Below are 144179 nucleotides of genomic sequence, written 5' to 3'. Positions count from 1 at the left end.
CACAATCTTATATGGTAGGCTGTGTATGTTTTTTGTCACTTTAGCGAAATGGTATGGGCTTAAACAGACAGAGATTGAAATTGCTTGTGGAACTTGTTAGAGGGCACTAGATATACTTGTGCAACTTGGACAATGATGTGGAAAATGGGAGGTTTTATTCAGAAATAGGTTTTTGCCTCTCCCAGTATTCCAGGGGATTTTCCAATCACGTTTAGTGTTTTTCTTGCCTCCATTACAACCGTGTCCAAACACTATTACAGTTTGCTACATAAGAGAAAGAAAACAAATCATGTAAGCAAGTATTCTAATAGAAATAATTGATCTCAAAAGACAACAGACACAATATATTACCTCCAGTGATATCATGAGAAGGACCATGACAAGGTTCTGATCCTACAACCTCAATCTCCATGAGAGTATAACAACAAATCAGGCTTCTGATATATGAGGGAGCCTGACCATGCAAAGCTCTGAAGGTCAGTACCAAGATCTTGAAATAGATACAAAAAGAAACTGGAAGCCTGTAAATGGATTTTAGAATGGTAAATGGTAAATGAGTATTATGAGCCCTTCTGTTGGTGTGACTCAGCAATCTAGCTGCGGAGTTTTGGACCTGTTGCAGACGAGACAGTTCCTTTATGTTTAGACAAGAAAATAAACTGTTACAGTAGTCTAAATGAGAAGATACAAGTGCGTGGATACTCAGCTCAAGATCACCTTTTGTTCTTAGTTTATAGATTTTCCTCAATTGGTAGAAACAGTTTCTTGTCAGCTGCTTTGAATGATGTTCCAGTGACTTTGCTTTGTCAAAGATAACAGCAATGTTTCTAAGGCTTGATTTAGCAGACAAGCTCAGATCACCCATATACCGGTGAATCATAGGAATGGCCTCATCAGCGGCAATCACCAACCCCTCAGTTTTTTCTGCATTCTACTGCAGGGAGTTCACGCCTGGCCAATGTTTTATTTTTGCAAGAAACTCATTAAGAAGTAAAATTTCTGGAACTTAGAGGACTTAAAAGAGCAGTACAGCTGAATATCATCAGCAAATAAATGATAGGACACATCAGCAAACTACAAGATAATTTTTCCTGAGGTAGGATCATAGACAAAAAACAAAACTGAGGCCTGGGGCACTCCAAACATCAAATCTTCAAAGTCAGACATATTCTGGTTTGCAGAGACACAAATGCTCCTACCCAACTGTTACCTTGCAGCAAGAAGGTCCTGGGTTCGAGCCCTACCCTTGCTCTTTCTGCATGTTTTACGTGGGTTCTCTCCGGGTACTCTGGCTTCCTCCCACAGTCCAAAAAACATAACTGTTAGGTTAATTGGCCTCTCTAAAATTCTCCTTAGGTGTGAGTGTGTGCATGAATGGTTGTTTATCCTGTTTGTCTCTGTGTTGCCCTGCGATAGACTGGTGACCTGTCCAGGGTGTACCCCACCTCTCGCCCATTGACAGCTGGAGATAGGCACCAGCATCCCTCGCAACCCCAATAGGGATAAGCGTGTTAGAGGATGGATAGTTTATAAGATTTCATGATTGACAGTGTCAAATGCCAAGGAGAGATCCAACAAGACAAGAACCGTGCCTTTTCCAGATTCCGCAGACATCGTAATGTCACCAGACACTTTAAGCAGGGCAGTTTCATAGAGTGATGCTTGTGGAAATCAGACTCAAACCAGTGTCAACAATTCTGCAGCTCTCTAAGAAGGATGTTAATTGTTCAGAGACCACCTCCTCTAAAACTGTAGACAGAAACAGCAGTTTTGATATGGGTCCGAACCTTTTTAGATCATTTGGGTCCATGTTAGGTTTTTTTAGACAAAGGCATGTTTAAAACACCTGGGAAATACACCAGAAGAGAGTGAAGCATTTTTTAGTTTGGCAACCCAGGGACCGTTGGCATCAAACACTATTAATACTAGTCTGCAAAGTAGAGCTGTCATCTGTCATCATTCAGTATGTCATGTGCTCGTCCATCTCTGTGTGGTTCAGCTCATCCACAAAACATGACAGGTCCAAACTGCAACAAACAATTAGATCTGCAGAGAGGGTCGCCAGGACTGACATTGCATCCATCCATGACCTGTACAGATTCAGGGCTAGTTTAAGGGCTGTTAAAACAGCTGGCTACCCTGACTATTTTGCTGAGGGAGGGGAGCGTCCCCTGTACTTATTCCTCCTGCTGTTACCTTTCTCCCCTGAAAAGTCTTTCTATCATGGATTGTAGTTGTTGTTCTGGTTACTGTTACTTGTCTGCCTGTTTCTTTATATGATGCGAACGTTGGAAACCGAAGTCAAACTCCTTGTTAGTACCCTCAAACTTGGCAAAATAAAGTCGATTTTGATTCTGAGACGTACAAAAATAGCATCCATTGATTCATAAGTGTGACAAGAAACATTTGGGAAATTACCTGTATTACAGACCATGTTGGCCTAGCACAAATGCATCTGGTTGGGCTATATTGTGAATGACTTTTTCCATCGTCTTGGGAGTACAGACTCTTCTCAGGGATGTTTTGGAGCCGGCATCTGGCGCGCATCGGTTGTATTGCACCTTAAGGCATTGAAATGCGCATCCGCTGCGCTTCTGACACTCACAGCGATCACACTGTGTTTTAATTTCTCTTCTCTTTTTCCCCCTGCATGTCATGGTTGCGGATGCAATGTTTTATCGTGCGGCCTTTTCCTTTTCCTCGGCAAACAAACACTCTTTATTTCTTGCGATTTCCTTCCACAGGGAGACTGATTTGTTACATAAACTTCCATCATTTAGTGACTGCAGCACAGCTAGGTTCTCGAAACTGCGCACAACAACCACACTGCTGTATTATCGTCATTTTTTTTTCAGTAAGAACATTACACAATTATGTTCACATTATGTAACTCCTCCGTGTCTCCTAGGGTGTTTATTCCTCCCCATCTCTCAGTGGATCTCCATATTGGATCTCATCTCTGTGTGCCTCTTATTTTCAGCGTGAACAAAAACGTGGCTCAAACCTCATTGATTTGAAACCACAGCGAGCTCGTTCTTCTGTTTTCACGCAGCATTTGCATAACACCACTTTTCTCACTCTTTCTCTTTGGCTGCGCGCACGACTGTGCGTCTCTGTGCGGTCGAACACGCTCGCTGCACATCATTGTGCCTGAAATTGTTTTTGTGTCCCTGCATGTGTGTGCACGTTTCTTTGGTCCTTGATTGACGGCCGCAGCGGCAGCACTCAAAGCTCCTGGGCAGAGGTTTGCTTTTTTTCCCCCCCTCCTTCGTTCACAATGAAATTTGAGCAAAAGTCAGCGGTATAATTGACTTTTCAGACTGAGTGCTTTAAACATCGCGTTTAGAGTGGAGGAAATAATTATTTGACCCCCTGCTGATTTTGCACGTTTGTTCACTTACAATTAAATGAACAAATTTTTTGTGGTAGATTTGTTTTACTGCAGAGAGACCGAATATCAACCATGTGTCCAACAAAAACACTGCCCACAAGGTTATTCGGGGAAGTAAGGCAAGGCAAGGCAAATTTATTAATATAGCACATTTCAGTACAGAGACAATGCAAAGTAGGAAATTGATCTCCAAACAAATCTTGAGTTAAAACCTGATGGACAAGCCCTTCTTTGCAAAAGCTTGATAAGATCATTCTTGTTGGCCCCCAGGCTTGCACACATCTTAGGGTGAACTTTGCTCCACACCTTTGCTCCTTGGAAATACTAACTATTCTTTAGGTTTCTTGGAGGCTGGCTTGAAAACTCAATGATCTTACAGATTCTTCTTTAGCAACTCTGTTGTTGCAGTACGCTTTGGCAAGTGTTGTTCCTCCGGCAGCTCCTAGCCCAGACTCCATTGGCTTGAAACGGACAGAGAAGCCAGATATCTCACTCCAAAGACCTTATCTCCACTGCTCCAGAGTCAGGGCGCGTTGGCTGCGGAGACCTATTCCATGGTGCTCTCTACGCACTGCTCTTGAGGGAATCATGAAGTTTGGAGATCTGTAGCAACCGACCCTGCATAATGTTGCTGACTGCAGAATAACTGGAAAACCCACATCCAGTGATTTAGAGAGGTAATCTGATCCATCCATCCATCCATTCTCTTCCGCTTATTCGGGGTCGGGTCGCGGGGGTAGCAGCTTCAGTAGGGAGGCCCAGACGTCCCTCTCCCCAGCCACTTGGGCCAGCTCCTCCACGGGAATCCCTAGGCGCTCCCAGGCCAGCTGAGAAACATAGTCCCTCCAGCGTGTCCCTTTCCGGGGGGACGTGCCCGGAACACCTCACCAGGGAGGCGTCCAGGAGGCATCCTGACCAGATGCCCGAGCCACCTCAACTGGCTCCTCTCGACATGGAGGAGCAGCGGCTCTACTCTGAGTCCTCCCCGGATGACTGAGCTCCTCACCCTATCTCTAAGGGAGAGCCCAGACACACTACGGAGAAAACTCATTTCAGCCGCTTGTATCCTAGGGTGACCAAACGTCCGTATTTCCCGGGACATGTCCGTATTTCACGTCCTGTCCCGGGCGTCCCGGTTTTTTTTTAGAAAGTGAGGAAATGTCCTGTTTTTTAAATTACCTTCATTGGACCATTAAATTGACAGGCACTAGGGCACTGCGCACAGCGCTGCCTGTGACGTAATCCCTGAGCCGCGTCAGTGCGGGCAGCCCTGTTCTTAATCAGAAGATAGATAGCGTGGCTGTCAGTACGCCAACCAAGGACCGCGGAACCACCTACTTTTGATGATCAAGTCCTCCCTCGCGCTTGTCGGCCGCGCTTGTCTCTTCACCCCCCCCTGCTCGGCCGCGTTTGCCTTACAACACCCCCCCCCCCCCCCTCTGCCGCGTTTGCCTTACAACACCCCCACCCCCCCACCCCCCACCGCTTGGCCGCGTTTGCCTTACAACACCCCTCCCCTTATATTTTTTAAAATATAAAAAAATTTATGTTTTTATATATATATATAAGCTATACTATACTGCCAAAAGTATTCACTCACCTGCCTTGACTGACATATGAGATTAAGTGACATCCCATTCCTAATCCATGGGGGATGTGACGTCAGCCCACTTTGCAGCTAGAAGAGCTTCAACTCTTCTGGGAAGGCTGTCTACAGGGTTTAAGAGTGTGTTTATGGGAATTTTTGACCATTCCTCCAGAAGCGCATTTATGAGGTCAGACACTGATGTTGTACGACAAGGTCTGGCTCTCAGTCTCCGCTGTTATTCATCCCAAAGGTGTTCTATGGGGTTGAGGTCAGGACTCTGCAGGCCAGTTAAGTTCATCCACACCAGGGTCTGCCATCTATGTCTTTATAGACCTTGCTTTGTGCTCTGGTGCACAGTCATGTTGAAAGAGGAAGGGGGCAGCTCCAAACTGTTCCCACAAAGTTGGGAGCATGGAAATGTCCAAAACATCTTGGTACGCTGAAGCATTCAGAGTTCCTTTCACTGGAACTAAGGGGCCAAGCCCATCTCCTGAAAAACAGCCCCACACCATAATCCCTCCTCCACCAAACCTTAGAACTGGCACAATGCAGTCAGACAAGTACCGTTCTCCTGGCAACCACCAAATCCATCAGATTTCTAGATGGAGAAGCGTGATTCGTCACTCCAGAGAACGCGTCTCCACTGCTCTGGAGTCCGGTAAGGCGTGCTCTACACCACTGAATCCAAAGCTTTGCATTGCTCTTGGTGATGGACGGCTTGGATGCAGCTGCTTCACCATGGAAACCCATTACATGAAGCTCTCTGTGCTGTTCTTGAGTTAATCTGAAGGCCACATGAAGTTTGGAGGTGTGTAGTGACTGACTGCAGAAAGTTGGTGAACTCTTCGCACTATGCGCTTCAGCATCCACTGACCCGACAGTTTACGTGGCCGACCACTGCGTGGCTGAGTCGCTGTCGTTCCCAAACTCTTCCATTTTCTTATGATACAGCTGAAAGTTGGCAGTGGACTATTTAGGAGCGAGGAAATTTCATGACTGGGTTTGTTGCACAGCTGATATTGGAAAATGTATTTACACAGTATAAACTAAACAAAGCAAAGTCTGTGATCAAATATGTGATCAACACCAAAATCTATGGCTCTTTGTTATCATCGCACTGCAAGCATGCCCAGGAAAAACGCCATCCAGATATGAAAAGTGATTTGGAAGATAAGTCACGTGGATAGATTATATAAACAGTGCAAAGATGAATAAAAAACTGATTGAAGATGAACCACAACTGTGGGTTAAAATTTTTCCCTAAGCTGTGATAGGGCATGCAAAACACTCCAGTGACAACAGGATCTGCCTTGTTGATCTCCAGTCATATTTATCAGCGAAAAATCTGTGAACACAAAGACTGTTAGATGTTCAAGAAGAATACAGTATTTAATCCAGCCTCTAATTTCACAGGAATGTTTTTTTTTTTGTTAATCTTTAAAATGAACAAAAAAATCAGGAGCAAAAAACTAAAACGAAAAAAAACCCAAATAAATCAAAAGAAAGATGTGAAGAAACAGAAGCAATCCAGGCCAGCATTTCTGGGAATTTTGCAACCTTATTGTCTGAATAAGGGAGCTGTAGCACATTCTTCATGTTGTCGATTCAGTAAACCAATATGAATTGTCCTAACTTCTAAAGTTTACTGGTGCTGATTTAAAACACACCCAAAATAATGTGGTTACATGGCTTTGAATGAGCAAATTTTAAAATGGACATGACTTCAAATCAGCAGTAGCTGTGAACGCTCGTGCACCTTTTTGCAACACACCTGTGTTGCCATGACTGGGAAAGGAACAGAGACCAAAATCAATCCATTGCCTGAAGGCAATGGATTCTGTTGAACAGAGAACTCCCTCACACCATCGTTCTCGCTGCAGTAAACTCCCACTTTTGGCCCATGGACGGTGCAAACAGCGTTTGTGCTCCGCTACTCTATGCCTGCAGCCTTTTTTATTTCACCTGTCGAACTGGAACTCCTCTAGAGGCAGGGGTGGGGGTATGAGCGTGCACAGAGCCGTGCATTCATCCAGAATTAGACTCTGAGTACACCTGTGCACGAATTCAGACCTTTGTTTGCTGTTGATGAGATGCACACTCACTTGTTTGGCAGCGGGAGGCAGTTGGGGGGTATGTAAATATCCTGAAGAGCTACTGGTCCTGTTCCAATACTTTCACATGATATTTCTCAGCAGATATCAGAAAATGTTTTGTTTTTTTCATTTTCCTCTCTCTTTTTTTTTTTTGCAAAATGTTATTTTGCATTCTTTCTAGAAAACCAATGCAAACTTTTCAGTTTTTCTTGTCCTCCGGAGACAAGAGAAACTTGTGAAAAAGAGAAGTAGCAACCATTTAGATTCAAAATTTTCGAAGATTTCCATAAAAAAAAAAATCAGTTTTGTACATATGATGTACAAAATTACAGTTTTTGGGGGTGTATTTAATTTCTTCCTCTTTGTATCTCATACTATCTTTATATATACTGACATGGTGGAATCTGTCCATGATTTTTGAAACTGGGGGTTAGATTTAAGGAAAGGATTAAATAATTTTACTTTAAATGACAGAGGCTGTACTTTATTTTTTTTTACATAACAGTATAGGCAGGGTAGGACAAGGCAAATTTATTTGTATAGCACATTTTAGTACAAAGACAATGCAAATATTTACAGAATAACTTACACAGTAACGTGCAAAATGGATTCAACCCCCTTGTCAACGTTTTATCCCTTTACAACCACAGACTTCAAGGTTTACTGTTATATCGGCAAATAAAATCCAGACTTCAGAAGTCATCTAATCAATAACCAGGGTTTCATTTGTATGTAATTTAGCCTCAACGGAAGAGACACAGACTAGGTGTGAGTGAAGGTGTTCCAGTCAAATGAACAGACGGATGTACTGCCGCTGGAGGAGCTGGAGAGATCCACAGCTGAAGTGTGCTGCCACAATAAACACGTAGCTGAACATAGAACAATAGAAAATAGAACAAATGTCTGCTTGTTTTAAGAAGTCAGTTGCAGAAAACTGCAGCCATTTAAGTTTGCTTTAAAAAAAAAAAAAAAAGCCAAAATAGTGAATAAAGCGTGACCGATGTTTTAATCCCAGTAATTATTGTGCGAGACAACATGGAACATGAAGGTGAAACTGCACTTTATAGGAGATAAGGTTAAAGGTCATTTTGGTTACTGGAAAAGCCTTTAATAGTCTACGTAACGTGCCAAAGGTATTAATAAAACCTGAACTTTCTGATGTTCTGTCACAGTACAACCATAAACGGATAGAGAAACCCACAATACTGCGCAATAGTGAAGTGGAAGGTTTACGATGGACGTCAAAAGATTGTGTTGCACATGTGTAATTAAAGCCCTTCACTCAAAATAAAATCACGCATAATCAATAATCTTCAGAACTCACCCATTAAGAAACCAGACTTCCCCTGTAAATGAGCACATCTCAGTATAGAAACACGGTGGTGGCAGCATCATGACGCGGGGGGCTTTTCTGCAGTAGACCCAGATAAACTGTTTGGGGTGAATGGGAAGATAAATGGAGCTAAATACAGGACAATGTCAAAAAAAAAAAAAAAAGAAGCTGCACAAGGTGTCAAAGGACTTGAGCCTGGACTACAACTTTAAACATACTGCAGGAGGTCCAAAGGGATGGTTTTTAATCCTAGGATATTTAATATGGAATCTGTGGCAAGAAAGTAAAATTCCATGTGTCTCTGGATTTGGAAAGTCGATAGAAACATTCCCCTAAAAGACTGCAGTCGTCGCAAAACAGGCTTCTGATACGTTGTGTTGGTCTATCTCATAAAGCCTCAATGAAATACATTGTTGTGGTTGTAATGAGGCAATTTGTGACAAAGCTTCATTGGCATAAATACCTTTTGCGGGGCCCAGTCTGGGCTTTCATCAGCCAGGACTGGGGCCCTGCATTGGCCTATATACAGTTTGGTGATTCACAAAGAAAGACTGGATCTCATGGGAACAGAAAGGAGATCACAGAGAGAGAGAAAATCGTGAGAGGACATTTTTACCTCCGGCCTGATGAAAATATCTCTCTCTGTCATCTGGTAAAACACGCCCGCGCAGCACCTCGTTATGACCTGGCTCTTTGCCCCTTCGCTCAAATATCACGCCTCTCGTGTTCTCTCGTTCTTCTAAAATGGCTAAACAGCGTCCTCTAGTGGTTATAGTCTGCATCGTGTGATTCAGTTCACAGTCCTCTTGATGGTGAAAGACATGCGCAGTTTTTGCGAGCCATCAGTTTACAATAATCTCGATTTAAGTCGAATTGCTGATATCTGTTTAATTTTATCTTATCACCAGTTTTCATTAATTTTTTCCCTCTTAACTCTGCATATAGTGTTGGTTTGTGATATGGTCTACTTTCTTTGTGTGTATCTTTTCACTTGAATGTATGATGATGATGATGATGATGATGATGATGATGATGATGATGATGATGATGATGATGATGATGATGATGATGATGATTGATGATAATTCGACAGCATGAATACATTGGAAAGCATTTCAGCTCAGTTCAGAAACCACCATTAACTGCCACTAGAGGGAGACAAAGCAACATTTAAGTCCCAAGAAGCCTGGTCGTGTCCTAACACCCCAAGATAAAGCACACAATGTATACATAATTATTTATCTTTTAGTTTCAGGGTTATATTGAAGGTCTGATTGGCCTTAGGTCTTTTTGAGCTCATACAAAACTTTTACCATTGTGGGAAGAAGATCTTCTCATTTCAACATAAGCCAATGTCTGTCCTCTGTCTGGAATTTCTGTTTTCCCCTCGGCTGCTTTCAAGCCACATGTCCAAAGCAATGTATGACGAAGTGATCAGTAAATGGAAATCAGCTTCAGTGGTTGGCCTTTAAGGCTGCCTATTTCAGCCATGTGTAGATTGGGGGCAGGTCTTGAGGTCTTGCAAGTTAAAAGTATAATTACTGGCTTTTAGGGCTTGGTTTAGACTTTGACCAAATTGCTTTTTTCATTTTAGAGAAAACAGCTTAAACTCAAGATTTTCAACATTTCGAAACACTGAGTGTCTTTTACACAATAAAAGTTAATGTTTACTCATTTTCATTCAGTGGAGAATGGGAGGGTTTAAAAAAGCGCACTCCCTCAGTACAGTCATAAATTACACCTATTTACTATCAGCCTCCAAGTTTCCTTGAATGCACCACTCCCATCATATATAGGTATTAAAAAGTAGCACGCAAATCACAGGCAGTGTTGCTAAATATCTCATAGTTGATCTTTATTTTTTTCATGGTTTTCTTCAGTTTGTTGGCCTACATGTGTGATATTTCCATTCTTAACATAAGCACAAAATTGCAGAAGTACAGGTCCTACTACTGGCTGCACCGAAGGGTATCTATACTTTAAAAAGTGTTAAAATCTGCCCAAATTGGGTTATTTTCCTGACCCAGCCCTGTGTCAACTGTGGACCAATTTAGGCCCTTAACAAGAGTCTGTTATATTGGTTTGAGCCAGCATACTGAATTTGGCTTTCAAGCCAAAATGATAGATTCAAGTAACTAATGTCTACCATTACACTACAGATTCAGAAACAATTTTTGATGTGCTCAAGCTAGTTCTTGCTTGTACTAACAATTAGGAACTAAAAGACTAGTCTTACCTTAAGATTATCCTTAAATTCTCTAATGTGAACTAGAGTAAATAAAATACCCCATTTACATTAATGTTTTCTTATGTTCTTTTTATGGGGTTTTGCGGCACTAGTGGCTAATTTTTTACAAAGTAGGCTGACAGGAAATGGGGTTTGAGAGAGCGGGGAAGACATGCGGTAAAGGACCTCAGGCGGGAATTGAACCCTGGTCAGCCGCGTCGAGGACTGAAGGCCTCTGTACGTGGGTCTTGCTCACTACCCCTGCGCCATTGCAGCATGTTTCCCCAGTTTACCATATTCTATTTCTGACACCTTTGGCTTAACGGTTTTGCTTTAGTTCCAAAAGGAAACGTATTTTTAAGAGCCTTACAGCAGGCGGCGATCAGGTCTATTGTCGAAAGTACAAAGAACTTTGCGGGATGTCTTTCACAGAACAGGACAAGCCGGCGGGCTGTTCTCTATTCTTAGCTTTAGGGTAACTGGCTTAAACCACAAAGTAGCCAGGAAACTGGAAGCGAAGCTTGCAGGAGAAGGAAGAAGTGTGCCGTCTTACATGTGGTTAATGTTGACAAAAAAAACGTGCGGTTTCATAAGTTTAGCAAACAGCAAAGCACACACAGATTAACTGCCTAGTTGCTATATACAACAAGGAATACGACTTTCGTTCAACTTGGCTCCCGGTATAGACATTTCAGGTAGAATGTACAGCAGAAATAGAGTAGCACTGACCTGAAGAGTCTAAACGTCACTAACTAAATGCTAGCGATAACAATTGTTACAGTGAAACAAAAGAAGTCTAGTGAAGGATTTACTTAGCTTATTCCTTTGGTAATATAATGTTTTCTTTTCCTGTGTAACATTTTCCTCTGTAATGTTTTTCTGTTCATGTACAGCACTTTGAATCGTCTTGTTACTGAAAAGTGCTATATAAATATGCCTTAACAGTTTGTGTGTGGGGCCGGCGGAGATGTTGGGCTGCCCTTTTTCTGACCCTAGACCTGCGCAGGTTCTGGACGGAGGGAAAGCCATCCTCTCCGCAGACCTCATCGGTCGTTGCAGTCTGGACTTGTCCCGTTTTGCGAACGAACCAAACCACGCAGTGATGGACGAACACAGGACAGGTAGCAAATGATGGCAGGGCAGAAGATGACCAGCAGCTCCCCTTGAAGGTCGTTTTTCTTGAGATGCCGCAGGAAGTACGGTGTCTGCTGGGCCTTCGTCCCAACGGTGTCACTGAGTGAGGACCATCTCAGGTACCAGGAAAGGGTGTGGCTCCTAGAAGGCTGGAGTGATCCACAGCAGACACGGCGTTGTTGGGGATGGTGAGGGGAGGCAGTATGGGTGTGTTCTCTGGAAGTACTTTTTCATCTCCATCTGACAGTGGATATATATATATATATATATATATATATATATATATATATATATATATATATATATATAGGGATGAGCATACATGTGGTGATGCAGTCAGAAAACACGAGGGACACTGATTCTGACCCCATGCCTACCGTCTAATCTTTCATAAAAGTTTCTAAATCAAGAATGTAAGCCAACATCTGGATTAAAAATAATGTGTCAGAGCTAACAGGCTGTAGAGAAAAAGGGAAAGTGGGGAAAAACAACAAGAGGAAAAGGTTGTACAGGGTATTCACCTTCTGGCTTGTTTCACTCTGCCATTTTTCAACAAGTACACTGAATATAAGAACACATGTTTTGTACCCGTCAACAACCGGTACAATGAATTTTCAGCGACAGCACCCGACTTTGGAACCAACTTTCTGTAGACATTTGCTTCACCAGGCATCTTTAAATCTAAGCTTAAGACTTCTCATGAAATTACGATGGCTGGATGACTGCCTCGTAGCATCTGAAACTTTCCAGCTCTGGGCTGTCCCCAGTCTGCAGAGGGTAATATCCCTGAAATGAGCTCCAGGCTGTAAAGCAGCTCACTGACCACACAGGGAGAAACTGCTGGTATATATGGTCTGATCCAACCGGCGAGCTACTGTAGCTCAAACCGCTGGTTCTGATTGAAAAGTGCCAGGACAGAGTGCATTGGAGTTTGTTGCAAAGGGGGGCTGCATATTACTGCAGATCAACTATCAGTCCCTGAAAGCACCAACAGTGGTTACGTGAGCATCGGATCTGGGCCGTGGAGCAAAGGAATGATCTGAGGAGCTCATCAACAAGTTTAAGCTGCTTACTTGGCCTCCATCTTCCAACTAAATGTTTATCCAATCAACCATCTTGGCACCAGATACCACATCACACTTTCAGGGGTCTTGTGGACTTCATCTCCTAATGGGCTGGGGTTGTTTCAGCAGCACAGAGGATATAAATTATATTAGTCTCATGGCGATAATGGGACATCTGATTACTGCATATATTCTGAAAATAGGTTAAATAAATTTCAGGATCTTATGAAGAATTCTTTTCATACTAATGTTTAGTCCAGAAGTTCTGCATTAAAGGGTCTTCCAAAACACAGGGGCAGTTTAGAAACTGGATAATATTGCTCACCAACCAGGGGGTGCCAAAAGCACTCAAGAAAAGTAATTTGTCAGGTGTGCTTGGGTGAGGTTTTCTATTGTGCAATAAAAACAATGAAATAACATATGGCTGGGCCCTGCTGAAGGCCAAAGTTGGGATCAGGGTTGCAGATTCCTACTCTGCACTAAACTAACCGGCTATTTCGCTCTGTTGTAGGTCATTTGGACTACATGTGATGATAAATTGTCGGGTCAAGGCCAAAATAAATAATTTGATACTGACATTTTTGACATTCTGTTCCTTTTTTTCTTTTAAAGAGCAAAAGTCAAAGATAACTTATTATTAGTTACATAATAAAAACTCAAAGTAAAGTTCTTTTTTTTCAGGATACATTTCTAAAATAAAAAGACCTTTGATATAATAGTCTCTGTCGCTTTTTTAAGGCCCACCCAGGAAACTTTAGTGCATTGCAGTGGAACTTGTGGAAAACTTTTATCATGACTACACTTTGTGCGCACATCTGGTGTGCGGATCCAGTTTTACTGCTGCGACGTTAGTTCATATGAGACATTTACATTGTATGAGTCTAAGTCGGGTTTTATCAGAATGGTTGGTGATGTGTGCGGCGGTTGGGGAGGAGAGGGCTTGTGAAAGGAAGGGTTTGCCCAGGACGCAAGATGCCTTTAAAATGCCCAGGGCAGAACACACCAGCTTTTTAAATGCACATTTACTGACGTGACTCACAGACTGTCGGATCTTTCAGCCACACCCCCATCGATTTGTCAGAGTGTGGCACAAGTCACAATGCATTTAATCCAGAGTCACAGCAGCTGAATGCAACCTGGATGTTACTCATCGTATCACAAATGATTCAGAAACATGGCTTGTACCAACTCGCACACGTTGAGCGTGACCGAGCTTTATGTCAACAAGCTCCGGTTCAAACCTGTACCGTCCCTTGAGAAGACACTGCCCAGATAAAAGACAAGAACTGGAAACATCTCCGTGAACATGTTGTAGCTCTGTCTTTTAATTTTAGCTATTTATGTTTTGCCGTGTTGGCTCGTTTTGGATCATCTTCATTGTGCTTTGTAATCCAACGGAGACATATGTATTCAGACAAACCAGACAAAGTCTGAAGGCAACTTTTGTCTCGAAATCATCCAGAACAAGCCAAGAACCCTGCCCATAGGTTGCCATTGTGTTTACGGTCTGGCCTTACATGATTTCACTGGCGGGACCAAAACCTCAGGAAAGTTGCCATATGATACTAAAATAAACTAAATACATTTGCAGTGTGTGTTTGCTTGTAATTACTGTAAATGCTTTGCTGACATCCTCTTCTTCTGAAGTTCTAAATGATCATAGAGAAGTTTCATTTCCATTTTTTTTTTTTTTTTTTTTTTTTTACAGTTTTGGTAACCTTATATGGAGAGCACGCCGAGTATGGGCAGACACAAGTAAAAAAAAAAAGTCTCTGGGTGTGATACCTTCACCATTTTGGCAACAGCTTGATAAAATTATCGACAGCATGACGTCTAGGCCACTTTCGTTTCACCTTTTAATTTCTTTGTAAGTGAAAAGTGTTATTTCAGGAGCATCACATGTCTTCCTCTAATCAGACACTGTTTTCTGAAAGCCAAAGCAACGTGTGTGACACTTCTAACAGACTGACTAGTAAGTCAACAAAGATGCTTCAAACATCAATAAAAATAAACTCAAGAGTTAAAAAAAAAAATTCTCCAAACGCAAATAAAAAAGTTCAAATGCTAACAAAAAACTGGTATGCAGATGCATCTTAAAAATGGCTTTTGGCACAGAAACGTTTTGTGACGGCCTACTCAGTCACACGGATGACAGCTGATTTGACTAGATCTCCCAATAAGACGGTTAATGACGCCCTCCACAAAGAGGGTAAGCCACGAAAGGTTACAGGTTGAGTAGCTGACTGTTAGCAGCATGCTGTATCTGAGCATATGAATGGAAAGTTGAGTGGAAGGACAAAGTGTGGTAGGAAAAAAAAGTAAAGGGTAAACAGCAGCGACAGACAGCTACATGGGACCTGGACTACAACTTGTGGTAACCCAGTCCTAAACAAGACACATCAGAACCTTCTTACCTGGCCTAATGAGAAAAAGGCCCAAACAGTTGCTCGGTGATTCAAAGTCCTCCTAAATAAATTGTTTGTAGATCAAGCTCCAAGGATCTCAGAGAACGTGTAAAGAGGCAGAGATGCAAGTTGCTTGACGTCCAGAGTGAAATTTATACAGTCAATGTTGACTTGGAGTGCCATGTCATCTGCTGGTGTTGGTTCACTTGGTTTTATCAAGTCCAAAGTCAGTGCAGCTGTCTACCAGAATAGGTAAGAGCACTTTGTCCTTACTTCTATTGACAAGCTTTTAGAGATGTCGATTTTGTTTTCCATCAGGACCTGGCACCTGGTCCCACTGCCAAAGGTACCGGTATCTGCTTTCACCGCCTGGCTATCACTGCCCTGGACTGGCCAGCAAACTCACCTGACCTGAACCCCAGAATAAATCTACGCAGGAGAGCTGAAGGCCTCAGGCTGATCAGCTCAATGCCACATTACAATGATGGACATACTTATCAGAAGCCGCCATTTCCGGATGAAAAGTCCTGCTGTTATCAGGTTTATGCGAAATTCAAATTATCTGAGAAATAAAATTTCTGAACCCATTAACCAAAATCATCCAAATGAACAAAAATGACATGTTTCTCACCTGTTACTGGAAAGGAAACTACGTTTTTTTGTTTTTTTTGATAAAGATAACATTGATCAGTTTCGGTATCAGACATTTTTTTGATATGGGTTTCACAGGATGCTTTGAAACACGCCACATCTTTGTCATACTGGGTGTTATTCACACTGAGCAAACTAAATACCCAGTGGCGGCAAGTTCACAGTGGGTCCTATGACTCGAGCTGCAGCGTGCTGAAGTTTGTGTGTGAGTGGGCTGACGTGGGTGTGTGTGTGTGTCTGTGTGGTGTGTGTGTGTGTTTATTTATCACAGGTCGACTCATAGTGTTTAGAGGAAACCCTAATCTTACATATAGCGCTGGTAATGATAAGCCTGCTACCATGATTGCGCATGCATTACTGTAAAAGGAAAGAAGAGGTGGAGTCAAGATTTTCACGCCGCAGCCTTGACAGTTTTATTCTGGGTTGTTTTCCAACTATCTTTGTTGGGCTTTTGCTGAATTCTCAAGAAGTACAGAGATAATGATTAGTATCACATTACAATGTCTATAATATGGTGCAAAGGCTTATCCAAGCGTATAAAAACCAAGACAAAAACTAAATCATTAACTGGGCTTCTGGGAAGAACTGCTCCTATCCATGATTATTGAGTGTAAACGCTCACACACAGCAGCCACTGCCGCTGAATGACCTCGCAGGCGTGCACAGGCGCCAGTCCAGTACAGGTTCAGTGAAAAGGGACAACAGAACTAGGATGTTATGTCTGAGAAAACGTCCAGCTTTTCTGAGGAAAATGATTTTAAATAACTGTATGCAGCCCCCTCCACGCTTATTGGCCTCCCTGGTAAAGATTTGTGAGAGCTGTAAGGAAAACGAGCCATTTCACCGTTTGATCCAGTAAGGTTCACACTGCAGCATTCTGAACATTCTGGTTTGCTGTCTATATCCCGTCTGATTTTTTGAAAACTATTAATGGGTTTGGTATAAAACACAGAATTAATATTTGGAGAAGCGGCTCATTCCCACGGCTAACTATGACGCGGGAGCTCTGAAAAGGAAGAAAATGCTCTGGGGACCAGAATTAGATACCTTTGATGGATTAGATCTCATTAACATGTTCCTTTGGTGTTTAAACGCATAAAATGGATAGTAATATACATTTCCAGCTTGTATTAATCACAGTCATTAGGACAAAAGCAAATACCAAATCAGACTGTTTGCTGACCTGGTTTTTCTACACAACCAAATTTTCCTTCAGACTTATTTTTTTTTATTAAACTGGTAAACTTGTTGATATTTATTCTGCAGGGGTTACTTAAAATGAACCCTTGTATTGAAATATGCTTCTGCTGTGTTGCTTGTTGCTATTCTGGGTGGATCAGAACAAACAGATCCAAACAGAAGCAACAGGGATCACATCAAACCTGGAAAAACATCAGATAGCCCGGTTAAATAGATCCAACTGTAGTTGAACCAATCCGGCTGCGTTAAACCAAACCATATGTGCAGTATGAACAGAGGAATTGCTTCTGCAGAAATCGCAACTGATAAAGTCTGAATACAAGTAGGTTTCCTTTTCTTCATTCAGCAAAAGTCTTTTGAGCTTAACATTTAGACGCGATTTAAAAACATTCATGAACAGAAACGAAACCCTCAGTGTATTTACATCCTGCTGCCGTGTTTGTTATGTGAATGAAGCGATCAGGCTAACAATTACCATAGAAAAGCCTCACTGTTGCCTAACTACACGTGACCTCCAGAAGGGTTTGATAACCAGCTGCAGGGCTGTACCTTGGATTTTACTTCTCTTTGTGAGTCTGAGTCATGCAAATATGCGGCGCCGAAGACAAATATCACATATATTTGAAACTGGTCGCTTCGGACTGGCTTAGAATTGAGCTGCCACGTTTAGTAGGGGAAATGTTGTCGGATTCAGGATTGCGAAGGACATTTGAAAGAATGTGGGATTTTTTTTTTGTGTGTGTGTTTTTGTTTGAGTTTTTTTTTTGTTTTTTTTGTTTTTTGTTCTTGGACCTGCTGGCTGCAATGCTACGTGTTCTGTGGTGTGTGGAGGGTGCAGCATTCAAAAGTATTTGTAGTGGAAAGATAAAAGTTCAAACGAAGAGATTTACAGGTTATAGACCAAAACCAAAATAAAAAAAAAAAAAAGCCAAAAATTAAAAATTAAAACAAATCTGTTGAGAAAGTATGTTGGGCTTACGTTTTTCTGTGGTTAAAGGGCACATTGCATCATCTGTTGCTAAGGTGTATAGACAGCTCACAAGGTTAGTTTTACTTTCCTTTTACATGAAAAACGATCATTTCATGCTTAACAATACAGCCAAGGAGGAGTCAGGTTCCAAGCCCCTGCAGCTTGGCATGCAAAGGTTACCTAAATAAACACATGTATCGCATTTTTTTGCTCCCTTCCCCCACTGTTTTCACCATGCTGTGACATGTTCTGCAGTGTTATTCTAAGGAGATGAAATTACTCAAGCAAAGTTCGCAGATAAAAAAAATTATATAATGCCAGTTTTCTGTCACAGTGTGGAGTGATGTTTGGGTGTGGAATGTGCTAAATCGTTTAGCTTTTTGGGCATGAAACTGTACAACCAGTGTCCTATGCTTGCAACGAACTAGAAAACCATTTTGGCTCTTCATGGGGCCCCATTTTTTTTTTTTTTTTTTTTTCCAGAAATCTGCTCTTTTCCCAGAAACTAGGAGAAGGAGACACCTGACCTAATCTTAGCAAACACAAAAATGTTTCAAATTGGTCAAGGCTTTAGATTTCAGTTTCATTCTGATGACTTATTCTATGCAACAAAGAGCTTTTGGGGATCTTTGTTGCAAATTTACAGGACATCAAAGCAAACGCGATGTCTAAATATCTTTATTTCGGAAGGTTTTTTTTTTTTATTTCATTGTTTTCCCAGAATTAAATTCTATAAATAGATTTTTAAAAAGCCAGTGGGATGAGGGGCAGAGAAGAGAGCGCTGGAGAAGATCCGGGTTAACTGCAGAGTGCAAAGAGGAACGGCCTGTGGTCCCTTTCTCTGTACGTAGACTCCAGCCTGGTGACATGTTAAAGGAGAAGCATGAATTTCAGCAGAATTACAAGAAAGTGGGTGCTTAGCTTTCGGGAAGCCGAGTCCCAGAAAAAAGCAACCCAAAAATGTTGATAACACCTTTTAACTGATTAAGTCATTATTAGCTATACAACGTTCGTGTGATCCAGGTCACAAACCTTACTTTTCCTCTCCTAAATCCTTTAAATGCGAGCCAACTAGTACCCCAAACAAGTATTAGTTGTACTCAAAATAAAATGTTCTCAAATTAAAAGTTGGATATATTGTTCTGCATTTTTCAGTGTGAGATTTTGCTTCTGCAACATATGATTGGGGCTTTTACCCCAACCTCACCAGCAGAGGCCAATTAAATGTGAATCGGCACTGTGTCACAACAAAATAACGAAACACATCTGGGCTTGTTTTTCTGTTAAACAGTGAGGTTCTCTTAATGTTAAAGTGATGAGCTGCTCACATTACTGGAAGCAATGGACACAGGAGAAAGCAATACACTTGGGGACATCCGCTAATTAGAAAATAGAATAATTTCTTCGACTCAGCAGTATGGGGTTCATGACATTACAGGCCATCATGTTGCTTTAAGCCTACAATTCATAAAGCTCTTTGCATAAATTTAAATTACTTCCATGGGAGCAGAACAATTGGCCATTCTTTAGCGATGCAGCCGTGAACTGTTTCCTTGTTTTCCTTGTTGAGTCACTCTGTAGTATCACAACATCTAACAGCCTTCCAGATTAAAGCCTCAATAAAGGAATTCTTCTGGAATATTTGTATATAAAGCCTAAAATTATCTTTGTCATTCTTGAAAAGCTTGAAGACAACAGTTAGATCTCCAACAATGGCTTCGACTACAAACAGAGCCAGAGCACATGTCCTATGTCTCCTGGGTCCCAAATAGCAGGGCTCCTAGGAATCCTTCCTTTTAGCAACTCCAAAATGCAATGAGATATTTTATTAGCATGGACACGTGTACGGCACACGTTAAACCGTGCTACTTTGTCATTACATTTCAAAAGGATCCGATTCAAGCTGTCACTAGGTGGGAGGGGTGCACTGTGGAGAGATTAGCTGTTCAACGAGGGCCAACATTGAGCCAGCACCAGCATGAATAGCAACATTCATACTCAGAGTAGTTCACAAGTGCTTTACAGGAAAATACAGAAACAGAGGTAAAGACAATTACAGTATAAACATTTAAGGAATACATTTAAAATGTAGGTATCACATAGAGAATAAAAAAATGTCTATGTCAGGTGTGTCTACATGTATATATTTTGTTTGTGTGCATCCTGAGTCGGTGTCTGTCACTAAAATTGTCACGCGGTGACAATAAAAGGTTCTTGATTCTTAAAGGGAGACAAACAAAAAAATTTAATTTAAATTAAATTAATGGCACACTGCAAAAATAGAACTAAAAACAAGTAAAATGTTCTTGAAATTAATGTATTTACCCTTGATTTGTGCAGGTAAATAAAATTTGCCAATGGAATGAGTGTTTTTTCCCCCTAAAATAAGATAATTAGATATATTGCACTTGAAATAAGATGATGGAGATGAATTGTTCCAATTTTAAGTGCTAAAATCTTATTCCATTGGCAAATAGTCTTATTTACCTGCTCAAATCAAGGGCAAATACATTCATTTCAAGAAAATTGTACTTGTTTTTAGTTCTACTTTTGCAGTGCAAAAACAAGATTGAAATGTGTACTGATACTGAAATATTCGATCCTCATGGGGGAGTTGGAGTAAACATTAATGTTTTCTGTCCCGATTTAAATGGGCCAACAGTTTCTTAAGGTCTGGTGTTTCGGGAAGTTGGTCCCAGAGCTGTGAAGCAAACTAATTCCTGTTTCTCTCCTTGTTTACAGTAGTTGTGCTCCTGGGAAAATTGAGTGCACAGGTGTCTGATTACCTGAGTCCACAAGGGATATACCTGACCAGCAACTCCAAACCGATCATTCTGTGCTCTACAGACCAGGAACAAGATTTTAAACCCTATCCTTTGACAAACAGGCAGCAGATTAGGTGAGTTATGGGCTGGTTTATCATGATTAATTTTCTTGGTGTTGGTCTGAATTGTAAAGACACTATCAAGAAGAAACGAACTTGAAACTAAAAGTATACACCAGTTTTTCTGTGTCTTGTTTACAGATCTTTTTTTAAAAGATGGAGATAGGCTAATTCAGTAAAGGAGTTTGAGTGGACTACGTGATTTCTTGCATGCTGTATGGTTAACAACCTCATAGAGTCCAGGTGAGCGCTGATCGTTGACCTTGCATTTTTTGGGTGCCAAATCAATGGCTTCTGTCTTTTCCGCAAAGAGAAACAGAAAATCCTGACTTAGCCACTCAGACTGAGAAACTTACCAGACTGTGGTCATACGGTAATTAAAAATTATAGCGTTGGAATTAGAGTTTTTGGTAAGAGATATAGTAATACTCTGCAATCTAAGCTGGGAGAGAATACAAATACCCAGTCAAAGAGACCTGAGGACGGACCCTTGAGGAACCCCGCATATGATCTTTGTTCACTCAGGTTTATACAGTGGCTTGCAAAAGTATTCTCCTCCCTTGGCATTTTGCATGCTTTTTTTCCTCACAACCTGGAATTAAAATGCATTGTTTCAGAGATTGCACCTTGACATTTACAGAACATGCCCACAATTTCAAAGATGTGTTGTTTTTTTTATCGTAAAGTGATTTTGCAATCTTTTGCGCCAATTACAGCTCCAAGTCACTCTGCATAAGGCTATGTTCACACTGCAGGGAAATGCGGCCAAATCTGATCTTTTAGCCCCTATGTGACCCATATCCCTCTTTTTCATGGCAGTGCTATGTCAACAGCCCAATTCTGATCTTTTAACCCCAAATATAATCCAATTTGTGTCACTTCCACACGTGGTACTGATTGGAATCATATGGGATATTTTTCAAAGCATCAGTGTCTGAATGGTCGTGTCGCATTTCATCCGCCATTTATGTCACTGTCCTGGCTCCCACTACACATCTGTATACATAGTAGCCATTACCGCTCCACAAAACACCATTGTTAATAGCTATGCTGCTTTCTTATTACCTTTCTTCCTCTGGCTTCGATTAGGTCCTAATTTTGTCTGCTCACATTGCTCAACAACTCCTAATAATAACAAGAAGAGATGCTAGCCAGTATAGGCTTCTTTTCTTCGGTTATCTGTGCATGTGGGTCGCTTGTGGTTTTGAACTGTTCAGACAGCTGTATGATGGTGATCACATTCAATAGTAGTATGCACAGTCACCACCCAAAAAAAAAAAAAACTGATTTCTGCAAAAAGTCAAAAGTTAGCATCAAGACCTGTAGTGTGGAAGTAGACTATGTCTCTATGAGCTTGGCTTATCTTACATCTGGGATATTTGCCCAATCCTCATGGCAAAACTGCCTTAGCCCCTTCATGTTGCAGTCTACAAGTCTGTCTAAAGATTGTTGTTTGGATTGAGGTCTGAACTTTGACTAGGCCATTCCAGCCCATTTGAACATTTCCCCTTAAACCACTGAAGAGTTGCTGTAACATTATACTTCAGGTCATTGCCCTGCTGGAAGGTGAACCTCAGTCCCAGTCTCAAATCACAGGCAGACTGACAGGTTTCGCTCAAGGTTATCCCTGTATTTAGTTCTCGGGGAATATCAGAGATTTGGATATTTTAATATAACCCTACCCCGACTTTTACTTCTCAACAATTATGTGACTTTTATAGATGATTGGGCTTGATTGTACAAGGATTAGAGGCATATGCATATGTCAATTTAAATTTTTTTATTAAAAAATGACAGATTTATTTTTCTCATTTCACTTTACAAACTTAGACTATTTTATCCATTTAGCATAAGTTTACCAAACATTTAAAGTAGAGGCTGGTATGTAACAAAATAGGTCAAACAAAAGGGTGAATACTTTGGCAAAGTACCTTTAAAGTAGCAATATTTTTTTTTAGATAGAAAGAACTAAAAATAGTGATGTGAAGAGCTAAAGGTATCTTATTAGATGGACTATGGTTAAACGTCACACACTATCTCTGTGTGTTGTTCTCCAGGCTCTTGTTTACACAGCCAGGGAAGCCGCACATGCGCGTACGTTCACGTAAACAGCTGCGACTCGGGGCTTACCCCTCCATGCTCACAAAATGGCACTGCCAGGCCCAAAATGGTGACAAGATCAAAACGTTCTCTTGCTAACAGCAGTAAAAAGTTATGAGTTACTTACTTCCTTACTAGACATGCTCTTCTGAAAGGTGGTGCTGTTTTGCTGTGCTTTTATCCTTTGCAAATAGGCTCATATAAGATAAGAAGGGGAAATGGGTGCTGAGTGCTGGAGAGAGGTAGAGAGAGGCGTAGCTTGATACACATGTTGTTTTGGTCTACAGACGGTGCTCAAGCTTCACCCAGTGGTGAAAAATCGTTTATTGCTCCTTTAATTGTCAAATACTTAGTCTTACAAAGTTGATTTAGAATCAACATCCTGTATCTCTATGGACCATGTGAAAAGGCCAGAGATATCAAACATACACGTGAAAGATGTTCAAAATTCTGTACAGATTACAGGTTACGCTTCTTTAACATTTATTTTCATTTATATATAATCATTTAGTATGTTCCAGACAGGATATATCTGTACCAGATGCCTACAAAAAGAAATGGCAGAATAATAATTAGCCGATACAGAGTCCCAGACAAAGTCCCTTCACTACTATCAGTGTACTTAAAACCTCGGGAAAAGTAAAAGTAGCAAAATAAATGTCAAGATTAGTACTGTGTATCACTCACCAATGATATTCCAGAAAGTTTTCTTAACTGGAACAAGTATAGGTCCTGTAATTTCTGCAGGACAGTCAAAGGTTTCTAGACATACCTTACTAAACAGAGCAAGTCTCCAATAAACTCTCATCTTTCTCCAGCTGATGTTCTTTTTCTAGTTAGCCAAAGTGCTAGTCTACAGATACCGTATTTCCCTTCTGTTTTAATACGACTTAATGACAATTCAGCTCAAAACATATCGCAATATAATGCAGTTACGGTTAATTATGTGAGGACAAAACTGACTTCATAAACTTACCGCTTTGCCTTAAACATCCTGAACTTAAATGACAAGTGTTTCAGCTGCTCTGTGCGCCACTCTCCCTCTTAGCTGGGAATGTGTGAACACAGTGAGCAGAACAGCTCATGTCACAGACAGACTGGAATTTGAAGCAGACAATACTGTCCTCTGTTCACATAAAACAGGGGAGGCAAACTCCAGTCCTCGACAGTCGGTATCCTGTGCCTTTTATATTTATCCCTGGTCCAACACACCTGAGTCAAACAATCAGGTCATTAACAGGACTTCGAAGAACTTGACTGCATACGGAGGAGGTAATTCAGCCCTTTTAAATGGGTGTGTTGGATCAGGGACACGTTTAAACGCTGCAGGACACAGACCCTCGAGGGCTGGCGTTTGACCCAGGGAGAAAAACACAGACACACACACACACTTTTCAAAGACTTTTAAAGTGTGTTATTGGACTTGAAGTCTGCTTTATATTTCCAAATAGAGTCAGGGATAAAAATAGAAAAACTATGAATCCGTATTGATTTTAAAAACATACTAGGAATCCTGTATTCCTTTTTTTGTTTTTTAGCGGGGAGGTGTTTTGCCGTTCTTGGCAGCAGTATAGAGAAGCATAAAGACTTTTTTTTGGCTTTCATTAAGGGGTTGTTTTCTCTGAATGCTTTTTCCACATTGCAACACAGTTCTTTTAAAGTGTTTTAAAGGGAAGCTACATTTAACAAAGTGAACAGGTATAAAACTGCCCAATGTCTTAAGATTCACTCATCTTGAAGTAACTTGAATAGGTGATTTTAAGATTATGCCAACCCAGTCCCTGAAAGAAGAAAGACAAACCCGTGACGGTTGCATGCTGTGCTTCATGAAATATCTACTGGATCAACCAGAGCTGAAGATGCGTTAACTGTAAAAACCTACCTCTTATTTTGTTCAAGGAAATTTAGTCTTTGTTTTGCCAAGCTGGTTCCCTTTCTTCCTAAACATTTAAAATGTGGGTAGGTGAGTTAATGAATTCTGCAGAAGTCCGTTAATCAACTCCCACACATGACAACAGGATGAAATCACCGGATTTCAAAGAAAACCTCTTTCATACCACCAGGAAACTATTTACAGTTGCTGCAAATCTATATAACTGCTAAATATAAAATGTTCTTAATGCTGATTGTAAAACAGGCATCTGGAACGGTCAATCCTCTCCAAGTTAATAGGAAGTTTCTCCGTGGATCGACACTTCCTCAGAAATCATGTTACCAGAACCCCGTCTGTGATGATAGTGGAAGTAATCCTGTTTGACTGGTTTCTTTGAGACACTGTTTCATTTGCTGCAAGTGCATTACAGTAAGCGGTTTCAGTACCTGAAAAAGCAAAGGCCCTTCTATGATTTTTTATTTTTGTTTTTACCATCCAAAACGGTGGAGAATGAACCAAACCGGCAGAGTTAACATGCTCTCTGTAACGCTTCCAGGGAAACGCAACTAAAGCAGACAAGATCATAAAACCGCCACACAACGACATCCTCATGCTCAAACAGTTGGGTTTGGGTGTCTTTAAAAAAAAATATACATTTCAAGATCTGTTTTAAATTGGAATCAGTTTCGAAAAAGTCTAGATTTTACAGCAGCGGACGTGTTCCAGCTTGCTGAAGTGCTAAGCTAACGTATTTCCGTATGGCTCCAGTTGAACCTGTGCAAACAAACCTTACAGAAAATGGGACAAAAGCACAACACTTGGCTTTAAGCATGATGACAGTTGTTCCAGTGGTCCAGTATCTGAACACAACGCACAGAGTGGGTCGAATGACGCAGCAACCAGTACGGTCTCTCTTTTACTTTACCAAATCCCGGTCTGACGCCTAATTTAAAGGAATGCCATGGATAAGCTTGAAACTCAGTTGCTTTAAAGTGCTATGAAATAACACACTATCATTATCAATTCACTCATTAATGATGTTCTCGATGCCAGCATAATAAGATCTTGCTTCTGCTGATGATTCTTTCCCTCTGAAGCAGTTTGCTGGTGTGCGACATTACCGCTAGCAAATATCTCTTTTGATATTTACATCAATAATTTGATTTGTAACATATATCGGTGAAGTTTATATCAATCGTATGTGTACAAAACTGTCCCATTTGCCTTAAATATCCCTAATGACTGGTGTCTTTTTTTTGTCTGATGTTTCTTCACAGTGACCAAAACAAATTACACCAGAGGCCTCCAAAGTGGGGGATCAGGAGACATCACATAGGGGTCACAAGATTATCTTGTTTTTATTTTGGGGAATTTTATTGTTATTTTTTTGTTGCGGGGAAAAAAAATATTTTCATAACATTTAACATTTACGAATTCAACATCAGACACCATCCAAGTGTTTTCACAATTTCTGAGGTTTTTTTTTGTGGAAATTTACTCCTGTGTGGCCGATAATTATACTTTTTTTATTCTGCAATGGCCCTATTACAAACGTTGAGAAGGAAATTACAAGAATAATGTCATAATATTAGGTGTACAAGATTAAAGAACTTTTTCGAGAATAAAACTCATAATATCATTATAGTGAAACTTGAAGGACAACATTATATGTACATCTCATTGCAGTTTTGCAAACTGGTGCACGCAGAAATTGTAATAAAGCTAAAATCTTGCATCAGCACGGCTGTTTGGTGTCACGGCTGACAAAACTAATTAAAAACAGTGCAACACTTAATCATTTGATAACCACATGATTGGGAAACCAAGTCATTACTTGGGTTCAGATCAGGACATCCATAGGTTAATTATATTTGCTGATATGTTCTTTTCACTTTATCGAATGAGCATCTATTTTAGCATCAGTTCTTGGAACAGACAGGATGATGAGAAAAGAGGAAAAGAGGGGAGAGAAATAGGCCCCATGTGATCCACTCATTAATCAGAGATGAATTGCACAGGCCCAAAGGAGTTGCGTATCTAAGCAAAGAGTTCTGGATGACCTTTTTCTGGAAAGTTGCATTTCAGGATAGCAGGGGAACAGCGTTTTCTGAGGAATTTCATGTCAATTCAAAATGCTCCTAAGTGTCTTGTGTTTCCCAGAAACATCGGGAATTATCAGATTACAGTTACAACAGATTCGCTTTCACATTGAGTTGTGTTACAGAGGCCATAGGGCACATGCCCTCACATTTCCCAGGCTGCACAGCAACTTTACCTGCTTGGTTTCTCTTTTCTTTATCGTCAGATAGAGACAACACATTTCCACCGTTGGCCTAACAATAATCAGCAGAGATTCAGTGAACTGCAGCTGCAATAATCCTTCCTCTTTCCTTCAAACTGAATTATGTTTTGACAGAAAATACAGGAACTACTCGATCAATTCATAATCCAGCAACTGGAGCCAAGTGCTCCCCCAAGGCCTGTTAGCTCTTGTCTTCTTCTTGCACAAATAAGAAAGCCAGTAACTTTAAGAAGGAACAGAAAAAAATGGACTATTGTTTTCAAGTCCAGGCGACTGGGGTTGACGTCGATTTGTTTGGACTGGGAAGATTTCGGTTTGTTTGCCAAAGAAGACAAGAAAAGCCTGGATGACGGATCGTTTCCTCAAAACTTTTACATGAAAAGTCTTGTTCTAAATTTGTCACAAGTCTTGTATTTGGATTGACATTTTGATCCGTTTTAGAAAAAAAAAAAAAATTTCAGCTTCAATTTTTCAAACGTTACAATTTATTTCTATGAAGTCATGCTGTTACAGCTGAGGGACTGTTGGGTTACTATATTTAGCTCAGTCAAAATAAAACGGCAAAAGAATCAAGGATGAACGGCAACGTTATACAACACTGCTTTTGATATATATCTCTGATTTAAATCGCAGGTTAGAACAGCGCCAGAACGTCTAAAACATAGAGGCGTTAAGGAAGAATCATAAGCGACATTTACATGGTGTTAACCACTGCTCCGAAAGACAGCACATGGGCTTCAGAGCTGGAAGTTGGGAACAAGAAATGGAAGCAAGAAAAATCCAGAAGTCTTTCACAGGAAGACGGTGAAGTAAACAGGAAAATTATTGCAGTCTTCATAATGAAAGTACTCCCTGTTGTGCAGCAATACTGAAAGAGGGTAGGCCGGTTCCTTTTTACGGGAACACTCATCGCTGTCTGCATATAAATATGAATGGTAAAGAGGAGCATCAGCTGGATTGGCAAGGTGCAGATAAAGAGTATACGTTTATTTCCTCATACCAGCACTGCTTTCCCTGGTGCGAAGATTACGATAGACAAAAGCAAAAGATAAACAAGGAAATTGGGAAATGGCCATATGCAAATGAGACTGGCGGAAACTGTTTCAGAAAGGATAGACAGAGCGACACAGACGGGGAAATAGCTGCACCTCAATCACACAAAGGTGTACTCTTTCTTTAGACAAACAGACCTGGGACAAAGCAGTTACACATAATCACATATTTGTGTTTCTGCACGTGACGGTTAAGACCTCCTGAGTATATTTCAATCTGCTGCCACTGAAACGGCAGCCTTCTGCAGTGACCCGCTTTCTAAATGGAGACTGGCTGTATGTAATTCAATCTCAGTGTGTTCTGCAAAACCCTTCAAAGGTTTATTAGACAACAGTAGTGCACAGAGGCAGCATCATCAAGGATAAAGCTCTGGAGTCTGCAAACAAGGAGTTCCTTAGACAAGTAGAGATTTTTTTTTCTTCTTCAAATTTCAATAACCGTCTTAGCTTTGTTGCTTTTTTTTCCACACAGCTACATGCAAAACATTATCTGTGGCGAATAACTCACCAAAAATGCACCAGCCCCATCAGTTAGCATCATATTGTGGGGATGTTTTTCTTCAGTAGGGGTGGGGTCAAAGGTTATGGGAAGAAGCATGGAGGTACTACAGCGCAATCACGAAACCGGGGCGGAGGCTCCCCTTCCAGCAGAACGAGGCCCTGAAAAAATACAGCCAGAGCTACGGTGGAAAAGTTTAGATTAAAGCAAATTCACAGGCTAGAATGGCCTAGTCAAGGTCCAGGCCTACACCCAACTGAGAATGTGTGGCAAGACTCATTCCAATTTGATTCAATTGTGAGACCTTTTTTCGAAGAAATCTGGCAAAAAGTTTCATTGCTAGCGCTGGAAGAGACAAATCACCAAAAACCAAACGGCGGTTCTGCAAAGTATTGATGAAGAACAGAATACCACTTGCACACCACGGTTTTAAACAACCGTGGTCTATCATATAATGTGCCAATACATTACATTTTTGTTTTTAGGTTGTAACGTATGGAAATGTGAAACCTTTCTAGGGTTATCAGTCCTTTTGCAAGCCACCATATCTGTGCAAAAAACACCATAGCATGAAGAGAAAGGGTCTTCCTGCAGAGAGTGAGAGAAGAAAAAAAAAAGGCTTGTCATGACTCCCTCATGCTGATTCATTTGCTAACACTCAACTGCCACAGATGACAGTCAGTAGTAACGTCTCAGAGGACACATCAAGCACATGAGGGATTTATGACACAGAGCCAAAATGTACAGTGCAACGAGAGAGGCTTTGATGATTGTGAATCATGGTTAAGGCCTTTCTCAATGCCAACACTGGCATGGAAGCACAGCGAACTGTAATCATACTAATGTATTGGATAAAATGATTGCAGATGATTTTCACAACAACAACAAAGTGTGATGCAACGTGCCCGATAGCAGTTGCCTTAACCGGCAGACAGCTGCCTTTAGACACAACACCGCCGTCTCTCCCTTTTTAACAGAAATGAAACCTATGGTGCAGGCACGTGTGTCCAAATCAACACAATTTGCATGGTGATAGTCACAACCTCTTGTTACAAAGCTGCACAGCACTGAAGGGAATACTACAGAAATCCCTAATGCATGCAGGACACCCGACAAAGCCATGCAGTAAGAGCAGAATCCGCACAGTTGGGACGTGTTCCTCATTAAGCTGACTCCGACAAGAGCGCTGTGAGACCCAGTCTCTACTTAAATCCCTCCCTCTGTCTGGTTTTGAGTTTCTTTTTCCCCTGACTGACCAGCATGCACTCAAGGGTAAAAAAAAACAAAAAAAACAATGGAAAGCTCAAAAAGAGGATCCATAAAAGGCTTATTGGTGGTTGCACACAATAATGTCAGGCCAACCCATGCGTGCACGCAGCAAAAAGAGGACTCCTTTGTAAGTTTGGAGGCCACATTAGCATGTTGCAAGCCTATTCACGCAGAATGATATGCAAACACCTGTCACTGAAATCTTGATTTTCGACAGGTAGAAAGTTCACACCATTAACAAAGGTAGAGCAGGACCGCCACACAGCGCTCAATCCTACTTGAAAGTGAAACAAAACCACTCTGAGCTCAATTTTATAGCCTGAATAATCTATTACAGGACGGCCTCTTTAACTGACTTCATGTTTCCTTAAGTTTCTGTTCATGTTGCTGGGAACCCGAGAAGAACCGTGGTGTCAGGGCTTTGCTGTTTGTGTTTACTTGAAACAAGATGACGAGGTTTCCCTCCGAGGAGCACTGTCAGTCCGGGACGCTCGGCTGAATCCGACAGAAACATGGGGGCCCTGAGAAGACAACAACAACTGGATCATAAAGTACAACAGAAACAAAAAGTGCCATCGATGTTCCCGTAAGGCGCATTTACGGCCTCCCTTTATCTCAAACAAGCTTTATCTGATCACCTGATCACTGATCACTGATCCAAGCACCAAAGCATCAGGAAAGCAGACTTATGTATATTTGAATTATGGGTAACAATAGCACAACAGCAGCATTATATTATTAAAGGGCACTTTATAGGGTGAGGCGTATTTATCATGTACGGCAGTCTGATTCCTTTTAATGGTGTTCTGCGTTAGATGCTACGGAGAACATTTTTTAAAAATCAGGAATGGTGAACTGAAGGGAAATTCTAGGAGGGTTCAATGAAACAGGTCTGTCTGTTGCTGGAATTGCTACGAGACTCTGTAATTAGCCGGCATAAAAGCCTTCCAGACATGGCGGCAACAAAACGGTTAAATGCCTCTGACTCGATGACAGATTTCACAGCTGATGAGATGTGAAATAAAACCAACCAGTCAAGAAAAAAAATATATATATATATAAAAACCCTGATGATCTCAATTCAGTGTTATTTCTATATTAGAAACCAAAATTCTCAACTGAGACGCTCAATATAGGCTTTTTACATCTTTCTGAGTAAGTACTGAAAATATGAATCACGGCAGCATATTTTCACTGGAATATGTTCTTTCAGTTGTGTTTTGCAGAAGAACCGGCAGAGTTTATATAAAAACAGAAGTGGCCACTGGTATGACTTCATCCTTAAGCCCTGAGTCAACTGATAAGTGTGTAGTTCTTTTTCTTCTTCTAAAGAAATGTTCAAGAATATATATATATATATATATATATATATATATATATATATATATATATATATATATATATATACATATATGTATATATATCTATATCTACATATCTATATCTATCTATCTATCTATATCTATATATCTATATAGCTATATCTATATATATATATATATATATCTATATATATATATATATATATATATATATATATATACATATACATACATACATATATATATATATATATATATATATATACATAGAAAGTTGGGTGGAAGGAAGAACACGGTAACAGCAGAGATAAGGGCAACTACACAGTGTTACTCAGTGGTCCAAAAATCCTCTTCACAGATTAAAGTAAATGTTGCGTTTCATGATCAAAGTTCCAGAGTCTGGAGGAAGGGGAAAGGGGACAGAGTTAGTTGGTTTGAGCGTGATCAAGCGTGATTTCCACAGTCTGGGATGATTTAAGGATTTTTTTTTTTTCATCTACTTGTGTTGTTGGTCATCCCTATGAATGACGATATTTCTCGAAACGATGTCCTGCTTAGATGAAAACTTTTATAACGAACAAATACAAAGCTTGTTTTGGTAATTGTCTATTGTTGATGTCTCTATTGCAATTTAAATCAGTAAGATCCAGTGCATTTTTTTTATTTATTTGGTCTGTATTAAAATCCCTCTTCCTCATAGATCTCATTTAATAATGCAACTTTAAGAGAGAATGGCAGTTAATTAGAAAAAAAAAAAACAAGGACTTGCAATATGTGTGACATGGTTTTTCCTTTTTGAATAGAATCTATGAAATAGATCAACTCTCTGCACCTGCAGTGGCCAGGTGGTCGTAATGCTGTGCCAGATATTTGCAAAATATACGTACATTTTTTTTTTTTACATAAACCTGTCCGCGCTGTTGCTATGTCTGCATCCTGCACTATAACTGCAGAAATGCATGACTGAAACAGCAAAGTCGGGGCTCTTGCGCCCAAACATCGAGATTGGGAGTATGTAGGAAACGCGCTAATTACTCGAATCCGTCACCTGTCTTTCTGTAAACGCCCCACTATCATGTCATGTGGCTTTGCGGTGTAGAGAGAAGCAAGTTGAAAAGAGTCGGGGATAAAGATCGGAGCGCCGAGTTTCACTTTCGTTTCTGAGAAACTGCAGGCCTGCCGCTAAAGACACGCCCACCGCGAAAGCCTCGTCCAATCACGCGCTTCGCTCGCCTCAGGTCTCGGCTTCCCCAGTCACATATGTGGCGCCTTATAAAAACTCAACTATTCACCGGCATCCACTCACACTGGAGGGCAAACGAGCCGACGGCCGGTTATCAGCCGGTGAGGATATAGAGACGCAGACTCTGAGTCCGGAGCCGTCCAATGTTCCCCTCCTCCGCCGGAAGCCCGCAGGATTTACCTCCATTGTGTTTAACCATCGCAACATTTGGCTCTTTGGGATTACAGACTGGCGGATCCATAACACGCAGCTGCTGTTAGAAACAAAACGGTGAGGATTTTTTTCTCTCCCCCTTCGGTTTGTGATTGAGAGTTGATGGATCGTTGATTTAAAGGGTGATGATCGGAATAAAAAAAAAAAAGGCCGTTCTTTTTATGGATCTTCCGCAGTTGTGCCTGTATTCTGCGTTTTTTTTTTATTATTATAAATCCATCAGATTGGAACTAATTCGGATGGTGAATATCCAGCAGACGAGTTGCACTGTAAACAGTTTCGGGATTGGTGAACTTCTGCTGAAGGATCAATCTTGCAAAGCATTCGTGATTCTCGCCACACCTCCTGCTGTTAATCATCACATTTTTCCTGGAATATTGAACCACTTTCAACTTGCATCATGAATCCCAGACAGGGGGGGGTTAGATATGAATCACGTGCTGCACAGGTCGAGATTAGACAAACCCAGTTTATTGTCTCATCTCAGTCGCCAAATCCTGTCAGCACCCACTGCTACTTCCAAATTGGATTTTTTTTTTTTTTTTTTATCCTCAAAGCAAACAAAGCAAAAAATCCAGAGGAAAAAACCCAAGCTGGTTCTGTGCCAGTGCTCTGGTCCCATCTGAAATATAGATGGGACCCATATATAAAGACTTTGGCATTTAATTGCTAGATCGATAAGGCCAGATGGTTTATACGTATATTTGTGTGGATCTGGATGGTACAGTGAATTGGATGTGGGTTTACCAGCAAAACCACACATTCCAGTCCTGTGAAGAACAGCACCACCCTGTGGAAAGACTACATGACTAGCAGTGCACAGGCAGCTCTGATGTGTTGGGACAGTGACTCCCAGAGTTGGGTTTGCAAATCCACAAGAAGACAAATGAACCTAAAATACAAAAAATAATTAAGCCAAATCATCTTTATGCAATAAATAAATAGATAAAATATATATGTTGCCATCCTCTATTTTGTAGCCTAGAAACTGAAATGTTTGGAAACCCCTTTTGTCAGGCCAGAATCTGATCATTATTTTGGTCTTTTTAAGGCTTTTTGGAAGCTTTTGGCCGTCCTGATAACTAACCTGCGTGTTCTTCTCTGTTTCCTGCAGGATGTCAGTGTGGTGGTTAGACATGGGAGAGGTTTCAGGGCCTCTCTCCACTGTAGGATGGTAGCCGACAGCACAGTGGAAGGCCATGAGCGGACCGCCTTACCGAGCACATCGCCAGCACCCTCGTCCTCTTCATCAGCGGCAGCGCCGACCAGCAAGCAGTCGGAGCAGCTTCAGCGCCAGGCTGGTCCCAACCCGAGCCTGAAAACCGGGCCCGCCCGCTCTGTGTACCTGACGCATTTCCCCACCTTCGCCTCCAAGGAGGACTGCAGCATCATCACGGACACGGCCGCCAAGCTCGAGCGCAGCGGCTTCTACTGGGGCCCGCTGGGAGTGGAGGAGGCCCACTGCATGCTCCGCGACGCCCCGCTGGGCAGCTTCCTGATCCGGGACAGCCGGCAGAAGGACGTCTTCTTCACCCTGTCCTACCTCGACAAGAAAGGGCCCGTGAGCGTGCGCATCGACTACAAGCGGCAGAAGTTCTCGCTCGCCGGCAACCAGCGCTCCTTCCCGACGCTCTTTGCCCTCCTGGAGTATTACGTGAACTCGCCCAAGAAGAGCCTGACCACGCCGTACAGGAAATGGGAGCCCACGCTGCAGGAGCTGTGCAGGAGGCGGATCATGGAGGTGTGCGGAGGAGAGAGTCAGATATCGGAGCTGCCGGTCACGCACGTCGTGAAAGATTTCCTGCTGGAGTTCCCTTACAAGCTCTGAGCGGGCTGCCGCGTAACCTTCTGACTGTATTGGTCTTTATTTCAAGATGGCAGCTTTTACCAAGTAGCAGTGCAGCACACGGGTTAGTAGAGCCTCCGCATCAGGGATCCGAGGCGGAGGCTGCATCGCCGTGGTTACAAAGACAATCAGAATGCTCTTTTTGGACAGAAGGCTGTGAAACGCTCCCGAATAACCACAAGAACCAAACTCAAGCACGGGGAGCCTCCGGTTGGACATTAATCTTCCATGACACGATTAATCTTTCAACACCCACTACCTCTAGAGACCCGACACCCAGTTTCACACGGACAGAGCACCCTTCGGTGACGAAGACGTACGAGAGGTTGAAAAGGGCCGCATTAAAAGAAAAGCACCCGTGCACAGAAGCTTCTACGGAGAGAAAAGCACCGGCCGGGACTGTTGTGCCGGAGAGATCCTGCCGGTCGACATTAAGGGAATGGACTTCGGAATATTTAGAGTCACGGCGGAGGGTGCGGTTGAAACCATCACATCGCAGATATGCCGAGGTGGCCTCGGAGTTGTAGCAGATTCAAACACTCTAATGTCAAACGTTTACACCAACCCCTGAATGTTGGTCTGCACTGAGGGCTCAGATCTGGCCTGATGGAGATCTACTCGCATGGAGCTGGAGACAGGATGCTCCTTTTCTTTTCTTTTTTACCGTACTGTACAAAGAGGCTTCCGGGCCTCTTGTTTAACTCTCTCTGCCGAGCAGATATGTGATTCAATTTATTTTATTGAATTTATATATTTTCAAAAACCTGTGTATTATTATTTTTTTTTTTATATAACGTTTTGAATAAAATATATTTAAGTGAACCTCCATTGTTCTCTCTTCCTCCTTCGCCGAGCGTCTTACTCCCTTCACGTGTCTTGTAATGGAAGTTTTGTCGGGGTCAGGGAGGGGGAGTGACAGATCACAGGACAGACAGAAAGCGTGGAAGGCAGTGTACAGTATCGTCACCGCACTGACTCATCTCTGTAGGCTAAAGTGATGGGTGGGTGGGGTTTACTTTGGTTGTAAATGAAGTGTTACGCGTTTATAAACACACTTACCAGAACCAGGGGATGAGATGACACATACCGACATGTGATAGTAAATCTATAAATGCGCGTATGTGCACAGATTAAAAGGTGTTCGAGAGGAAGTGGGATCGTTGAGAGGGTTTACGGGTCAGACAGACATGCAGCTCAGAATTAAGAGGTGTAATTCAGTTTTTTTTTTTTTTTTACAATTTAAAAAAAAAAAGTTCAGAGGGTTCTTAAAGTTAAAAAAAACAAGAATGGATTACAAGTACTGCCATAAAAACACAGATACTGAAGCGACGATGTACAGACAGGCTAGTGTGAAAGCATGTGTTGACACATGGATGTCATATTTAAAAGGTTGCTCTGTTCAAACTGTCCTCAATGACAGCTGAGTCAATTCAAAGGACGCATGAATGAGTTTGAACAGGGACTTCCTTGATGCTTCCAGTTCACCGACAGATAAAAAAACAGAATTCAGCCTCTATCGAACAGTTTCAAAATAAATGTTCTTCAGATGGTGCGGCTCATAGCCCTTTTACCAGAAGCTTTACTCACTCTTACTCAGCCCCATTGTGTTCATTCGGCTCAAACTGAAAGCTTCCTGAAGGCTTCCAGGAAGTGTACACCTAGTTTAAACAGAAACAATATAACAGCCATTGTTTAACGTCATCGGTTTTGTGATGAATGGAGTCAAAGCAGTACCAGAACAATGACAAAACTTTATTTCCTTTTTAACATAACGCCTGGTGATCAACTAGAAAATAAAGTGTAGAGGTTTTCCTTTGCGTCAGCCTGACATAAGATGTAGCATGAATGAAAAAGGTTTTGGTCTGTGGGGCCTTAACGGTGCTGAGGTTCAGAAGAAGTGGTACTTGGGTTTCATAAAAGCGCAACTCAGAAGAAACGCTACCTCTAAAACAATCCTACACTAGCATAAAGCAGCACTAACAAGCACAAACAGCTAAAAGATTAGCATTATATTGCACGAACACCCAGAAGAACCTGAAGTGGACTGCAGTGAACGACAGGCAAGCTCCTAGAAACTTATTTAGCTGTGAAACCCAACCAAACCATGTTCAAGCTGCAAGTCAGAAATGCTAACGATTCAGTGACAGGCTAACTACTATTAGCATCACAAGCTAATAAAATCTTGTTTGTTTTACACTTTTTGTGTATATTCAGACACTATTAACAAAGGTTGTAAATTTGTAAGGTTGCAAAAAAAAAAAAAAAAAGTGGCACTACTGGTCTTTTATTTGAGAGTAAGCTGACAGGAAATGGGATTGAGAAACAGAGGTGGAACATAAGGTCCATAGGTCGGCACTCAAACCCAGGACGGCCCTGTTGATGACCGAGTGCTCCAAACATAGGTCACATGCTCTACCCCTGTGCCAACACCACCCCCGTGTGTAAGATTTACGATAGTTTGTAAGTGTGTGCAATACTGGAACGTTTATGGAACACTTGCAAAGACGGTCGAGTACGTTTGGCTTCCAGGGTCTGACAACAAACGACTGCTGTCCGGTCTCCTGCATGCAGACTTACTTTACCGTCCATGGGACGTTTGTAGATGTTGTAAAACCACATACCTGTCAGTATGAGATACATACAGTCAAAAGTACATATAAACTATTTATTGTTCCAGCTATTATTGCGTTTGGAACAGGCAGCAACCATGTTGGATTTTAGGATGGAGAAATTTCTCCTTGTTGGAACTTGAGACTTTTGACTAAACATTTAAATGGACAATTAAACTGCCTCCTTAAGCCAACATGCAAATGTTATCGACAAGAATAACACCTTTCCCTTCTTTTTATATTTATAAAGGATCTGGTCCTTTTGTGCTACTGTTTTAAGATCAGTCAGTGTAGTTGAACTTGGAAAACGCAGCATTGACTAAGGTGGTGCTTGTTGGAAAAGGTTTGCGGACCACAGTACCATTGACCCCCAAAGGCATGGCGGAACAACAGCATCTTCTGACTGCTCTAGGGCAGCTCTTTGGATGTGAGCCTATGTTAAATGTTTGCTGTCATGGTCAAATTGACTGCTCATAAATTAAGCAGATATTTTGTTGACTGAGGTTTAGACTAATATTTGCCACATTTTAATTTTTTTTTGACAAAGCCAACTTTTGAAAGGTTGCAATATCAATGGCTCAAGTTTAAAAGCAGCTAATGTGACATGGCTGTGTTACTTGGCCTTACATCCAAATACTTTACAGTATAGGGCAACTAACCTTACCTCAGTAATAAGTCTAAAAGTCAGCCATGTGTAACATATATAATTTAATGGCTCAAACCCATCCCTGAAAATACCTAATTTTATCCCATTCAGATGATCATAAACAGGTTACTAGCGTGGTACAATGTATAGGTGTCTTCAGAGTTAGTAGCAGTGTATTATTGGTCCAAAAAGCTGCTGTGCGCTCTCAAAATGCATCTTTTAGTCATTTAAAAATTGTCCTTCCATTCTTTGTTTTAAATGCTGGTTTCCTTTCGCAAGACAGTCCTTAGTTAATTATCACTTTTGTGTTCTAATACATTTTTTGGGTTCTAAGACCAACCAAGAATTGAAAACTAAATTGTTGATTGTGAAACTTGCTCCATAAGAATCATGACCTCGTCCAGTATCAACAGCCTGACAGAAGAAGAAGCACAAAAAAAAAAAAAAACTGTGTAGTTAACAACTTCTGTGGTTACATGTAGATCAGGGTGATTAAGAAGAAAATTTAATTTCCAAGGACTTTTCAAGCAGAAAGTTCACAGCAGCATAACTTTCATGTAATGTCATACTCATCCTAGAAACCTCCTGGTAAATTACCTGACCCGGGAGAATCAGATGACGTTACCACTTGCCAATTTCACTTGTGGCATCCACGGTCTGAAAGGAAAGTGTGTCGGTCCATAAAAAAAAAAAGTTTCGAATAGTTCAAAACACCCTTTTATTAGCGATTTTGTTGGCATCAGAAATTGGTTTTCAGGATTAGACCTCTTATTTTTTATCTTTTTGCATCCATGACCTTTGAGAGAGTACGTGTTACATTGTGTGACGTAAATTTAATCTTTTATCTTTAGCTGTAACTTTGCCTAGCTGCCAGACTGTAAGTCATAACAAACCAGACCGCCAACACTGAAACCAAATCTAAACCAAAAGGCTTTGTGACCTTATGGGGATTTTTTTTACTAACTCTTTTGGTTCTAGACAAATCTAGCCAAACGTACATAGGTTAGTCATACCGAATATGATTGTCAGTTTGTTTCAAGTAAAGCCTAACTAGTGAGAGAACATAATCATCTCAGATTAGGGAAGACAACCACTCGAAGTGGGACAACACAGCACAAGTCAGCGATTAATATGACTGTAACATCCTAAATTTGATCAGTATCAAATCTCACCTCCTATTCTTTTAATTGAAATAAAATATCCAAGAACAAAATTATATTTAGGTGCGAGTTCCTCTTGTAGGCCTGGTGATGGCAGAGTCATGCGTTCGTATCAGTTTCACTCTGTTTTCAGGACATTCCTGACTATTATGAGAAGTGAAAGGTGAAGTGAGGTGTTCTATGACTTTCTGATATCAGATGACTTGTGAGGAAACCTGTTTTCTGTTCAGTAACTCACAGAGGCCATTCAGAAAAAAAAACAACGGGTCTCTGAAAACGCGAAGAGAAAGCAAGCATTGAGGAATCATTAGACGTTATTTGACATTTGAGCGTAAGACGAGTCGAGTTTGGATTTCTGAAAACGTTAACACTTTGAGAGGAGACAAATTATCATTTTTTAAAATCAAACTGAACTTCTTGTTCAGTAATCATCTAGAGGTTATCAGCCCTGTTATCTTATCTGGCAGCAGAACGGTTTTTCTTCAGTATTTGTATATTCAGAAATTCCCCAAAGACTCATTAGCCACGCTCCCTCCATATTTCCCTCCCTTCTTTTCAGTGCAGTGTGCTCACAGATTTATAGGAAACATCAGTGACTGAGCAGGAGTGATATTAACAGTAACTTACCAAAGTTGGGTCAGTTCTACACCCAAACGTCACTAAATAGTCTTGCTAAATCACATATTAAGCCCTCTCTTTTAAACTAAGAAGTGGTTGGGGGTGGGGGTGGGTGGGAGTAGCACACATTTTCTAAAAGCTAAGATGTTAACAAGTGTTTTTGCTCTAGGAAGTTCCTGAATTTTCACCATAAAAGGACACAGTGATACAAGCAGGGTTTTTTTTTTTTATGGTCCCAGTTTTCCTCTTTGGGAAATCCACTTGAAAACGGTGACACACAGTGAGCAACACTAGTGTTAACATCCTAAGCTAGCACAAAGGCTAGTAGATGGAGGAAACAGGAAGCATGACCAGCTGTCTACTAATGCTTCAAAGATTTATGAGCTTATCACCATGCCTAGTTATATGCTCACCAGTCTGCGTCATAGACTGATCTTTAAAAAAATACGTCTTTCTTTGTTTGAGGCTTTAATTAAGACTTTCACATAAAGTTCCCTTAATACATTTGAAGATCCACATTAGCTTCTTTAGCTAATGTTAGCAAGCAAAATTTGCTTTGTTGTGGTCGTCTATAAGCTTTTGGCCGTCTCCACAAGTCTATAAGACTTGTGGAGAGTTTTAGGTTAAATCAGGTCGTGGTCATTTCATACTCTTGTAATTTTAGTTGACACCCGGTTGCTTTTGGAAGTTTCTTTGCGACCATGAGGGCATTAAAAAAAATGGGGGCTGACTGACAGCCTGATGAAGCCCAGAATAAATACTTATTGTGCTGCTCTTTGCAGCTGAAGCCAAACAATCTGTCATGAGAATTACAAACAGATTTAAAAAAATTGACAGTTTCCAAAGCACAAACAATTTCCATCATATTTTTTTAATGAGATGCCAGAGAAAGTGCAGCAGTAACCAGTCTTTTTTTTAACTACAGGACCACGGAGAGCCTCAGAGTTTTCTAGGTTTTTGATATAAATATATATTTTTTAGAAAATTTCCATCAAACTGCTTCATTTGCTGAGAAGCCAGTGAATTGCCCGAGTGAATTATGTTTTTCTCTGGCTCTACGGAGCATAGAGAAGCGGTGTGGCCCCTCCCCAACCTGTTGCTGCACACTGCCTGTCCAGCTGGATGAAAGGGAAACATTCTTGTTTTATTCCACATGCTTACAGGCAAAATTAGCCGTTTGGAAACATTTTCAGTCCAAAAAATAAAATTAATATACTGTTAGAATTTCATACCGACCATTGCTTTGTAGAAAAGCAGCTTAGCCTAGTAAAATTTTTGATTTGTACAAACATTTCTATAAATTGGTTTTAGGTTTGTTTTTTTTTGTAAAGTGATAAATGCTATATTCTCACATTTAATCGTTTCACTGACAAGGATTGTTTCATGGTGCAAAAAGAAAAAAAAAAATCTTTGGTCAGCAGCTCATTCCGAGCTACCACATGTGAAGACACAGTGACGTACATAAAGACTTCAAAAGCACAACAGCACAGGGAAAAAAAAAAGTCAAATCTGTCTGTGATCTCCACTGCAAAATGAAAAAAAAAAAAAAAACAACTCAACTTTAATTCATGCTGTGACTGTGGTTCAGTACAGAGAAGACACACACGGTATCGCTTCAGTACCAGGAACCTGTTCACGTTCATGCACACACAACCAGACTTCCCTGAAGAGAGGAACCGCGATAAAAACTAACACGTACAGACCACAAGATCACTAAGGGCCCCAGCAACAGCCACAGAGAAACAGAGGCCACGTCATGATCCTGGCCTCAAACAGGCTATCCAGCTCACACCGGAAGAAAATATGTTGTGTTTATATTCAGTTGCAGAAGAGCACTGACATGAAATGAGCCGTTGGTAGTTTAATAGGCCGTTGGTTTATTAAACTACCAAAACAAGTAAGTGTTGCATATTGTGAGATTGACTAAAATGAAACATTAGATTTTATAGTTATTTATAATTCAAGAAATAATGTCAAAGCATGTACAGTTGAAACCAGAAGTTTACATACACTATATAAAAAGAAACACAAGCTTTTTTCCCCCCTCACTGCCAGAGATGAAATCTGAATAAACCTTTCCTGTCTTAGGTTCATCAGGATTACCAAAATTATTTGTTTTTAAAAGGCCAGAATAACAAGAGCAATCTTTTTCTTTTAGACATTGTTGTATTCCTGCTTCTACAGCCGAGGATCGCCAAAAGGCACAGCTCTCGATTTACCGGACGATCTACGTTCCTACCCTCATCTATGGTCACGAGCTTTGGGTCGTGACCGAAAGAACGAGATCCCGGATACAAGCGGCTGAAATGAGTTTTCTCCGTAGTGTGTCTGGGCTCTCCCTTAGAGATAGGGTGAGGAGCTCAGTCATCCGGGGAGGACTCAGAGTAGAGCCGCTGCTCCTCCACGTCGAGAGGAGCCAGTTGAGGTGGCTCGGGCATCTGGTCAGGATGCCTCCTGGACGCCTACCTGGTGAGGTGTTCTGGGCACGTCCCACCGGGAGGAGGCCCAGGGGAAGACCCAGGACACGCTGGAGGGACTATGTCTCCCGGCTGGCCTGGGAACGCCTTGGGATTCCTCCTGAGGAGCTGGCCCTAGTGGCCGGGGAGAGGGACGTCTGGGCCTCCCTACTGAAGCTGCTACCCCCGCGACCCGACCCCAGATAAACGGAAGAGGATGGATGGACGTTGTATTCCTTTCTTAAAGGTCAGAAGTTTACATACATTTTTGTTCATATTTGGTACCCTTGCCTTTAAACTGTTTGAGTTGGGTCAAACGTTTTAGATATCCTTCCACAAGCTTATCACAAAAGTTGGCAGAAACTTTGACCCATTCCTCCTGACAGAACTGGTGTAACTGAGCCAAGTTTGCACAGATGAACGTGGCACCTTCAGGCATTTAGAAATGACACCCAAGGATGAACCGGACTTGTGCAAGTCCTTAATTCTCTTCCTGATATCTTGGCTGATTTCTTTTGACTTTCCCCATTATGTCACACAAAGAGGCAGAGTGTTTTAGTTGTGCCTTTAAAACATCCACAGGGCAACTCAAATGTTGTCAACCTATCAGAAGCTGCCAAACACATGACATCATCTGGGCGTTCCCTAATTGTTTAACGGCATAGTGATCTTAGTGCATGTAAACTTCTGAATATGAAGAAAAAATTATTGCTGAAAAAAAATTATTCTGGCATTTGAATAATGTTGATAATTTTAACAGACCTAAAATAGGAAAACATCATTCAGATTTCATGTCTGAGAAAAAAAAAGAAGGCTTGTATTTTTATATAATGTATGTAAACTTCTGGTTTCAACAGTACAAATACTGAAGCAGAGGTTTAGATTCTCTGCAGTCAGTAGGAGTGTTTTACTCAACAATAAGCAGATTTCGTCTGCAAAAACAAACCCTGTAGCACGGATGTTACTTAGAATAATTTATTGCATTTCTTTATTCCTCTGTTTTAATTAATTAACAATACTTACAAGTTTAAAAGCACAGAGCATTTACAGAGCATACAAACATATCACATACACTCACACACTACAATCAGGTAACAATGGAGGCTGCTGATGGCATGTTCTGGTAGGTTCCAGCGGTTTTAGGCACATGACAGCATGTTCCTTAAACCAACCCCCTTCAACTCCACAAACTGCCTCTTCAGTGTGCTAGTGGTCCCCCCTCCATCATTCTGCTGCTATTTACAGTAGCAGGATGACAAGATCGAGAGACAGACCCACAAAAGAGAGTATTGCTCTGGATTTAGTCCAAAATAATAAGAATGATAAAGCATTAAGACCAAAATTGTGTTCTGATGGTGCAGAAAATAAAAATTAAGAGTCGAAGAAGAGAAAAGGTGGGATTAAACAGGAAGTAAAAGGCATAAATGGGAGATTTACACAATCCAAGTGTGCTTTGTTCCGAAAACAAATGGGAACACAAGTTGTGAATAATCGAAAAATCCCGTGTGGAGAGAAAAATTAAACGTTACATTCATCTCTTCTCCTATTGGTTAGCTTTAAGGTTATTGTAGAAGTAAAGTTTCATTCATCTGATTAATGTGGGGAGTTAAGAAAGAGCTTGACTTTAGCATATGGATTCTGAGGAAGAAAAACCAAAACAACGTTTTCCTTCTTTTGTCTTTCATCCCGCAGCGCCAAGAATTTAAAGTTTAGACCAAACCCGTCACCCAGAGAAGATAAGAAAACAATAAACGCTTTACCCAAAATCGTTTTCAGCAATGTGGTCGTCACATGTAAGAAAAAAATCTAGTGGATTTTAAACAGCGTTCCTCCATTTAAACCCCATCCCAGATATTTGAAGAATGAAACAATGAAAACTAAACCATTTTTTTTCTTTTTAAATCACAAACTTCGCTTTTTACCTGCAATACTAGACTGAAACACTAAATAAATACTCTACTACTGCATGAATTGAAATACTGTTTCTTTTCTAATCAACTATATTTGTCAATCATTCATGACGTTAATGATGCTCACGCTCAGGGATTGACCTCTAAAAATAGGCAACTAAAAATAAACGGAGTGAAGGCTGGACACCATGTGATCACACGTAAGAGAAACAGCTGCTAACCCTTCCATGACACCACTTTCCAGACAGGTAATAGAAACAAATCATTGCTAATCCGGTTCAGGGTGCCGTGAAAAGACCAGTGTGTGTATGTCACGCGTTAGCACTGTAGTGAAACACTGCTGCCCAGAATTAGTGGTAACCTTTTATGCAAACTCAAATACGTCATAGAAAAGTAGGGAAACCGCTCACATCAGTAGCATGTGGTGTATAAATGATGAACAGAATGAATAAAAAAAAAAAAAAAACGTCTGCTGGTGTCGCGCTTCGATACACGCTTGGTAAAACTTTAACCAGGACAGCCGAGTGCTCGGAAAACAATGTGCTTGAGCCTTCCTGGGCTTTGACCAGAGTCTTTGCTCTCTCAGAGGAAATACAGTCTCTCTTAATGTGCAAAGCCAAATGAGGAGATGCCTCCCGATGGATCCTGGGAGTACATACATCACACCCCCAACACCCTCATGGACGGTGACACGAAAATATATTGCAGCCAGCAGTGGACAGTCCACCCACACCGTTCTCTGAGTGTGTGAATGTATAAATGTGAATGTATGGAGGCCTTTCAATCCAGTTCCGGTGAGTCTGGTGGTTCTTTGTGCATCTCTGCACCCCCGGTGTCCTCCACAGACTCTGTCGCTGTTGTGCTCTCCATGTCAGCCCCGAGAGATGCGTCGTCGCCTTGCTGGTCCGCTCCCTCGGGACCTTCGTCAGTAGGAGTGATCAACTCAGTTGTTTCAGTAGTTTCATCTTTAACTGTGGCATCCGTCTCCGTCTCATCCATCAGGGACCCGTCCTCCTCCTGCGGCTCCTCTTCTCTTTCCCTATAAGCTTCTCTCTGATCCTCCATTATGGAGGCGTCTGGTGTCTGTAGGGAGTGGGCGGCGGCACACGGATGCAGGTGTGGCGAGTCGGCAGGGGGCAGCAGTGTGAGCGACTCCACACTCAGGGTGTCTGCGCTGCTGTCTGTCAGCAGGGAGATGGTGGGCTGGGAGGCCGGCGTGAGGCTCGGTGCCAGGGCTGGGACCGGGACTGGGTTTGATGGGGTAGGAGGAGCTTCTCCGCCTCCTCCTTCACCTTCACAGCCTGACGAGGATGGAGTGTGCTCCAAATATGCACCGTCATCTAGAGAACGGCAAAAGACAGACAGCTGAACTCCGACAGACAAGTAAAGATCCCCCACAGTGGGAAAGTTTGACACTTGAAAGTTAATTAAGGCTCAGTTTAACTGCCGCGTATTGGAAGAAGAAAAACTATTTTTGTTATAAAAAGCAAAAAGACAAACCACCCCTCGGACAGTTACCACATTTTAACTTAAAAGGTGCTGCTATATGTATTTCTGGTCATCATTCGTTTAAGACACATCTTTCAAGCTTTATTTATGAATTATCTCTGAATACAAACCTCTTCAGACTTTGAAGTGATTATAATTCAGTTTCACTGTGTAAACGCCTCAAAAGATCACAAGTTTAGGCCAAAACACCAGGTTATAGATCCAAGTGGAGCCATCTCTTCTTTCCTACTGTTGACTCAAAAGCTGCACTAGTGAAACCCCTCAGGATTAGTTTGTCACACCTTTGTACAATTTAAATATTTTGGGACAGAAGCTTGTATCTCGCATTCAGTGGATAATCAACTATAAATATTCTTGTATGGGGCTGAGTAACCCATTTGGAATGGTATGACCCTGACTTAGCCTTCACAACAAAATTGCTCCTAAAAAAAACAAACAAAAAAAAAACCCCAATTGTGATTTTCTTACACTAACAACACACAGTTAAGACTGGTTTACGCTTGATGCATGAACGTTCTGCACAGCAGTGAGACGTGCTGAGACCTCTGCAGCATTTATGCTCCGTACGGCTTTTCCTCCGACGTAGCACTATTCTCCTGACCTCTAGAGGGCAGTGGTGTGCTCTTACGCCAAGCGTACTACACCACACTATACGTAAAAGTAGAAAACTCAGTTGTTTCCAACTCTTTAAAGCCTTTTCCTCTATGCCAAGAGTGACAGTGATTTCTGTCAAGGAATTGTAAACATTTTGTTGATCACTGTGATCTTTATTATGATTATTTGTGATATGTATATATCACAAACAATCATAATTATTCATAATTATTATAAAAACCTCTGCCAGAAGGAGCTTTTGCTCATCTGCCACCTTTTTCTGTCCACGTAGTTAGGAATTTAACAAAATATGAAGATGTTGCTTTGTTCGTTTCTCTTTCTTATTATACGTCTACTCACGTTATGAATAATGCATTGCTCGACGATTTCAATAACCGACGTCTAACTGGTTTACCACTTTCCTCTTCCTCTACCTGCCTTACTTTTTGCGTGTGTTGTAAACCAAGCTTAGGGGGGTAGAAAAAGCGGTACTGGGTATACATTCTCACATACACCACATATAGGCATCTATACGACCTTGTAACAGGAATGTTTTCACAATGTCACACCACGAAAAACTAGTGTGGTTTTGGTGGGTTGTATAGTCAACATAGAAACACCAGAGATATGACGCGAGCACTGAATGTATACATGTGTAGACCAGAGGAACTACTTGATTCAATTAAACCTGCACAACGTTGACTGCTGGATTTGTTTTTTCCTAAAAAGGACTGACTCACTTTAGGCACGCGCCTCTCTGTGTGTTACCTGATGGGCTCTGAAATGACGTAGTGCTTGCAGTAACAGAGTCGCATCTGCCTGTGCTCCCACTCCCACTGGAGGGAGGCGACGGGGAGGAGAGTGGTGAGGGGCTGTGCTGGGGCACACAGTGGGCCACTGCAAACCCTGCGGTTGGTGCGACAAACGGATATTTTCATCACGTGACGCCACTTTTCAAGAATTTTGAGGTTTGTTTTTCAAAAGGCATACAATATATTGTCATTTTTACAACTTTTCCTTCTCCCCTCCTCGTGATCTTTCTAGTCGCTCATCAGTGATATTAACATAAAAAAAAAGAGCATGCGATGTGTGGCTGAGGAGTGAACCTGAAATGTGGAACCCAGGCATCTGTGTATAATACAATGTCCACATGAGACAAAAATAGCATTAGCAAAGCCTCAAGATCCAATTTGAGTTATACCCTGATTTGTCCAGCGACTAAGAGGAAGTAGGGAGAACTGTTGTCTGATAGAAGCTTGGAGGTCTAACAAACCAGCATCATACAGAAGAGGTTTAAAGCTCTCTGAGGTGAGCAGCTGCAGTACTTGTAATCTACCACAGTGGTAAACAGATCCTTGAGACAAAAATTGGAATTTGAAACTTATCGTGGCAGTGTTCAGATATTCTGACCAACACGGTCAGTCTGATGCACGCGGCTGTCGGTGCCTCTCAAATGTAAAAGCTGGTGACGGTTTTTGAGAGAAATGGAAGCGCTGAGGTATCGGACAAGTCTCAATGTTCCTCAAACTGTAATATAGCTTATACTTTTCCAGAATGCCATCTGTCACGTCACTGATGTTCTGCAAGGGTGTCTACTATTAGTTCTCTTCACACATGTTGTAGGTGGAAGGGAAGGTAAACTAATTGAGCAGCATTAGCAGTAAAACAGTCGCTTCATCATTTGGCTCAGACACAAAACAAATGCTGCTGTTACAATTAACTCTCTGTAAAAGGAAGTATTTTCTAACCTGATGGACAATAATTACACCTACAGTAAAGTAACTGGCCTGTCTACTCCTTTATAAGGCGGCACAATGTATCACAAATATCTTGTCGCTACAGCAGAGTGAGCAATATTCACATCGCAGAAGACTGTTTGGAGGGCACCGTTTGGAGTGCAGATACAAAGATAATAGATATACACTGCAACTAATATCTTCAGTGCAATATTTACCTATATTATCCGTGTTGCAGGATTTTCTAATATAGTGTAACCATACTCCCTTATAAAGCTACCAGTCCTCCATCAGCTCCGAGCTGTTCCTCCCTGAATACGTGACTCCACCTGTCTCATAATCCACCGGCAAAAGCCTTTTAAGATCTTTTTAGATTCACTCCTTTATTCATGTCCCCGATGGGCGATTCATTTTATAGCAAATTACAATACAAATACATGAAAAAGGGAACAATGGCATGGCACTGAATGCAGAAGCTGAAACCAATGTTGGTGTTAAACCCAAAAACTGACCATCAAAAGCAAATAAAGTGCTCATAACAGGTAATGACATTAAATCCATCACTTCAAGACTTTAAGTTAAAACAATAGTTTTGTAAAATCAGAAGCAAAAAAATAAAAAAATGCATTAAAATCGGGTTACCATCAATAGTGAAAAACAAACCCTTGCTTAATTAAGGAGGAACTATCACTAGGAATAAATGCATGTTTATACCCATTGCTCCAAACAGAAGGGAACCTGAACCGGGATGCTCTGAAACAGAACCCGTCTTTCCCTGATTTTTGGTTTGTGGCTCTAAAAAAATATGTATAACCTTTATTTTATTGGACATTTGTTGGAGGCATTTCTTCTGTTTGCAACTATCTTCAGTTTATGAAATGGAGCTTGAAATAAGCACAAGCTTAAAAACATTTCAGGGAGCTTGGTTTTAATGTTTCTAATTAAACAAATTAAAACATTTGGTTCAATAAAGAACAGCTGATTTTTTTTTCAATTTACAGCATCTTGTAAAAATATTTACACCCTTCAAACTTGACCACATGTTTTGGATAGTATAACTCCGAGCTCTCCAGGATTCAATCTAAAGTTAGCTAACTTCATAAGGTAACTGCTTGCTCTTAGGATTATTTAGAGGAGCTTAAAACAGATGCACAGCTCACTTTTCCAATATTTAATTGCATAAAACTTGTAAAACTTGGTTTATTCACTTTTCACTTCAAAATTATGCTCCATTTTGTGTTTGTCACACAAATGCTTTTACAAAACACTGTATGAAATATAGGCTAGGCCAGGGGACTTTCCAGCTGTAACCAGCAGAGCTGCACTTCTGCACAAAATCTCTCATCTATGCCTGCAGGGAGGAACTTTATCACTCTTCTTTGATGCTGAAGATCGAATCACAAACTGATTTCCACTAATTTGGACTTCAGAGCGAGTCAGAAGTAATCATTTTCAAAACGATCCTTAACACTCACACAATCCCCCAACATGCTGTATACGACATGCTGTGTGGATGTATGTATCCGTCTGTCACCTGGTACTTTGTCGACCGAAGCGAACACTGATCGGCTTGCGGTGGGATCGTTGGGCGCTCGTCTGGACTGCTCGTAGAATCGGAAAGGTAGGCCGCTGGGCGAGCCGGTGGCAGTCTGACCGAATCCCAACACCTCTGTAGCACTGGGCTGCACCGGCAGGTCCAACAGAGCTGAATGCACAGGGAGTGGAGTAAAGACAGAACAGTGTAAAAAACTGGTGTTACGACAAAGAAATTAAATCTATACTACGTGGATTAAACAATAAATGCTTTTGCTTCGGATTAGACTGAATGCAGCAAACTTGTGTTTCTATGCAACTATGTTGCCAAAAGAAAATCCAAAACGGTTGCTCAGAGTTGTGGTTATTCTTGTAGGCATCACATCCTCCTCAATTTGCTGAACTAGGCTAGATTTTATATTTGTTTTGAATGTATTTCTAAAGAATTTGACCATGGTAAGGGGAACTACAAATGACTTCTGTGTAAAGTCATCGTTGCTTAAAGTACAAATGGCCAACTTGTAATATTAGCAGGCAGGGACTATTGAGCAAGTAAAAGCAAGTTGCAAAGGGCTAATACAATATTTTAAAGCAGCTCAGAGCTAAAAAAAAACAAAAAAAAAAAAAACATTTTATTTAGCTGCTTTAAAAATGTCTGATAATCAGCATCAAGGCTGGAAGTCCAAGAAAAACAATTGTGAGAAGAACGATAACTGAACAAACACCAGGAAGTAACTATGTTTAGCAGAAAAAAGCCTTCTTCTAAGATCATCTGATGAAGAGGCTCTGAAGAGATTAGGTTTCATCAGTACACCGTGAAACTGTTTACAGATAAATTACATATGTTTTGAATTTCTAATCTTTCTGTTGAGGATGTTTAAAGGTTTAAGGCCTTTCAATATTGGTGTATTTTCTCAGACTATTTGTTTTTTTATTAGTAAAACATACAAAACAACAACAACAAAAAAACAGCTATAAACCAGGAAGACCAAGAGTCTGGAGACTGGCACAGTAAGCTTAGGCTACATTCTCACTGCAGTTCTTAATGTCCAATTCCAATTTTTTTCTGAAACCTGATTTTTTTGCAAGGTCATTCCCATTACTTTTAAAAGTCTGACTCCAGAGTGAACCGTTTGCACCTCCAAACTCATCCGCATGTGCAAAAGAATGATATGAATGACTTCATGCTGGCTCCTTTTGTCCAGCAAACATGGAAGAAATAGATTTTATGGATTAAAGTGTCCAATGGAAGCCATTTACTGTCAGTGAGTGCTGAGGGGGAAAAGAAAAATAAAATGAAACTGGGCATTTTACAAAGTTTTAGGTAAACGGGGGTCTGTTTGGCTGCGGCGATGCAGCCAGAACTGGTGGGGCAGAAATGTTAACAGCTTCACAGAGATAAAGTTCGTTCATAACTTTAGGAAGTCAACAGCAACTTTTCAACTTGGCAGAGCGCACGTCGCAATAATTTTTACCGCTTTGCAAAGTGGGCAAATTACGAAGTGCTGGCCCCCATTGAAATGTGCTACAACGGATTGCAACAAGTGAAAACCTCTTTGGCATTGCAAAGTCCTCCATGTGCAGGATTGTATATTTTGCACGGCCATGTGCTACGTCTCTCAGTCTTGTTAATGCTAACGGCGATCACCTACAGCTGCTGCTGGTGCAAAGTTGTGAACGTGTTAATTAAAAGTGACATCAAAGATGCATTAAATGCATCTTGGTGGTTCTGGCTGGAGTCACATTCCAAAAGATTAGATACGAATGGGATCCTGGACCACATATGGAAGTGGCTCAAATGTGACTTGAAAAGATCCGATTTGGGCCAGATCTGAACATTCCCAATAGTTCTAAATCATCTGACCTGTCTCAAAACTTCTGATTTTAAAACTGAAAAAAAAAAAAAAAAAAACTGTGGCATTTAGCGAACAGGAGTTTTTTCGTTATGCCCAACAGACCTAAAATAGGTACACAGTGAGGGAAAAAAGGCAATTTTTACCATCCCCACACCCCCCTCACCTGCAATCCTTTGCATCTTCATGCGTCGGGCCTGAATGCGCCCCTTGGCCAGCCTCTGCTTGGCAATGATGCAGCGGATGTGATCGGCGAAGATGAAGTTGGCCTGCAGGATTGGTAGGGGCTTGGCGTGAGGGTTGGAGCTGGGTTTATGAATGACAATATTCAGAGCTCTGCTGTCATCCTCCACACCAGACACCTGCATGTCCTTTAACAGAAGGAGGAAGACAGACACCAAAGAGGGTTCAAATTCAAACTGCAGGACAGAGGTAAAAAAACGGACAGGATTGGTTAAAACAAAATCTGATAACCCTTAGGATCACACGAGATAGGAAGCATATGTGAGTGTGTATTCACACCAGCAAAGTCTTTTGGTTCAGGCCAAAAGCTCACTTTATTGTTATTAATATGATGCGGTTTGCTTTCACATTGTTACAGATTACAGTTGCAAAAAGTACAAAGCTGTCGATCATTGCCCCTGCTGGAGAGAACTGACTAGGGCGGGAGCTAGCGCCTACCAGGAAATGGAGAAAAACTATTATGAGTGCAGCACCTTTGTTCAGCATATTTGTGCTGTCACTACGGCTGATAAATCACAGCGTGTCAAGAGCAGCTCATTCAACGCAGGTTTTGAGACATTAATTTATTTCTAATTTTAGAACGGTGCCTGGGAACGCGTTCCACAAGCCGAAGGAGTCCCACGGCACACTGGCAGCAGCGTTGCTAAGCAACTGGAACTTTGTTCACTGCAATGGTGGCTTGTTGCGTCCAAAGAAACGCATGTTTTCTGTAGGTTGGTCAGGTCGAGACACTGGAAGCGAACCGCGGCAATTAAAATGAAGTTGTATTCCTGCTTTGAGTGGCTAGTCACTCTGTCGGGAGCGTCTAGCCACTTCTTTTGTTTTTTAATCCAAATACATTTCAATCCGGTCATGAAATTTTGCGCGTGTAAACATAGCTACTGTTGGATGTTTTTTGATTGACCGCAGTGTGACGTTTAAGTTAACAGAATCTTTCAACCATTCAGATTTTGAAAAACAAAAGTTTTGCTCCTTTTTTTCTGGGCACAAGAAATGCTAAAGGTTACCCAATACCCTTTAAGATAAATAAGCTTAGATTAAAAAAATGCAAAATCCACAAAAACGTTTTCTAATACACACATTCTCACAAAATATGCTTCTTTTTTCAAGTATGACTGATTTACGACTTGATTTTCTGATTATAATTTTACCCCCCAGGTGGTGCGATTTTAAATAGTCAAATTACCATCAGGGACTTTCGCACAAAGTTGTTAAAAACTGGAAAGCAGAAAACATGTTTTTCTTACCTGCAACAGGCCGGCAAACTTGACTACCCCCCAACCAAGACGTTTGGTTTCTGGTTCAACGAGACTCATCTGGTACACATCCACAGCGAGGAACCTCTGGGCTTGGCTGCCATCTTTGCTGACCACCATACATGCTATTAAGTCACTGTTATCTGAAAAAAGACAGCTATGTATAGTCAAATGGATTCTTAAATCTCATAATGTTTCAAAGACAAATTGAAAACACATTTATGTTTGCTTGCTGAATTTTCTTTTCCATTTTCTGAAGTTTTATTTAGAATTTGTCAAATTAAGACAATTCCTAATGTCAAAAGCCTAACTTGGGATATTACAAATTAGCCAATGACTAGAAATACAGTGTGTAACAAATGTGTAATATATATCAAACTAACCTGTTACAAAGGCCTGATCATTTGGTTACTGACAAAACAAAACAGTTCATAAAATGTATTTAAAGAATTTAGAAAAAAAAAGGCAAGCTAAGTTTATAAAGCACTTTTCAGTAACAAGACGAGTAAGGGTCTTGTGTGTTTGCACAGAAGAATTAACCAAAAAAAAGCAACGTATAGATTAAGGAACAATATAACCACGTTGCAGCTACAGCATTAGCCTTTTCAACTTCCCCTTTAAAACCAACGAAATAAAAAGATTTCCAGCAAACTTAGAATGCCTAGTCAACACTTAAGTGGTATTCTGAGGAGAAAATACACACACAACAAAGAACCTTAAAAAAGGACTACTTCTGTTTAATGCTTCAACTAGTCATGTTGCTTGGAAAAGCATTAAGGTTGGTTGTCGTTAGTCACACTGTGTTTATTTCTGTAATGTGACTTTATGACATTGTGGTTATTTGCATTTACGGAACCCCAGACAGACGTATAGTGGGCCAGAACCGACAGATGGCTTGATGCACTTCAAAAGGTGGAGATGCTTTCCTCCCACATGCTTAGGAGCAACAAGTGCTGATAAGCCCACGAGTGAGCATTATTTACTGCATTGCACCACAAAACCAGTAAAGTAGATGTTAAAAGTAGAACTGCAGATGACCTGATCTCACACCACCAGTCTTGGTTGACATATTGCCCCTCTCTGACTTTCTCCAAAACTAAACCAGACGTGCAAACCCCTCGATTAAAATGTCCTCTCTTGAATTTTCAAGTTATCGTCCTTCTTCCTTTTTAGTGGTTTCATCCCCTGAGGACGCTACCCATCAATCATTTTATTCTGACTACTGCCATTCCAGAAAAAACTGCGTGGGAGCCCTGATCTTAAACAATGACAAGATTGTGCATCTTTCTAGCATACATACACAGAAAGCAATACCTTTTGATTACTATTTTTGGGTTTCCATTTAGACCAGAGGGGTGCGGAGCACAGTTGTAAAACAAGTGGCGCGATCAAAGATCAAAGAGGATTGCCAGGAACTGAATGCCACCTAGTGAAGCAGAGACCAGTTGAAAAGTACCTTCAGCTGGAGAGGTAGTCCTGGGTTTCCGACCGTATCAAGGTTACACTAATAATCAAATGGTCAAAGAAATTAGGGGAAGTTCAATAGATTCAGTCCCCTGACAAAAATGGGAAATACCACACCGCCCCCGGTGTCTTTTTATAACTCTGACAGAAAGTGGGCCACTTGTTCCTATTACAACCTACAACATTTAATGCCCATGACTGTGCCATCCTTTTAGGTCTAGGGTATTGTCGTGTTTGCTTTTCCAAAGTCTTTCTAATGAAACAGAAAGTGTGCAAGGAAGCAACACAATGACTGACTTGGCTTCTCTAAAGTACAGCACAGTACTTCCATGCATTAATTGAACGTGCTTTGATGTCGTCCCTCTCCAAGAAGGAGGAAGTGGTTTAGAAATGTATATGATGTTCTTCCGAGAAACAAAGCGCAACATGACACAGCCGTTTTTCACAACAAGGTTACATATAAACACGGAAGTCTCTGTACTGTTCACCCCTTGAGCCATCAAACCAAGTTAGTCAACGGTTAACTCTTGAGGGGGGGAGGGGGACGGCACGTTTTTCCATATGTTCAACCCACATTCACAACCCTGTTGCTCATCCCACAAACAATCTAAAGAATGATCATTTCCTTACTTTTCGGGATGGTTTAGCAATGGCCCGAAAAAACTGGTTTCTTTTATTGAAAAATAAAAAAAAGGAAGTGGACAAGGACATAACTAAATTAAATATTAGACCTGGTAGGGATATTTTTAAAGGCCTAACATTGGATATTAATAACTGTAAGACATACTAAGACTACAAATGCCCTTTAAATGTCTTTCTACTCAAATGGTCTGCTGAGCACAGCAAAGCCAGGGCTTCTTGTAATGTCATCAACCCTAATACACACAAAGCAGAATTACCTGGCCTTTTCTCTTCGTTTCATTTTCTAGTTGGATTTAGTCACATCCTGTACTGGACATCTGTTCTTTATCATCCAGTTGTTGTTTTTTTGTCAGCAAAAATTTGTTAGAAACAAAAAAAACAAAAACAACAACAAATGGAAACTTGGTGAAATAAATATAAATTGAATAAACTCCACACATCTTTTAGGCAGAATTTTTCATGTTTAAGGGGGTTTCTTTAAAGTTGTCTTAACATGCAAATTTGTCTGTTTTAGGAAACAAGAACAGTACACTGCCCGGTGCTTTCTGAAATTTCCAATTTGAAATGTCCAAAGTGAAACATGACCTTTCACCTGCAAAGGTTACCACAGACACGTCGAGGCAAAGAATCCTCCATGATTCAAAAGTTATTAGATGAGGAGGGGAAATGTGGGTTGTGGCAGCTTAATGGTCAGAAATTTTAAAAAGAAGTTGTGGGTGGGAGATTAAAGGTTTTATTCCACCCACACACACAAGGAAAAAAAAAAAAAACCCTACTCTCCCTGTAATTACTAAGAACGTGTCCTTAGATAATCAACTCACTAACAAATAGTCAAAGGAGGACAGTATTTTATTTTATTTTTTAAATCACACTTTTGTTGAGCTGTTAACAACTCAGAAAATATTTTTTACAACACAGGTAGTTTAACATTATCTTTTCAGTGACATCAATTCCAGGAAGTCAAACCACACGACACCTCACAAGTTGTCAGTACCCAGATCTGCCACAACCTCTTTCGTCTGGCATTTGGAAAAATCAGAACAGGGTTTCAGCCACTTAGAGATGAAAGTAAAGCAGCAGGGCGATATTTGGTCTGGGTTTCATCTCTTCATCAAGGAAAAATCATTCCTCTTACAAGCTTTTCCTTTCCAAAAAGGAAATTAAAAAAAGTCCTTCGCTGGTATCTTTTAAATATGCACAGTCTAAAAACAAACACAAAACACAATCTATAAAATAGATCAGCTAATGACAAAAATAAAAACGATGGTAATATCAGATGCCACACTGCTGTGTCACTGGTTCATTACAACCATCAGTCAAAAAGTTTACACCATGGTTTGCAACCAGACGTGTTTTTCTAGTTGACTCGAGACAGATAACATTTAAAGGCCACTACCTACATATGACACAGATTCGAGTCACCAATACTAAAGGAATGAAACAAACAACTAAACATGTCTATGAGCAAGTACTGATCCCTAAAAACATCCATTTTTGCATTATTTGCTGGCATTTCAACTTTGTGTTCTCTGTATCTTTTCATAGACACATCTGGCCTGGCACTTTGTTTAGCTGTGACAACATCCTTATGGGGGACATCAGCTGGGCTACTACTGACAACGTCGTGTTTCCCTTCTAGATGATGGCTTGGCCCCCGTCTTTCAGTGGTTAAGCCTGTCTCTCTCTGTAATCTGGTGGGTTTAATTAGATAGAAAACTTCTAAACCAAGCTGTTTGGATGATTCAATAGAATTAAGTTAGTAAAGCCCCTGGAGATAACGTGTTGTGATTTGGCGTTACAGAAATAAACTGAATTGAATTGACCCAAATCACAACATAGAATCTGTAAGCAGGGTTTCCCTCACTGCATTATAAACCTGGAAGGCTGCCAGACTTTAACGCTAACGGTTATTAGCTTGACGCACACTACGGTACCCGGTTAATGGACTATGACCTTCCTACGAGTTGCATCATGCAACGCTCATCTCGCAGTATGCTTGTCATGACGTCCATAAAATCTTGGGACATAAATCAATGTAGCTACGTAAAAAATGTCCAAAGTGAAATAATCTGGTTTCTAATGTCTTAAAAAGTATTCCTATCGCCAACGTTGTATGGAAAAGTTTTGCAATGTGGAATATGAAAGCTCCCTTGGCTACAATGTACAGCTGCAGTGCTCGGACCGGAAACGGCAAAAAAAAAAAAATGTTTCCCTTCAACTTCAAAATTAGAAACTTTGAGTTAGTCCTTTAAATAAAAGTCTTAATAAAATACGTTGTGTCTCTGCTCTCTCTTCTCTAAGCCCCAGTCGGTTGAGGCAGATGACCGTTCACACTGAGCCGGTTTGTGCTGGTGGTTTGTTCCTGTTAAAAAGGAGTTTTCCTCTCCACTGTCGCTTCATGCATGCTCAGTATGAGGGATTTCTGCGAAGCCATCAATAATGCAGGCGACTGTCCCTGTGGCTCTACGCTCTTTCAGGAGGAGTAAATGCTGCTTATCAAGACTTGATGCAATCTACTGGGTTTCCTTAGAGGAAACTTTTTCACCGATCTGTATGATTTGACGGAATTTGACTTTGTAAAGTGCTTTGAGATGATGTGTTGTGAATTAGTGCTATATAAATAAAATGGAATTGAATTGCATTAAGCTGGAATAAATACTTGTGCCTTTAAGGTCACGTCTATCAGGAGACTGGTTTCTAGTTTTGGTCCTTACACCAACATACCTGGGTCTCCAAACACAAGTGTTGGTAATATTCTTTACAAAATGTGTTATTTTCCACAGAGTGCTCATTTCAATACACTATGAAAAACATGAGGGGAGAAAAAGAAAGCTGTTAGTTTAGTATTGTCTTTACAAATGCCTCAGATGGGTGGCGCTTAATTATAGAGATAAACCTGAGGAATTAAGCCTTATGTCATCTAAAAAGTAAAAAAAAAAGAAAATCTAAATTGTGTTTTTATTACCCATGGAATTATGTAAAAAAAAAAAAAATAGTTCTGACACTGAAAATCGCATCTACAATGAGTGATCACAGACACTTTGACCTGGTTGCTCCACAGCTCCACTCTAGTGAAGAGAGCACAGCAGCGTCTGCACTTTCTGCGTCGGATGAGAAAAGCAAACCTCCCCCTTCCATCCTCACCACTTTCTACAGAGGGACAAGGGAGAGTATCAACTAGCTGCATTGCTGTCTGGAAATGTGTAGAGAGAGTGGTGAGGACAGCAGAGAGAATCAGGACAGCGCTTCCCTCCATCCATGACACTGCTTGCAGACGCTGCCTGACCAGGGCTCAGACAACCATAAAATACCCGTCCCACCCATCATAAGACTGCTAAACTACCAATAATTCCCCCTTTCCATACACACAGAACTAGTCAGTTTACATGGTCACACAAAGTCCCTGTACTGTCTGCATCACCATTTTGGTCCATTCATTGTTGCAATACATCCTCATAATGTCTTACATATAGCTTTTCTGTACACGTAAAGTGCCTTTTTTTTGGGTTGATGCGAAATTCCTGACAAATACTTATATTTATGTCTGTTTTGTCAAATAAAGTTGAGTGGGTCCTCTAGACAGTTTCCTCTTAGTTGAAACGTTTTGTTTCTTCTGTAACATTTCAACAAAGAAGAAACCGTCTAGAGGACCTACTCAATTTTATAACTTTTTTTTTTACCTCGATTATTAAGTTGCATCAGGACGTTTTTCTTTTGTTATCAGTTTTTAGTCTGAGCCATGCAAACAAAATGTTGCCCAAATGTAGATTGTGAATGTGCAGTTGAATGACAATAAAGTCTAGGTAATCAATGAGGGCAATTGCTCCCAAAAAAACACCAGTTATGCTCGTTTAAAGTCAAACATACTAAGGTTACTATTCAATCATGTAAACTAACATATTTCTTCAATTGTATAACAAAAAATAAAATTGCTATCTGAACTGAGTCATTCTATTATCTGGATATATACAAAAAAATTAGCTAAAACGTTAAAGAAAAAAATTTGAAAATAAGCAATATGCATCTGTTATTGATCTTTCAGGTATGACATTTGTTTTATTTTTTTACATTAACTTCATTACATGCCATTTTTTTGAGTGGTTGTTAAATTTCAAAAAAAAAGAAAAAAAAAGAAAAAAAGAAAAATCAAACCCAAATCAAACAAGTCCAACGCTCAATGACAAAAAAAAAAATTGTCATGTGAAATTGAAACAGTGCTGTTTCTGGTAGGAGCACTATCATAATATCACGCATTATATCAAAATGCCAAAACAAACCCACAAAAAAAACAAAAAACAAAGAGCGCATGCAAACACGTGCCAAAATCTAAACATACAAGACATACAATGTATGTCTGTTTGTGACAGTGTGTCTGCACTGGTATTACATGACTGTGCAGCCGTTTCCTTCTTAGCAGGGCAAACTATATACAAAACATCCTCCACACACCTGTGAACGGTGAGAAAACTGCTAAGGTTATCTGCGTATGGGAAGTTGTGAGGCTAAGAGTGTGTGTGTGCTCAGCTCTGCATCACTGTGGTTGTTATTCTTTGCATATGCATGTAGCTGCATGTGTAAACTCTGCACTCATGTATCTGTATTGTAAAGCTGCTGATTTCCTTAGCTGAGAGAATCAGTGAGAGTTTTGTCAGAACTGGGTGTTATACATGTGAAGCGCAGGAAGCCCTAAAACATCCCGTCTTCTAAGGAAAAAAAAAAAATCTGTTTTTAAGTGACTCTTGGTCAGATTGTACTTATTTTCAGTTTATTAATGTCATCGTTTATAAAACCAAGCTGTATTATGAGACTGTGTGTGTCTTACTGAGGTCTAAGACATCGTCTGTCTTGATTAGGTCTTCAGGTCTGGTCAAAGGGAGCTGAGTCTCAGGTTCTCCCTGAAGCTGAAGTGACAATGACCGCAACATGAAGAACACTCGAATAGCCTAAGAGAGAAAGGAAGAGGTTCCGGACACACAAAACGAAAAGATAAACATACACATAACAATCATTGTTGGTTTAAAAGTATCACATAAACACAGATTTATAAATAAGAAAACAGAAATCCTTTAATGAGAAACTCCAAGATTTGCGTTCCCACGAATCTAGTAACCAATCGGTGCACTGAGCTTGTGTGTGCAGGCGTCTGTGTTGACAAACCTTGCGGGTCTTCTCTACGTCTCCACAAGGTCGTCTCTTTACAAAGTCGATACCAGTCAGAGGGGTGCCAGTGGGTGGCAGCAGTATTGAGGCATCCATCATTAGATACTCCACATTCAGGGGTTTGCTCTGCAACACAAATAACAGGATGAGTGACAAGAGGTCTAAACACCTCCAAAGCAAAAACAAGGTTTAATCTACAAAAGATGTTTCATTTTTACTACTTTTATCTTAACTACTACTAGAATAAAGGCAAACCTACCGTCATGCTTCTGTATTCGTCTTCAAACATGTCCAGAAAGATTTCTTCCCCCTGTGACAACAGCAAATATGAAAGTTGCTTCAGAAACAAAGCACTTAAAAAACAACGGCAGCTGCAACAAAGTGCTGTACAGACAATAATCAGACATTTAAAATGGAAACACAAAAAGGTTACATTACAAATATAAAAAGGAATAACCTCAAAACTCTCAACATGCGCTAAAAGCCACGGAATTAAAATGTGTCTTAAGGCGAATATTAAAAGTGGACAAAAAAGGGACACTTCTAATATGGAACGGCAGAACACTCCATAACTTAGAAACGGCAACATAAAAGCTCTGTCTGGTCTGAACTTAAGTGTAGATCTCGGTACCTCCAAGGGCAGCTGGTCAGCTGATCTGAGGCAATGAGCAGAAGAAGATGGGTGAAGAAGTTCAGAGAGGCAAGATGGGGCCATGTGAACTTTTAATAACAAATAAAATAATCTTTAAATGAACTCTAAAATGCACAGGGAGCCAGTGGTGGGAAATCAGGTTAGGGGTGATGTGCTCCATCTTCCCAACTCCAGTTAAAAGACGAGCAGCAGCGTTCTGGACCAACCGAAGACCCTTAAGGGAGGACTGGCTGAGTCCACTGTAGAGATCATTGCAGTAATCGAGTCGAGTTGTAATAAAGGCATGAATGTTGTTTTAAGAGAAGCGGCTTTCTCTTTGCCAGCTGCCTGAGGTGATAAAAACCGGACTTGACCACTGCCCCAACCTTACAATCTAGTTTAAGATCACTGTCTATTTTAAAAACCCAAGTATGATAGGATAAGGCGCCAAGGGGCCCGCCTCAACAGGAGCTGCTGGGACAAAACCCCATCACCTCTGTTTTCTTGTCATTTAAAGTTAAAAAGTTTAAAGCCATCCACACTTTAATGTCTTCAAGACAATAGTAGGAGGTTGATCGAAAAGGCTTGCTTTGTCCTAATACCAGCTGTTTGGGCTGATATTCACCGGTCAATACCCAACAGACCGAGAGTTATTTATTAAACATTAAATAACTTAAAACCGTGCGTTTTTGCATAACAGCCAATTAGACAAAATGGAAATTCAAGTGAATGTTGTGAAATTAAATGGTAAGTTTGAAAATATTTCCATTTCCAAGTTTGTTCGAAAGTGCAACTCGTACTAAAATGTCCCCTTGAAAAATCCCTTTTTAAAGCACCTGAAAGCCTTAGGCATCCCCTCCTCACTACACAAACAACTGTGGTGCTCTACCTCTTACTGATGTACAGTACAGACCAAAAGTTTGGACACACCTTCTCATTCAAAGAGTTTTCTTCATTTTCATGACTATGAAAATTGTAGATTCACACTGAAGGTCATCTGGCGCAGCACCCTGTCACTCTCCTTCTTGGTCAAATAGCCCTTACACAGCCTGGAGGTGTGTTTGGACTCATTGTCCTGGTGAAAAATAAATGATGGTCCAACTAAACGCAAACCGGATGGAATAGCATGCCGCTGCAAGATGCTGTGGTAGCCATGCTGGTTCAGTATGCCTTCAGTTTTGAAGAAATCCCCAACAGTGTCACCATCAAAGCACCCCCACACCATCACACCTCTTCCTTCATGCTTCACGGTGGGAACCAGACATGTAGAGTCCATCCGTTCACCTTTTCTGCGTCGCACAAAGACACGATTGGTTGGAACCAAAGATCTCAAATTTGGACTCATCAGACCAAAGCACAGATTTCCACTGGTCTAATGTCCATTCCTTGTGTTCTTTAGCCCAAGCAAGTCTCTTCTGCTTGTTGCCTGTCCTTAGCAGTGGTTTCCTAGCAGCTATTTTACCATGAAGGCCTGATTCAGTCTCCTCTTAACAGTTGTTTTAGAGATGTGTCTGCTGCTAGAACTCTGTGTGGCATTGACCTGGTCTCTAATCTGAGCTGCTGTTAATCTGCGATTTCTGAGGCTGGTGACCCGGATTAACTTATCCTCCGCAGCAGAGGTGACCCTTGGTCTTCCTTTCCTGGCGCGGTCCTCATGTGAGCCAGTTTCTTTGTAGCACTTCATGGTTTTTGCGACTGCACTTGGGGACACTTTCAAAGTTTTTTTTTTCGGACTGACTGGCCTTCATTTCTTAAAGTAATGATTCCCACTGGTTTTTTTCTTTACTTAGCTGCTTTTCTCTTGCCATAATACAAATTCTAACAGTCTATTCAGTAGGACCATCAGCTGTGTATCCACCTGACTTCTACACAACACAACTGATGGTCCCCACCCCATTTATAAGGCAAGAAATCCCACTTATTAAACCTGACAGGGGACACATGTGAAGTGAAAACCGTTTTCAGGAGACTACCTCTTGAAGCTCATCAAGAGAATGACAAGAGTGTGCGAAGCAGTAATCAAAGCAAAAGGTGGCTGCTTTGAAGAACCTAGAATATAAGACATATTTTCAGTTGTTTCACACTTTTTTGTTAAGTATATAATTCCACATGTGGTAATTCATAGTTTTGATGCCTCCAGTGTGAATCTACAATTTTCATAGTCATGAAAATTAAGAAAACTCTTTGAATGAAAGTCGTGTCCAAACTTTTGGTCTGTACTGTACATTTTCAATTGACAATCCTACTAGTATATTAAACTGTGTACTGGTACACATATTGCATCTAGCTGTTCTCAGCACAGCTCAGCCTGCTGTGGGTACATGAAGTGTAAAAGCAGTTCATGGACACAAACATCTCAGAAATCACTTGCTGATGTAGCTACTATCCCTGCTTGCTTTAGATAATCATCCATAGCACATGCCACTCATGATTATATTTTTTTGAACCAGATTCGATCGGCAGACCCAGAGTGTCAAAACGAAACAAACAAAAAAAAAAAAAGCTTCTTCCTCCTACAGAATATCATACTAATCTAAAAGGTCCATCACTTGATTTAACCATGACAGTTGGAAAATACATTTCATATGACTAATCTGAAAAAGGTGTTGCGAGTCAAAACTGAACACGCTGGACAAAAGAGAAAACAATATTTTGATAGAGCATCTAAGATAAAGCATGCTAGCTATTCCTGTGTAGACTGATGTGTTCATTTGATCACAATGTTTCATCAACAAAGACATATTCCACTTCATACCCAGAACCACCATTGTCAATAAAGTGAAAAAACAAAACAAAAACAATCATACTTTAGTTTCTTAAAATGTCAATAGAGTATACTTTTATGAAATTGCACTTTCCTCCACAGATTAGACAGAAACAAGCATCTCCTTATATGGAAACTGTGGATGGCGAACCCAACCTGTCTGTAATCCATCACAGCCACAAATGACAGATTCTGACAGAACTATTTTAAAACTCTGGCAGCATTAGGGTAGATGGATTTTCTGCTCCAGTTCTGACCAGCATGGTTACTCTTCACAACAATTGTCACCAAAATACTTTTCATTTAGGGTAGTTGTTGAGCAGGTTTCTCCACATAATCCCTCTGTGTTTGAGTTTAACTGCACAACAGTTATGTAACGCGTCAAAATATTATACCATATCATCGTCAATCACGTCACTAGAATTCCCAACGACAGCATTTTTGCACCTAAATGTCAGTCAGAAGTACAGCTACTCCAGTGGTAGATGGAAGGGAACTTAAAATACTGGTGCAATGTATATATGGTCAAACACACTCATTCATTTGGCTCAGACACAGCAGGAAAAAAAAACATGCTGCTAAAGCTAAACATATGCGAGGAACATTAGGACAAAACTATTGTTGATTTAGTGCAATCTGTGGATAGACCAGATGTTTTGTAATGAGTGAGATAAAAAGAAAAATAGCCATGTAAAAGAAAGCATTTTCTTTAACCATATACTCTCAAACAACAGCTGAGGTAGCCTAAGGGCTCTCTGTTTACTTCCTGCTCGCATTACCTGTACTAACAGCATCATACATTTGTTTTTTGTCCTCTATGTAAAGGTTTGGCTTGTTCCTTTCTGTTCTACATCAGTTTAAAAGAAAAACTAAAATTCAAGAAAAAGAAAGGAGCCAAAAGCAACTCCTCTGACTGATTCCGAAACCGATATCCAGGAGGAATCAAAGCAAAAGTGAAAGCAACGATAACACGAAAAGCTTATTACACCATCAATGCAAATAGCACACAAATGTCCATACCTTCCTTAACCTTATTCTGCTGTGGTGGGAACTTTCGATTTCAATGAACCGATCAAATGTAAGCTGGAAAGGTTTTCACTTAAGTGTCTGTTATGAGGCCGTTCTTGGATGAAACACAAAGCAATACATGAAATTTAGTTGTTCCTTTTTTGGTCTGACTTACTGTTGACTAAATTGCTAAATACCCTTTGTTCCAACGGCTGTACAAACACAAGCTTTGGCTTTCCTGAGTGCTGAAATCATATTGTGCAACAGATAATAATATGTGGAGGAACAGAAAACATTTACTTGGAATCAAAAATCTGCAAGATGAAACCAGCCTTTACTCCCCCTTTTAAAATCTTTCGAAGAAAGAATTTCATAGAATACTCTGAACACACATGCATGTGGAAGATTAGGGAGGCATAAACCGTGTATTTATCCCCACGGCCCATAAGAGTGCTATAGTGATTTGTAAGATGGTGTGGTTGCGAGACGCATTTTGTGTAATTACCTTGTAGAACGTTCGCAGAAAATGCAGACTTTCTTCTCTGGCTCCCTGCAAACACAAACGGCATTTCCTTATAAGCACTAGCAACACTTCGCAAAGAATAACAATGTTAGAAACTTGTGCATAAAACACATTCCTATCCTTCGGTTTCAATATGTGCACTTTTAGAGGATTTGGACAGCCGACGGGGGTATCAACTTTCTGCCAGAAAGCGATAAAACTGTCTCATCTCCCTAGAGTGTGAGGGTTTCCCTGCTAATCCAAACAGCGGAACATGACGCAGTTAAAGCGAATACAGCGTGTGTGATGGAAGCACAGATGCATCATCCAGAGAGAAGGCAATTGAATCTTTAATGGAAAAGACCAGTGCGCATTTCCGATGCAGTTCCTGAGAAATGCTGGCTTACAGGCGCCGACAATCTGGATGATCAACTACTGAATCCTTCCACCTTATTCATAAGGAGCACACAGGGAAGTTTGCCAAGGCAAATAAATAGAGACCATATACACTCAACCTTAAGCTCATTTGTTTGTTTAAATAAAGCAAACAGGGAAATCTAATAAACCTTTATTTAATGTTCATAAATCATTATGAGCTATCTGAGAATCTGTAATTTGGTGGTAATGGCTTCTGCCAACAGAAAAAAAAAGAGCTGTGAGTTGTTTGCAGAGAATGAGCTTCCTAAAAAAAAAGTCCAAAAAGATTGGCTGTAGACCCAAAATAGTTCTTTTTGACAATCGGGGGCAAGTTAAGACGCACAATCCACAATGGCTGCTAAAATCAGCACCACAGGATTTAATTTCCCTTGAATCAATTTTGAAATCCTTCATCGTTTGTTGTAGATTTCCTGGAATCTGGTTTGGACTTGCTAGCAGAGCAGGAAGAGATATTATTTCCATGAAAAAGGAATAGAAACCAGAGACAGTACGTTAATTATTGTGAAAATTGGTGTTTTGGCCAAAGGAGACAAAGGGAAGTCCGTTTACATTCTTAGGAGATCCTCGTTATGAGTCACAAGAAATAAGTACTTCACTAGAAACTGTACAGGTTCTCGTGAAATAACACCAAGAATGCATAAACAAGGAAAGATCAGCTGCTGTCATCTGGAATTACCAGTTTGTCGGGACAGAGATAAAAAGGAACATGACATGTGTTACACAGTGACAGCAGTCGAAGACTCTAATGTTTATACAGTATGTGGTTTACCTCGAGGCAGGCTAGATGAACGTCTTTGATTAAACAGTGGCTTCCCGACAAAACGGACTGCTTCAACAGAAGGCAGCTCAGCTCAAGGGTAGCAAGGCGCACTTTGCCGTCTGGGAAAGAGAAATAAATGTGAGAGTGGGTTGCATCACGCAAACTGCTCAGTTAAAAGGACAATTCATATGAACAGTGAAGTCATCTCTAGTTCACAATGGTGAGACAGGATATGTTTGTTCATGTGACGTAATGGTTTCTGTGCCACAAATTGCTAATACTACTACTATTTTTCATATGAATCCTCCTGAATCAGACCTTGAGGGTTGGTGACTCAGTGGCGGTTAATCTGCATTTAAAACCGTATGAACATGCATTACCTGGCAGCGCTGCCTGGCTCGTAATTCTGATCAGTCTTTCCACAAGCACCATGCTGTAAGACCGTCTCTCCTGGTCGGGAACCGGCAGCTGCAGACGCTCCAGAAGATCACGGTTTACACCTATTAACAAAATGACAAAGGTTTGAAAAATACCAGCCGCGGGCCTGCACCGTAATGCTGATTTACTGATGTAGATTTGAATAAATGATCGTCCTTCAGGTCCCTAAGGGATTTTAAGAGGTCTGTTATTAGCAGGAGGCAGTTTTAAATGTTCTTGGTGCATTCGGAAGTAATTCGGAAAATAATCTCCAGAGTAGCAAATTGGCAAACCCTCCGTTTTCAGAGAGGGGACCGTGCATGCTGATGATCAGTTAAGGAAATGCTTAAGTTGGCAGCACCTAACTGCTTGGTTTCTTCTCATATTCAACGGAAGCAGGAACAGAGTACTTACATTGTTTAAGCTACATTTTTGTCTGACAAGTAATGATACCCATGGAAGTAGGGTACGTGCACAAACATTTCAAATGAGTGTATACCAAAGTAAAAACAAAAATGCAGCTTTCAAATGATTTAATTTAAGGTGAAAAAAAGTAATGCAAACCATCCCAACACCATTTATCAGGGAATTACACTCCCTGATAAATGTATTTTAGCGATTAACCAAATTTTGACTGGGTATTACTAGCAACACCCAGACCTTTTTGCTGTCAAGAAGCCACTTCAACAGAAAAAAAAAAAAATAATTATATATATATATATATATATATATATATATATATATATATATATATATATATATATATATATATATATATATATATATATATATATATTAGGGCTGGGCAAGTTAACGCGTTAATTTCGCGTTAATTCATTAGACTATTAACGGCGATATTTATTTTATCGCGCATTAACGCATGTTGCTCACATGCCTTCAGTCAGTGTCAGTCAGCACGCGCTGACTGCAGCGCGCTGTCTCACGGCAGCACTCTCTCGCTCCCCCTCCCCTCTCGTACATGGCTCAGCGGCGTCAGCCAATCAGCACGCAGGCTCAGCCTGGCCCGCCCACTCACCTCTCACACAAACTTTACAAACAAACAGCTGAGAGAGACCGCAGCAGCGAAAAAACATGAAGACGGGAAGTAGCACCGTTCGGCTTTATTTTAATACCGTAAATGAAATCAAGCAGTATGTTTTGTAAAAAGCCGGGTCATTTCAGTGGAAACACAACAAATTTATCTAAGCACGTGAAAAAACATGAAAACGTCGAGCCCCAGAAACGGAGAGAGGAGACGAAACTTCTCTCACTGCCCCGACAGACCCACAGACTGATGTCTCTGACTGAGGCGTTTCAGTCCTCCAGGGAACATCCAGGTAGATCAGTGGATGGATGGATGGATGGATGGATGGATGGATGGATGGATGTTACTGGAGCCCACACATAACATGTAATTAAGACCTTGAAAGAACCCAGTACATATATTAAAAAGTGTTATTTAAGATAAGATAACATTAGCTAATCCTTTTTTTATCCCACGACGGGGAAATTTATAGGATGAAAGCAACAGGCAGGTGCACACAACACAGACAAAATTACATAAGGATTGAAATATATAAGAGGTGTATTAGCGAAAAAACACTGAACATAACATTATTATTATTATTATTATTAAATTGTAATAATAAAATAAAAACCACAAAACCCAAAAGGTCAACAGTTTCATGATACATCAAGCTTAGGGACTGGCTAATATACAGGAGGTCAAAAAAGGCAATATTTTGGCTGCAGTGCTTGCTGTTCTCTTATGAAGAAAAGATCAACTAGTGCACTAAATTCAATAGATGGGTTGAAAATATCCAGTATAAAATAAGTGCTACAAATGTTACAACACTTTTGTTCATATGGCAGCAGAACATTAAAATAAAAGTGCTCTTTACACTACTTTTGAATTCATTCTTGGAGTTTGTAAATACAATGCGATTAATCAGGGCGATTAATCGCGATTAAATATTTTAATCGTTGCCCAGCCCTAATATATATATATATATATATATATATATATATATATATATATATATATATATATATATATATATATATATATACACAGAAAAACAAAAAGGGGCCAATAAAAAGTTCAATAGAATAACAATTGTCTTTCCTTTTAAGGCTTTGGAGTGGCTTAATTAAAGTCCGGACTTAAATCGAATTGAGATGCTGTAATATAAACAGACTGTTTATGCTGGAAAACCCTCTAATAAGGCCGAACTAAAACAATTTGTCCAACAAGACCAGGATACAATTCTGGATATGGACAAGACTCCCTGGCCATTATTGCAAACACTAGATGGCAGCTTTATTATGGAGGACTGACTCTGACACAACTTAATATCTTAACTGATTTATTTATTCCTCTTTTTAATAATCACCTAATTTATTTTTCATTATAATTGTTAATTTTATTAATTACTTGTCCGACAAGTAATTATACTGTGGAAACCGTTGCATCATTTCCTTTATGCCCTGATACGGAAACCCTTTGAATTGAAGAAAACTTCACCGGATCAGTGTGTCGTTGCTTCCTACGGCTGAAGGCAATTTGGCCGTTGACTTGGACCCGACTTAACTGAGTGAAGTTAACATCTGGCTGCTGCTAATGAACGAACCTTTGCTGTGTGAGATGGCGTAAAGCAGACAGAGCACAAACAGGGCGTGGTAGTCATCATTGGTGCAGTCGAGGGCGCTGTACACCATGTCCAGGAACGGTCTGCAGGGTAGGAGGAAGAGAAGGGTGTCAGTCTAAAGACCGTGTGTTCTCCTCTGCTGTGTGATTGTGAATGAGTACCTGCTCCTTTGTGTGTGTGTTCGAGTGGCGGCAGCGGTCTTCTCCTCATCAGTGATGTTCTGTTCAGTCAGTTCTGACGCTTTACCCTTCTCCATCACAACCATTTCAATTTCTATGAGCACAGACACACACACACACTTTGTAACTAAAGACGACAAAAAAATAAATAAAAAAGGTACACTCCCCACAAATTCATGTTTCCGCTCATATCCCACACCGTCAGCATTTGTCACAGAAATAAAAATGCAAACTGTCTTGCTGTTAAAGCGCTTTGTAAAAGTATTCAACCCTTTTCACATTTTGTCACATTACAACCACAGACCTGCATTTATGTTATTGGAAATGTGTGGTGGACCAACACAAAGTATAGCCGTCAAGTGGAAGGGGAAATTATACACGTTTACGTAACTGCGAAAAAATTTAAACCCGAATTTGCATCCAACCCCTTTTAAGCAGATATCACACAACGTAGGCCTTTATGCAAGAGCAGCAAAAAGAAAAGAAAGTCTTTATTGAAAGAAAGCCGAAAGAAGCACAGCTAGCAGATTTCCAAAATATCTGTATCCTTTAAAAAACACAAGGTGCAAATGAAAGCTGACACTCCACCCCCACGGTGAAACGGTGGTGGCAGCATCATGCTGAGTGAATGCTTTTTTTTTTCTCCCTCCAGCCGAGACCGTGAAGCTAAACACCCCAGTAAAAGCTACAATACATTAGATCAGAATATTTTTATGTGTTGGGACGGCCAAGTCTAAATCTGGACCTAAATTAGGAATATGTGGCAACACTTGCGAAAAAAACAAAACAAAAAAACACCAACAATGTCCACAGCCAATCGAACTATTTTACAAAGAAATGGGCTAAATAAAAATAATTTAGATACAAAAAGTTGATAAGCTTGCACTTGTAATTGCAGAAACACAGAGGGATCTTAAATGAACTCAGGGACAGCTTAATACAAATATATGCCACTATTAAGACATTTTGTTTTAAAATCATTTTGCTTCCACTTCACCAATTAGCACTAGTTTGTGCTGGTTGACCAACAAAAGTCCCAATAAAATATTCTATGGTTTGCAGTAATCAAAAAACTTTAATGGGTGAAAATACATGGAGAGGATAAATATGAATATGGCCTGATGTAATTCTTTCTCTCTGAACAGAACATAATGTACCAGTTTAATGAAATGTACTGAACCAGCACAGGATGTGTAAAATTAACTTTGCAGTTAAATATAAAGGTATCTTAGAAAGAAAAATCACACGCTATATAAGTCTCTAATTTTATAACTTCTTTTTTTAAAAGTCAGCCTTCTAAGTGGTGTAGGCGTTAATTTTCCTAAGCATTAAGAACACTTCTTATTTTGAAACTACTTCTTGCTAATCTGCCCACCACCTTTCATTTGCAGAAGTTCACGCCATCAACAAACATTTTCCTTTGGCTTTTAGGGGGTATTAAAAAAAAAATAATTGCTTTCCCCCTGCAAAACCTCCAGAGAAAGAGGGACTATTTAATCGAGGCGATACAAATCATTTCAGATGATTGAAATGGTCACAAACGATGCAAAAGCTGTACAAAAACACACCAACACAACAGGAGAAGCAGTGGGAGACAGGCGGAGAGGTGAGGAGCACAGGATGGATGGTGCATCGTCGCAGGAATGGACAGTTTAGCTTTAATGGGGGGGTCGTGTTTAATGTGGTTACATATGGATAAATAAATAAAATATCCCAAACAGTGGAAAGAGTGAAGCCTTCACCATATCATTCTCATGCTCATGTTTCTGAAATTGTTTCGCCCAAAGCTCTCACCGATGAAGAGGTTAAACAACACTTAAAAAAAAAGTGGAGAAATGTTTTTGGGGTTTTTTTGGTCACGCAGAAGAAAATCAGAGCAGAGAAGATATACAACTTAAACGGTTGACAAAAATGAAGCCTTATTGTCCTTTTAGCTCTCCTCTTTTCTGTTTGGAGTACTCGTGGGAAACAAGTCTGATTGATGGGAGAAAAAACACACAAACACAGTCCTGTACTGCTGTGTCCATTGAGACACAAACTCACCTTCCGCCATCTCCCCACTCGCTCTGCCTGCCTTAGAGCTCCCACTTCCTCCTCCTCCTAATCCCTCTGTACCTTTTCCCTTCTCCCTCTCTCTGCTGCTGTCGTCATCCCACCCCTCCTCCAGTTCTCCTCCGCCGCTGCCTGCCCCCGCTCTTTCTTCGTCCTCCTCGCCCAGGTTTTTGTAATTCGGTCTTTTCTGAGTTCTCTTGCGGCCTCGGTGGCGAGACATTTCCAGGGATCGCTCCAGAGACTCTGGGGGTTTGATGAAGCGACGTAGACCTCCCGCACTGGCATGCTGGGGAAAAACAGAGGCAGAGGGAACAAAGGTGAGAAACCAGGGACCCCATTCAACCCCTGGAAGTAGGCACAACGTTCATGTCATGTACACAAACATCTCAAATGAGTGCATACCAAAGTAAAAACACAGCTTTCAAATTATTTAAGGTGAAAAAAAGTAATGCAAACCATCCCAACACTATGTGAATAATGAATTACACTCCCTGATAAATGTATTTTAGCGATTAACCAAATTTTGACTGGGTATTACTAGCAACACCCACAATATATATATATATATATATATATATATATATATATATATATATATATATATATATATTAGGGCTGGGCAAGTTAACGCGTTAATTTCGCGTTAATTCATTAGACTATTAACGGCGATATTTATTTTATCGCGCATTAACGCATGTTGCTCACATCATGCTTTCAGTCAGTGTCAGTCAGCACGCGCGCTGACTGCAGCGCGCTGTCACGGCAGCACTCTCTCACTCCCCCTCCCCTCTCGTACATGGCTCAGCGGCGCCAGCCAATCAGCACGCAGACTCAGCCTGGCCCGCGCACTCAGCTCTCACACAAACTTAATACACAAACAGCTGAGAGAGAACGCAGCAGCGAAAAAATATGAACAGAGGAAGTAGCACCGTTCGGCTTTATTTTAATACCGTAAATGAAATCAAGCTGTATGTTTTGTAAAAAGCCGGTTCATTTAAGTGGAAACACAACAAATTTATCTAAGCACGTGAAAAAACATGAAAACGTCGAGCCCCAGAAACGGAGAGAGGAGACGAAACTTCTCTCATTGCCCCGACAGACCCACAGATGTCTCTGACTGAGGCGTTTCAGTCCTCCAGGGAACATCCAGGTAGATCAGTGGATGGATGGATGGATGGATGGATGTTACTGGAGCCCACACATAACATGTAATTAAGACCTTGAAAGAACCTAGTACATATATTAAAAAGTGTTATTTAAGATAAGATAACATTAGCTAATCCTTTTTTTATCCCACGACGGGGAAATTTATAGGATTAAAGCAACAGGCAGGTGCACACAACACAGACAAAATTACATAAGGATTGAAATATATAAGAGGTGGATTAGCGAAAAAACACTGAACATAACATTATTATTATTATTATTATTATTATTATTAAATTGTAATAATAAAATAAAAACCACAAAACCCAAAAGGTCAACAGTTTCATGATACATCAAGCTTAGGGACTGGCTAATATACAGCAGGTCAAAAAAGGCCATATTTTGGCTGCAGTGCTTGTTCTCTTATGAAGAAAAGATCAACTAGTGCACTAAATTCAATAGATGGGTTGAAAATATCCAGTATAAAATAAGTGGTACAAATGTTACAACACTTTTGTTCATATGGCAGCAGAACATTAAAATAAAAGTGCTCTTTACACTACTTTTGAATTCATTCTTGGAGTTTGTAAATACAATGCGATTAATCGCGATTAATCGCGATTAATCAGGGCGATTAATCGCGATTAAATATTTTAATCGTTGCCCAGCCCTAATATATATATATATATATATATATATATATATATATATATATATATATATATATATATATATATATATATATATATATATATATATATATATATATATATATACACACACACACAGAAAAAAAAGGGGCCAATAAAAAGTTCAATATAATAACAATTGTCTTTCCTTTTAAGGCTTTGGAGTGGCTTAATTAAAGTCCAGAATTAAATCGAATTGAGATGCTGTAATATAAACAGTCTGTTTATGCTGGAAAACCCTCTAATAAGGCCAAACTAAAACAATTTGTCCAACAAGACCAGGATAAAATTCTGGAGATGGACAAGACTCACTGCCCATTATTGCAAACACTAGATGGCATCTTTATTATGGAGGACTGACTCTGACACAATTAACTTAATAACTTAACTGATTTATTTATTCCTCTTTTTAATAATCACCTAATTTATTTTTCATTATAATTGTTAACTTTATTTATGAATTCATTTTTACATGTATTTATTTCTGTCTACGTTTTAATATTTTTGTCTGTTTTATTCTTCCTTTCTACATTGTTTACATTTTTAAGTAAACGGTGTTCAAGCAATCATGTAGGCGGGAGATCAATAAAGTGTCATTTGCTGTTGTAACCCACTAACTGAACGATGGGGTAACACTTTTTTTTTTTTAAATAAAAAGTTCAACATCTCCATTTCCACGACTAGATAGCTTGAAATGAGACGGAGCCGACTGGATCCGCTGCTCCAGCTCAAAGCGAACTTTGAGCCATGGGGCTGTAGGTTCTGTCGGGTGAACTAGCACGATACCTGCGTTCATGAGAGCCGCTTAAGGAAAGACAAGTTCAGTCAGAGCGTCCACATGACAGATAATAAAGTCTGGCATTGAAGCGTTGTTTTCAATCCAAGTTGCTAAATGCCTCAGCTCACTGATAACCTGGTAGCCACTGTGACAGCGGTTGGTAGCGGCAGCAGCATGAAGAGTCCAGCTATGAAAGTATGATGCTAACCAACCAATAGGGAGCAGTTGTCCCCTTAAGACCGCCCACTGCTCATTTGCATAATGAGGCAGAAATGCATTCAGAAATAGAAAAACGACAGGCATAGATATATAGGGTGGAAGAAATAGGGTAAAAACATAGAAAGGAGGAATAAAAACAGACAAAAATATTAAAAACACCCAGAAATAAATCCAAGAAATTAATAACGTTGACAATTGTAATGAAAAATAAATAAATGCGGTTATTATTAAAAGACGAATGATAAATAAATTAAAAGAGATATTTACTTGTATGCCTCATTGTATAGCTTAATTACTGCTTACATTTATTTATTTGCTGTATTTTTGTGTCTTTATTTTATACTTACCGTATTTTTCGTACCATAAGGCGCACCGGATTATAAGGCACATAAATAGTAATAATAGTAGTAATAGTAATAGTATGTGTAATATCACTCCGCCCCTTCACGTGCACACCTCTCTCCTGAGAGAGAGCCATCAGTCTCTATAGGGAGGAGAAAGTAGTTGGACTACACTGCCCTGGGTCTAACATAAGGCTTTTATACTGAATTAACTTACTAGGTTTATTGTTGCTAGCGCATACTCAGGGCGCAGGATGCCTTAAGCCGGGCGTACACTGTACGAGTTTTTCCCCTTTTCGGGCCGATTCTTCAGTCGTGCGAGCATTTTTTGAATCGGGCCGAATTTCAGCTTGATCGTAGAGGGGGGGAGGAGGGGGGGCTGGCTTCTCACGACTACCTCCCGATCAGGAATCAGACGATCGGTGAAAATCAAACATGTTTGAAATTCAGTCGGCTGTCGTGAGGTTTTCGTGAGCGCATCCTGCTGTTCAAGCTGAGCTACGAGGGGGCGCCCTCCCCTCCTCTCCGTCCCCGCCAGCGGAGGGAGGGAAGCGGGCGTCCCTGAAGCGACCTCCGGCCGGTGTTGGGGAGGGCGAGCCGTCCGGTCCGCGCAACGCGCTGGCCGCCGATGCGTCTCATCCCTCCTCTCTCCCCTCCGTTCCCCCGACGCCCGGTGCCTCCTGCGGGCCTCGCCAGAGCTGGGCTCGAACCCCGGCTCTGGGTCCCTGTCACCTACCGTCGCTCGCCTGCCTCTGCCACCACAGCGAGCGGTCCCAGAGGGGGCACGACGTACAGTGTGAGCAGTCCGGTCTCGTCTGAACATCGCGCCGCACAGATCGTGAGCGGTGAACTTTATAAACCCCGCGGTTCCGTCGCACAGTTTGAGATGTATGTAAGTACCATGACTGAAAAACTCGAACAGTGTATGCCCGGCTTTACATGAATGCACTTCTAGTTTAGACATTACAGTAAGGCAGTGTTGTAGACAGCTCAAGGGTCCGATCAGGTATTGACACAGTGTACCGTAATGCTCCAAATATCCATTGAGCGGAGCAGCTTCGTTGCTAACCAAAGTCGTACTTACACATTTTAACAGATTTTTGAGCGCACTGTACCACATAAAATCTGTCAGTAAGCACCATGGTAATAATATACAAAACGCACCGGATTATAAGGCGCACCATTAATCTTTGAGAAAATTTAGGGATTTTAAGTACGCCTTATAGTCAGAACAATATGGTGTATATTTATTGAGCATGCATTTATTTCTGTATATATTTTTGAATATCTCAGATTCAATCCTCCATAGTTTATGGCTTAGCGTGGCAAAACTAGTATTAAGGATTAGTGGGCAATGACTTTCATTATAAGTCAAAGTTTTTTTTTCCCGCTTGAAAAAATTAAATCCTGTCAAAACTGCACATTGCATTTATTCTGCATGTCTTTACTCAGAATCATGCTTCCTGCCAGAAAATGTTCCAGTTACTATAGATCTCAATAAAAAAGTAAAAAAGGACTTAAAAAAACAGCAGGAACATTTCAGCGATTTTCACAAACCAGCCCACACTTTCCCAGAAGAAAGAAATAATCGTATTACTTGAAATTGTTTCACTAGAAATATGAATGAATCCAGTTTGTTTTCCTGCACTTTCCCAGGAACAGCATGTGAGTGCACGATCCAGAATGTAGATACTGATCATGATTATTCTCTGAATGAAGCACACCAAGGCCCCTCTCTTGCTTCTAGAGAGCAACATTAATAATCTATATATGGGTAAATGTGAATGCAAAAAAAGATGCACACGAATAACCCTGTAATGGGAAAAGTATTACAATTAAAACCTCTTCACACACACACACACACACACACACATATACACAGTTACCATAAATGCTTCTTGCTCCATCAATGCTCATCAAGGTCAGTTAAAAAAATATACATACATCTATAAACCACTTCCTCGAAAATGCACTCAGGCACAGCATGTGAGAAAATGACCCACAGACAACTACACAGACACCAATGCATTAGATCATTACCAGGTTCAGTAGCTGCCATAAAAAATAAGTACAGCTAAAAGAAAGCCACCCTTCAGATATTCAGTTGCAGGGCTTAAAGTTTACGAACCACATGTTCAGAACCTGACAGGAAACAGCTGGTTAATGATAAGAAGCTGTGCAGCGACGTTAACCCTGTGACTTACAGTAAAAGACTGAAAACCCGTGAAAACTTAAACACGGCTGCTGAATCTAATAATAAACTGCAGTTAGTGAGCTACATGCTAAAGTAATTTAAACGATGGAAAACATCACTCTAATATCACATTTCAATGTGAGGCCAAGTGATCTGTCTGGATTTAAACCGGTTACAATAGAAAAACTAATACTGAACGTGCATGGTGGCAGATCAATGGAGTTTGAACTTTTAGTTTTGAAGCAGCAGCTACATCATATGTTTCAAATGTATGACACAAAACGTGTAATGAAGTAGTCTTTGGGTCAGTGGAGGGCACAAATGGAAGTTACAGGTCGAATCGTACTAAATCTTGCTTGCGCAGACTTCCAAGCAGTCAGTCAGATGTCAGCAGTTTGATTTTCCTGACGTTCCTTTACTGCGTCAAGCGTTTTGATTTGCTGGACTGAAAGCGGGTTCCTAGTTAAAATCGAGGTCAATCAGACATTTGACCATGATGACACAGAGACAAGCTGACACTGAACCACAACACCCCAGATACAGTGAGCGTCGCTATCGGTGAGAGCAAGGTCAACAACTTTACGATGCATTCAGACTAACCTGAGAGGAGAAGTGCAGACATCATCAACTGCTTAAAAGGCACCATTAGCTGAGAACAAACGCTAGCACAATTTTTCAGAGGCTTTTATTTTAATTCAATAGTTCCAGAACTATGGAACACCAAAGTGCTCAAAATGAAAAAAAAATTAAATAAAAACTGCAAAAACAAATACCTGAGACACAACTTGGACTCTGCTTCTAGGTTTGGGACTAGAGTCTCATGACAAATCTTTTACTCTTATAGTCAGGGGTAAAAGGGATATGCACGTTCTCCTGTGAATAGGTGCACCTAATGGATTAGCCAGGGACACTCTCAAATCCCCGGATAATGTTTCCATGACATCTGTATCTAGCTAATAACATCAAAGAAGTCTCTCTAAATGAATAAAACATAAAGCTATTTGAGTAAATATAAATATTTAAGGTGACAATGAAATTGTGAAATAACTGAATGCTCATTCTGAAATATTTTTATTTTTTCTTTAAAAATGTGTCTCATAATAAAAAATATAAATTTTCACAAAAATATAAAATTATTGTTGAGGTATTTTTATTTCAAATTGTCATTTAAAAAAAAAAAAGTCATCTTTTATTTCATAATGGTGTTTTTCTTAATGGCCTATTTTTTTACAGACACTTTTCAGCAGAATCACTGACTGCCAATCAAATGAAATGGGGCGGGGCGAGCAGTATGATTGGCTACTTCTTTAACCAGACCAAAGCAATCCAGTTTCAAGTCAGGCCTGAAGGGTCCCAATTCAGGGCAGCATCATTTGGAAGGACCCGGTCTTTATGTTATAATTATTCAATCTGTAACACTGAAGGCTATGGGTTCTTAAAGGCTTGGTTTATTTTTATGTTTTTACCTTACAGCAATTGGACATTTTTCAAGCAACAGTGTGAAACTAATTTGGCTTTTAATTAGCAAAAATCAAGTATTGCTTTTATAAATACATATTCTGGCAAAACTAATAACATCGCTTTCATCAAAAATTAGGCTCACAAACCAAGCTCCAGCTCCTAAGACATGAAACGGCATGTTACACTTCAGCAGATAAGCACAAGGCTGAATGCAATACAGCAAAGTCACCGTTTTATCCTTTTGACAAAAGCAACTTATGTTTGTCAGGAGCAAGTTGGATCCAGAAAAGTTTAGGGTTCCCTTAGGGAACACCCAAAGGTCTTACAGTTAGCAATGCTAACAATACAAACTGCTAACTTAAGACGCTAAAGAGAAATTGAAATTTTATGACGTTTTGTCTCCCTTTTAAAATGATAATAAAACCCTGTTTTACAGTGACCGCTCTCTCACACTTGGTATAACATGACATCTGCATTTAATATGTAAACTTAATAACTGCACACAGCAGGAAGGCTAGAAACATATTGTTATTTATAGTTTTTTTTTTTTAAAGAGAAATAGCTTTTTAGATTCGTAAACTTAAAAACATTGGTCACAAAACTTGAATTAGTAGCTCTCTAGCTGAAAATGTACAAACATTTTTGTAAAGTTCAATGCTGCAGCTAAAAAAAAGAAAGAAGAAAATCCCTCCACGATCTAATAAAAGCCTTTCTGGTTGGTAATTTTGTCCTGCGTTGTTTAATGGAGCACTGAAACCAGGCAGCCTCATTTCATTCAATCTCTGGTGCAAACCCAAACCATGAAAGAGGAACACGAGCAGCTCTATGGACAAAATCTGCTCTGAAGAGTTTATCAGCCACCCTCAGCCTCTGACAGTTTCACAGCATCCTCCCCCATCCAGTAGAGGACAGGGGTCAAACAATGGTTGTGTAGTTTTTAATAAGTTTACAACTAATCCTAGTTTTAATTTCGTTCCCAATCAGTTTTTATAGTTTTCTTTAATAACAAAGGTCTTGTGAAAGCAAAACTGGTCTGATAATTTTTAACAACTTTTTTACTACAGCCTAAGAAGCTTTAAAAATAAATAAATAAAAAAACAAACAAACTTGAATGTATTGTTTTTTTTTTTAAATCACCGTCATAACATGCAATACATGCATTAGAAGAAATCAAAGCCTTAAGCGACATGTCCTATAAACAAGTTGAGCAGGTTTGTGCTATAGCTGCAGCTATACACATGCTGAGCATGCTGTCAGACTTAAACCACAAACATCGTATCTGTGTGTGTGTTGCACCTGCTAGCTGACAATGTTCTGGTAAACCGCTCCCAGTCTCAGCCACTGCTGAGAAATTAATGGAGGTCAGGGAGCATGCCCTACGCAGAGAGACACACAAAAACACCCAAACCAAAACAGACGCACACACCGTGCAGGTAAAACATTACCGTTTACGCAGGGATGTAAACTAAAAAAAAAAAAACAGCCGCTCTCACTTTAAAGGGGAAGGGTGGGGGGGACATGCTGCCAAACGTATGCAAATACTGACATTATGTATCTAACTGGTGCACTTGCAAGAAAACAGAGCTACAAAAGCAATAGAGAGGAAAAACACGCCGCTTCCAGGAAAGAGATCTGGGTTAGGTGAGCCAGCCCTGTCAGTGTTCCACCATGTGAACTAATTTCCTGCCACATCACAGACAAACAGGAAGTGCCATTTTACCACCTGCCAAGAAACGCAGCCCGTTCCTGATCTGCCTCCTTTTCATCTACCGGAAATCAAACATATATCTGATAAGGCGGAAATAATCACCATCCGCATCTTGTGTCGATTAAAAACTAAAATAAAGCGCTTCCCAGACTGCTCTTTTAAAGCATGCTTGTAAACCATCTGCTTTTCCTTGCCAAACTGCTTTTCAAAAAAGCACAGGTGTTCAAGCAATGAAGATAAGAAAACAGACCAGAGAGCTTGTCAGATGTGAGCAGATGGGCCGTTTTTATCATTGCTTTAAGAATACCGCTACTCTAGTGAAAGGTTCTAGGAAAGGTCCCAAGGAAAGGTTCTAAGAACTAACACGCATAACGATCGGCTGTCCAAAAAATCGTTGTAGCCGTCTGAGGATGACTCTCTCCTGTTGCGGTCTACTAGGACTGTGAAGGCATAATGCCTCAAGTCACATTCACCGAAAAGGTAGGCAGCTTCTTACAACAGCCGCAGACTGAGCGCACTGAAATACACACAGAGCGCAGAGAATAACCGCAAGGGTTCTCAGAAACGCTCACTACTGCAGCACACCCACCTGCCTGTACAAACAGATGGTCAAAATTAGGAGGAGGGGTGGGAGGGGCCAAGGGGGAAGAGAAACTAAAATCAAGAAGAGAAAGAAGGCGGAGGGAGCATCAGAAAATGAGAGGCGAGGGGAATGAGATGGGAAAGAGAGAGGGGGGTGGGGGGGGGGGCACTGAAGAGAGCCGGTAAAAAGAGGAGAGGGAAACTACATGAACAGGCAGGGAGCAACGCGAATCCCCAAACAGGACAGATGGACAAACAGAAAAAACTATTGACAAAAGGGGGAAAAAAAAAAACAACTAATGCTAAACAATTAAACATTTCATATTGGTTTGATGTTAGAGAAGAACCACTTGTGGAGAAAACCAATGACCCTGCGATCTCATAACCACCTACATGCACTTCTGGTGTGTGTGTGTGTGTGTGTGTGGTAAGGTTGCGTGCGTAGGTGTGCATTTCTTGTTTAGGCCCGGTGTGTTTGCTTCGTTTGTTAGTATACGTATATGTCACTTTGTACACTACTTAGTATGCTGGTGAGTCACATTCTGGTTTGGACTATTTTAAACTTTGGGAGCCTAGTTTGCATTCATGGTGTGTTTAAATGACATCGCACCTGGGATAGATTGGGGGCTTTTCTGAGTGCGTGTGCTGTGTGTGGGTGGACGTATGTCGTACCGTGTTCTTGTGTGTGCTGTGTACGTCTGGCTGGCAAATGAACACAGAGAGGTCTCCGTTGAGAATAACGTCTGCAAGGGCGTTGACCAGAGGCTGATAGTGGATGATTAGAAAAACCTGCAAAACACAAAGAAGCAAGACATTCAAAAAAAAAATTCTCTTGTTAAGCTTTAAATGTACAAACAGTTTTATTTATATAGCGTCAATTCACAACATATGTCATCTCAAGGCACTTTACAAAGTCAAATTCAATCAAATCAGACAGATTGGTCAAAAAGTTTCCCATCTAAGGAAAACCAGCAGATTGCATCAAGTCTTGACAAGCAGAATTCACTCCCCCTGAAAGAGTGTAGAGCCACAGTGGACAGACGTCTGCATTGTTGATGGCTTTGCAGCAATCCCTCATACTGAGCATGCATGAAGCAATAGTGAAGAGGAAAACTCCCCTTTAACAGGAAGGAAAACCTCCAGCAGAACCAGGCTCAGTATGAATAATCATCTGCCTCGACTGACTGGGGGTTAGAGAAGACAGAGCAGAGACAAAAAAAACCCGAAGCACTGATTCAGGAATCCTTTCTATGTTATATGGTAATAGCGGATGATCTGCCCCCCTGGATGATGTCACAGCTAACAGAACGCCAGACCAGATGTACCTACTATGAAGAAAAAAATGACAGAACAAAAAGTTAAAAGATGAAATAGCAACAAACAATGCAAATTGTCCTCCAGCAGCCTAAGCCTATAGCATCATAACTAAAAACATAGCTTAGGGTAACCTATGTCACTATATAAAAGCTTTGTCAAAAAGGAAAGTTTTAAGATTAGTCTTAAAAGTAGACAGGGTGTCTGACTCACAGACCAAAACTGGGAGTTGGTTCCACAGGAGAGGAGCCTGATAGCTAAAGGATCTGCCTCCCATTCTACTTTTAGAGACTCTAGGAACCACCAGCAGACCTGCAGTCTGAGAGCGAAGTGCTCTGTTAGGAACATACGGGGTAATCAGAGCTCTGATATATGATGGAGTTTGATTATGAAGGGCTTTATACGTTAGAAGAAGACAAACAACACACTTTTTCCAGTCAGAACTGATTTGTTTTTCTTTACTTTCGGACCCATTTATTAAGATTTTTTTTTTTCTTAAGCAATCTAACATATAAAGACAAAAGAAACCATACAGGAGGTTGTTATATAGGTGTTGTAAATGATTCCAAACAAAAAAAAAAAAAATAATTACATGATTATCCTCATTTGTTAACCAAAATCTCGATCTTGGATCACAGCAAGTCAAAGTAAATACTGGCCGCTTTCAATCTTTGGCCCACTCACTGGAACTAACAATTATAGTCCAAGATGCTATATTGTGAAAAACAAAGTCTAGGATACAACAAATAAAAACACTAATTTGTCTGACATAAAACTTTTGCTGTCAGGATGAAACGGTGAGCATGCTTTACCTTAAGGTAAAGAGCAACATGGAACACGTCAAATGAACTGGAGAGAACATTGAATTTATAAATCGACAGAAGAGAAACTGCTTTTTGAAATATATATATTTAAAAAAAAAAAAAAATGTCTGTTATTTAAGGGAGGAAAAAAAGCATCCCCACTGAACGATGCTGCCACCATTCATCACATTAGGGAGCTTGTGCTCTGTGCTAGGGTCTGCCATGGCCAGTTCTGCTTTAGCACACCTGAATAAGATAATTAGATCATATACTGGACTTTAGCTATCAACCAAGTTCAGCAAAGATCTAAATAAGCCATTTGCTTCAGTTGTGATGGACCAAAAGGTTTATTTTGTCTTAGAACATTCCACAGTGATTTATTGCAAAGGTCGGTTTGAGAGACTTCTTTGATGTTATTAGCTAGATACAGATGTCATGGAAACATTATCCGGGGATTTGAGAGTGTCCCTGGCTAATCCATTAGGTGCACCTATTCACAGGAGAACGTGCATATCCCTTTTACCCCTGACTATAAGAGTAAGAGATTTGTCATGAGACTCTAGTCCCAAACCTAGAAGCAGAGTCCAAGTTGTGTCTCAGGTATTTGTTTTTGCAGTTTAACAGCGACTCAAATCCAGAAGGGAAACTCAACACCCAGTCTCTGGTACCTAGCATGTGTTGCTTACTTGAGACAGCAGGTAGAGGGACACCTGGGGATTAATCTTCCGCTCTTCAGACTGAGAAAACAAAAAGAACATCATTAAAAGTCATAACACGATTGAGTATGACAGGGAAAAGGATATCTGGAATTACAGTTTGTGGTTTTTGGGAACATTTGTATGCCTAGATAAGCCTCCTTTAAATGTTCTCAAGATTGTAAGAGAAAATCAAATGAAAAAGTTAAGATAAAAAACACTGTTGTTAACCATGGCAGAGTCAGTTACTTTAAGAAAAATGTCTATTTCTTTTTAAAATATCAGCCACATTAAAGTCACAAAAATCAGTTTGGGTAGATTTACTATTGCTACAACCACCAAAGACAAGAGGAAAGTCTTTTTTATAATTCAAGGGGAAAGCATTTATACCCATGTTCTAAATATAAATTGAGAACACAATAAAATAAATGAAACAGCCTAAACGAAAAACAACGTGAACCTGTAGAGGAAAGTGTAACTCAGGGAGTTTAGACGCGTTTGTGACGGAGGACATACCGTCTCAGGACTGACCAAAGAGTAGACATAGAGCGGCAGGAAGAGACGGTTGAGGAGGTGGTCGGTGAGCACGTCGTTCAGGAATTCACAGTTGATGATGAGGATGTCGTTCAGGTAGTGGAGATGGTCAAGGTGCTCTGCTACCAAGTCACTTAACTTTCCTCTGTTCTTATGCCTGCGACACAACAGTAAGAAACTCACATTAGGATCAGTAAAGCTGGTTAAGGACTTTGGTATATATCAACAGAGTTAACTTTTAATCAGTTAACAAAAATGAAAAAAATAAATAAATAAAAACTACTTGTGCATACAAAACATACATGTAGCCAACATTAATACTGTTCATTTTAAAAGGACTGGGCTTGCAAACCTTGAGACAACCATGCCCCCTAGAGGCTACAAAGCGAGGCAGACACTTACTCTTCGTCTGTCTGCACACACTTGTCCAGTTCGATGACATGGCTGCCGATAAACCAGACCAGGTTACTGAAATATGGGACCGCAGTCTTATCTCGAATGTAGTGCAGCATGTGCTGGTTGTCCACTGGAGAGCAGAGGGAGGGGGGGGGGGGGGGGGGGGCGTTACTAAAGATACCTGTAGATAACGTTCACACACTTCAACACAGTCACCTGTCTGTACAACTGTGTGTGAAAGTAGAAAGCTGAATATCATAAATGCAACAAAAATATTCAGATTTTGAAAACTAATAAAAAATGTCACCATAGACTGAAAGACGCAGAGCTGAGAAGAATTTTACATCCTATTAGAGACAGTCATACCCACCACTACTTTGTTAGTATACACTATTTATTGTTCCAATTAACAGTAAAACAGTACCCCCCGGGATATTTGCTCTAAATAATTTAGTGACGTGGAAACACAATGGGTATGAAATTTAAAAAGGTTTAAAAAGTTGGAATTTAACCACAAATACTTTACATCACCCTGTTCCTGTGTTTAATTAGATGCCAGATAAAGCACCAGCAGGATCCAAGCTTTCTCTGGCTCTCTAGAGAATAAAAATAACAAATGTCTTTCCCCTCCTCCACCCACTGCTGCACACGCTGGCTGAGAGAACGCTTTTACATTTTACCCTCAATTACTGTATAGACAAAATATTCCCAGTTGTGAAAAATATGGACATGTCCTTGTTTTTGCTCTGCCCACCACTTTAATTAAGATCATCTTTTTAAACTACACATGCCAAGTCACCAGCGGCTTGTCTGCTTAGCACCCAACTGCAGTCCGGCTACTTGAGCAGGTAGCTGGTCTAATCAACAACCCAATATTTACTGTTTATACTCTATGGTGAGCAGAATGGCAGAAGTGGATGTATTCTGTGCCATAAGCACTTGCAAACTATTCTAAAATTTGGAGAATATTTATTCTATAATTGATATCATGAAACTGCGGTATTTGTACACCTTGGGACTCTAACACCAGTCTATACCTAGTTAACTAAATGCCACTTTGATAACATTTGATGATCCATCTCCTTCCACAATCCTACATTAAGACAGGACCAGGTTAAATTTGAACTTATCTGCAAGTTATAGCTATTATTTTTAAGTTTATTGGATGACACCATTTTCATGCAGATAACATTGAGCATCCAATTGTAAAACCAATTATGCCTCTACAGAGTTTATAAAACAAACAGAAAAAAAAAACTTAATTTTCCATGTAACTGATGGAAAATCTATTAATAATTTATAAAGTTTTCATTGGAAATAAATACTTTTTAAAGCTCCAACACCCACCACCATTAACATAAGAGAACCTCAGGAAAAATTCCAGTTTTTGGAACAGATTAGTCAATGAAGAACAATCAGAGTGGCATGCATGGCTTTCTGCATGTATGCAGGTGAGTGATACATGATTAATGATTTTCTACGCACACCTACCCATATATTAGAAACAAATACACCATTAAGAAGACGCAGGACTTGGTAACAGCAACCAAGAGCTGATTTCACTTTAAACATGTCATATTTGGCCAGGACAACAAAACGTTTTTCATGTACACATTTCCACTGACAACTTAAATCATTAATTTAGAGCTACTCAGCATGAACTACTGTGCTAAATCAGCTCAGCTTGGTGCTGATACCAAACTCTAAAAAAAGACTGAATGAATGGAACCAACTTACATGAAACTGCAGTTAGGCAGATGGGACGCGTAGAAGGAGGAGGAGAGACAAGGAGAGGAGGAGTGATTGGAGAGGGGGGGAAACAGACACAGGGTTAATGTGAGTAAAGGGACGGCTGCAGACGGGTGGGGGGCAGGGAAGCATCCCACAGTCATCTTGACACACTGCAAACAGCACCACACTTGGAAAAGAGGTTGTAGTATTTATTTGCAAAGTAAAAACAATTTTTTTTCCTCTTTATTCATGGATATTTGCCTAATTAAAATAAAAAAAATCTGACCAACTTCAATGCCTTGCAAAACTATTTACTCAGCTCACGCTTCTTCATATTTTGTCACATTAGAACGACAAGCATCACTGTATTTTATTGGGAGATTATGTGATAGACCAAGACAAAGTTTGACCTGGTCTCAGACTAAGCTTTCCTAAAATAGGTATATGATGTGAATTAAACCGCTTCTTTGCAACACTGCAGGACAGTGAACCTATAGTCTCCCAGTCGTGTCTTTTGCAGCCTTTTTCTTCTTTCCATGAACTCTGACCAACTTCCTTCATCCTGCTGAAGCAAAGTAATCCAACAATATAAAGCTGCCACAATCCTGTTTAACAATGCAGAAAGTATGCTTTCTGTTTTTTTGTCTCACAACAGCTTCCCTCACATGTTCCTCATGTCCCCTACATGGCTTATGGCAAACTGAGAACAGGGGTTCTTATGGCCTTCTTTCTATAACAGCTTTCTTCTTGTCGGTTTTATACCGGCCGATATACAAAGTTACACAACAATGGTTTTCCTGTGAACAGATTGTCCCACTTTAACTATGGATCTTCAGCTCTGCAAGAGATACCAAGGGAATATTAGCCGTTTTTTTGATGAATGCTCTGAGGCCTTATTTAAGATTTAATTATACACAGGTGGGCTGCATTTAATAAACTAGGCAACTTCTGAAGGTAATTGGTGGCACTGACCTTTATGTAGCGGGTATCATAGTAAAGTTGGTGAACACAAACACATGCCACTCTCTTCAGCTTTGAAAACCATGCATTATCGTCTTCAACGTCACAGTTGTGCGTTGGTCTACCTCATAAAATCCCAATAAACTGCATTTGCGCCTGCTGTAATGTAATCAAATGTAAAAGTACACAGAATAAATTATTCGTAGTGTGACTAACCTGTTTTCCAAGTGGTGATTTGTTACAGCGCATGGACAAGGAATCAGTAGGAAGCATCAGATACAATTTAACAACAGCACAAGGAGGTAATATTCATGATTTTTATTGCATACATTTTCAGTGCTGTGTGAGGCAAAGACTAAAAGCTTCACCTTGACTTGTTTTGAATTTACTGATGCTGCACTTAGTGCCACCTACTCGGTGCTATAGTGCAGCAGAGTTGTTGCATTGAAATGATTCTTCCAGTTGAGGGATTCCTTGTTATTATGTCATAGCTTATAATAAGACAAATAAATTCAACACACTACAAAGTCATACTAAAGATGATTTCGGATTATCTGAAAGAGAAGTCAAAGGCCTAAAAATAATAGTTGAACGTTTCAGAATCAAGATGTAATGAATGATGAAAGAGAAAGTCGTAGGGTACCGTCGTGTGTTGCATCCAATAAACTAAAACATGACAGTAATTGAAACAGAAACTGTTAACAGGAGTAAACTGTGAAGCCAAGCCTGGAAGGAATATTAATGAAATTATAGGAAAAAAAATTTTCTCCCTTCAAAAAAAATAAATAAAAAGGGAGATGAGTCCCCAGAGGAGCTCAGACAAATACGTAAAAGGTGATGGATGTCACAACACGGGGAGCTGTTGGAAAGTTTTCAAACTGCGCTAACGCTGTGCTGCAGAAAGTAGGGCTAAAGTCCAACAGTTCATCAGATTTACATGAGTTGGCTGCCAAGTTGTTTGGTTCCTAGATGAGCCAGCATGTAAGGAAATGGAAGCAGTGTTGCTGAACTTTCTGGTAAATTTTGTAATTCAGATCCAAAAGTTTCTGGCATAACTTCACCAACTTCCAAGGTGCATGAAGAGGGTCAGTGAACTGGTAGGATGAAAACTTCAGCAACACTTGAAGGCCACAAGCCGTAACGCGTTGGTCTGCTAATAAACTTTGCTCCAAATACTTCAAGTGTTGCTGAAGTTCTCATCTTACTAATTTTGTGTTTGCCACATTATTCCAAATTTATGATTTAATCAAGTATAAGACAGTTAACTTTTGTCTAAAGTTGCAGTAATTTTTTTTGTCACTCTTGTATTTAAATAAATCCTATAACACCTCAACCAATTTAGCCTTTTTAAATTCTACATCTATGCTTCACGTAGCTTAACAATTGCTCTAATTAGATATTGCATTCATTTTACATTGAAATCCCCAAAACAGGAGTGTCACCTGTACAAACTGTAACCATGAGCGTCAGGAAGAAATATGACTAAAGTGGTCTTAAAAGGGGACATATCATGCTTTTCAGTTTTTCTTTGTGGTCTATATAAAGTGGAACTGCAATCCTTCGGTTTTAATTCCACGTTAATTTACCCCTATGTCCACCCTTTTTATCCGTGGTCCAAGGTTTGCCTGAGAGCAACTTGTTTTGGTACTGTCTCTTTAAAAGAGATCCCTTATTCACTTGTAAATCCGGCATCCCTCAGCTTAGACTACAAAATCTCAGCGAGAAATAAAAATGGCAGATTTGCAAAAGTGGTAAGCTGGAAATCATTGATCTCTGATGTAATTGTTCGAAAAACATAAGTGAACCCTGAATTTCTTGAAAAATATAAAGATATCAATGCAACACCTGGACAGACTGCATTAGAGTTTTCCACACTCCTAGAGAATCTAAGTATTCAACAAAATGTAATTAGGGCTAAAAAAGTGGCTTTTGGATGATATGTCCCCTTTCGTTCAGACACTACAGCTACATACTGGATATTGCCTCACTGCATCTGTCACACAGTGAATAATTATTAACTGGATTTATATTAAATGTTGTGGGGGAGCATAACGGTCAAAGGCTCATACAATCTGCATGACAAGCATTTACTAGCAAAAAAAAAAAAAAAAAAAATCCATAGATTATTAAAAGCCAAAATACAAACCAGCAGAGCACACACAATTAGTTAGGGTCAAAGGTTTTGGACATTAGTTATTAATTACTGTTAGTTATGCTCATGCACAGGAAGAGAAATGGCAGAAAGGAGGAAACATAGAAAAAAAAGCTGTAGGCTGTCCCAGAATCCTTGGTGTTTGCGGGTATGCATGCAAGTTGGCATGCACGTCCCCCGCCACTCACCTTTGTAGACGTTGAGTGTAATGGTGCGAACGGCGATGCGAACCATGCTTTCTGGGTGGTTGAAAAACTTAATGGCTTCGGTGTACAGGGCAAAGTCGTTAGTGTGCTGTGTGTGGGAGACAGAGAGGAGGCGCTGGTGAGCCAGGCGTCACAAAGCCATGGTCAGCTCATAAATGACAACAGAGATTAAAAAGGCAGCTGGACCAGACATGCTGACCTGCAGCGCATTTAATCACATTTTAAGAACAAAAATTCAGCATTGTGACTGATGTGACAAGTTAAATATCCTAGAAGTGTTTTAGACAATACTTTGAACAGGAAAACAATTGGATAAGTTAAGGTTCTTCCATGCTTTAAGGCATTAAATTAAAAGAAAACTATTCAATGAACAACAAATAACTACATTACAAACTCAAATGTCTAATGTCATTCAAATGTTTCAGCAAATTAAATGAAACATGTTTCACCAAATTGACAGCATGTAGTAGTAAAATTCAAACTTTTTTATCTGACCCAAACAGAAAACAACAATCCAATGGCGCCACCTGGAGGTAGAAAAGCTTTAAAACATAAATGACCTGCAGTTTATTTTACCAGAACAGGAACAGGTTCCTAATATGATTCTGCAAGTTGTAGGATAACACAAAAATAAACTATAAAGGTACATACATAAAAAAATAAAATACATAGCACTTTCCCCAAAACATTGTCTCAAATGTTCAAAATGTGTTAAATTGGTTTTGGTTTCATGAGCACAGCCACCATTGAAAGCACAGCAACAACTTTCCCAAGTGTACACAAACAAATGGAAAGCTACTGTGAGGAACGTCATCAAAATGTCATACAGTTAAGGTTTTTTGAAGGTTAACATCTTAAAGCTGCACATGTTGTGGAGTTTATGGTAAAGCTGTACAATTTTGCCAAAAATCTAAATTGCAATTTATTTCAACCAAAATTCCATTTGCAATTAAATTTTGACTTTTCTCTGCATAAACCACAAATAACAAAAATGGCTTGTAGATAACGATGTTCGTAAACAAGGACTATTTAAATAAAACAGTAAGTTAAATGTAACTTTTTATTGCTCAGAATATTATTATTCTAGAGAATAACTTGTTGAGTTAGACATCAACCCTTGTTGAGCACAAAGTCCAATCAACTAACAAGTCTGTGTATTAAACAGTTTGACCGGTGCTTAACGCTACGGTGACATTCCTGAAACTTTCTGGTCAAAAACTATGATTATATAAACTCAAACAAATGATAAAATTAGATTATCTCACTGCTGCAGCTCGCTTCCATGTGGAGGCAAACCCACTTTAAACATATTACTGACACCTAAAGGTCGTGTCTTATCCATTAATTGTTACATAACCAAAAATCGCAGACCTCTGCAATTTGGAAATTGCAGTTTTAAAAAAATTGTGATTATATTGCAAATGGGTTGAACTGTGCAGCCTCTGTTTCCGGTTCATTTTGAAAACCCAAGTGTCTTGCAAATACAAGAAAAGATGTTTTGCTGGCAAAAAACAAAGCCTACATAAACATATTCGAACAACAAGGAAATGGGTTTTTGTAAAAGCAAAACTTTCACTTATTTTCCTAAGTGAAAGTTCTATCATTTTCTCCATCATTAACCTTCCTTCTTTCTTGACTCGAGAGCAAATTACATGCAACATGTCACTGTTGTGTCCATCTTTGTTTTCTCACATGTAGCCCTGATTAAGCCCTCTGTGGCCTCACCTCATTGTAGAAGAAGTGCACAGTGTGGTTGTTCAGCTTCAGAGACAGGGTCTTGAGGAAGGAAATATAGTACGCCATGATCTCTTCGTCTGAGAAATCAAACTTGTGGACAATGATGGAGTTGACGTGGTTGTTTGACAACAGATAGTCTGTAAAAAGAAGGGGACTTCATTGATATTTTAATCATTGATTTAAAACTAATCAATGGTTTCTCCTGAAAAACCTAAACACAGCAAAGGTCCCTTCTGAGATTAATTGGCTTCAACTGGTTTTCTCCGGTATGCTAGCATACTCACATAGGGAAGTCTCATGGCTGATGTTTTCAAACAATATGTTGAGGGTCTGAAGGAGCTGGACACAGACGTAGCGACCAGACTTCTGACGCAGGATGTTCAAGAAGAAGACAAACATGTTCTTCTCCAGGAAAAAGCTGATCACACACACACAAAAGTGTAGACAAAAAAAAACAGAAAAAAAAAGTCAAGTTCTGACAGCAGGGTTCCTAAATGTATCGGTCAAAAGAATAAATCTGTCAGGTAAAGCATTGTGGTAGTCCCCTAACATGGTTCCAGCTCTGGCAACAAACCCAAAGTAGATCTTTAGACCTTTCTTGTAAGTGACATAATTCACTAGTTGGGTTTAAAATTATTGTGGATCATTAGATCCCCCCCCCCCCCTCTCCCTTTATCTATCACAATGGCAGTTGTTTTATTGAAGTTTTCCTTTAATTCAAGCCAGCTTCATCTGGAACATCATTCAATAAAATAATGATTAGAATAGATTTACAATTTCTCAGACATCTTAAATCAAGCTAAGAAAACACTATATTGGACAAAAGACCTTCAAACCACTGCTATTCAGCAAAAATCATACATAGATGCATGGTTAACACAATGTGACATTCATATGGGGTCATCTATAAATGTTCTACTGACAGGGACTTACTCAAACACAGAGCTGTCATTCTGATCCCCCCAAATGAGGATCTCTGTGATGGAGCGAATGGTCTCCACCAGCAGGTTTCGGTTGTGATCCGTCACAGTTGTGTTTTTGGTGAGAATATGGTACATGTACCTGTCAGAGACATGAACAAATGACAGAAGGAAAGACTATAAATGTTAAAGCAGCACAAAATATCCTTGACAATATTGTCCTGTTTTTAAGTCACTTAATTGGATTTTGGAGTATGGACAATGCTGCCCTTACCCCACCTGTTGCTGTGCAATACCAGCCAGTAGTGCAAGAAAGACTAATTTGTCCAGTACTGGTCGCCAAACACAGTAACGGTGCGGTAATCTAGGCATCATCATATCGTCAGCTATCACTGTAATTAAATTACAATCCGTGAGCTAAAAACCAAACTGAATATTAACAAAAGTTTAGCTGGTATTCTATTTTTCTGCTTATAGCTGCAGTGGGAAGTTTTGAGAAAAACGTGTGGACTTAGCTCGAGATTTTGAACAAGTACAACTTACAGGTCCCCTTGCCTGGTGCTGTGCTACAGCCCTCCCTCCACACCTCATAGCGGAGACGGTCTGGCTCTTTTAGCACCTGATCTGCACAGCAGCAACAACTGCTTTTAGTGCCGTGCTGCAGAGGCTCTAGAGCGACCCCACATGGAGAGAAGTGGTGTCGCAGTGAAGGAAAGCGATTTCTTGCGGGTTGGAAAATAAACAGCACCAGAAAACAACTAATATTTCATAACAAATGAATACTCTATGGCGTCAAAGACAATATTTCCTCATATATGTGCATATAGTTCACTTTAGAAGGACCTTTCACACATATGTAAAAATGCATTTATACAAAAGTAACTTACTGCAGCTTTAAAGATTAAATATCTTATAATACAAAATCTGATTTTTAAAAAAAGGTACTAGATAAGTTTAGCATAACTTTATCAATATTATTGATCAGAATTTATATTATTCTAACAAGTTTTACAGTTTGATACTTTTCTGTTTTTTATAAAAGATTTAAAAATATAGCATATTTCTGGGTAAACACCGGTATGTTCTCAAGGTCATAATGCCCCATGAATTGACAAAAAAAAAAAAAAACCCAGCCTGTAGAGGTATAAAGATAAATTTAAAACAAATTGATTAATTAATCAGTTTAACAATGACAGCCTTCAGTGCTAGTAGTAGTGGACTGAGAGGAGCTTCTCTAAAAAGGACGCATTCATGCCAGCCCTCACAATAAACACCTGGTTCCATCCACGGTCAAATCAGGTTGGATCAACATCTAATCTTGCTCCTGACTGAGGCAGCTGTTCAAATGACATGATCTGAAGTTTAGCAAACTTGATCAGAAACAGACACTGGTAAGCCCCTTGCCCACTGCACTTCCCTGTTAACTCAGCCTGTTCAAAACCCCTCAGCCTGTTGATGTCCAAAAATCACCTGTTGTGGCCACGCAGGTCTATTTTGGCAGGTGTACGCTTAGCTAGTTTTATAAAAAGGACATTAACTGGTTCTGTTGTCGAAAACCACACACACACACACATCAGACAGGGTTAACGGTAACATGCTAGCTAGCGTTTTATCTTACAAACGTGTTACACAAGCGACAAAGCAACCGCAGCTAGCTTCATTTATATCCAACACGATGCAGAACTGTTAACGCTGCGTTTATTATCTAAATAGGTTCTTAATGAGCCCGTTTTAGCGTTATTTCAAAGCTGTGACTATATGAGCTAACGTTAGCCTACGTTACGCTACCTACTCACTTCAAATGGTCCAAGGAGTGGATGTTTTTGGGTTTTCCTTGTCCTCCAACCCAGCTCCGTGACCGGCCGAACATGGTTGCGGTTTTTAACAGAGCTGCTGTCCTGTTAGGTGCGATATTTTGCAAATGTTAGGGACTGCATTTATCCATAGCACCCACTTTCCCCTGTACCAATCCCACCTTAGCAAACAGAGACAGATAGGCGGAGACGGCAGCGCAGAGGGGGCGCTGTGTGATGGGTTAACGATGCAAGGGTTTCTGGGAGTTGGTGTTCTTAACCTTGCAACAGGGCTTCTGTCATGTATGGCAGGTCGCCTTGAATACCAATGCAAGTATGGGTAAAATTCCTAATAAAAGAACCACTGAAGTTTATATTCATTCATGTTCTATTTTTTTTTTAGGTTTTAGGATATAATACGTCTTGTCAATTACACGCTGTATTCTAATGTATTCTAAAAATATATTCTAATATATATATATATATATATATATATATATATATATATATATATATATATATATGATAAAAACTGAATGTTATATGAAAATCTAACGTCAAGTATCAATTATCTTTATTGTCGTTATGAGCTACCATAATTAAATATTGATTACACAGACAGCATCTCAGAATGCATACATATTACACACAACAAGCAGACACCACAAGAGATAATCTTTCCAAACCTTTTATTTTTCTTACTTTCCCCAAAAAACGTATGATTCCACTGCTTTAGGTTAAAGAACTGTGCAATTTGCATAATGACCTGAATGAAAGTGTACCATAACATCTTTATTTATAAAGAGCTTAAAAACAGGCAACAGCTGAAACAAAGTGCTGTGCATCGCTACAAGCTAAAACACATCCATTAAAAAAAACTGATAGCTACATTTAAAATTTTAAATATGTAAAACTACCCATTTAATTAAGTTTTAGTAATAATAGTATTAGTAATAATAATTTTCATCATCATAATAATAATACCAGTAACTGTACGTACTATGTGCACTGTCCATTCATCTTTACAATACATCCTGCTGCCACATATACCCGCATTATTGTCTTAAATATACTTTTTCTGTGGCCTACCTGTAATTTTTTCAGTTTGTTGCTACATTCCTGACAAATGTTACAATATTTTTATTCAGTTATGCGTATACTGTTTTTCATTTACTTGTCTTCTGCTTTTATTCAAAGACTTGCAACAAAGTGTCGCTCAAATGTACATTGTGAATGTGCAGTTAAATGACAAAAAAGTCTGTCTAAGTCTAAGTTTAAGAAGTAATATGGAGTGTTGCTTCACCACAATTCTAATAATTGTTAATCGATATAAATGACTATGGCCATTATTAAACATTATCAAGTTGTATGTATTGGTTTATATTTGTTCAATTATTCCGAAAGAAATTGATTTCAGCAGGATAAATGAAGTCTAATTTTGAGCAGCAGATTTTTCCATTTCGTCCCAACCATCACTATTATCAATGTTAAAATACGAAAGCAATACATACTAACTGTTAAACGTAAACATTAAGTTTCCAAAAATACTTGCGTTGGTTTCCAGGGCGAAGTTGCCACTCACAATATGGCGGACGCGTTCGTGTATCGTCTCTTCAAACTCACGTCGACGTTCACGTTGAGAGTGATGCTTAATTTCCGCGACGAATTTTCTTCCTTGCAGATTGACATATGTATCAGCCAATCACAGTAAAGACTGCAAATCGGCGAGCCAATCGCCTGCCACGGGTTCAGAAGTCGCTTGTGGTCGGCTGTGTTTTGATGTAGTTGGTATATAAGCGTTAAAGGACGTTTAGCTGGGCAAAACCCGTGGAATTAAGGTGTTTGAGAATACGCGTTTCTCTTCCTTGCGATTTAACAGGCCGCAACAAGTACAAATGTTCGTGTTTGGTTTGGCTAACCTTGGATGCAACTGTCTTTAGCCGTGACCAGCTGGCATGGCGTGAATTCGGCAACCCCCAAGAAGCCAATGTGGAGAATGCGTCGAGCCAGCGAGAACGATATCTGAACACTGTCCGATGGTTATTATTAGCGATGAGCCTGTCGTCATCCACATTGCCCGCTTTTGTCGTCTGTTACTCGGGACCGTACAGATAAAACCCCGCTGGGAACTGCAAAGCCACCGCGAGTTGGGCCGAGCCGAAATGGACGCGCCTGTCCCATGAACTCCGACAGACTATTATTATTATTTTTTTAGCAAGAACCAGCACCGGTCCCGCTCGCACCAGACCCTGGCTGTCTGTGTTTTCTATGACACGCTCGGTTTATGCCCAGCTCGATTCGGTGGAATTGTTTTTGGACGAGCTCCCATATATGTTTTATTTGGGCCTGTTTTTTGTGAACGTCCTCATCCTCTACTATGCCTTTCTGATGGAGTACATTGTCCTGAACGTGGGGATAGTGTTCCTGCCCGAGGACATGGACCAGGCGCTGGTGGACCTCGGGGTGCTGTCCGACCCGGCCTCCGTACCGTACGACACAGACCCGGAGCTGGATGTATTTGAGGGATACCTGGAATGACGGGTTGCGACCGAGGAAAACAAAGACAATGGAGACCTGCCTCACGGTGGGTGCGAGTGCAGGCTGCCTCTCACAGAGACGGTTTATTGAGAGAGAGAAAAGTAAGTTTCAACCGCTAAAAGACACACAATGCAGAATTAGTGATCTTTTTAAAAGCTGACATTTTTTTTCCTCCTAGGTTGTCTCGGCTCAGAGGACGGTAGCCTGATGGAGAGTGGACTGATGTCCGTCTCATCACAAGCTCTGCGCTGGTGGTCCACACAGAAACGGAGATCTGGTTGCGCTCCCTCTAAAGAGAGAGCGCTACTCTCTCTGTCCAAGTGGCAGAGTGTGGTTCTGACGACTTGCATGAAGATCCAGCAGCCTGGCATGCGCTCCCCGGAGAAACTTTCCAGGCTATTTGGGATCCGGTTGTTATTTAAACAAGCAGACTTCAAAACCAGCAAAAAAAAAAAAAAAAACCGAGTCTATATTTCAGTTTCACGAGCCACACAATGAAACATTTGAAGACGGCTCCATCGTCCTCTTGTAGGCACTGTTAGCGTTCGATCACTCAGAGACGGGAATCCACTGATGCTGCTGCTGGTTCACTCAGTCAGAATGGGTCTCCTGAAGCTCTTCCCACCGCATCCCAGCCTCATCAGGGACACTCACTCTCTCAGGAGTAACTTTAGCGACTCTGTCAGGTGCGCTGGCGAGGCGTGATGCCGTAGCTGGAGATATGCTGTGAAGCATCGACACGGTCCACCGAAAAAACTTTTAAAGTCCTGCTTGTTACGCTCTTACTGCAATCCAGAAAGGGATGCTCTGTTTTTTTTTTTTTTTTTATATTATTATTAAATATGGTTTCTGTTCAGTCTTGAGTAGATTTCGATTTTCTCCGGAAACTCCTTTTTGGCTAAATGTTTTTAATATTGTGGGTGAAAACCCGTAAAGGAAAATTTTTATTCTGTAATCAACATGTTTTTTTTTTTTTTTTTTTTTTTTAGGATGACTCTGAGGAACGATGCATGATGTTTGTGTCATGAGTTGATTTAGCTGAACTTTTTTTTTTTTTCCTGGTTCTTACTCCATTTAAATAATCACCAGTCTAAAATTCCTTCCATAAAGTGTATATTCTCAACAGCAATAACAAACTAGAGTAAAGCAACGGTCAGTTAGATATTAATGCGACCGTTCGACTAACTTTGTGAAAAAGTCAATGAAAAAGGAGAAGAAAAAAAAAAGTCAATAACCAAAAACCTTGGTTATTGATGTTCTATAATTCATGCTGCAGATCACGCAGGGGCCCAGCTTTCAACAAAATGTTCCCTTCACACTAAAAATCAGCATTCTTCTCCTGATAACGTGGATTTACCATGATGTACAGAATGTCCACCACATTTCAAACCCCACAGCTGATGCATAGAGGAGAAGCAGCCCTGCACATGTGTTCACCTGCATGTTCCACTCTGCAGCTTTAATCCAGACTCTTTCTGCCAGCTAGCGTCCCGTCTGTCATCCTGCAGACTGCTCAGACTGCCCTGATTTGAATTTGATCAACCTTGCCCGGTCTGTTGTCACGCGGCAGCCTACACTTTTGGGGACCTGACCACTGCTGAATTAAACTGTAGATGTAAGCAATTGCACCCAGATGCAAGACTGTTTTTATTTTATTTTTTTCTGAGGCTTTGTTACATTCAAACCAGTGTCGATCATTGTGATCAGGTTCTGTGGCCAGTTTGGATCCACGCAGCCAAAAAAAAAAAAAAAAGCAATATTTAAACATGAATCTCTGATTTGTGCAGAAACCAATGTGCCCGTGAGTATTATTATTTTTTGACTGAATACATAAATAAAAGCATCTGAACCGTAGGTTTGATCACTCAAAACTAGAGCTCAGGAATTTACCTCATCAGAACCTGTTTAAAAAAAAAAAAAAAAGGCCAAGAATTTAATTTAATTTGACTTAACTCCCTAAATAGATGGTATACCTTGGTCGTGTGGTTTGATTCACACATCCTTCACTCTGAAATAAAACTGATCAGCAAATCACTGCGTTCTGTTGTTATTTAAGTAGAAAGAGCAGAAACATCGGTAGAGATTCGCCCTGACTCCGCACAGCCTCGGTGCTGCTTTGGTTCCCTCACATATGGTGGTAGGCCAGCATTTTCATCCTTTAAAGAGCAGATCGGAGGTTTTGTTTTCTGATCGGGTGTTGAAGAAATTTTCCCCTAATATGATACGTGTACATCTCCAATGCTTTCCTAATTCATTACTGCAGATATGGTCTGAAGCCCACACATGTTCATCGTTAGGATCAATATGTTAATTGACGATTTATCTGAAGTTTTTTTTTTTCAGGATAGAATGTTTCAATATGCAAGTGCAACGATTTAAAGAAATTCAAGAATTAGGTGCACAAGTATGAATTTGTGGATTTTTTTTCCAATAAATACTCCCAAATCACACATCAAATCCTAACTGATATGTTGCCAATTGTCTTTTGGTTCATTGCATAAAAACCGCAGCCCTCTTGTCGCCATAATCAACTTTCTAGGCTAGTTCTTGCTGATTATTTGACCACTCTTCATACTAGAAATGTTAGAGTTCAATGGCATCTGGTCGGCTTCCTGGAGCAGACACAGATATTAAGCATAGCAGAGATTTCCGATTGGGTTGACATCAAGTTCCAGAAGCTTGATCTCAGCCATGTGTGTTTGTACAATGCACCTGTACCAGCAGCAGCTAAGCAGACCCTCAGCATGATGCAGCAGACTCCATGCTTGACAACTGGCAGTGCTTTTTTTGTTGAAATACTCACCAATGACACTGCCAAATTCACTGAGCATATAAAAAAAACACATTTGGATTGTTAATGCTGCAAAATGCAAAACCAAAATCAGAATCAGAAGCAAGTTTATTGCCAAGTAGGTTTGCACTTACAAGGAATTTGACTTGGTGTTGATGGTGCAGACAAAGTAGATATATATACAGAATCTATATATACAGTACATAATTATAGAGGATAGAGGATTAAGCCAGGATTTTCCAGATATCTTCCCTGAATTAAGCCTGGACTTGGTTTCACAAAAGTAGTAACACATAAGATACCCTCGTGATTCATTCTGTGCAGCTAGCCTGCTCCCGACCAGGCTAACAGCCAGGCTCAGTTAATCCTGGTGTTCTCTGTTCAGTCACTGGTCACACTGATCCGTTATTACCATCTAATGTAGAACAGATTACTGGATCAATGTGCTTTTTTGTCTCTCTTATTGTGTCTCTGCTCTGTCTTCTCTAACCCCCAGTCGATCGAGGCAGATGACCGTTCATACTGAGCCCGGTTCTGATGGAGGTTTTCTTTCCTGTTGATGGGGAGTTTTTCTTCCCACTGTCGCTTCATGCTTGCTCAGTATGAGGGATTGCTGCAAAGCCATGGACAATGCAGACGACTCTCCCTGTGGCTCTACGCTTCTTCAGGAGTGAATGCTGCTTGTCGAGACTTTGATGCAATCTGTATAATCTGACCCAATCTGTATAATCTGATTGAATTTGACTTTCTAAAGTGCCTTGAGATGACATGTTTCATGAATTGGCGCAATATAAATAAAATTTAATTGAATTGAATTGATCATAAACCAATGAGTGTTATCAGGGATTCTATTTCCTTATCTGTGTTATGATTTTTTTTTATCAGCCTGCATTAAAATACCACTGATATACATTGATATTCAGTCAAGTACTATAATTATTTTAAAATCTTGACGGTAGCCTCTAACATTATGAACTTTGTCATTATCCATTTGGGAATTATTACAGTTCAACTGTGTTTTTGAAGACTGCTGTTGCTCTGAGTTTGACAGAAAGGCTTTTAATAGACTTTAATAGACTTTAATAGACAGATTGCATGTGTTGAGGGAATTCGAATGGCTGATGAAGAAGCAAAGGTGTCACTAAAGTCCATTTACACCATTTTCCGCGAAACTCTGACTCTAGAGGACGCTGTTTTGCTGATAGATAGATAGATAGATAGATAGATAGATAGATAGATAGATAGATAGATAGATAGATAGATAGATAGATAGATAGATAGATAGATAGATAGCTTTATTACAGACTCAAGGTCCAAATTACAAAAAGCAAAAACGAATAAAAGAATAAAAGTACATTAAAAAAGAAAAAGAAAACTCCTAGCCTTTCAAAAGGCAATCATACCAATGTCTCCAGAGTACAGATGAGTATTTTACTGCACTATATTTAACATTAGTCAACAGTTGGATAATACTATTATTGGACTCATTTAAACGACAGATAAATTTATACAAAAGCTTTCTTAAAACAGCCATTAAAGGGCTGATGCGAGCAGATACAAACAGTTCACTAGCACTGGTCCATCTGGGTTTGTTTAACAAAAGTCTTAAAGCGTCATTATAGGCCACCTTCAATCTTTGAAGACTGGCTTTTTTAAAGTTGCCCCACAAATGTGCAGTATACAGAGATGTACAATATGACCTAAACAACTAAAAGTGCAACTAAAACAGAACAGAATCCAAACTTACGGACAAGGATATTTGCCTTGTCTTCATCATCAGATAGACGGTCTGTCAGCACATGGCCAAGATATTTTACTTCATTTGAGACATTCAATAACATCCCAGATAGTTTAAAATTTGGAAATATAATATTTTTGTCTTCCTTTGTGCGATAAATCAAGATGATACTTTTAGATGGGTTGAATTTGACATCAAATTGTACACCATATGCTGAACAGACATTAAGCATCTTCTGGAGACCAGCTGAACTTGGACTAAAAACACTAGGTCATCAGCATACATAAAATGATTAATAATAGTATCACCAACCATGCAGCCAGTTCTACACAAGTTTAGCTGCTTAGAGAGGTCATTCATTTAAAAATTAAACAACATAGGAGATAAAATGCTTCCTTGTCTGACTCCATTGCCGACACGAAAGGATGCAGACACACAATTGTCCCATTTGACCTGCATATCTTGATTAGCATACCAGTAGGACAGACATCTTACTATGTATTTGGGCACTCCAGTTTGGCACATTTTTAAAAACAGTTTTCCATGATTTACACGATCAAAAGGCTTAGTGCCGTCTAAAAAACACAGAAAGACCGTAGAATTTTTGCTGTTATAATTTTTTAGTAATTCTTTTAGGCCATATATACACACATATCAGTGCCATGTTTGGACCTGAACCCAAATTGATTATCTGTAGACATAATTAACTTTTCAAATTTTGGCAAAATAATTAGTTCAAAGACTTTAGATAGTGTACTAGCTAGGGCTATAGGTCTATAATTATCCGAGCTGCCAATTTTACCAGCTTTGCTTTTAATCACAGGAAGTAAAAGAACATTCATCAGAGTTTTAGGGATAAAACCATGCATAATAAAACCAGTGAAACACAAGGCAAGAAGAGGGACTACCCTTGGACTTGCAAATCTGAGATGTTCAGCTGCAATAAGATCCATTCCTATAGATTTATTTGCAGATCGTTCTTTTATTGCTTTATAGACTTCGTGTGTTTTGATAGTTTCTACGGTGCTAACCTTGTCAGCCTGGAAGGGTTTACTCTGTACACAGGTAAATAACTTACTGTAGTGCTGTTGCCAAAAATCTACAATCATATGCGCCCCAGAAACACCATCGACAGTACAAGGGAGGGAGGATCTACTACTAGTGATAGTTTTAACTTCTTTCCAAAAAGTTTTTGTATCCTTATCTATAAGCTTTTTTGCCAAGGAATCAGCCCTCATGATTTGCTCATTCTGTCTAATGAATCGCAGTGCGTATTTGTATTTTGCATTAGACAACTTTTTATGTTCAAATATGGGACCCTGCCTAGGTTTACCTGCTAAAGCCCAAGAAGTAGTAGCTTCGCGGGCTACACTATGGTATTTAGCCACATGTGTGTTCCAGCCTGCTGACTCTTCCAGAAAAAAAAAATCCCCTCAAGTGCACAAAACATGCAATCTCACAGCCCGAAAAGGAAATGACAAACCTATACAGACCATAAGGCTCCGTGACCTAAAAACTATTGAAAGAAAGTTATTTGATATTGTTTTTATCATGAATAGATAATTTCATTGCATATCAGCCATCCTACATTAACTTTTTTCAATTTGTTTTAGAGTCTATGCTTAGTGTTTTAAATGCAAATAATATTTGTATTAATACTCAATGCCACTATTAAAATCTGATATGAGGTGAACATTGTTTGCAAAGGCTGTCTGCTGAAAAAGTTTCATCCCTCTATACTGCTCTTCTGCCTCAGGAGTTATGCAAAGGTCAGCAAAACAGCGTCCTCTAGAGTCAGAATTGCACAGATCAGAGAAAGTAGTTTAAGTTTGATTTTTTGCAACGGAAGTAGCTCGAAACAAATGTGTTTTCCTTTATGATAACAGCAATGTTCCTTTCTTGAGTCTGAGGTGCCTCAGCTCCTCGTGAGGCTCCATCAAAAGATGTTGCTTGTTTGATTTAAAGGGACAGGGTGAAACTAATTTGGCTTTTCATTAGCAAAAATCAAGTATTGCTTTTATAAATACATATTCTGGAAAAGTCTAATAACCTCACATAAAAAATGAAAGCGTTCTCATAACTTAGAATTATTAGTTTATAAATGCATAGTTGTCGATGCACCCACTGGGAGGCGCCATTTTGCCTCGCTTTTTTTGATTTCAGAAGCCAAAACGGGAATAACCTGTCCGTTATACGCGTTTTACCTATCTGTCTCCTATATGAGGATGCGCTGTCAGTGGAGGAGTATAAAACAAGCAAAGACGATCGTAGCTCATTCTATTTGTCGTTTTTTTTTGTTGTTGTTGAAATGGAGGCTCACCCATTCTTTTTCCCAGCGAGACGGGTTGAGAAAGTAACCAGGAAAAAAAAAAGTAATTAGCAGGGGGAAAAAAAACAATTGATTATTACCAGGTGGAGATCATTCTGAGGTTCTGACTCAGAACTGATGCGGAGGTTGCAGGCTTTCTGCTGGACAGGTAAATTAGTTTATTATAACAGTGAAGTTTGTGTTTATGTTTGAAACAGGTTATTTTCGCCTCTCTAGACACGAAGGGTATGTATGTCCAAGACGCAGAGGGATTTTGGCTGGCCCGTTCACTGTGTGTCGTACAGGAGCAAGAAAGGCTGGGTCTCTACTCATGTTAATAGTCGCTTATTTCAGATCCAAAATAAGCGAAAACAAACGACCGAAACGAGCCCAAAAAACAAGAAATGAGCCCACGAAATACAACTCACAGAATTTACGATCGACTTCAGAAAAAACAAAACAAAAAAAACAGGCGAACTTGACAACAGTGCCAAAAACCATTTCACATGACGATCGTAGCTATTAGCAGTCGCAAATACATGGAGGACATGTTAACATTCACACTTATTATACTCCAAGGCTTCCGTAGTAGCTATTACGGCAAAGTGGTTTGTAATTAATTTAGTGCACTACTAGATGTTGCACCAGAATGAAAAAGATTGCTGCACGCAACTCATCCATTGTAGCATCAGGGAATCTGTGATCGACCTCATGGTCTTTCGTAGACAGCCGGAGAAGCACATTTAGCTGGATTACTAACACCTGGTTGGACAGAGTTACGTTTCCTTAGCCTAGATTGGGTTTTGTAAAACGGATAAAGCCGGGACGCATCGATCAGCCCTAAGTAGAGCTTGGCTTTGGCACTTATCCTGAATTTCTAAATTCAGCTTTGTGAAACAGGCCTCTGTTGGACAATAAAATACAGCGTATCTGCAGAGAGAAACATTGAGGGCTCTATAATTTCCTGCTAGAAGTCTGCATTGACTGTGAACTTCAGAGAACACAGCAGCAGATGAATATGGCACCTTGAACCATCACTGACTGTGAAAACTCCACACAGGACTTAAAGTGGATTCTGTGCCTCTCCTCTCTTCCTTCAGACTCTAGCACCTTGATATCCGAGTGAAATGCACAATTTATTTTCATCTGAACACAGGACTTTGGACCATTGAGTTCCTTTTCTCTTCAGCCCTGGTCAGACGCTTTTGATGTCTCTGGTTCAGGACAGGCTTGACAAGAGAAATGCGACATTTGTAGGCCAAGTCTAGTAATTCCTCTGTGTGGTGGCTCTTGATGCACCAGCTCCAGTCTCAGTCCACACTACGTGAAGCTCCCCCAAATTCCTGAATGGATTTCGTTTGACAATCATCTCAAAGGCTGTGGTTCTCCCTGCTGCTGGTGCACCTTTTCCTGGCACACTTCTTCCTTCCACTCCATTTTCTGATAATATGCTTGAATACAGAACTTTGTGAACCACCACCTTCTTCAGCAATGACGTTTTGCAGCTTACCCTCCTTGTGAAGGATGTCATGCAGTACTTTCCCCCATGATTGTGTCACTTAGTGATCCGGACCGAGAGACTCTTTAAAGGCTCAGGAAACCTTCGCAGGTGTTTGAGTTAATTAGCTGATTAGAGTGTGACACCACAAGTTTTCAATAATTAACTGTTTCACAATATTTTTTAGAGAAACTGATTTTTTTTTGTTTTCATTATCTGTAAGCCATTATCATCAAGACCACAAGAAACAAAGGGTTGAAATATGTCACTTTGTGTAATGATTTTATATAATCCATATAACCCCATTCCACGCTGTAAATTAACAGTTCAAATGCATCATTAAAATACTTATACATAAGTGTATATATGTAAACGTTTGAACAGTGCGCGCTTCCGGTTGTCCTTGTTCTATGTCGTGTCACGTTTTAGCCACAAGGGCGCGCCAGAGAGCATAAATATTCGCCTGTGGTTCTAACATTTCCTGGAGTACTGTACTTGATGTCACGGCGTGTGTACAATAGTTTGAGCAGGACAAGTGAGTAATAATAAAGTGACGTGTTCATAAGTGTGAGAAAAGAAGAAGAAAATCGAACCCAATTCTTGATTCAGTTCTCAAAGATTTAAATTCATTTATTAGGTTTGTGTTTGAGTTGGAATGTCAATGCAGCAGAGGTCATTAGCACCATTCAAGCAGACCAACATTGAGATTCAGCTCCACATTTGTAACATTGGATCCAAGCATAGCTGCGTACAAAGGCTAATGCTGTAGATGTTGTGCTTCCCTGAAAACCACAGAGAGCTGCAAACAGCGCCGTCGTCTTAAAGGTCAGTCGGTGTAAAAATGGAGAACAGAAACATGCAGCAGAGGAAGTGAAAGGTGGGGGGGGTTTAATAAACCCTCGCATTTAGTGGAAAAAAAATTAAAAGAAACATGTGACACCACAATTAAAATACATATGTATATAAAAAGTAACAAGGAAACAATCTGCAATTCACAACCCCCTGTACCCCCCCCCGACAACAAACAAACAAACAAACAAAATAAAAACTCATAAAAACACACAAAAAATGATTGAGAAAACAAGCTTTCCATATGGAGAGCACTGAATTGTGCAAAGTACCCTTTTAAGTTTGCATGAAGCGTTCTATACAGGTGATCCTGAGTGGTGTGGGTGTTTTTATGCTTAGAAGAGTAGTTGAAATCTTTACCTGATGAGTTAAGTAGCAGCTGATTGTTGTAGTGCAAATCTTCACATGCTCTTACTTTCTATCTTTGTCATGCTTTCAAAGCTTTTAGAACATTTAATGCATAGTGTTCATAGTGATATAAGAGCAACCAGTCTAGAGTTTAGTGCAAGGTAGAGTTTTTTTTTTTTTTTTGGTTTTGTTTTTAGGATTATGCTAATGGCAGAGAATGCGGCTGTCCTGGTGCTGAAGTCTCTCAAAAACTCCATATGGAATGCACTGGTTCCACATCCTGGGATAAAGACAGACACACCAAGTTAAAGAGATGAAATAAAAACAAGCCAGAAAACAAAAAAATACTTTTTCCCACTTAGTAACACGACTCACCTTAAAGTCTTCACTTTTTTGCACTTTTTCAAACTGGCTCCCAAGCTTTGTGCGCCAACATCTGTCATCTTGTTATATTTTACGCTGTCAAATGAAAACAAAACAGGGAAATATAAAGAAATTAGTCAACAGGGAAGATTTGACCTATGCATATATGTCCATGCGGTGCTTCCTGAAAACATTCAGATTAAACTTTCACATTTTCAAACTTAATTTTATCTTAGTGACGTTTTGTAGGATAGACAAACACACAGTATTGTGTTACTTGTAAGGTGAAAGGAAAATGATACATGGCTTTTAATTATTTTTTTTTTTTTTTTTACAAACAGAAATCTGAAAAGTGTGGCATGCATTCACATATATTCAGCCTCCTGGGGTCAATGTTCTGTAGAGGCACGTTTGCTGCCATAACAGCAACACATCTTCTGAGCTTTGCAGATCTAAATATAAATGAATTTTTTTTTTGCTATTTCTGTGCGGAACAGATAAACCTCGCCTTTGGTAAAATACAGAACAAAGTGGCCGCTTTTATCCCACTCTTCCCGTAAAGTCCAGATTTGGAGATTTGCAGCTCCTCCAGAGTACCCGTGTGCCTCTTGAATGCTTCGCTGTTATTTCCCAGTCTCTTTCAGAAGATGGACATGTCTCTGCAGGTTTGCAGTTGTGCCATATTTTCTCCATTTTCAGATAAATGATGGAACAGTGCTGCAGGAGATGGATCCGGCTTGGAAAATGCTTCTACAACCCGACCCCGTTTCAAACGTCTCCACAGCTTTATACCTGAGCCGTCTGCAGTGGTCCTAGGTCTTTGTGATGTTACAGGCAGATTTTTCACACCAAGCAGAACAGCTGTATTTATACAAAGATTTGGTGAGACACAAATGGAGTCTTTTTACCCCTTTGGGGAATTCTGGATGCAGTTGGCTGCACAGGGTTTGTTTATTGGTAACAATGGTTAAAGATTACAAATGCTTTTCAGATTTTTACTTTTCAAAAAATTTGGAAAAACCATGTATCGTTCTTCCTCCCACTTCCTAAATATGAGCTATCCTGCGTCAGTTTGACACATATAGAGGAACAAAAAAATCTATTGAAGATTTTCTTTGTTTTAAACTTGACGAAATCTGAAAAAGCTCAGGGTTGTATGGATTCTTTTGAAAACCACTTGGGATGAAAATAACATCGTTCAAGTGCATAGATCCTAGTAGATTTAGTTATTTACCCTCAAAATGAATAATCAAAAGTAAATATATATTATCTGTATAGACAGCTCTTTGTATTTTATTTTTAATTTCAGTGCTGGAGTGCAAACAAACTAGCAGAAGCCGTCCTGCGCAACAACATTTCCAACATGGGAGGAAAGCAGACTTACTCGAGGTCCGTAAGAGAAGCCATGTGTGGGAGGACGGCTGCTAAACTCTCTGCTCCTTCGTCAGAAATCACATTGCTGTACAGACTGGAGACCACAGAGATGGAAGTGAAATTTTGTGGCTCTAAAACAAAATGCCATTTATAGATGTTTGTGTATGCACTCATGCGTAAGCATGGGGCTCAGTACGGACCTTAAGCAGTGCAGTTTGGGCAGATCCTTCAGGGCGACACCTAGTTTTTTCACCCCTTGGTCTCCTATGCAGTTCTCGGACAAACTAAAAGCAAACAAATTATTTGGTTTAAAACAATAATAGGAAAGATGAGCGAAACAGAAAAAAAAAGAGACGGGCTCACTTTAGTATCTCCAGAGAGCGAAGAGAGACTAAGGCATTTGCCAGTTTCTCCGCTCCTTTGTCTCCGATCTTACTGTTTTCCACACTGTAGGAAGTTTGAGACAGAGATCATTAGAAGAGCGTTTTGCACGAGGAGACGACTCGAGATGGCAAACATATGTGTACTTACTCCAAGTGCTGAAGGTTTTGTAGCCCAGGCAGTAGGGCCCACAGCTTGGGGAGAGCCAAGGGTCCGCTTTCCGGGCCAAGCCTTTAGGGAGAGTAAGTGTCATCACCATCATAATCGATAATCACCTCAGTAAGATTCTTATTTGTGATGCAGTTATTATACGATCACATCATGTTCCCATTACATTGCAGGGTAAATGTTTCCCGGCTACTCACTGAAATTCCAGCTTGTGCAGCTCTTTGACGGCTGGCACCCCCTCTGCCAGGACGGAGCCTGATTGGCTGGAGCTGCGTGTGCGTAAAAGACGAACCGACATTAAACACTTCTATATTTCACAGATCTCTCTCTGTGCATGTCTCCCACCCTACCTGTCTGAGAGCCTCTTGTGGGTGTGTATGCCGACAAGCTTTTCCAGATGCTCTATGTGACGGACCTGCGTGGCTTTCAGCGGATGGATTGTGAACTTGGACACCGCTCCCTGCAGGAGGCTTTCGTCGCCCCTCCTCTCCAGCTCCTCCCACAGCGTGACGACGTCTGCTATGCAGGCCCTGAGGAAAAACACGCTCCGTTACGTATGCGGTTCCCTGTGCGGCAGTGATAACGCGAAAAAACCTCCGATCCTAATATCCGTTTCGACGTTACTCAGACACAGGTATCAATGTCTTAAACATTAATAAAGAACATCTATCTATGACGTCCTCTTTGACGACACTAACACTGAACTCAACCTTCAAATCCCTGAGATTCTAATCCAAACATTCACTCTTGGGCTCCAAGATGGTCTTTCTGTTTAGGACTCGCCGCATAAAACTGACCTTCATACTCCAACAAGTCAGAGATTTTTAGGTAACAGGTGGTTTTGTGGCTTTAGGCTATAGGTTTGACAGGACGAAATAACCATCCGTAGAGTTATATTGATGACCCCCTAAAGCAGCATGAGAGCCAATCTCTCTGGTTACTGTGGTTACTCAGCTAGAACCAATGTATTACTGATGGATCTCTATACACCAAGAACAACTTACAAAATCTACATTCCAGTAATGACAATACCACTCTTATCAGTAGAAATGGTCACATTAAAATTGACATGGATAGCGTGTTGTTTTCAGGGGGTAAAAATGATTAAAAATAAAGCATATCAAGATGAAAAAGACAATTTAAACTAATCCCAACAGTTTGCACAGAGGCAGTTTGAAGGCTTTATGTCTTATTTTTTTGATGAGGAAATGTTTACGACGATTCGTGTGTTGGTTCAAAATGTGTATGAATACAATACAAATCTCTTATATCAAACCTATGCTGCGTTCTATTTGTCCTCAGCAGTCAGAATTTACGACCTCCGAGTTGGACATTTCAGCTGGAACAGCCCCTAAAGAACGTCACAGCAACAGGAAAATACCCGTCTTCCACATTCAGCATCACTGCTACTCGAAGCAACATTGAGTAAAACGTCATACTTCAACTGTTTTTAGCAGCTCTCTATTATTTATCTAACATTTAGTCAGTCGTACGCGTGCTATTTTCAGTGTTTCACCGGAGTATGCATGCACAAAATACCGCGTAGAACAGTGTTATTATGATTGTTATGGTTTTAACAACAGTAGCCATAGTGGCTAAACGAGCAAGGAAGAGACGACACCTATTGTTCCTTAATGTTTCAGTTGGACAGTTCAGCACGGCGTTATAAAAAAAAGGCGAAGATTTTGCAATAAAATGTGACTTTATAACACGTTTTGCGGCTCAGGCTGGCTGTATTTGTGGCTTTTGTGTTAATGTCCAAGTTTTTTCCCACTGTCCGACAAGAGGGAAACTGGAACGGAAAAAGTTGGAGATGACGTGATCTGTGACTTGTTAGTTTCGAGTTGCATAGGCACGTGGAATGCACCAATGTTGTCAATGAGCTGAGTAATGTATGTTTTCATTCATGGTATTGGTTGACACACATAAGATCATTTTCTGAAGAGTGCATCCTCAGCATGGTTCCCAATGTTGAACTTCCAAAGAGTCCATTTAGAATCCAAAATCTCTTAATGCGACGTTTAGAGCTTTTTCTTAGGTGCCAAAGAGATTGATTTCCACATTGGTAGATTTATTTAAATGTCTTTTGTTGTATTTGTTTCATTAAAAGATACGTAGAGATAGTTCAAAGCAGCATTTAGTTTTTTATGCTCCATTTATCTGGAGCAAACGACCCAGAGGACTGTAACAGTGCTGACCCAGTCTAACATCCCGATGCGGCACACCGCAGCCTTCTGCACTTTCCCCACGCATCCTCAGCTCTGCAGCGCATCACTGCGTTGGGACAGATTACTGTACGCAAGCTGGAGAAAAAAGACAGACTTTTCATTTCAGTTTGCCCTCGTTTTAGCTTAAGCCTTTGCTGAACGTGCAAAACTACAGAGTTTGCTGATAGAAACTGACAGATCCAGACAGCACACCTCTTTTAACACGTTGCCTGTGGTTTCTTCAAACTTATCAGTTGTAAATAGGAAACACCTGCATGCAACCTTCTCACCTCCTCTTTCTACTACTAGCACATGTTTGCGACAGACATTTTCCACCGTAGTCTGATGTAGCCCAAATTCCAACAGGGAACTTTAAAAGTTTAAAAGTATCAGCGTTTCTAGCAGTCAGCACCTCATTAGATATTTTAAACAGCACTTTACAGCCCCCTTTAATGATCACGTACAGTGCATAGAAAATTTCCACTGGACAGCCACCTAAAGTCGGCAGTACGAGTCAGAATGCAACGGGATCCTACCCGACATCCGCATTTAATATGCTAGTCACCGCACCGTTGAAGAAAACTTCACACTTTGACTGTTTTTAGCAGTTCTCTATTATTTATGTAACATTCATTCTGTTGTACACATACCACTTTTCAATGTTTTGCCGCTGATTGTATGCACAAAACACTGCGTAGAACAGTGGTATTGTCATTGTTGTGTTTTTTAACTGATTTCGCAACAAAACGTGTCCTTAAAAAGCATTCCCAGACTGATGTTGGCTGTATTTGTACATTTAACAATGGCTTTGGTGCGAGCATCCACGTTTTTTCCTACTGTCAGACAAGTGGGAAACTGGACAGCTAGCAACTCGGAGATGACATCTGTGGAATGTATTAACTTTGAACTGTTTTTTATTACATATTTATGAAGGTTTATTACACAGTTATGAAGGTTTAACATGCTTTTAATATGCAATTTATTAGTTATGAAGGTTTAACATGCTTTTAATATGCAATTTATTAGTTATGAAGGTTTAACATGCTTTTAATATGCAATTTATTTGCCTTAAGGCCGCATCTGTAATTCAAAAGAAGAGAATGTGAATAGGTTCTGTGTATGAGTATCAGGAGAACGTTTCAAGGCCAGTCCAGGATGTGGGAAAGAACAGAAACTCCGGTTCACATGCAGCTGGAGAAAATAACGGGGGAAGATAGTTATTAGGGAGTAAGATAGCGATATGATGTGTGCGTCATTCATTGTGTGACTTTGTATAATCTATGTTCTAACTTTAATAAAAACCAGCCTGAGCGGGAGAGAGATGAGAGTTGTTGCCCGGAATCGGCAGGTGTACCATCTCTCCCCTTTGCAAAGGTGAAACTGAAATTCTGCGTAATTATTTTAAAGTCCTGCACAACGAATTAACAAACCCGGGGAAGCAGACAGCTTCAACACATCCCAGTTTTGAATAATGGGGTAAATGGAATGCAGCCTTACATTGTTAGCTTTTGTTGCTAATAGTACTTAGCATGGTCACTGAGCATTTCAGTTAGCATATTTCAAACTTGCTTTTGGACTTTGAACCTGGAAAATGGCTACATTGGATTTAATGTGGCTCCACTTGAAGATGTAAATCGAACACAGCTTGTGTCGCAGCTGCTGCTAGTTTGTTGTCATTTGTTTCAATTTGTACTGGTGGCTCCTTAAACTGCAGATTTGAATCAAACAAAGCCTCAGTACACTTTAACCTGGATGTTTTTGAATTATAGATTTTGTGGTCCGTTTGCACTTAAGATACACATTTTTCATGACAAACTGGGATTCTTTTTTAAAAACTTGTTTCAAAAATAGAGATTTTATATATATATATACCCCATATGATTATGAAAAACAATAATGTACAGGCCCACACTTCTTTTCCTGTTTCTGTTTCCATTAAACTAAGAATGTAAACTAAAAAAATTAATGACTAAAAGAAAACAATGAAAATTGTAAAATAAAACACAAGCTGCAACTGTTTTAGAATACTTTTTGACCTAGGGCTGCTGTAGCCATGCTTTGGATTTTCGTAATGTTGACATTATCACCAACTACTGGCAGATTACAGGTGTTACATCCGTGTTAATTGGAATTTAATAGTTTAGACACAGCTTTTGTTGTAAACCAAGGAAAAATATAAATATCCGGATCAGTGCAAAAGTAAAAAATTAAATAAAATGAAAAAATCAAATGCATGATCAGCTCATGTATTTCAGCTATTTGTAATTCTTTCTTATTTACCTGATACCAATTCTTCTGAGCAAGACTGAATTTGAAAACAATACTGCAGTAAAAAAAAAAAAACTAAACACAACATCCCGGGAATAAACAAATTATAAAGATTGCAGTCCTTGCATAAATGATTTTGGACAATTTTGGAAAGGAGTTAGTTTTACCTGTATGTATTGATGTTGCTGAGGCCCACCAAAGCTTTAAGTCCACAGATCGGTATCCCGGAGTCTTCCAGATCCAAACAGAAACTTCTGCCCTCAGCTCCACCCTTACTGAGAGCGTTCTCTACTGTGAACACATCAGGCGGACTGAGGGGAACACCCCGAAATGTCAAGAATTCAGGAAGGTGTACGGCCAGATGGGCCAGCATTTTGCCACCGGTGTCCTGCCCACTCTCTTTGTGCGTGAAACTTGCTTCATAAACGTAGTTGCAGACCTCCAGTACCTGAGCTGGGCTCAGGTCCCCGAAGGACAGACCCTCCAGGTGTTTCATCACCAACGCCTGCCTGCTGGCAACAATGTCCGTGAAGGCTGCGTCCGAGAGGGAATGGAGCCTTTGCAGCTTTGTCGTGTCGTGGAACAGGAGGCCCACTGCAAACCGCTGGGTGAGCTCCAGCTCCTCCCTCTGAGGTTTCCGTCGACCTTTTGCACCTGACTGGAAAGGCAGGGTCTGGAGGAAGGAGCGCTCTGTCACAGCCCTGGTGAGAGACGAGCGCCAGAGCGGGTGAGGGAAAAGCAGAAACAGTACTGAAAGTACAAAAGACAGGGAGACGGAAAGTACAGGCGACAAAGCTCATATTGTGCTATGTAGCTGAACAGGAAGATTTTTCCCTCTGAGTCTTGTCAGAAAATAAATTCTTTAATCTTTATTAACAATTTTCTTTTCAAAAAGCACCATCTTGATCTGTCGCACTAAGGAGGACAAAAATAGACTATTTCCAAATTTCAAACTGTCTGGGTCTTTATTGAAAGTCTCAACTGAAGTGAAATATCTTGGTCATATGTTGACAGATTGTCTGTCTGATGATGAGGACATTTACCGTCAGGTTCGAATGTTATACGCTCAGGCAAATATTCTTGTCCGTAAATTTGGATTCTGTTCGGATGAAGTGAAGTTGAACTTGTTTAGATCATATTGTACATCACTGTATACTGCACATTTGTGGTGCAATTTTAAAAAAGCCAGTCTTCAAAAATTGAAGGTGGCTTACAATGATGCACTTAGACTTTTGTTAAATAAACCCAGATGGTCCAGTGCCAGTGAACTGTTTGTATCTGCCTGAGTCAGCACTTTGATGGCTGTCTTGAGAAAACTTATGTATAGATTTATTTGTCGCTTGAATGAGTCTAATAATAAAATCATACTACTGTTGGCAAATGTTAAATATAGTGCAATAAAGTACTCTTCTGTACTCTGGAGACATTGGTATGATTGCCTCTTGTAAGGCTAGAAGTCATGTGTTTGTATAGTTTATTTTTTGTACTTTTTATTCTTATATTGTCTTTGTATTCTCTTTGTATGTAATCTGGACTCTGAGTCTGTAATAAAAAATCTATCAAAAATCTATTTTACCTTGAAAAAACCAAATGGACAGCAGCCATGTAACTCTGAAGGAACGGGTTGGCCCACAACAAGATGTTGTCTTCACAGTCAGAGAGGGCTTCGGTGTTTCCTTCCTTATCTTTGCACTCTCCCTCCGCTACTCCTCCTGTCCCATTGTTATCGTCTCTTCCTCTTGCCTCGGTCTCCTCCTTCTCGGTAGATGTGCTTTTCGTGAAAGACTGCGACAGTAGCAGGCCGGTCCTCAAGCCGAACGCTCTGAGTTTGGTGGAAACGGTCCGTCCTCTGGGAACGATAGACGAGTTGGACTTGACCCCCTCCCAGGCCAGAGAGCCGAGGTGGGACAGCAACTCCAGGTCTCCTGTCCGGTTGGCGTCCTTACAAACATTGTCCTCATCTGGTTTCCCCTGTCCTTTTGTTCTCCTTGCTCTCTGGCAGCGAGAACCAGTGCGCACTGCCGCTCTGGCCCTTGTGCGACTTTGGCTCTGTCCTCTCCTCCCCCGAGGATTGTTTGAGATTTCGGTCAGAGCTTCCTCTGCAGGTTCGACAGTTTTTTGTTTCTCGGCCTCAGCCGGCGACCGCGCACCGCCGCCGGCTTTTTCCAGTTTCAAGCAGAGCACCTCGTGACAGAGCGCGGTCAAAGTTCTTGGTAAGGCCTCCGAACCTTTGCACTGCTCCAAAACGCCGCACGCCAAGCGGCAGACTCCGGGGTTCCAGCAGAGGCGATGGAGGTAGCTGCAGCTTTTTAACAAGTCCAAAGCGGATGCTCTAAGCTCAGGATCGGCGAAGTACCGGGACACATACGTCTCCACGTGTGACGGAGTGAAGCCACAAACCTCCAAAAAGCTGTCTGCGCGGCGGAGCAACTGGCTGGCGGTGCCTCTCGGGCGGGTGGCGAGGAGGAGCGTGCAGCCTGGAAGCAGGACCCGCTGAAGGATCCCGGAGAAGAGCTGCTTCACGGTAAAGGCCGGAGCCTTGCTGCCTCTCTGCAGGGACGCCACCAAGTCCTTCTCCTGCGTCTGGAGCAGCGTTTCATAGTCCCGCAGCTCATCGAAGCCGTCGAACACAACAAGAACGCGTTTGGGAGCCGCGAGGACCTGAGCGTACACTTGCTCGGGGTCAGCGCAGGGGGAGGCAAAGGAGGACTGGCTGAGCAGCAGCGTCTGGAGGCTGTGGACAGGCTCTGCTGACGTGAGCAGTCTGCCGTCCAGCAGAAAGACAAAGTCAAACTGAGGGAGGCAGTCTTTGGACCAGTCGAGACACAGCTTCTTGATCAGAGTGGTTTTCCCCATGCCGGCGTTGCCGAGCAGCAGATTGTAGCGTTTACCGTTCGGGCCGTCAAAGATCTGAAAGGGGACAGATATATGTTCACTTACTCATATGGAGGAACCAATACATTCACCTGCGGTGATTGTGTTTGGCCATGTGAGCCATGGGCAGAATCTCATAAAGCACTCTCAACCTCCAACAAGTTGTGTTGTTTCTTAATGCTACAAATGTGCTATCTCTAAAGCAACTTTCTATTTTAAAACTGCATCCCTGTTCTGTTACCCAGGAGTTCAGTCATCAGTGGTTTTAGAAATTCGACTCAAGCCTCCACACACATTTAGCTGTGACAGGAGACTTGCGTCATGAGTTGTTCTTGCGTCCTCTTTTTTGCTCAATTCAAGTAAGTCAGTCATCACTGACATTTACTTTTATTTAACCCTCATGTAGCCAACAACTCTTCGGACCTTCTTTTCTTCCATTTAGGGTGTTAATGACGGACCCCTAAAGGGGATCTATTTCTTGCTCTACCTCGAAGCTTTCATTTTTGAACACGCTGAATTTGTTTGCACCTGCTCCTAGCCTTAGAAACACTCCACTCTGAGGATAGATTTAACTTCACCACCCTTTTGATGAAAGCAGGCCCGTATTAAGACAATGTGGTGCCCCTGGGCATTATACCTCAAAGCCCCCCCCCCCCATCCCCCTTACCCGTGCTGTCCTCCGGTCAAAAACATCAGACATAATCAAGGGGATTTCTGTAATGTAATTTGCTTTTTACTAACTTACACAACTACATGTAGGCATATGAGCAGTGAGCAATACTCAAATATCTCATTTTAAAATGTTGAAATAAAAAAAAACTTGATTTATTTATCATTTATTATTATTGTGACATCAGTGTTCACAAAACGAATAATGCATGGTCTTTCAACTATTTCAAGTAAATAACCCCCATGGTTGGTGCCCCTGGGCACTGGCCCACTGGCCCTTATGGATAATCCGGCCCTGGATGAAAGGAGTCTTGTAATTCATTTATTGCTGTTGCAACTCTTAAAATGTGTCTGGATAGGAAATTATTTTTCTTTAAATATTCCCAGTGGCTACTACCCTACTTTTAGTCTCAGAGAAAACAAAAACAAAACTGAAAGTAATTTTACTTATTTGCTTTATTTTTTACAAAACCATAACATCCAGTTCCTGAATGACTATATTCTGTGTCATACTAGTCATTCATATGTTTTTTAAGAGCTTTACACTCTTACTGTAAGCTGTTTTTTTTTAAATAAACACTCTTACCTGACTCTGTCCCACGGAGTTCTTCTGACGGTCTATATCTCCGGTGATGATGAGCTCCTTTTCCAAGCATCTGTTTGTGTTTTTCCCAGAGCGTAGGATCTCCCTCTGGCTCACGCTCACCTCCACGTAATGGTCACTCAGCCTCAGGCCCGCCTCCATATGCTGGCAGGCTTGACTCATGTGTGCTTTAGACTGCTGGATGTAGTCCTTCACCGCCTCTGAAGGTCAAAAACAAGCGAAGGCAATTCCGGTGCATTACTGAGCCATGATGGAAAAAAACAATTAGAGGAAGCTGTTAAAACATGCAGGGACTTACGGGGGATTTCTAAAACTGTAGGGGACTTAGGCGACTCCTTACACGGCGACGTTTCTGAAATGAGACGAGTTACGTTATTTACACGGTAGCAAGACAAAGGGTACCCACATGGACTGAGCTAGATGCTGAAACGTACCGTTTGTAGGGGATGGAGGGGGTGCAGCAGTGGGGGACATGGCTTTGCATGCTGTGTCCGACATGGAACCTGGCTGAAACGAACTCGTCAGAACGGGCGCCACCGCGCCGTCCGCTACACACACAAGACAAAAAAAAATAAATAAATAAATAAAAAAAAAAAATACTTAAACCCAGACAAACACACAAACAGGTGAGGATGCGTGCGCGTGAACATGATTAAATGGACCAGTGCTCACCTGGAGAGAGTGGTGGAACTTGACGTTGGCGGGTCGGAGAGGGTGCGGGAACTAGGAAAGGAAACCGGATTAAAGAAGGTGCTGATTCACCGTAAATAGTTTCTCAACAGCATCTGTCTAGCAGGGTTGAAGCAGTTAAATGCAAATAACCATTAGCAACATACAAAGATGCACACAAAAATCCATATTATGAACGACTTAAGAGAAGTCCAGAATGATGTATTTTGAAAGCGAGTCCAAATTGCATTGATATATACACAATTGCAAATTGCATTGATATATATATACAATTGCATAATATAATACAATTAAATGTACCATGTTGTTTAAATATCAGACAAGGCTTTACAAGGAAGAATCCCCAATTTTTTTACTTTATTCAATCCGACAGGTTAGCTTTCTGTTCAGGTAAGTATTGCACCGAGCAATTTCCAATCAAAGGGAGGTTTAATGATGTAAAATACCTACATTGCAACTACTGAATGGAAGTTTATTGGATATATTATTTGACATCTTTTCAAGTACCTACAATTTAAAGATGCAATATGAGAAAGCTTTCCCCCTTACTCTATTCACAGAGTGAATAGAGTAATAGAGTAATAGAGTGTACTCTATTCACTGTCCCCCTTACTACATCCTGCAAATTTGGAAGTAAAGATTATACTATTGTTAAGATGTGTGGAAGTAAAAATGCACTCTGTTGTGCATTAGTCACCGTGACTAAAGTGAAAACATCTTGTGTCGTCACGATATAAACGGAACAATTTGTCTTGTTTTCTTTAAACCTTCAGCACAGCTGTAATAAGCCTATGTTGAAAGTGTACATTTTCTCTTTTAAGCGATTAAGTTGTGGGCAACACGCCCCAGAATAAAATACGTTCAGTTTAGTGCCGCAAAATACGTAAAGCAGATTTTATCAGTATTTCCTGTGAAATTGATTACCTGGTTTCACATGAAAGAATTTTCAAGCATATAAGTTGCAATGGCATATTTTCGTTCAGCAGTGTTTTTATGACAATTATATTTCTAGATACCAATCGGTTGTAGCTTTACCTAGGCTTTTTTACCCCAGGAAAATCCACAAACTTCTTTGTATTTTATTAGGGTTATATTTGGTACGCTACCACAAAGTAAGGCATTACTGTAAAGCAGATAGACAATAATACATGGCCTAATTTTGGCTTTCTCTCAAGAAAAATCTGAAAAGTGTGGCATGCTTTTTTCCCCCTGCCTTAGGAGTGCATTTGTTTGGAGCAACTAATATGCAGTGACATTTTGCAGCAATTACAAATGCAATTCTAACTGTGTTCCTTGGTCTTCATAATGCTGTTTGTTATTTAATGTTCTCCAAATAATCTCTCAGAGGCCTTTGCAGATCAGCTGGCTTTATACTCAGATTAAATGACACGAAGGCAGATTTATGAGAGTAATTAGTTGCAATGGATTTCATTTTGGGGTATTAGAAGTGGGCTAAATATAAATGCACGCCACTCTATTCTATTCAAACATTTCCTGCCACTTCACAATTGTGCAATGTTTTGTCATGGTCTAGCACATAACATCCCAATAAATTAGACTGGTATTTGTGGCTGTCACATGACTAAGTATGATTTTTTTTTTAATGGTGTAAAAACTTTGAAAATGTGCTGTACAGCCCCTGTCAGGTAAACTGAATTATGCTGCTCTATTTGTAAGTTTTGCTGAGAAATCCTGGCGCCTCACTGACATGGTTGTGGATATACTTCTATTCCTGACTCACTCAATGAGACAAAATCCAACTGTTTAGTTTCTAACTTTTTGATTGCTGGTTTCAGTAATAAAAACATTGCTAATGATTCGAATAAAAAAAAGGACAACCTTCAACGCCATAAGTAAGCTTAACCATTTTTTTTTTTATTCTATAGATTTTTTTAAATCCGTCTTAGCAATCGTAGCGAAAGTGTGCATATTACATTTAGGCTGCCCCAGTTGAAATCTGCAACTCTCCGCTGGGCCTTGAAACCCAACTTACAGAAAGACTGATCCAGATTCTCCAAAGGATCTATTGCTAAAATTCCAGCACCAGACACTCAAAGATGCCTTCATACATTTTTGTCAACATCCTCACTGGTCAGAACTGCTTTGGCTTCAAATGAGGGACCTATCTGAGTATTGCCGTAATGTTCTGGCTGACCGGTAAAGTTCTGTGGTTGAAGAATCACGGCAGAAGCCAAGCAAAAAATTAATTGCTAACTCTCTGATGGTACACCTGAATCTCCCCACTGAGGGAAGGACATTTCTGCCCCACTCTGTTTAAAGCCAGTGTCGTTTAGCTACAACTAAACTGAAAACACCATACGCTTTACCGCTGTAACTCTTCTTAGACCTCCCCCCCTGCAGGATGATTTTGTAGATTTACTCACCGAAGATGTACGTAGGCATTACAGCTGTACTGTGAAGTGGCAGTCTAATAAGCGGCGGAGGAGGGGAGGACAGCTGGACCACCTTGTAAGCAGAGGAGTCTGGGATTGTGATGAACTGAATGGGGATGGGACTGGTAGACTGGGACGGAAAGACTTGGAGGATTCCTGGCGGTGTGCTGGAGAGGCCTTTCACAGGCTCTGCTGGAACTGGCACTGCTTCAGCGTCCGCGCCTGCAAAAGCAGCAGCAGCAGGTGACTTATTGCTTTCTGCCAAAAGGTTTTGTTCATGGCGAAAGGAATCCAAGTCAGAGGGGAGAAACATTCATATGCAGACGACGTTGGAGTATTTAAAGCTGAGACACGCAGTGTGAGAGGAGCTGCATTGTGGTCGAATAAAGTCATCATTTTGAGCTTACAGTTCATGGGAGAAACTGTCAACCACCACCTACAGCCGTTAACACCATGCTAACAAGTACAGCAACCAAAATAATCTGGAGGAAGTGGAGCTAGGTGAGAGTTCTTCTTTTGATTTATCACATCTAACATCACAAAACTAAACTTCTTGTTTGTTAGTTGACATGACAATATCTAACAAGACAGATCAAAATTGTTTACTACTTCATATCTCAGATAAACAACACACGCCCGCTCTGTAAAAGGGCTTTGTCCTGATGTTATCTGCAAAATGCGTAAACTTCTGATGGTTTTATATGTATCATTTATAGAGCTGATGTAGAAATTCTGTTTTTAATATTTGGCTGCACTGCATAGTTGCAGATTTCACGATACTTAAAAATCGTGTCAGTTTCTAATACAGGATACTCACCATGCATGAAAGCTGGCACAGCAGTTGCTTCCAGGGACTTTGGTGGATCTGTTAAAAAAACAAAAAGGTTTTTAGCCAACTATGGACTCACAAAAGAAACTTCAATATTTGATTCTATTAAACTGGCATGGCTCAAACCATGGTCTATTTATCAATAGTGATACCTGAACCGCCTTTAGTGGTACTTTGGTGTCAGTTATCTAAGTCAAACCAACTCTGACCTTTTTAAGAACATTACTTTTTCGCGCGCGTCGAGGACTAAGGCCTCCGTATATGGGTTGCGCTACCCGCTGCGCCACGAGCGCGCCCACAACATTACTTCTTGCTTAAATCAGAAATGAATCAACAGAGAAGTTCATCGGAGATAGCTTCAAAAACAGCACCTATGAATTGAGTGGACAACAGGAAACCAGGAACAAGTGATTTTGCTATGTTGCATTCATTTCTAAAGTTGGAACCGGGATCTGGGAATGAAATCAGACTCAACCAATTGATATTGTTCCTGTCCATGGGATACTGCTGGTTTTTTACATCTAAACTTTCAGAGGAGACAGTTATTAAGTATGTCGCTCTTTTCTCTGCCAAACAATCTGTGTTACCACATACATTTTCATCGGCTGGATCGGTCCACCTGATCAGCTAAGAACTATTACTGATAATGAAGCCTCAGAATGTCATCTGCACTGCAAAAACAGAACTAAAAATAAGTAAAATTTTCTTTAAATGAGTGTATTTGTCCTTGATTTGAGCAGGTAAATAAGATGATTTGCCAATTAAATAAGATTTTCCACTTAAAATAGGAACAATTCATGTTTGCATGTTTGTTATAACCAGATAGAGCCGATGACTGTTGCTATCATTCAGTATGAATGATGGAAACAATGATGCAGACTTAATGATTCTACTGTTATTTTTTTTTTTTTTTACAACTGATTAGACTTTATACCTCACTACAAAGCAGGCCAGCAGGTTACGATGATAAGTGAAAAACCAACAGCTGGTCTAAAGCTCAATAAAAAAGTAAAAAAACAAGAAAAGAAAATGGCAACAAGAGGATATAGAATAACCTGATGGGCTGTAGTGGAGATTTACCTTATCGATGGGTAAAAAAATAAGGACAAAGTAACTATGGGTGTTGCCTAGTAATTTCTTTGTGATATACTAATCTCAACTTTGGAACATTATAACGGACTATAAAGATGATAACTAATTAAGAAATAAAACATTAGGACAGGTTGGGTGTCACCCTGTGCATGTAGAGCCTATTCATTTAACCGTGTGTCATGTTAATAGGTGAAAATTTTCTCAACAAACAGACAGAAAATCACAAAAGGTCAACTGAAAATGTCACCTATTGCTTTTTGCCTTTTCACCCTGGAGTTTCCCTTAGTGTACCGTTTGGACAGCGCATCTGGAAGAGACAGATATAATGTGTGAACGAGCAAGTACCACCAATGGACAGGCAGTACAACCAAACTTCAGCTTCGTTAACCTCTCTGCCTTTTTCTCTTCGGTTTTATCGGGCTTGTTGGCTTGGTCTCCTCCCGCTGCTCGTTCACCAGGTCAGACATCTCCAGTGTCACTAGAGCGTCACCTGCAGAGCACAGAGGGGGAAGTATAAAAGTCAGTGAGGCGGCTAGCAGACACTCTAGAAATAGTTGTTTTCGTCATGTCATTTCAATAAGGATCTGAAGAGCGTGGCTAAGAGGTGCATTGTTTCCAGAAAATGAGGAAGTTTTAAAGCAAAACAAAAATGCTCACAGGGTTAAATAGTGGCCAGAAACACGCTTAAAAGAATAAAAATAACATGTACCTGGATCGTAAGCTGAAAGACCACATGGCAGAGTCCCTGAATAAGTAAAAATGAATAGAATCAATAGTGGCTCAATACTGTATGTGGGACTCAATCACACTTCTGAGTAACAATTAAATGTTAAGTTCTTCCTATGTTATTTTAAATCTTTTTTTTATTATTATTATTATACGAGACAACAAAACAATAAAGAGAAGCTCACCGGTGTCGATTATTTCCTCCACGCAATCAGGCCCGAGATCAAGGTCCAAGAGCATGGTTGGATCCAGGTGAGTGACTGCAAATAAATAAACAATAGAATGTATATATATATTTTAAATAGGTCAAATTCTGAATGTAAGCCACAAAGCTTCAGTGTTTGTTACTTACCTAAGTAATCATCGTCCAAAAATTTTGAAAGGTCCTCTGGAACACAGATAATATGGATAGTCAGTGTTTATACAAGTGCAAGTAGTTGTAACTAAGTTTCTAAACCGGTCCTGCAGAGTTTTTCAGGTCATACAAGCTAATCTTATCTTTGTTAGCCAACATAACTGTTTTACTAGCATACAGATAAAATAAAGTTTATAGCAAACTTTTTACAAGGATGCTGGTGAAGATTCTCAGTCATCCAGGTCATGGTCATTCCAAAAAAAGTAAAAAACAAAGCAACTGGACTACAAGTCCTACAAGTTTTTTTTACTTTTTTTGTAATTTTTACAAGGATCACTGTATGAGGAGCTTTTAGTTTTAAGAAAATATATGAAAGTTGTTAGTGTTTGACTTGCCGACCGCTGGTCAAAACTGATAAAGGGAAATTTTTACATTGTCAGTCCTGATCCCTTTCCGAGTGCTTCATGCATCTATAGTTTTAAGTCATTCACTTTATTTTTCCACCTTGTTTTGGTTTGGAATATCCCGCATATATACACATATATAGATTGCTGCCTGGCAAAAACTAACAGAGTATGGTGATATTGATCTTAAATAGAAACATAAACCAAATATTGCATTTGATAAATTGACTATATGAGAGAAGATGCTGCATTTCATTACCTTGTCAACTAACCAATACTTAACACATAATAGATGCTAAAAGCATTATAAAGACATTATATTTATTTTCATTTTGCGCGTATGTATATATGAGGTGAGTTATCCTAAAGCATCAGAGGACTCAGATTGTAAAAACTATGTTGACCTCCAGGGAAACCCCCTAAACAATGGATTTGCTTTTCTGAGAAAAATAGTTGTCCTCGGTGCCCACTGTAGCTGTAAAGCTACAAGTGAGACAAAACAGAGTTATTTGTGGAATGCAGTATGCACTATAAAAAACAATTCTATGACTAATAAATATTTAGGTAGTGCATGAACCCACAAGCGTGTGAAAAAAATATCATCAGAGCACTGTTTAATTTAAAGTTCCGCCAGTATTTTTACCCCCTGCTAAACCAAATTACTGAGACACATTTCATGTGAATAGTTCCAAAGCAACTCAGCATGTTCGGATAGGAGCGGCAGGTAAATGAACAGGTGAGGAGGGAAAAACAGCTGGCAGCCTCAGGCTCCAGGCGGCCAAATACCAATGTCAAATATCAGTCGCTTCTGATATTGTCTGGGGCTTGAAAATGAACAAAATTATGGAAAAATAATGTCTGCAGCAAAAAGCAAAAAACACACCATCATGATCAGAAAGCATCCACAGTTTTGCAAGTCATTAACTGTGTGGGCCCCAAGTGGCTTTGCGACAGCATAGTCTCTGCATTTCTGCCTTAGTAAATAAGCAAAAGGTAACACCTGACTTCTTCACAAATATTAGTTTATACACATGTGAAAAAGTTGGATTGCATTCACTTACAAAATTTTCAAATTGTTTGAATATAGCAGTTATTTGATTTGCCACAAGTTTGGAAAGAAAACTGACCCTAACCCTGATGATTGGATATTAGGACTCAGCTTTATGGGCCAGGATCGTGTGTAAACGAACAAGGCATTTGACTTTGGTTTGCCACAATCACAGCATACAGTCATTAGCATAAGTATTTAAACTTTAGAGAAAATAAAAGGTGGAAAACAGAATCACTGAAAAAAATACTCAAGCCTAAATTTACATGTTTTTGCAAGCCAGGTGTACATTACTGGATAGCATTTTGTTGTCTTTTTGATGCATCAACGCCGACACCAAATTTGTTCACAAAAGTGCTTGAGACTGTATTTTTAAACTGCACATATGCAGAAAAGGCCAATTTTTTTTATAGCCCCTGGTAAAGCGGTCTAAAAAACTCCAAATTCAGCTTTCATGCTGATAAGGATTGCAAAATCCACCCTGTATGGGAATAGAAAAATCCCATATAAAGAAATAAATGTCACAAAATTACCAATGGCACAGCTGCTGGTACCTCTAGAATTCCCTTTAAAACGAGAATGTTTAACTTGTATTCCATTGCTTTCCATTTCCCAGCTGTATAAATATGACATGACAGTCACCAATTTCTTTTAGCCACTGCTAGGCCTGACGAGGACCCATATTCCTCTTTCCACCACTAACAGTGAGCAAATGAGGTAAAATTATTTCCAAAGAAAACACCAGGAACGAGTGACATCTTTGGTATGTTGGTGGATTCATCCAGAAGCCATACCATGAAAAACCTTTTCTGCCTGACCGTCACAAGCATAATCATGTGGAGTTTGCTAAATGCTACTCAGACCTTAACTGGAACTGTGTACGTTTGGTCAGATTAGACTAAGATTTAACTTTTTTAGCAGCAAACCCTCCTTTTGGGTTTGGTATTAAAGGACGAGTATGTGATAAAGAACCCCATGCCCACTGTTAAGTGATGTAGAGGTTCTGTGATGCTGTGGCTCTGTTTCTCTTCCAAAGACCCCAGGAACCTTGTTAGAGAGCACATCATGAAGTCAAAACAAGTACCTTTTAAATAGAAATCTGGTGTCCTCTGGAAAAAAAACCCACTGAGAATTGGTAGACATTTATGTTTGGATAGGATAAGAACCTAAACATATGTCCAGATCAACACAAAAGGTATTCTACTGACACGACATCAGCCCTTTTTTTTCCATTGTCAGTATTGTTCCCTAAATTCTATAAAAACCTATGGAAGTTTGGAAGAGAAGTGAGAACAAGTCAGCACCCAGGACTCTGGGTGACCCAGAGAGATTGTGTGAAGAGGAATCGTCAAAAAACCTTCTCTCTATATCCTCCAACCTTGTGAAATGTCGTAAGAGAAGAATGTTTTTCTACTGACTCAAGTCGGTTGTACAAAGCACCATCAGCAGGGGTACCAACAAGTGTGCCCGAAGTAATTTTTGTCTAAAGCAACATTTCTTCAGTGTTTTCCTCTGCTAAATAAATACATCTAAATTGAAAATGTTATTTTTCAATTAGCTTAAGTTTGACATTATACCCCTGAAATAAAAGGATATATTTCAAAACTAGCCACATGACTGGTGGCTAATCATTTATTTATCACTTTTATTATTTATTTTAACGACTTTCCGCATCAGCTAAAGAAAACACGACATTTAGGATTAGAATATTATTTCAGACCAATAAAAAAAAAAAAAAACTAAGTCTATTGCAGAAATGTGGGCTAAATGAATGCATGTTTCAGACATGCTGAAAGGTTGCTATTTTCAAAAGGTACTTCTAAGAGTCTAATTTATTGAATATGACTGCTGTGTGAAGAGAAAGTTAGTGGCTCTTTCGAAAGCAGAAAACCTTTTTAGAAACTTTTCAAAAGAGGTGACAATACGAACCAGGCAGCAAGTCGAACAGGCCCAAGTTGTCCTGGTCCAATTCCTGCATCTTGGCATCTGACAACGAAAACACACACAGGAGAGAAGAACCGAAAAAAAAAAAAAACGGATGAGTGCAAAATCATCATTAAAGCAGCTTAAACTGTGCATTGCTAAAAGGTTTGGCTGAGCTCATCTTCTCACAGAAGATGAGCTCCATCCACATTTCTGGATGGAGTTAGGTACGAAGTAATTCTACCAATGATTTACTCATTTCGTTTTTTTTTTTCCTTTCTCTCAGCGCTTCAGGTGGATTTTGTAAACAAGACACTTTTAGCAGCTGAAAGAATAGACCACAGGAAACCAGTCCTACCAACCGCCACCACCCAGTGGTACAGTTCTCCTTTTCTACCATGAGAAATTGAGCAGCTTGACTGCTAATTTAGAAATGTGTTCAACTGAAAAAAAACAACAACTTCATCCAAAACTCAGACATCTTCACAGAAAAGTGAAATGAGATATCTATGCATTTGGTCACACTTGACTTCAGAATGTTCTTTTAATCTTTAGTTAATAGTCTATAAAATGCAGTGTTATCTCAGCTCTATATCTGCAATGTTGACAAATCAGTTGACAAAAAATGTAAAGATCTAAAGTGCTTTGAGAAAGCATTTATCGTCTTTTCACATTTAAATCTTTCAGATCATCAAATATGAATATATCACACAAAGTGAGTTTTCAACAACATGCTTTGGGGATTGCACGACTGAAGCTATCACAAAAAACTTTGCCCTCTGTGAAAAAGTTTGCTTTTGATATGATCGTTTTTTTTTGTTTTTTTTTGCCATTTCTGAGAAGAATCTCAAGAGCTCACAGTTGCTTTGACTTCCCAAGTGCAGTCACAAGCCTATCGCCAAGGAAATACTGAGCTAAAAAAATCTCAAAGACAGCACATCACTTCTTCATCTACAGAAATTCAACAACGGATACAAAACCATGTCATTGACAGCTCCCTGTCTGGGGAAGGTTACAAAACCCATTTCTCTTTTTATGATTCACAGATTTATTTGTGTTTTAGTTGATACAAGACATAACACAATGTCCTGGTGTTTTCATGAAAATAATAATTTCTTAAAAAGCAGTTGAAACTGGGGCTATCATGTGAAAACATAAAATATAAATATAGATGAAGAAATACATGTCATCGGTTTAAAGCATACTAACCTCCTAGGCACCAAGGTTCTCAACCTAAAATACTATCAGTCAAATGCGGATGTCCAAAACCCCAACCCGGGCAATTCAAACCCCCACCTCCAAAAGGGTCAAAATATATTAATATATTGTTGGAATCATTTCCAAATCTGGGAATTATTTATCGTGATGTAAACCAAAAATGATCCCATACTGAAACAGGTGTATGCCTGTTTTTTAACTTGTTGAGCATGCACTCATATGAAGCTATTTTAGACAACTTTATTGGCCCATTTGATAAGATTTGAAGCAGTTTGTGTATTCCAGTGAGTTAGAATAACCGTGGCAGCCACTGAGATCCCCATCATCAAATCTGAATATATCACACAAAGTGGGTTTTCAACAACATGCCTTGGTGATTGCATGACTGAAGCTATCACAAAAAACTTTGCCCTCTGTGAAAATGTTTGCTTTTGATATTATCATTTTATTTATTTTTTTGCATTTCCAAGAATAATCTCAAGAGCTCACAGTTGCTTTGAGTTTCCAAGTGTGGTCACCAGCCTATCTCCAAGGAAATACTGAGCTAAAAAAGTCTCAAAGGCAGCAAATCACTTCTTCATCTACAGAAATTCAACAACGGATACAAAACCATGTCATTGACAGCTCCCTGTCTGGAGAAGGTTACAAAACCCATTTCTCTTTTTATGATTCATGGATTTATTTGTGTTTTAGTTGATACAAGACATAACACAATAACACAATGTCCTGGCGTTTTCATGAAAATAATCATTTTTAAAAAAGCAGTTGAAACTGGGGCTATCATGTGAAAACATAAAATATAAATATAGATGAAGAAATGCATGTCATCGGTTCAAGGCATACTAACCTCCTAGGCACCAAGGTTCTCAACTTAAATTACTATCAGTCAAATGCGGATGTCCAAAACCCCAACCCGGGCAATTCAAACCCCCACCTCCAAAAGGGTCAAAATATATTAATATATTGTTGGAATCATTTCCCATTTTGGGAATTATTTATCGTGATGTAAGACCAGAAATGATCCTATACTGAAACAGGTGTATCTCTGTTTTTTAACTTGTTGAGCATGCACTCATATGAAGCTATTTTAGACAACTTTATTGGCCCATTTGATAAGATTTGAAGCAGTTTGTGTATTCCAGTGAGTCAGAATAACCGTGGCAGCCACTGAGATCCCCATCATGATAACTGAGAATCTCTCACTTGAAATGTCAACTGTCTGTGCCCTCTCTGCCAATAAACACAGTCTAGGACAACGAGGTAACGTATTTCCCAACCAATCACTTAGGATTTGTACCACCAGTAGCCAGAAAGGTTTAATGCCTGGACATGCCCACAAACTATGTATGCGAGTTCCAGTATCTTCACGGCACTTCCAACATAATGAATTACTCATAAGACCCAATCTATGCAGTTTTACTGGAGTCGAGTAGTATCTTTGTAGTATCTTATGCTCTATACATTTACCTCTACATTCTCTTATAAAAAATATACATTTTAGATCATTCTTCATCCCTTATCACAGTTTCGATGTCCTTTTCCCATAAAATTTTTAAAGCTTTACTGTCATCACTAAGTGCCGAGTTGATTCTCCTGTAAAATGTCAAAGCTTGATGATGATGATGACATGGTAAATTCAAACAATGCAAGAAGATACTGTCCCTCATAGGTTGCGGTAATGACTTCAGACAGTTCCTTATCTGAAGATATTTCCAAATATGTCTTTTCCCCTTGAGCGAGTAATTTTCTAATATCTAATCATATGACATCATTACTCCATCCTTATAAATAGTACCCAGTGCACATATTTTGTGATCATACCAATTCCTCCAGTGGATCGGTGCCTTCCCAATACAAATGGCAGAGTTCAGCCACAATGAAGACTACAATTGTTTGAAATGCAACAATTTAAACAGTTTATGTGCCTTCATCCAAATTTCCTTTGAATGTAACATAATGGGATTCACAATTTCACCTGAAATTTGAGAGAGGCATTCCACAGGAGGGAATTGGCTGGGTAAGGATTTCTCAATAACTACCTAGTCTAGCTGGTCTCTTCCCATCCGATGTGAAGCAATCTTTGACATCTCAAAGGAGATATAGTACAACCTAGGGTCGGGCAAATCCAGCCCACCTCCATCTCTTGGTAAACACAGTTTAGTTAATTTGATTCTGGGCTTTTAACCCTTCCACAGGAACTGCTTAACCATCAAATCATATTGTTTAAATATAGATAGTGGTACTGTAACTGCCAGCATCATAGGAGGATAACTGAACTGTGGTGAGATAACCATTTTTGTTTACATCGACTTTATCCCAGAGTGTCAGTTTAAGTTTCCCCCATTTGTCCAAGTTAACATACATTTTTTGTAAAATCTGTTCAAAATTTAGTGCTGGCATTTCCTCCACATCTCTGCTCAATTTAATACCCAAGTATTTCATTCCTTTTGGAATCCACATAAAACCATCATGTTTCCACTGTAGACGCCAGATATAGGCATTGCCTCCAATTTAGTCCAACTGATGCTGTAACCTGAAACTTTAGAGTAAGAATGTATTGTGTCCATTAAATGTGGTATTGATTGATTTAGATCCTCCAATAAGACTAATATATCATCTACGTAAAGTAGCAATTTATGTTTTTTCCCATCACCCTCTATGCCTCTAATATGCTAATCTCCCCTTGAGGCGACTGCCAGTGGCTTCGGTGACATATTAAACAATAATGGCGCAATCTCTTTTACACATAGGATCAGATTGGTTTTTGTATGTTTCGTTTGTTTGTTAGTGGCCTTTATTTGACAGAAATGGAGTTGAGAGAGAGGGAGAAGGCATGCGACAAAAGTCTACAAGACAGTGGTCACTGGACACCCTGGACTGGTCGCCACTTTATCACAGGTATATGTGACAGAGAAGCAAAAAAATAAATAAAAATTTAGTAAATGAATTATTATTGTTATTAATAAAAATAAATAGAAATTTAGGGGCAAGTACTTTTTCACAGCACCAGGTATGACTGCATCAGATGAAGTAGAGATAAAGTTCTCAATAAAGCACCAACAAAAAATGAAAATACTACACATCACTGGTTGGACACCACAACTAAAGTAGTTTTGGAAAGCCAATTGGGGATGAGAGAAGAGGCCAAAGTAGCAGTAAATGGTAAGTATTAATGGGATTTTCACACCCAACACAGAAGCATATACTGAAAGAGAAATCTGAAATTTATGGAAAAATCATCTTTATAGCAAAATATTTTCAGCATCATGTTCCATCCTGCTTGATTAAATTTGAAATGTAAATTCAATGTTTCATTGAAAAATGGAGAGACAGGCAGACTAAAGAGTAATACATTTCCAACCCGGTCTCTTTGGCAGGGACTGCCAGAAATCTAGTTTCTGCATGGGCACGGACCAATGAAAAAACAAAACAAAGCAAAACAGACAAATAAATCCGGCCCCCATGTTTTGTTTTTTTCATCCCCGTTTACCCCAGGCTCACCTTTGCCTTTGGTGTTTTTGGTTTAGCCAGTGCAAGGCAAAACCACGCCCATTCTTTGTGTAATCAAGATCGCACAAAACAGAATGATCTTTGATACTTAGATAAAAGACTATGAAACATACCAGCACAGGTAGGCCAAAATGTGCCTGCCACAACTAGTCACTGCTTTATGACATGAAAAAAAGCTAACCTGAGTCTTTTAAGCAAAGAAAGAGCACAGATGAGACGGAGAATGGTTTTGCTTTAAATTAAAGCAAAGGTAGCATTTAAGTGGTCAAAGTAGGCGTTTAAGGTGAAATTTAGGACTCCCTTAATCATTTTTGTCTGAGGTTCTTATTATCCCCACCAAGCTGTACACCCCACCTTACAGCGGGTTTGTAAATTATAAGCTGAAACCCAGTTGAAGTAATTAGACAACATATTAGAATAGCTTATGCAATTCCTTAACAGGGAAATTATCCAGCTTTTTGTCTTCATACGTATTAATCAAGTCCTGGAGCTTCGTTACATATGTAGGTCTCCTCACATAAAACAGGCTAAATTGCTTTAAAACAATAAATCAAACTGTGTTTGTTCTCTAAAAGTATTTCACAAACACGTCTAGACCTGTTATATAGAATTATTTTGGTATGATTTCAGAACCAAGCGGGCAACCAAAAACAGCTCAATAGACCTAAAGCATGATGTTACCACCACTATGTCCTCTCTGGTCGACTTCCTTCTAGAAAACATCTAGCATTATCATCCTCAATCTGATGCCAGGAGCAAACACAGAAAATTAAAGTAGATTAAAGCAGCTTTACCATTGTGATATTCAAAATAGTCAGACTCCACTCTTCTGGATGTTTATTTATATATATATATATATATATATATATATATATATATATATATATATATATATATATATATATATATATATATACATGTTGCCCTGCGACAGACTGGCAACCTGTCCAGTGTGCTCCTCTGGACTGAGATGTCTGATGTTCCTCCAGGTATCCTGTTGGAGCCACTTCTCCAGAGTGGGAGTTTGTTTGTTTATATCTGGAAGTCCCACAGGATTTTAGCTCTGTTGTTCTCCACCACCTTGGGAGGCGACTCCCATTTTGTCCTGGGGATCTTCAGTTGATATTCTGAACAGATGTTTCTGTACACTATATCAACCGCTTGGTCATAGCGTTCCATGTATTGCTTCCCTACTAGTATCTTACACCCTGCTGGGAGATGCTGGATGGTTTCTGGGACCTCTTTGCATAGCCTGCACCTGGAGTCTTGCCTGGTCTGGTGGATCTGGGCCTCTATGGCTCTGGTGCTCAAGGCCTGCTCCTGTGTTACCATGATCAGTACTTCAGTGCTGTCCTTCAGCCCAGCCCTCTCTAGCTATTGGTAGGATTTGGTCATATCAGCCACTTCAGCTATTTGTCAGTGCTACATCCCATGCAGGGGTTTTCCTCCCACGATGGTTCCTTCAGTTCCTTCTGGCCCAGCTTCCATTGTCTGATACGTTCACTGAGCGCTTCATCCATTCCTGATATATTCTTGGAGCTTAGATTTCTCATCTTCAATGGTGGCTCTGATTCTCACCAGGTCTCTGCCTCCTTCTTTGCGCTTAATGTATATTTATATATTTTTTAGGAGGAGACAAGTCTGGACCACCAGTCTAGCCCACTCTGACTCAAAGTTGTATTCTTTAAGCGGATGCTGGGGATGGCATGGACCATTTCCTGGTCACATACAGTGCGCCTCCAGGATCACACTAAATAATGGTATAGGTCTTTGAAATGTGGACATGTCTTCAGCATATATTGCAATAGCCTTTCTTTTTCCTCACCATCACAGAGGTGTTTTTGGCACATTCATGAAGAAGAGCCTTGACGGTCTTTGATGTGCACAGAAAGGAAAGGCATTTATTCCGAAAACACAGACATAGGAGCTAAACCCCCAAATGGACCAAGCAAGTCTTTGCTTGAGCTTCTTTCTCAAGAATTAATTTTAAAGGTTGTTGTGGTGCTAGCAGTCTTTATTCATTGAGAGGGAAGGCAAGCATGGACTGGGAATAAAACCAGGACAGCTACCTTAAAGACAGATTAAGAGCCATTTGGCATCCCCTGAGATCTAATCCTGACATCTTCATAATTAATAGGTTGATAAAAAAACTATATTTGAACTTTCGGTCCTTAACATTGTGTTTGTAGGTTAGGCATGAATTTTGTGAAAACGGTACCATCACCTGCATCATATTTTGGAGCAGCCATGAGCCAACTTATACCTGCCATGGGTAACGTTTAATACTCACTATGACAGTAGACTATCCATCCGACCATCCATCCATCCATCCATCCATTCATCCATCCATTTTCTTACTCGCTTTATCCCTCATGGGGTCGCGAGGACAGCAGACTAGTGTTTTTCTTTGTTCTACCCATTATCTGCTGTAAGGAAATGTGCTAATATGACTCCAGTCAATAATATCTATCTGCAGGAAGTCAATCAGAGTTGTTTTGATTTAATCAGGGGTTAAACTCTGTCATATTTCAAAAGCCCAAAAAAGGAAAGAAATAGCGGAGTGTAATAACAAGGTAATTTTGCCATTTATCTCCAGAATGCATGAAAAAATACTTCTCTACAATAGAGTTATTTTGGATGGACCAAACATGACTTAACAAAGAGACAAACTGACCTAGAGCTGTTGTAGGCAGCACATTTTAAATCTTCTTACATTTTAACATAAAATGTAGAGACACGGTGAGAATACCAGAAAAAAAATAGTTTTATGTTTAAAGATGTAGTTTAGAAACGTGGGATTGTATAGACACATCCTTTAAACTTCAGGGTTTTTCTTTCTCTTAACAAATCATATTGAATCCAAACCAGATTTGGTCTCCTTGTCCAGAAACCCAAACACCTCCTGGGCATTGAAGTTGTTCTTGAAAAGCAGGGTTTTTACCCGACTGCCCAGCTGAATAGGGCTCTGAGTTACTCATGAGCAAACAAGCGCATTGGTGATAATACTATTAGAAAAAGCAGGCTGCAAATTATTTTATTACTTTACAAAACCTCCCACAACCGTCTTCGACAACAAGTCAACATACCTGACTATTCTTTTCAACCAATTAATGTAAATACGTCCATGCTTTATCCAGTTTTGGGACTCATATATACAGTATATATTAAATTTACACAGCAACATAGAAACCACGACCAATATGTCAAACAGCTATAGCACATTGCCTACAGCTGTGGGTTTACAGATTATTGTTGAATAGAAAAATAAGAACTCAACAAAAGTTGCATTCAGTTGCTCATTGAAGCATTAGTTATTATTGCTGGAGCCATCCTAACTTCAGCACTGCACTGTTCAGGACAGAATCGGCACAGAACTTTTTTTTTAATAACCAAAAGGAATGGATCATGACTGCAAACCCTACTTGCTGCAACAAAAAGGAGAGAAGAGCTGTATCCTAAAAGGGAAAGTCCAAAATCTTTGCGCGCGCCCGTGAGGTTTGTATGCGCACGTTTGCCAAAACCATCATAGTTTTTCCTAAAACACATCAGTGGACTGTAAGTCTCCTCTATATCTACTGCGACGAAAAGATCTTACAGCAACATGTTTATTAATTTAATACAAAAAAAAAAAAAAAAAAAAAAAAAAAAAACATGAGCAGGTGCATGTTTGAACGCATAGTTCACGCGCAACTCCATTGCGCATCGGCGACTTGCGGTGGCTCTGGATAGCAAGTTAAACAAGATAAATAATAAACTACGATAAATAGTAAACTACGATAGTTAGTGAACGCATTCAGCTCTAATGGTTTAGGAATGCATCGAGTTAGAAAGGTTTTGCTGGGTATTAATCCAATTTGGTAAATTGTAGGTCACCAAAGGGCGCAAACGCAAACAAATAAACATGATTTATCTTAATAAATCAGCCAATTCGCATGGAATCGTTACGAAGTTTAGATTACACGTGGAATAAAGGCGAATGCAATGAAATCATTCCCCCCTCCTCACTTATAGGGGGCCTGCGCATTTTGGAAACGCCTGCGCACCCTGTCCCGTATGGAGCATAGAGTTTACCTGTCGCTGTGTCTCTGGGCGCTACTCAGGTCCTCTGAGCTCCCTGAAGTATGTTCTCCAATAAGATGACAAATTTCATCCACAACGGGTTACAGCAAACGCTGCGGTTGCCTTTAGATCAACCGGTGCGCTGCGGACACTTCCCCGCCTGGTGGCTGTGTGGCTTTTACTTTCACTTCACCTAGACGCCAAGCCCAGGGGCTTTGTTTGCGCCAAAGCGGGCCAGGCAAGCCGCCTGTGTGCGATGCAAAACCCTTCTTTCGCTTTCATGTCGTGGCCCAGAGGGGAAGGTTCACCAAAAAATATTTATCCTTTAAATAATTAGACTCTGAAACAACTATAATGCTTTAAAATCATGGTGCAGCTGTGATACTGTACTATTCAAGACGAGCTCAAAATATCAACAATGCAAAACTCAGGGGAAATATATCAGGGGAAATAAATAAAAGCTCCCACACCTCCCTCTGTCGATTAATTGTCCACAGTGCTGTGACACAACAACATTTGCCCCCTGCAAATTTCATCACCTTTTTTTTTGTCACACTAAAACGTTTCCAATCATCAGACAAACTTTAATATCTGACCGGAGAAAAACAGCTTGCAGTTTCAAAATGATAATTTCATTTACTAAAGGAAAACAAGCTATCTGAGCCAAAAGCATCTTGGGGAAAAAATTTACATCATACTGAAAGTCAAACACGGCAGTGGTAGTGTGGTGGTCTGGGGTTGCTTTGTGCATTCAGAACTTGGACAATTTACCACAATTAATGGAACCATATATTCTGCTCTCTAGCAGAAAATCCTGTAGAAAAAAACTCTATTAATTTCTGACCTTACGGTCAAGCACACCCCAGCTATACAGCAGGCCACCGAATCAAAACAAAGCAGAGACTATGCCCCAGAAATTGTTATTAAATCAACCAATGCCTTGGATTTGCCAAGTCAAAGTTTGGACTTAAGTCCATTTAAGATGCTGTGGCGTGACCTTAAAAGACAGCTCATGCTTAAAAACTCCCCAGTATGGTTTGTAAAACATTAATTGCCAGTTATCACCAAAGCTTGATGACAGCTTTTGCCGTCAAGGGTGGAAGGTTAGGGGGAAAGGCCTGTTTTTGTTTTATATAGGCTAGATTGGACAAGATGGTTTCTGCACATTAACAAATGAAATCATATGAAAACCTTTTACTTTTTGTGTATATCCCGGTTATCTTTGTCTTATATTAAAATTGTTTGAAAAACTGAAGTGTGGTTCAAAAAATTTAAGAAATCTTTAAGGGAGCAAATACTTAAATGCAGGTTAAATGCAGGGAAAACAAAGGAGCTCAGAGTGGACTTTCGCAAAAGCAGATCCACCTCACTGACACAGTCAACGTCCAGAGAACTGATGTTGTTAGTGGACTCATTAGTACCCGGGTGTTCACCTGAACAATACTCTGGAGTCACAACTCCAGAGTATTGTTCTTTACAGGAGGGTTCAGAACAGACTCTAGCGGCTGAGGAGACTGAGGACTTTTGGAGTGCAAGGGGCGCTCCTGAAGACCTTCTTTAACTCTGTGGTGGCATCAGCCATCTTCTACAGTGTGGTATGTTGGAGCGGCAGCTTATCTGTAGCTGATAGGAAGGTTGGTTGGATAAACTGATTAGGAGGGCCAGCGCTGTTCTTTGGATGCCCCCTGGACCCAGTGCAGGCTGTGAGAAACCAATGAACTATAAGAATAACATCACTAATGGACGATGTCTTCCACCCCATGCATGTAGTCGTTGAAGAGCTGGAAAGCTCTTTTAGTGACCGACCTCTGCATCCTAGATTCTCAAAGGAGCGCTCCCGCAGGTCCTGCATCGCAGCTGCCGTTAGAGTTTATAATCTCTGCCGCTCACAACAGACTCAATAAGTGTTTACAAACATGCTAATGGTTGCACGGGTTCTCATCTGATCAAGGATTATTAATTATCAAACTGTCTCTGGGATGGTAATGTCCATTTGCACACACTTTAGCAATGCTGAGGTGTTCACTTGTACAATCGTGCAAATTGGATGATTTTTCTCATATCGTTCAGTAAATTGGCTGCTGTCCTTCCTCTAACTTGAATTTTTTTTATGAATATGCAAAAAAAAAAGAGAAAAAATATGCCCCCCCCCTTTCTGATAAGTTAATTTTCCTTTGCGTTAGAAGTTAACTTTTAATTAGCTTGTTATTCATATTACAAATCCAGTGTGTAACTATGTGCTGTTTTTTTGTCACTGTCTCTTACTAATTTCCTTAGTGTGGGACAATAAAGGCATTTCTGCTCTGTTCTATTTTTAACTCTGTTTTGCATAAAGTTTTGACTCAGTTTTGCAAGTTTATTAAGAAGCATTGGAGACCGGCTCTTTACTGGGTACACATACATCACTTATTTCTAGTAGGATAGGGAGAAATCAGAGCTATCCTACTAGAGTCTTTTGGGAGTAGATTATAAGGTTGTGTCTAAGGTTTTGGCCTTCTAAATGGATAAAGTATTGCCAAATATTAACAGTTGTGATCAAGATCAGGTTGGTTTAATTAAAAACAGGTGTTCAGGAGATAAAATACAAGGACTTATTCATAGCCAACTTGAACAACTTGGGGTTGTCGACCTGAGAACAGCACAAGGATACCAGAGGCGGATTGCACCGTCTTCTCAGGATTTCTCATCAACTTGTCGGTAAAACGAAATGCAATCCCATCATGTTGTTGCTTTATTTTTAACCCTTTAGGAAAAAAAAAAAGAAGGAAACTTGGTCTTGTGCTGTTTTTCCCCATAGTCATATTCACTTTAACCCAATGGATATCAGTCAGTCATCAATCACTGTTTTCCAACAGATGTTTGATTTATAATTTCGTATTATTGACATGAAAAGATTTAATCTCCTTCTGCTAGACTCGAGAACGGCTTCCTGAAAAGATGAGTGTAGCTTATTATTCTGGTAAAACGTGGATTCTAATGTAAAACGTGACACGATACAGGAATGGTGACCGTTGTAGTCGCTAATTTGTAATTGTTAATCTCCGTTAGAGTATTTTACATATTCCTCTATCAAAGTGTCACTAAGTGTGAGAACATTCCCTCTCTTAACAAGTTTTTAGGACTGTCAATGAAAACCTAACATTTGAGCTGTCTGTAATATCATGTTACCCTCTCAAAACATGTGAGCAAATTAACCTGTGCAAATTTCTGTGTTCATTTCTCTCCTCAAACTCCGGTGAATTTGGACACATTTGCTTCGTATTACACATATCTCTATATGTGCCAACCTGACAGGACACACATATATGTCACCCTTAATGTAAAGTTCCTAACCCAGAAGAAATCAATGCCTGGATGTGCCAAAACTTTCTTCAATTGAATAAAAACAAAACTGAAGTAATAATCTTTGGACCAATAGAGGAGAGATCAAAAGTTAGCACACAGCTTCAGTCGCTTCAGCTAGAAACCACTGATCAGGTCCGAAATCTGGGAGTAGTGATGGACTCAGACCTGAACCTTCAAAAGCACCTAAAGACAGTCGGCTTTCTATCACCTGAGGAACATTTCCAGGATTAAAGGACTAATGACTCAGAAGGATCTGGAAAAACTAATTCATGCTTTTTTTTTTTTAGTCGAATTGATTACTGCAACGGTGTTTTCACAGGTCTGCCTAAAAAGTGGACCAGACAGCTGCAGCTGATCCAGGACGCTGCTGCCTGCGTCCTCACTAAGACTAAGAAAGTAGAGCACATCACCCCAGTTCTAAAGTCCTTACACTGGCTCCCTGTATCTCAGAGAATAGACTTTAAAATACTTCTGTTAGTCTATAAATCCCTAAATGGCTTAGCACCTACATACATTACAGACATGTTATCAGTGTATCAACCAACCCTCCAGACCACTAAGGTCCTCTGGCTCCAGCCTATTCTGCATACCTAGAACCAGAACTAAACACGGAGAAGCAGCATTTAGTTCCTATGCTCCACTGATCTGGAACAAACTTCCAGAAAACTGTAAACAAAGACAAAGTTCACACAACCTCCTCCATCTTTAATTTGTAATTTTCCTCACTGATGTCAAGCCGTAGGCTGTTAATTTAGATTTTTTGGGACAGGGAATTTGACGGGGTCCTTCAACAATATTAGAGATATCGAAATATAGAGTGATATAAGGATATTGATACAGAGAGATAGAGATGGCAAGAGTCCATGTAATGATATAAATATTTGAAAATGTATGAGGGGCTGGTTTGAAAATGATCTATACATTAGAATATGTTACAATTAACTTCACTTAAGATATCTAAATACAGCGAACAATGTATCTTTATACATGTATGTATGGCTGTATGTTTAGGGTTTGCAAAAAAAAAAAAAAAAAAAACCCTGTGAAAATCCATTAAGTATTCGGCGAGTTTTGCTTGAATAAAAGCACTGACAGTTCACTGCTAAAGTCAGTAGACTGAGCGGCGCTGCCGACCACCCCAAGATGGTGGTCCCAAATCTCGTCAGCGGCCATAGGCACTAGCTGTCGATGCGGGGTCAACTCTTTATAATGTTTATGGGTAAACATTCAGTAAGATGTGTGGAGCGTCCCATTTAAAGACAACCCTATGCCTCGTTATCGCACAACTCTGTTATATGGATTGAAAAATAAACTTGTATATTGGAAAGAAGGGATTGTAAAAGGTATAACTTACCTAGAAATACTGTTTGAAAATTAGGGTTTTTGAAAGTACTTACAAATAAGGGATTGTTTCAATTTACTCAAGACACTAAACAGTACAATGGCAGATTTTTTTTTTTACAATTGCCTGGTGCAACACATTCAAGCAACTCGAAAAAAGATATATGTGAAAATTTGAGGATCATATGGCAGAGGGATCTAGGGTGTGTTATTAAAGAGGATTGGCGTAAGATATTGTCATATTCCAATCAGTGTATGAGGGAAATGTACTTAATACAAGTTTATACACATGTGGTATTTAATCCCTCTAAACTCCACAGGATGGGAGTTATGCTGAATAGTGCTTGTTGGAAATGCCGTTTAGATCCAGGGACATTTCTACATGCTGAATGGGAATGAGAGGATTTACCACTTTTGGCAGAGAGTGTACCAGAGCGGCATCACAATCCTCATGTCACTAAGCTTATGTTTATTATGGTGTCAGTCTGTAATACCAGGAGTTTTGAAATATGACGTTGTGGCCATAAAGGAGCGGGTAATGACAGCTGCCCGAGTGATTCTAAACCCTTTCTTCAAAACGAGGCTTAAAATTTGGGAAAACATTCTAAACATTTGAACAATTATTAATAATGATTGTGTTCTTCCTTTTTACACAACATTACTACCATTTTACCTCCTAACGGCAATGTTAGGAGGTAAAACCATAGTAATATTGTTATAACAATGTTTCCTCTCAGTGAGACTAGAGACAAACCTCTGAAAGGCAATAATACTGACTCTCCACTTGACCTAAAATGGCACTAATGGGTGTTACCGTTGATAACGCGGAAAGTACCTGCCCTACCCGCCCACCAATGATTAAAACAAAAACCAATCCACAATCGGTGTTGCATAACTTAAACCAATACTGGTCCCGCATCATGCCAGACTGTTGAGGTCAGTATATTTTCTGCCTCTGAACTCTGTATGTTTACATACAGAGTTGCAGGACTCTACACCTTTAACATTCATTGCAACAATGAACAATGAATTGTCTCACATGGAAACTCAACATACAACTTAAGGAAAAGCTGAATGTATAATAAGATGCATGCCAGACATTTCTGCAACACCTATCATTAGGACTTGGTGCTCTGCCAAATATTTCTTTGATGAATAGTGTTAATGGGCTTTACAAATCCCGTCATGCTGTTGGCAAAATACGGGTAACCCCCCCGGTTCCCCTCAATAGCTTGATTTTCTGCTTTTAGCTTGTCTCAGAAGTCCTTTCTTAAAAAAATTAATAAGACACCACTGTAACAAGCCTTGCCCTACTTCTCTAAAGTCAGTTCATTCACTGAGCTTATTATGAATCACTGACCACACTGGGTAGGCCTGAAAGTGATTTCATGATTCATAGCCCACCCTTTTGCAGACACAAAGTGAAACTGAAAGTAAACCTTGCCATAACTGAAAGGCGTTCACCAAAACAAAGACTTGGCAGACAAACAAAGCAAGATGAGTTAGACTTTCAGTTACCTCAAAAAGGAGGGGAAAATGGAAAGTACCCAGAGATTCAACCGTTTAAAAAAAGCCCCCCAGCATTCCCTGCACTAGATTAAAATCTTGGCTTTTACAAGAAAACTCACTTTTTCTCATAAATTAAATAAAGAAAATACGGAAAACAGACAGCATTCCAGGAATTAGCCAGACTGATTCCTGGAATGTCGACATCTTTTTTTCAGGATGCAAAAAAGATGAAACTCAGCTAAACAACAACACCTCCAGGCTTTAATGTGGATCTAAAGACACGAAATGACGATAAACCTACCGTAGAGTAAATCCATTTTCTCATGCAGTTCTCTAAACTGGTCTATTCCGGACGCTCCTGTATCTTCGAAAACATCGTTCAGATAATCTGGTAATCCTTCCGTCGGACTGTACTGAGAGTCATCTTGCAGAACAGTTCTGGCGTCCTCAGGCGCACCTGTGAAGAGGAGGTGCCTGAAGGCGCTTTCCGGCAATCCCGCGTTTAATCCACATTGTTGACATACTGCGTCTGCCGTCAAACAGAACCGGCCATCCCCTGCATCTGCCATCTTGTCCGCAGGCCAGACAACATTGAACGGGTCCTCTGCCATTTTGGTGAAGTCGCCTGCTTCTGTTGCTTTGCAGGCCTCAACAGGTGAGGCGCTTCTTGCCGCGCTGAAGACTCTGAAATCCTCTGCGTTCGGTGTAGAGACGTGAAGCCCTTCTCGTTCTGACCTGCCTGCATCTGTATCATCCGCGAAGCTTGGCTCTGCAAAATCAAAGTCGCCAACGCAGGCATCAAGCGTCCTGCAAGCGGCTGCAAGTTCCATTTCCTTCTCCACGTCCAAAACCGCACACTGGGGGTCTCCCTCTGACACCATCCCATCACTTACCGAACAGCCGCTCGGCACACAGGCAAGCAAGGTCTGCAACATCCCTCGTCCTCTGTGCCAGTTCTGCCATAGAGGGACTGCTATTCTCCTGGCTGCTTCTTCTACCTGCTCTAACCACTCCTCCTCATTTTCCAAATTCCCCAAACTGAATATGCTTTCGTTATCACTTGCAGGCTCTCTGCTTGCACTGCTCAGCAGTTCTCCTTTCACATCGCTGGATCTTAGAGTGCAGTCGTACGCGGATGGTGAGGAAAAGAGTTCTTGATTCAAGCAGGACACGTCCATCAAAACGTCTTCCAATAGTTTCTGCATTTCCTCCTGGTTTTGCTTTGGAGTTTCGCAATCGCGTGACCCGTTCCGTTGAACGTTAAACCTCGCGCCGGTGGGTTCCTCTGTTGATGAGACTGATACAATTTGTTCCACATTGTGGTTGCCTACAAGAGACTTTGATCCGTTTGTCCTGAGTTGGGTCATCGGTTCTTGGTTGAGGTACCACTGTGCCGTTGATCCCTGAGAATTGAAGTCCTCATCCAGCTCGTCACATCCTGGTTTCCTCGTTAATTTAGACACGATCCCATCATTCAGCCAGTGCAGATTCAAACTCTTCATGTACGCCTCCGAGATGATCCCCTCTTCCACCAGACCCTCCAGTAGAGCCAGGACCTCGCCCGGGATAGCCCAGGTGAGGACCAGCCTCACCTGCTCCAGAACCTCAGCAAACTGAGCCATGACGATGTCACCTGCTCCCGAGAGCCTCCAGCTCCAGCTAGTGAGATGCCATCTGATCGGGATGATCAATTTTTAGATGTTTTTTTTTTTTTAAAGGGACACCGCTTTTGTCCAGGAGGCGTTCTTATCGAGTGGGGTGGTGTTTTTGTGGCCGGAGTGGGAGGTCTGCTTCAAAAACTGTGGGAATGCATGCGCCAGACTGGTGGCGGAAACATCATGCTCTGTATTATTAGTAGTTGGAAGTGAAATTCTCTAATGCTTGCACAAGTCTGGAGTGTGGAAGGAGCAAGCATTTCTCAGTAACACCTTCACTTTTTACATTTAACAATATACAGCAGATGATGATACCTGCATGATTAAAACAGATAGCTTTGATATTTTACATTTTTAAAAGTAATTTTCAGTGCAAAGTAATAAACACTGAGATCATAAAAGCAGGAATAATCAAGCTAAGCCCGACTGCTTAATTATTCGTATTGTTTGAACATGAGAACACAATCAGGTGATTCAACATTGCCTCTTCCAGTCAGGGACTTTCACACAGTGCAAGAGGATGTAGTCAGAGGCAACACTTCCCTTAAATCATTTTTCAGACATATACCCTCCTACGCAAATTGTGGCTTTTATACACATGCCTGCACATATTTCCACTCATTAGGATTTATTCACCGTTATTAATTCACAATTATGTTATCTGGTCAACATATGAAGTTTCACCAACAAGTGTCCAAAGAAGCATGCAGATTATTCAATTCCATCACTCCCGTTCAGGGACTGGAACTGGTTTGGCTAAGTGTTACGGGTAATCCTGGCACAGCGTGATAAAGAAATATTTTTTGTGCTCTGCTTATCTCACAACAAGCAAGCCACTCCTTTTTGCTCCATGGTGGAGGCTACTAGATAGATAACCACAAAACACAATATGTGTTTTTTATTATTAATGCATGAGTGTTATCAAGCAGCTTATATCAACCCCGGGTTTTTGTACCTCTAACCTCTTGCTATTTGCTTTCCTTCGAGCCTCTTCATAAAGTAGATTCTGATTATCAGTGAAAACTTTTACATGAAGGGATTAACAAAATTAATCACTAGCATCCTTTCTTAAGGTTTTCAAAGATAAACATAAGCAATTTTCAAACACTTTCCAGATGTGGTGAGAGCCTTTTAGAGGCAGTCCTTTAAAACAGAGGTGTAAATTAATTCCCCCCCCCTCAATTAAATTTTCTTAAGGGAATATTTTAAATGTCCATCTAGCAGAATGTGTGTAGAAATATGAGATTTTCAGCTGCTTCCATTCACTACAACTATGGTTCATCCTATTATTAAACTGC

The 144179-nt window shown here is 40.1% G+C and overlaps 4 protein-coding genes across 9 annotated transcripts; 2 read left to right on the top strand and 2 right to left on the bottom strand.

Annotated features, from left to right (window-relative positions):
- The first annotated feature begins 32600 nt into the window (after nucleotides 1-32600).
- On the top strand, nucleotides 32601-34765 carry socs1a (suppressor of cytokine signaling 1a). The gene is made up of 2 exons (XM_012873074.3): nucleotides 32601-32870; nucleotides 33928-34765. The coding sequence occupies exon 2, from the start codon at nucleotides 33985-33987 to the stop codon at nucleotides 34639-34641; it is 657 nt and encodes a 218-aa protein (XP_012728528.2). The 5' UTR covers nucleotides 32601-32870; nucleotides 33928-33984; the 3' UTR covers nucleotides 34642-34765.
- Nucleotides 34766-43109: 8344 nt separating this feature from the next.
- clec16a (C-type lectin domain containing 16A) lies at nucleotides 43110-94024 on the bottom strand. 6 transcript variants are annotated; one of them, XM_036148260.1, is made up of 24 exons: nucleotides 93810-94024; nucleotides 92027-92155; nucleotides 91378-91511; nucleotides 91082-91230; nucleotides 89339-89444; nucleotides 86045-86050; nucleotides 84314-84437; nucleotides 83894-84068; nucleotides 83369-83419; nucleotides 81238-81354; nucleotides 71439-71733; nucleotides 69378-69489; nucleotides 69199-69299; nucleotides 66532-66651; nucleotides 66161-66270; nucleotides 64957-65001; nucleotides 60308-60358; nucleotides 60046-60174; nucleotides 59711-59831; nucleotides 52774-52925; nucleotides 51450-51654; nucleotides 49432-49602; nucleotides 46930-47067; nucleotides 43110-45398 (listed from the first exon to the last, which is right to left on the bottom strand). In XM_036148260.1, exons 1-24 carry the CDS (start codon nucleotides 93881-93883, stop codon nucleotides 44839-44841), a joined length of 3375 nt encoding a protein of 1124 aa, XP_036004153.1. In that variant the 5' UTR covers nucleotides 93884-94024; the 3' UTR covers nucleotides 43110-44838. The 6 variants fall into 6 exon arrangements, with proteins under 6 accessions (XP_036004153.1, XP_036004156.1, XP_036004155.1 ...); XM_036148263.1 differs by having other exon boundaries at nucleotides 71511-71733; XM_036148262.1 differs by having other exon boundaries at nucleotides 83909-84068.
- A 1507-nt stretch (nucleotides 94025-95531) lies between these two features.
- On the top strand, nucleotides 95532-98375 carry dexi (Dexi homolog (mouse)). Its single transcript, XM_021321816.2, has 2 exons — nucleotides 95532-96445; nucleotides 96523-98375. Exon 1 carries the CDS (start codon nucleotides 96075-96077, stop codon nucleotides 96342-96344), a length of 270 nt encoding a protein of 89 aa, XP_021177491.2. The 5' UTR covers nucleotides 95532-96074; the 3' UTR covers nucleotides 96345-96445; nucleotides 96523-98375.
- Nucleotides 98376-105291: 6916 nt separating this feature from the next.
- Nucleotides 105292-142895, bottom strand: ciita (class II, major histocompatibility complex, transactivator). The gene is made up of 23 exons (XM_036148048.1): nucleotides 141528-142895; nucleotides 126251-126307; nucleotides 122867-122902; nucleotides 122700-122774; nucleotides 122498-122533; nucleotides 122177-122278; nucleotides 122036-122095; nucleotides 120685-120732; nucleotides 119859-120125; nucleotides 117457-117507; nucleotides 117219-117332; nucleotides 117083-117136; nucleotides 116767-116984; nucleotides 114214-115547; nucleotides 112805-113338; nucleotides 108513-108692; nucleotides 108360-108431; nucleotides 108145-108225; nucleotides 107977-108060; nucleotides 107814-107897; nucleotides 107624-107707; nucleotides 106252-106335; nucleotides 105292-106156 (listed from the first exon to the last, which is right to left on the bottom strand). Exons 1-23 carry the CDS (start codon nucleotides 142846-142848, stop codon nucleotides 106081-106083), a joined length of 5052 nt encoding a protein of 1683 aa, XP_036003941.1. The 5' UTR covers nucleotides 142849-142895; the 3' UTR covers nucleotides 105292-106080.
- Between the last annotated feature and the right edge of the window lie 1284 nt (nucleotides 142896-144179).

Source organism: Fundulus heteroclitus, chromosome 16 (genome assembly GCF_011125445.2).
Source record: "Fundulus heteroclitus isolate FHET01 chromosome 16, MU-UCD_Fhet_4.1, whole genome shotgun sequence".
Lineage (NCBI taxonomy): Eukaryota > Metazoa > Chordata > Actinopteri > Cyprinodontiformes > Fundulidae > Fundulus > Fundulus heteroclitus.
Note: the sequence above shows the minus strand (reverse complement) of the source record. Positions and strands in the feature narration are given on the sequence as shown.

Excerpts from the sequence above, each read along its gene's own strand:
- socs1a (XM_012873074.3), top strand. The coding sequence starts at position 33,985 with ATGGTAGCCGACAGCACAGTGGAAGGCCATGAGCGGACCGCCTTACCG.
- clec16a (XM_036148260.1), bottom strand. The coding sequence starts at position 93,883 with ATGTTCGGCCGGTCACGGAGCTGGGTTGGAGGACAAGGAAAACCCAAA. Across the intron at positions 91,231-91,377 it reads CAGCCATGAGACTTCCCTAT|ACTATCTGTTGTCAAACAAC; the intron begins GTGAGTATGCTA and ends TTCTTTTTACAG. Across the intron at positions 47,068-49,431 it reads TTCGGTCGACAAAGTACCAG|GGTTTGCAGTGGCCCACTGT; the intron begins GTGACAGACGGA and ends CACCAACCGCAG.
- dexi (XM_021321816.2), top strand. The coding sequence starts at position 96,075 with ATGACACGCTCGGTTTATGCCCAGCTCGATTCGGTGGAATTGTTTTTG.
- ciita (XM_036148048.1), bottom strand. The coding sequence starts at position 142,848 with ATGGCTCAGTTTGCTGAGGTTCTGGAGCAGGTGAGGCTGGTCCTCACC. Across the intron at positions 122,279-122,497 it reads TCTTTCAGCTTACGATCCAG|GTGACGCTCTAGTGACACTG; the intron begins GTACATGTTATT and ends TGTGCTCTGCAG. Across the intron at positions 115,548-116,766 it reads ACTCCGTGGGACAGAGTCAG|ATCTTTGACGGCCCGAACGG; the intron begins GTAAGAGTGTTT and ends GTCCCCTTTCAG.